Source organism: Syngnathoides biaculeatus, chromosome 11, assembly GCF_019802595.1.
Source record: "Syngnathoides biaculeatus isolate LvHL_M chromosome 11, ASM1980259v1, whole genome shotgun sequence".
NCBI classification, from domain to species: Eukaryota; Metazoa; Chordata; class Actinopteri; order Syngnathiformes; family Syngnathidae; genus Syngnathoides; species Syngnathoides biaculeatus.
Genome location: NC_084650.1, coordinates 12,689,073 through 12,822,195, shown reverse-complemented (window position 1 = coordinate 12,822,195; position 133,123 = coordinate 12,689,073). Strand labels below are relative to the sequence as shown.

At 43.6% G+C, this 133,123-nt stretch overlaps 3 protein-coding genes across 14 annotated transcripts; 2 read left to right on the top strand and 1 right to left on the bottom strand.

Annotated features, from left to right (window-relative positions):
• Positions 1–30,633: 30,633 nt before the first annotated feature.
• Positions 30,634–83,701, top strand: atp11c (ATPase phospholipid transporting 11C). Of its 9 annotated transcripts, none has more exons than XM_061836017.1 (31): positions 30,634–31,164; positions 51,871–51,990; positions 54,811–54,900; positions 58,630–58,710; positions 60,096–60,203; positions 60,480–60,608; positions 61,576–61,664; positions 62,035–62,085; positions 62,477–62,541; positions 62,615–62,696; positions 62,787–62,937; positions 63,233–63,430; positions 65,210–65,380; positions 67,524–67,735; positions 67,812–67,883; positions 67,971–68,044; positions 68,146–68,249; positions 68,343–68,524; positions 69,562–69,828; positions 70,404–70,578; positions 70,796–70,898; positions 70,975–71,120; positions 71,207–71,266; positions 72,348–72,475; positions 74,042–74,177; positions 74,249–74,314; positions 74,392–74,495; positions 74,570–74,720; positions 78,317–78,425; positions 80,105–80,136; positions 81,245–83,701. In XM_061836017.1, exons 1-29 carry the CDS (start codon positions 31,138–31,140, stop codon positions 78,419–78,421), a joined length of 3,447 nt encoding a protein of 1,148 aa, XP_061692001.1. In that variant the 5' UTR covers positions 30,634–31,137; the 3' UTR covers positions 78,422–78,425; positions 80,105–80,136; positions 81,245–83,701. The 9 variants fall into 9 exon arrangements, 8 of the variants coding, with proteins under 8 accessions (XP_061692001.1, XP_061691998.1, XP_061691995.1 ...); XR_009797263.1 differs by lacking the exon at positions 30,634–31,164 and adding an exon at positions 51,687–51,742 and having other exon boundaries at positions 80,105–80,211; XM_061836014.1 differs by lacking the exon at positions 30,634–31,164 and adding an exon at positions 51,687–51,742 and having other exon boundaries at positions 78,320–78,425.
• A 2,144-nt stretch (positions 83,702–85,845) lies between these two features.
• On the top strand, positions 85,846–120,703 carry mcf2a (MCF.2 cell line derived transforming sequence a). 4 transcript variants are annotated; one of them, XM_061835212.1, is made up of 32 exons: positions 85,846–85,880; positions 85,962–86,253; positions 93,352–93,420; positions 93,508–93,622; positions 96,097–96,187; positions 98,707–98,826; positions 98,900–99,016; positions 99,551–99,700; positions 100,894–101,018; positions 101,092–101,206; positions 101,893–102,012; positions 102,118–102,309; positions 104,389–104,580; positions 104,680–104,851; positions 105,253–105,329; positions 105,409–105,494; positions 106,216–106,282; positions 106,347–106,462; positions 106,653–106,722; positions 106,818–106,910; positions 107,009–107,101; positions 107,948–108,073; positions 108,157–108,378; positions 109,431–109,523; positions 109,597–109,675; positions 110,523–110,586; positions 113,241–113,354; positions 113,438–113,550; positions 113,619–113,725; positions 114,911–115,023; positions 115,945–116,048; positions 117,563–120,703. In XM_061835212.1, the coding sequence occupies exons 2-32, from the start codon at positions 86,142–86,144 to the stop codon at positions 117,601–117,603; spliced, it is 3,468 nt and encodes a 1,155-aa protein (XP_061691196.1). In that variant the 5' UTR covers positions 85,846–85,880; positions 85,962–86,141; the 3' UTR covers positions 117,604–120,703. The 4 variants fall into 4 exon arrangements, with proteins under 4 accessions (XP_061691196.1, XP_061691195.1, XP_061691197.1 ...); XM_061835211.1 differs by lacking the exon at positions 85,846–85,880 and having other exon boundaries at positions 85,893–86,253; XM_061835213.1 differs by lacking the exons at positions 85,846–85,880; positions 113,241–113,354 and having other exon boundaries at positions 85,893–86,253.
• Positions 120,704–122,585: 1,882 nt separating this feature from the next.
• f9a (coagulation factor IXa) lies at positions 122,586–130,575 on the bottom strand. Its single transcript, XM_061835661.1, is given in 10 exon segments — positions 122,586–123,184; positions 124,371–124,494; positions 124,835–124,971; positions 125,036–125,170; positions 126,392–126,505; positions 127,655–127,679; positions 127,787–127,956; positions 128,048–128,140; positions 128,143–128,206; positions 130,474–130,575. Coding segments are annotated over 10 exon segments (1,563 nt in total).
• Positions 130,576–133,123: the final 2,548 nt, after the last annotated feature.

The following is a 133,123-nucleotide window of genomic DNA, read 5'->3' as shown; positions in this document are numbered from 1 at the left end:
AAGTCAACACCTCCCCCGCTACGCCACCACTGCCCCGGCCGCATCTGTCCCCCTGTACCTCACAAACCGGGCCCCCCTCCTGTGAGAAAGCGGACGCCTCAAAGGAGAGGAGACATCGTTGGACTTATTGATTAGTTTGGCCCTCAATTTAATGACCTCTGGGAGTCGTTACTGGAGCGGGCCTTTGTCTTTTGGGGATTTGCTCGCACTTTCCGCCGCCATATGCGAATCCTCCTGTTGCCACCGCAATGGCTCGCCCAGAGAAATCGCAGCGCACTTGTGGAATAAAATCTCAAGATAGAGTTTTTGGTGGAGCTGTATATATACAGTGTATCCATCCATTCATTTTCTTAGCTGGTTATCCTCACCAGGGTCACGGGGAGTGCTGAAGCCTATCCCGGCTATCAACGGGCAGGAGGTGGGGTACACCCAGAACTGGTTTCCAGCCAATCGCAGGGCACATAGAGACAAACAGCCGCACTCACAATCACACCTAGGGGCAATTTAGCGCATCCTATTATTATTATTATCTATCTATCTATCTATCTATCTATCTATCTATCTATCTATCTATCTATCTATCTATCTATCTATCTATCTATCTATCTATCTATCTATCTATCTATCTATCTATCTATCTATCTATCTATCTATCTATCGTAGTTTCACTCTCAGATCCTCTCTCGGTTTTTCGCATTTCCATCCCTGGCTCAGCAGAGGCAGCGGCCGGCGATGGTTTATTTTAATTGAAAATTAGCAAAACAAAACAAGGGCAAGAGGATCCCTGAATGGGCCCCTGAGCGTCACCCACCCCCACACTCCCGCGCCCCCACCTCACGGTCACCCCTCTCCCCCCTGAGCTCCTGCGCCGTTGAATAATGCATATGGGAGAAAGTAAACAGCAGCCGCGGGCCTTACCGGGGGAACAATGGCCCGCACACAACCCGTCCAGGGCGCCTGATTTTATTACGGGCTTGTCAATCCGGATCCCCACCGCCGCCGCTAGCACCCCTGCTCCGCTATGACACCCCACCGCCGCCCACCCCAGCCTGGGAACTGCGGGACCTCGGCCAGACAGCAGCTGCTGACCGCTCGGCGCTGACCCAACACACCCAGCGACCTGCGGGATGACTCTCACACCGCTGCATACCTCCGCCGTCCACTCAGATGGAAAGACGTGTGTGTGTGTGTGTGTGTGTGTGCGGACGCATGTGGAACGTACCAATTTAGAAAACTGGAGGGATTCGAACTTTGATCAGAATCTGCTCCAAAAAAGTTCGTCTACAGTTAGGGTTAGAGATTTTTTTTCTTTTTTTTTTTTTTTTTATGCTGAAAGGTTGTCTGACTTTCTCCTCCAAGAAAAAAAAAAAAACCGACATATTTTTGGTGGGCGAGGGGGAGGGGGGGGGCTGTCTCATAAAAAAAAGTCAGATTCATACGTAATAATTATTTAAAGAGAAAAAAAACATCCTTTTTTGTGGAGAAAGTCGTTTTTTTTTTAGATTATTTGTTGTTTTTTTTTTTAATTGAGATTGTTCAGAGAAAAAAAAAATATGTATACAGTGTTTGAAATTAATTAAATCCAAAAGTGAAAACTTAACACTAAAATAGCAAAACAACAAACGTTGGAACATAAACATAAAAATAAAGCTATATCTTGAAAAGAGATATTTTCTCAAAATATATTGAGGTGTCATTGTTTAAGTGAGGTTGATGATGAAGGGGTGAAGGGATGAAGGAATGGTTTTGATAGTTGAGCTGTGTACCAAATGAAGAGTGGAATACTTTGTTACTGTACACAAGTACCGGTATGTCTTCCATGTATCAGTACTTCACTTCTTTATTTTTCTGACAAGTTTGAACTTTTAAGCAAAGCCAAAATATGAGAAGACGTTGTCTTGTTAGCATTGAAGGCTATGCTGCTAGCTAGCTAGCTCGTGATTTGAATAAACCCAAAATACAGTATTTCTTTTCATCATTTGTAGTTATTAAAATGGGCATTGTTTTAAAATCATTTTACATGTAGCATCTATGCATTTCTAATGACCTAAGTAGCAAAATAATTAAGAGTGGTAAAATACACACTACAAAGGAACAGATTTATAACACCACTGGTGATGAGTAGGAAGAAATAGTAATAAAAACATGGATTACTGTTGTTATGATTATAAGTTCAGTTGCATGAGTACTGTGAGTACTTTTGCCACCTTTACTTTTGGGGTATTTACTCTTAAAACTTTTGCTCCACCTCACGCATTCTTCGTGTGTGTTGGCCCAGGGCATTGAGATTCAGGTCTTGCTCGTGGCCTCAGTCAAGTCCCGGTTGCCATGCCGACGGGCCAGCGGTCTCCCAGGATGAGTAACGATGTGATGTGGCTGCGCACTAACGTCCCAACAAAGACCTCATTACTACCGCAGCACCTCATAACGCGCCATTGTTGTCGAGTGCTGCCCGATATTAACCTGCCTGCACTTTGGCTTCCTTCCCAGCGTGGAGGGCATTTGCGTTTCTCTGTGTGTGTGTGTGTGTGATTCCTCGTCGTGAAAGTTCATCCAAGATGAGCACATGCTAAAACTTTGCACAACAGTTTTTACAGGCAAAAAATAAAACAGGTTCGGGGATCAATGAAAGGTTTGAAAACCTTCTTATTGTCTCAAGGTTGGGTTCCAATCTAGGGTTATTGTTCTAGTAGAGTTTTAATTTAGGGGCTTCAAGAGAAGGTTGCAGTTTCAAAGTAGTGCTTCAAGCCAGGGTTAGGGTTTCAAATGAAGGTTACAAACCAGGGTTAAGGCGTCAAAGTTGGGTTTGAAACAAAGGTTCACCTGCTAACCTTCAACGAGGTTTTTCTGAAAGTATTGTGAATGACCGAAGTGATAGCGAGGGTGGAGGACTTCAAATACTTGGGGTCAACAATCTAGAGCAATTGTGAGTGCGGTGAGGAAGTGAAGGTCCAAACGGGGTGGAACAGTTGGTGGAAGGTGTCTGGTGCGTTATGTGACAGAAGAGTCTCTGCTTGAACGAAGGGAAAAGATTATAAAACAGTGGTGAGGTGAGACCGTGGAACTCGAGAAAATCCAGGAGGTAGAACTGGAGGTGGCAGAAAGGAAGATGTTGAGGTTCTCGGTTGGATAGGATTAGAAATGAGCTCATTAAAGGGGGCAGCCGAAGTTGGGTGTTTTGGAGACAAGGTTAGAGAGAGCAGACGTCGATGGTTTAGACGAGAGAGTGAGTATATTGGTTGAAGGGTGCTGAGGATGGAGCCGCCAGGCAAAAGAGCGAGAGGAAGACCAAAGAAAAGGTTGATGGATGTGGTGAGGGAGGACATGAGGGCAGTGGGTGTTAAGAGAGGAAGATGCACGAGAGATGGAAAAAGATGACACGTGTGGCAATCCCAAACGGGACAAGCCGAAAGGAAAAGAAGATTGCAAATAATCCGCTCCAGACAAGCTGTTTTCATTTTCTCTTACACCTATGTATAATACGCACTACTAACTTTTGTGGGGATAAAATGGGCATTACACAGGAGAAATTATGGTATGTAAGATACCTCAGAGTTCAGCCTCATGTTAGCTTTATTGCGAAAGGAACGAGTATGCCTCATATATACTGGAAGTTTGTGTGCAGATTAATTTTGCCCATTATTATCAACCTTTTACTTTTTTGCACATCGCTTAAAGCTTTAAAATGTACGTAACTAGTCGTTGGCTTTCGTTAACAATGGGAGCTCTTTATAAGGTTAAAATGCGACTGCAGACTTTGATGAACACGGTGCAGCGGCTACATCTGCGTCCATGCCGTCCCAGTCAATATTAGTGCAATTTTGAGGCATAAAAACGTCATTAAACACAATTTTGGAGGAGTGTTGTGTTAATGTCGATACACAACAGTTTATTGTAGCGCTGTAAGACATAATACCAACAACTGAGCCATCTTTTACTTATTTTTTATTATTACTTTTTTTATTTCCTAAAAATTACGAGAATTCCACCAGACAGCGACGACGTGACTTACTTCCATCTTTGTGACGTGAGATCAAACATTTTCATGCTTCAGTGGACACTCCCCAGCCAAGTGCGAAGTGCAATAAGGAAGTGATGCGCGTAGTGCGAGTGTGTGTCGGCCGGAGTGATGTCACAGGATGTCGGAGTGTTTGACTTGGTCTTAAACAACATCCTCTGACAGAGACACCACGGGCTGCAGATGAGGCGAGAGATAAGACGCCGGCGTGATCCGGACCTTCACCCCCCGGCCATTGTCCCCCGCTTATCTCTAATGAAGCGCTATTGCCCGCTAATGATGGGGAGGAGGAGATCCAGGCGGGGGTCTCGTCACCGACGGAGAGCAAAAGTGTAATGCTTGGCAAACAGAGAACGTGATAAGGGCATCGGTGTCGTCGCTGTTGCCGAGAAATACCTTCATTGAGGATGATAGCGCCGGTTCGCGCGAGACTACCGTTCAAAGGTCCGGGGTCACCCGGGCAAATTCACGGTTACAATTTTTTTTTGGTCATCACCAAAACAGGGCACCACACCCAGAGTGAACAATATTGGTGGCAGCCTGATATTTTGGGCCTGTTTTTCTTCACCTCAAACTGAGATCTTGGTCAAGGTGTAGGGAATTATGAAATATTTGTTAAGTGTAAGCACAAAACATTCATAGTACTGCTGGGAAGGGGGGAAAAGTCACGAAAAGCCTACTAGAACACGTGAACTTTACCTGGGCTTAATTTGATGCAGTTTAAATTGGTGGTGGCAGGCACTCCCATTTAACATGAGTTTGAGAGGGTGTGCGCACTTTTGCACCTCCATTATTTTCATTTTATTTTTACCTCCACTTTGGGGGGGGGGGGAACCTTCAACAGGTGGGCTTCCACTTTTTTAATTCCATGAAGAGGTGACCCAGAGGTCGGGTTAGCTTGTCAGCGCACAGCGTCCATCCCCACGTACGAGATTCCGTATTCCGATACGCGCAGATGTCCTGACGGGATATTTTTATTCACCCCCCCCAAAAGGTGCGCTCTTTGTTTCAGGCCAATGAGGCGTTCCTTCAGGCGCGTCGCACAGGATGTCTCGTACCCTCTCCGGTTTCCCCCCGCGGTGCCGTCGAGGGGAGGGTCGGCTTATCGGTCGGAAATCACCATCCCTGGTCGCCGATACTTCGCCAGAGACGGCCGGGGGGGCTCCGGGGTTGGCGCGCATCGCCGTCGCGGTGGGAAACTTTATATCCCCGCTTGTCAGGCGCGAGGATTATTGAGGGTTACCAGAAGCAAACAAAGTGACGCAGGATTGCGCTTCCACGCTTCTCACTTCCTGAACACCTGAGATCAAATTGTCAGGACATTTAAAGCCGGCCTATGAACTGCAGATTTTTATCTTTCTTCCTGTTTTCAATACTTTGCTTTAATTTTGTCATTTTACTGATTTGTGATCATCGTGACAGTAACTCGATTCTCGTCTTTTTTTTTTGGGGCGGTATTTCCTGCACTTTGGGTTTGCCTTGCGTAGGAATTGCGCCATCCAAATAAACCTGCGCGGCTCAGGTGACGGTTTAAGGAAGGAGTTGGGAATCGGGGGCGGCTTGGATGTACGCAGGGGGGGTTGAGGAGCAACCCTGACCCTGTGGTGTTATTGAGGGGCGGAGGGACGGGGTGGGGGCGTTGGGTGCCGCAACCCTCCTGTGCTGTTCAGTTCTTGGCGGCAGACCTGTGAGGGTTGTGGGAATTTTGCCTCTTTCTAACGGGGGCCAGATGTCCCCTGGGTGACGCTCTTCTTTCCGGGAACTAGGAGCCCCCCCCCCTGCCGCCCCGGATCCCCTCCCGCCATCCCCGCCTACTTTCGCCCACTCATGGGGTCACGCTGGCAGCGGGAACGCATGTCACATCACTTCGACAATTAAAGCTCTGACGGTTGCGGGACAGAGTAGAAAGCTAGAGCTGGGATTTCAAGTCTGGGTTATGGTTCTAAAGGACTATTTCATTGGTTTTGAGACACAGCCAAGATTTAAAAACAGGGTTCCAGGTCTAGGTGACGGTTTCAAATTAGGGTTAGGATTTTAAACCGGAGTTAGTCTTCCAAATGAGGGTTTTGAGCTTTGTTTGGTGTTTAATGCGTTCTAAAGTTCTAGTTCCAAACAAGGGTTACAGGTCTCAAAGTAGGGTTGTCATTCATATAGGTAACATTATGGGATGTTTCTCATAAGTCACTCTTGGCAACCATTCATGATGCCAGTGTGCATTTTAAAGCTGTACGAAATCGCATCAAAAGCACGGGCTCGGGGGGCATTTAGGCCTGTGAAGGATCACGTCATTTTTCATCGAGCGAGCCACATTAAAAATAGATCGAGCATCGCCGCCACTGTTTCAACTATTAATTGTGCTTCGAGTCATTAAAAGTCAATTTTAAGAGCAATCACTCTTGAATGCGATCGCTTTGAAAACCACAAAACACGAAGAGCATCGCGGTGTCATTTATACTCCGTTGGCGCAAATAAATCACTCGGTGAGACAAGGCAAACAGGCCCGGAGACACCTTTGCTGGGATGAGGGGAGATATTTGGTTACACCTGATAAGATTACGCTTGAGAGAGAGAGGGATGAAGGAGGAGGAGGAGGTTTCCAAAATCCATGCAGGTCGGACCGCGGTCCGGGCCCTGACCGTCCCTCCGTCCTGGAAGGTTAAGGCACGCGGCAGAGCTAATCTGGATCGGAGACATGTCGAGAGTGGATGGCCGACGGGGGTCAAAGGGTCGTGTTTACCTGGAGCAGGCATTTCCTCTGGGAACTGATAAGACTTGGGGAGGGGAAGTGCTCAGTTCCAGGTGAGTGCAGAGGGGCCTGCAAAATGACACCGTGCACACCTAGATGACAACACCCCCCCCCCCCACCTCTCCTGACCCCACCCAACCCAACAACATCAGACTCCACCCCTACGCACAAGCAGGTCTGTAAACTCTAACTAAGTGGGTCTTATGTCATAGCGGTTGTCAATGTCCGTCCTTCTTTCCAGGTCATCAAAAGTGAGCGACCAAACGCCGCATCATTCAAATTGGTATTATATCTTATATAACTGTTATAAAATTATTGTTGTGCAGACATCATTTTGGGAACCACTGATGTGCAGTGCAGCAATGATTCCCAATGACTGTGCCGCACAGTGGTGTGCTCTGAGACATCGTCATCATATTCAGCCATCCATCCATTTTCTTTACTGCTTATCCTCACAAGGGTCATGGGAGGGTTGGTACCTATCCAATCTGTCAACGGGCAGGAGGTAGGGTACACCATGAACTGGTTGCCAGCCAATCGCAGGGCACAGCCACACTCACAATCACACCTAGGGGCAATTTAGAGTGTCCAATTAATGTTGCGTGTTTTTGGGATGTGGGAGGAAACCGGAGTACCCGGAGGAAACCCACGCAGGAGAACATACAAACTCCGCACAGGCGAGTCCGGGATTGAACCCGTGATCTCAGAACTATGAGGCCAATTCTTTACCAGATGATCCAACGTGCCGATATCAGATCATCAGATATCGAGTTGTGTTGAGGATATTTACATCAGCAATTACGAATTTTCATGGGCGCGTGGATGTGACGCGTCCTGTGCTCAAACTGAGGTTCGCTTACGTTCCTACAAAGCGCCGATTTCTTGGATTTATCCTCACCTGATGAAGAAATAGAAGTATCGGTTGATCGGGAAGACGGAGGAATACGTCCGTACAGATTTGAAACTGTGGCTGTCAATAACGTTGAATATTCGGATGGTTCTCCGGACGGAATGACGCGGAGTCTGACCCCTCGGAGGCCGACCCGCGGGACATAAGCGCCTAAACAAAGGCCCCCGGAGCCCGGTGGCAGACCACGAGTGAGCCCCGAGGGACGGCCGCCGTAGCTCGCGGCCTGTCTGATTTTTCTCCAATTTTTGGACTCGTCTTCACTTTTCAAGAAACCGCCTCAAATACATCCTAGGACACACGTGTCAAACTCAGGCCCGGGGCCCAGATTTGGCCCACTAAATGATTTTATGTGGCCCGCGGAGCCAAATCTAGAGTGTCAATTTTCATAACTCTTGCAAAATCTGCACCGAAATTTCAAAATGTCATCATAAACGATGACGTTGAGATATTGCAAGCATTTTTGTCACCAATTGAAAAACACATTGCCCTTGATTTCTGATTCCAAAACTAGTTCATGAATTGATGATAACATATTTTTCTCTTCTCTCTGAGGGAAGCCGGAACTACAATGCGGAGTTTGACGCCCCTGTCCTAAGACCTCGGAAACACTGTAGTTTACAAACACGTCTTTCTTTCAAATTATTGGAAATGTCCAAATCTGTAAAAATAAATAAATAAATAAATAAATAATAATAAGAAGAGTTCACTTGGTCAGAAGATAGTGTTCCCGTGTTTACTTTTCCTTCTCCTCCTCACCTGGTTTGACACACACACACACATGCATGCGCCCTCACACACGCACACACGCACGCACGCACTCGCGCACACACACACACAGACACACACAGTTTACCTCCCCAGGGTGGCAGTGAGAAAAGTCGGTGAGCTAGAACGTGTTAACAAGCACAGTCTCAACCACTGTATTGAAAGACACACGCACACACAAGGCTAACTGGATGGAGTGAGTCGGGGGTGGGGGCATTTGGGGAGTATGTTCGGGGGCGGGCCGGGGGGTTGACATATTTTCATTATTAGAGATGTGAAGGCTTAAATGACAGCGCAAAGGCTTGAAGTTGAATATCTAGATTGTTATTTTTCGAGCCAAGTTTAGGGTTTGAAAAACGTGGGCCGAAGACAGGGTTAGGGCTCCAAATCCAGGTTAGGGTGTCAAGACAATACCAATCATAAAACGATTGCTTTTATGATGGTTGCAGCTCGCTACTATGAGGAATGAAGTTGTATTTTTTCAAATTCACTTGTTAAAATAATAATGTTAAAATGAAACTTTTGCTGGTCATATTATCACAACTTGGAAAAATATAGGAGAATTATGATTTTTTTTTTTATTGATACCGACAACATATGTCTTCGTTGTTGTGACAAGGTTACAACTTTTTTTCTCAGTAAAATATACGCATTATTGTAACAACTTCTTAATATGGCATATACAGTACGGAATCACGTGGCAATTGTTTTATTGAATAAAACGCATCTTATTAAAGCCCCATGAGTCGTGTTTTTGTTGACTTTATTTTCATGGGATGAAGTTATTTTTGTTGAATGTCTCGTCATATTTTCCCCGCAGCGTTGATGGGCTTGTCTTGGGCCTTGGGTTTTCCTTTCCGCCTGTTCCCGTCACTTACTCGTGTCTTGTCCACGTGTGCCTCGTTGTCCTGTCATTTTGTTTATATTTAACTTCCTGCCTTCATTCAGTCTGTGTTGGTGCTTTATTGTCATATGTCATGTTTCTTTTACTCATCAGTTGTTATTTTTTGTTACTTTAAATCTGTATTTTTTGGATTGTGATAATTTTGTGTTTGCCTTTTTGAAATGTATTTTTTGTAGTAAGTACTGAATACTTAATAAATACTTTAGTTGACGCACAGTAGTTATGTTCAATTTGCATTAGCATTATGAGCCATCGGAAAACACCCCCCGCACCCCCTCTCCACGATGGAAAGAATTTGACAAGGCCTGGTCTCGACGAGGCTGTGTGAGCCCGAACATCTGCGCCACATTGTCCGCGCCGTACAATATGGCCGAGGGATGGCACGGCTGTTGTTGTGCACATAAGAGGGCACGAGTGCGGCCTGCCTGCTCGCGAGGTGTCCCCCAGAGTTCTCCTCGGGCCCCTGCGGAAAGCCTCATTAGTGCCAAGGAGCTACCGAGGAAGCGCACGGCCTCCATTGTGGCCAATCCAAACATCAAGTCCTCTCCATCCCAGCACCCCCCCCCCCCACTTCAGAAGCCCGGGACCAAAATCCTATTTTTCAAGCTCCGCAGCTGTCCCGCTCTGCCCACAGCACTTAGCCGTGTCATTCTATCCGGCTCCGCGGGCCTCCTCCGAAACAGGCCTGTTTTGTGCTCGGTCGTCTCTGATATGACTCCAGAAATGGAAATGAAGCCATGGATCTTCATTAAGGAGAGGCAGGTGTCCATAGAGACCCGGCCCAGGTGAAGGAGCCGCGGAGGTGGTGGGGGGGGGGGCGGCCTGCTTGACGAGCTGCTGGAGCGGTCCGGGCAGAATTGGAATCGCTGAGGGTTTCGATACTTAAAATGCGACTGAATAGGTGGCAAAGGCACTTACGCTTTGTGCTCAAGTAGAAGTACAATCAGCGATGTAAAGTAGAATAAATACAACTGGGTGAGAAATAAATACTGACTTGAGTGAAGTGAGACAAGCCGAAAGTCGTAGCAACAACTCAAGTTACAAAGTAGAAATGCTGAGATGTAAAAAGTAAAAAATCATTTTTACTCGATCTACGTTCCTACCCTCACCTATGGGCATGAGCTGTGGGTCTTGACCGAAAGAACAAGATCCCGGATACAAGCGGCTGAAATAAGTTTCCTCCAAGAGGAGCCAGATGAGGTGGCTGCTGGGGTATCTGATCCGGATACCCCCCGGACGCCTCCCTGGCACATGGCATGATTGTCAAGGAACAAGTGGACGGTCAGTGAGAGAGGAATACGGCGACAGAAAAGGAGCCCATCTATTGTCCCATTTAACGACTGCACCCATGGAACAACAAGCTTTGCTGTCTTGCCACAGATACAAGTAAAATATTACACGGTACACACGTATAAAGTATATATTGGATTGACGGCACCAGTGATTGCAATTTTCAATGACGGCAAAACTAGTTGCCGAACCCTGCACTCCGCGGGACGATTCCGTCAGTTACTCCCGAGGTGTCCATTTTCCAAACCGCTTATCCTCACAAGGGTCCCGGGAGTACCCGAGCCTACCCCGTCCAATATACTTACACGCGCACACTCCTTAGCTAGCCGTGGGCCCCCCACCCCGCTACACCACCCACCTCCATCCCAGCACTTAATTGCCCATGGAATGAGCTGCAGTGAATGGGATTACTTGTGCGGAGGCACTTGAGGACCTCGTGCATTGGGGGTGGGTGGGGGGTGGGGTACCTCCTGCAGGCCCTCATCTCCAGGGAATACATTTTGGATGATGTTTTCTATGACGCATGGCGGGGGGCACTGGGGGGCCAAAAAAAAAAAAAAAAAAAAAACCTCATCTCCTCACCACATCTGTTGTAGCCGCATCCTCGCCCTCATCCCTGCCTCCTCCCTCGGCCACTCCACCCCCCCCCCCCCCCGAGCCTTTGTTTCCCTAATTATTCATTACAGAGAGGTGGCCTCCGCTTTGAAACCTGTGGAGGTGGATGAGGCTTGGCGCTGACCCACAGTGCACCAGAACATCCTGCAAGCCTGAAAGGTGTCCCTTTATCACGGAACACCTGTTATTTCGCCATCTTTCATCTCGCATTAACAAGTCAGAAGACAACAGGACCACCACGCAACACGGCGGGCATGCAAAAATGTCCTTCCTCTCTGCGCGGGAACCAAATTTGGCAACACGAGACGTGTCAAACGCCCGCAAGGCTGGAGAACCGTGGCAATAATCCATCGTCGAGAATGCCGAGACGGATCAATCATGGCGACTGGGAGACCAAAATATTGCTTTGCGCTATATTTCCTGTAGACGTCTTCAAAAAAACGTGGTGACTAATTCACCTGGAAGCTGCTGATATACCCCAGTTTATACATTTTTAAAAAAACAAATATACCGTAATTTCCGGCCAATAAGCCGCGACTTTTTGCACACGCTTTCAACCCTGCGACTTATGCGGTGATGCGGCTAATTTGTGCATTTTTTCTAACTGCCACTCGAGCAGAAAAAGGTAAAAGTGACACCGGTGGAATGCATGTGCCGAGGAAGTGACTTTTACCGGCTCGGCCCTGTTAGCGCTGCGCTAGAGTGTTACTGCCGTGTCTCAGTGACTTTTACCGGTATGTTTTTTTTTTTTTTTAAAAGCATTAAACTCTCTCTGTATCGTCTTTGTAAATGTCTCGTGTTTAAATGTCGGTTTCAATGTGGGGACTTGCGACTTTTACACAGCTGCTGGGGTATGTGTGTACCAAATGGTATTTCCTTGACAAATGTACTGGGTGAGGCTTATAACCAGGTGCGCTCTGTAGGCGGGGGATTACGGTAATGTATAGCCGGTGGCACGCAAACGCCAAGAGGAAAACACTTTAACCTCCAAACAATCCAAATTATTGAGGTGGTTCTGATATTTTCAGATGTTTTTTTTAGTGGGCATCAGTAAAGATGTCCAAATAAATATTAGTGGTGATGGCCCTCATTTTTGGCCATATTAAGCAATTAAGTCGTTTTCTGTATAAGAGGAAGAAAATGTTGACGTTTGACGTCCATAATGTCCAAAATACCGGGGCGATCGGTTTGACATTTTCAGAAATTGAAGTGGGCAAAAGTAGTGCATGTCCACATAAATTTAGGTCGGAATATATTGCAGTTTTGCGACATTAAGGTATGTGTGCATGATCACACGCACGTCAATGACCAATAACCAGCCTCACTTTGCATTTTGAGGCCTTCAAGGACCGTGTTAGAACATAGAAATCCGCGGCCCGGCTCTCTTCTGGTTCACATCCTTCGTCTTCCACTGACAGTATTTTGTCTTTATTGATGGCTAGACATCCACTTCTGCTGGGGTGCATGTGCAGCAACTGTCATCATGTGTGCGCCTACACCATGGTGTCCCCCAAGGCTCTGTGCTTGGACTCCTCCTCCTGACTGTTTATATCCTTCCACCTGAATGTATAATCCACTACCATGGCCCAAACCTCCACTGGTGTCCTGCTGACACTCAGCTATACTTTGCCACTAAACTATCTACAGTATCGACCTTCCCCCCCAGTCCATTGTCATCCAGGTTTTCATTTCACAGAAGCATCTGAGAGATGAAAACCTGGATGCCCTGAAACTTTCTCAAAGCTAACAGCAACACGGTTGTGGCTCGCACAGTACTGCTACGGAGGATTGAAGATCTCCTCCCTGACAACCATCTATTTAGCTTCCCCCAGTCCGTTGTCAACTGCTTCTGTGAAATGAAAATTTGGATGCCCTCAAACTTTCTCAAACCTAACAGCAACAAGACCGAGAGCACGGTTGAGGCTCGCACAGTACCGCTACAGAACATTGAAGATCTCCTCCTTGACAAAGATGGCTGTTCCATCTCTCCATTCTCCAAAGTCCAAAGTCTGTCATCATGGACTCCACTCTCTTCTTCCATTCCCACATCAAATCCATTAAACAAATCTGCCTTTTCACCAAATCAAAAATACTTCCAGATCCTTAACCCTGGACAGTCTCCTGTAAGGCCAGATTTCAGCTGCTAGGGTCTTCACTCGCACCAAGCCCTTGCAGAACATCACTTCCGAACTCATCCATCTTGGTCACCAACAAAATCCTTCTCCTTACCTACACTCTAAGTCCTTCAATGCTCCTTTTTACATACACGCCATCTTCCAACACGAGTCTCGTCGCTACACCCTGTACCTGCCTGAGGACCTATGCCGTCCGTTATGCCCCATCCCTGGACACTTTCCAGCCAAACTCAAAGTCCACTTGTTTCATTCAGTTGTTGATGTCAAGTGTCCTTTGTTTTACTGCGCAGCCCCCTCAAGTGTGCAAAAACTGGCCATCGGGGCGGAGGATAATACAGACATAGTGCCGGACACGAAGAAGACGGTCACAACACTTCGCTAGTTGCAGTGACGTTAGTTCTTTGCAGAGGATTAAAATAAGTCTGTGATTATTGATATATGATTTCTTCATATCTTGCTGGACTATTTGTGATCAAATATTTGTTCTCAGGGCTAATAACAACGTGACATCAATGCTGGTTCAGTTAGCTAACCTATGGGGGTTCTGGTTGTTAGCATGAAGCTGGCAAACTTTCCAAAGGCAGCGAGGTTGTTGTAAATACACAATGTGTAATTGTCTTTGTTTCATGTTTAGTTTGACAATAAACTTCACCCGAGAGTGGCAATAAACAGCCTGAGGGCTCTGTTTTTAAAGCGCTGTTCACGATCTGCCAAACGGTTTCCTGTTTTGAGGTTATCTGCCACCACGTAGCACTCGTATGTCAAATTTATGCTTGCAAGTCAAGGCAAAAAATAAAATAAAACAAAATGAACTGAGTGAAGGAGGTGGGGTATCTTGGGTCACACTGAAGTCCAGGTACCATTGTATCTTATAAGTCATACGCCGGAGTCACGCGGAGCCTCTGCTTACCGGGCAAATGTTTACGTTGTGCGTTTCAACACGCATTTAACGCTGCGCTTCGCCGCTAATGTGCGTATGTAAAGCGTCGAGGAGGCCTCTCCGTGGCGCCCACGGCCGCTTCTCTTCTCACGCTGTTTTTAGTAAAATATTAGCCCCCGCAGGCCTGTGCGGGGCGGCTGACAAATAAGAGAGCCGTTGTCCCCCTTCTCTCACAGGGCTGAGGGTTAATGATCCCAGTTTCGGGGGGTTAAAGCCTGCCACTCGGCCTTTCTCCCGCACCCCAGCAGATGTTGCCGGGACTTTAATGTGGTTATCAAATCGGAGTGCCCTCTGAGCCCCGGGAGCTTATTGTGTGCCGGCGCATTCCAGGGCTTTGCCGTGGCGACGAGGCATCCTAGGGGCCAAGCCGGCCTCCCGCTGGCTCCTCCGCCAAGCCCCCTCAGAGCTGACAGCTCCCCCGCACCACCACCACCGCCGGCCCCCGGCAACTCCTCCTCCTTTTCGAGCCCTGAAACTGTCCCCTCGCTGCCATAAAGTCATCCTTCAGTGGACCCTCACCCGTCACACTCGTCTCACAAATGAAGCCGCTCACGCTCAGCCGCCCGCTCCTACTTGTGGTCACTTTGGGCAGCGCGTCTCAAACTCGGGTCCGAGGGGCTGCGAGCCGTAGCTTGGGGTGGGGGTGCGGGATCATTTGCAATCAATTATTGCATTGTATCATTTTCAAAAGTACATAACTACATACGGGCACCATAAATACAAACATAATAAACCAATTAATCCATCCTATTTTTACTGTGGAATTAGTTAAAAACGGATATAATTCAAAAATATCAGCACATTGTCATATCATCTAATTTTTCAAACCAAAAGATTTATTTTTACCAGTATAAAGTCCTTTTTTCCCCAATAACAAGAGCCACATTTTTTTAATCCAAAATATTTTCTTTTTTTTTAAAGAATAAAAGCATTTTTCCCAGACTTAAAAAGTGTAATAATCTGAAAATAAGGAATCTGACATTGTTGAAAATAGTCATTCTATTGTTCATCAAGTCATTTTTAAGTCAAAACAATGCAAAATATAACAACATATTTGCTGATTTTTTTTTCTTGTTTTCGGCAAATAATAATAATAATTTATGACTTTCTACCGACATTAAACTTGATTAAACCAGCGATTTCCAACCAGTGTGTTGTGCGAGATCATCGGGTGTTGCACGCGAAATTATATAATCTCACCAACACGGTATCTAGTCTGAAAATGATCACTGATTTGCTACAAATAATGCATCTTTGTTCATCTATTTATGGCAGCAACATATCGTGACGTGCAAAGCAGTGATATGCACTCCCACTAGATGGCAGAAGACACAATAAAAGTGTATTCATTTTTGTTATTGTTTGTGCTCTGACATTTGGTAAATACAGCGGTACCTCAATTTTTGTGTGAGCCAACTTACAAATTTCTCAAGTGATTTTTTTTTTGTCTTGTGTTATGAGCAAAAATTAGAGCATAAGCAATAGATGGCGGCAAGAAACTTCCCAACGAGCAGCAATTTTGCAGTAAGAAAAGAATCAACGTTTGTCTAAAACACATAATGCAGATAATTAAATGTGCATGTTATAAACTTTTAAAGAACTTACATTTGATCACAATACGTAGCAACACATCGCACACAACATCCAGAAGCAGATTCTTTATCCTCTGCATAAAACAACTCACGTTACTGCAGCTTAGTTGCAACAGTCTTCCGAGCTTTGTGAATGCGTGACATATGTCTATATTTGTTATAGCGTCTCCTGGTGGCCAAATGATTCAGCAACTAATTTTTTTCCCAAACATGATTAAGGATTGAAGTTAACTAACAACGGCAAAAAAATATCTGCTTGACGGCGCAGAAACTAATAATCATTATCCCTTAGGAGTCGGTTTGTGCAAAGAATTGGGTTAAGTGGGTGGTGTAGGGTTTTTTTTTTTTTGGGGGGGGGGGGGGCTTGGCTAAGGAGTGCGCGCACGTCAAAGAATTGCACAGAAAGCATCAATTGAAGGCTTGTCCGTATGTAACCCGCTACCGCCACCAGCTATCCGGGCCGAACGTGTGCGGTGTGTCACGGCTCATTCTCGACTGTGACGTGATGTGTCAAAGATGGGCCTCCAGGTGGACCTGTGGTTTCTATCTGCACACGCGCACACGCACACATGCACGCATCCACGCATGCACGCACACAGCAAAGGGTGGCAGCTGTTGAATTGTTTGTACACAGATGCGTGCATGCTTGATGATAATTGCCTCGCAGCTGCACTCAGGAGTCGGAACTGGGTGCTTTTTTTTTTTTCCCCCGTCTTCTTCTTTTAAACCCTCACGTTAGCTCAGGGCAGGAATGTGGGGAAACGGCAATCATCTAGTAACTCAATTAAGGACCACCCGACCCGGCCTCGCACTCAGACACACACACACACACTCACGCTACTGCCACCTTACACCTATCCGCCAACAGCAACGTGAGAACGTCTTTATTAACGCGTGTGGCCCTTGCAACATCTTTCCTTGCCTCAGGGGGCTTCAAGTTGAGCCCAGGTCACGACTGGATGGATTGGAAGCGGGGGACACCGACAAGGAAAAGCAGGCCCAGCTTGTGATTAAAATTCCATTTTTCTGTGTTATTTTCCCATTATAGCAAATGATTTATAAAACTATCCAACATCAGCAAAGCCTCAATTGTTGCATGGCAGGAAAGAAGTTATACAGAAATATTAGCCATCGGTATGGCGTGTGTTTTTTCTTCCTTCCTGATCTGCTGGAAAAATTGTCATGTTCAATAATCGATACGTAGTGTACAACCATACAGATAATCGGGCCAAATTTGAAAAACAAAGTTAGCAAACCTTTAGGATTTGGTGACATATTTGCAAGTGCATTGGACTTACCAGACAAGCTAGCAGCAAAGCTCTTCTATTTCTTCTTCTACTACTATTCTTTCAGGATGTCTTGTGGTCCCACACTGCCTCTCACAGGTCAGTCGCAATACTGCAACAGATATGGTTGGATGTTTGTGTACGTGTACTGGCAACAAAATAAAAGTAAAAGTGATCTTTTTCCCTCATCATGTGGAATCTCTTTAATTTTAATATTCAGTAAAAACAAAAAACAAAAAATCTAGAGTAGGATAAATGAACATTGGCTGTTCCTCTGTGTTCTAATTTTGACTGCACACTGTTTTTGCACATTAGATGGATATGTGAAAATTACATGCGCAATAAAAATAAAAAAAATCTCAGCACATTTGCAGTTTATTTTTATGACAGTTTCAAAATCGTGACAAATAAAGAAGGAACCCGCTAGATTTGAGGTGACGAAATGGATCGCGCTAATGTAAGGTAATGCATCAGGATACTCCGGGAATGATGACGGGCAACAATCAAGGTGCTCAATTAAGTGTGTAACGCTGAGGACGTCAATTACCAGTTGATTGATGAGGCCAAATGATCCGTCTCATTTTCTTCACGCGGCGTGAAAACCAGAAGGAAATTTTATTGATGAATGATTTAAATTTGCAGCCGGAGCCCATCGCTTACGTGCATTTGCTTTCTTAATGAGAATACGGAAGACGAATTGTGGAATATTTTGAAGAATCTGAGAGGAAATTGCAAAAAAATTAATACTACCAGTGGTTTGAAACCATATTTTAGGCATTGTGTAAAAGTGGTTAATGCATCAGCTGATTTGTATTTCGTTTCTTTAATTCCATTGATGGCCGTGATGTTCGTACGACCCGCCAACAAAACCCCAAACAATGTTTGAAGAGCGCCTTGAGAGCAGTTTGGATTAAAGCTTTAGTTTTTTTTTTTTATTATTTTATAATTATTCTCTGCATGTTGTCAATGTGTAGTGGGATAATTGAAGCGATCCTCCATGATGGGATCTATTTATACGGAGCATAATTCCCTCCGTATTCAGGCATTATCTTGGTGTCAGTACAAGCACAAAGACACAATAAGGTCAATATAATGAAACTCCAAAACAATATGGTGTTTTGCACCCGAGGAAAAAAAAAAAAAAAAAAAAAAAAGGGGGGAGCCGGCCCAAATTGTTGGCTGGGATTTTATTGAGCCTTTTGCAAAATGAGCATCATCATTATCATCATCATCGTCATGTCATGAAAATGGAGTTAAAATACAAGTGACATTTAATACTTAGCTGACAGAATCGAAAAGTAATTTCTAGCTTTTGGAATAAAAGTTTTCGGGCTTTGGTTTCATGTAGTAAAAAAAAAAAAAAAAACGTTTCATTTTTAGCCACAAGATGATTGGGTTTGAGATAAAAATGAAATGGCAAAAAATCAAAGTGCACGAATCTTCCATGACAATTTAGAAAGGTTGATTTTTGAAGTTCATTGAAGGAAAAATCCAAACAATGCTTCATATTTATGTTATGATATCAAAATGATTGCATCTCAGCAATATAGCCTGTGGAGTTAAGCAGAAAATAAAAATTGAATAAAGAATCAAAATTTTAGACAAATTAAAGGTTGAGTTCATATTTAGTGCAGTGATTATGCCAAAATAGATCTTACCTAATATTTTATTACAAATTACATACATTTATGTTATCTTTGCAATATAGGGTGTTGGGTTAAACAGAAAATAGGAATTGGACTCAAAATTACAAAATAATTTCACGCTACTCATAAAAGCTGATTTGGATTTTATTGCAGCAATATGGCAAATATAAATAAAATGAAAATGTAGTTACTATGCTATTACAGTATACTGTTTTAACATAAATTCACGTCATCGCTGCAATATCGTCTGTTGAGTATAACATTAAATTGAGTAAAAAAAAAACAAAACAGATAGTCGGACCAAATAAAGGTTCATTTTAATTTCAACACCAATTTTAAAATGCTTAGTTATTACGTTAATATGACCCACTAACATACATCAAGTCACCTGACTATAATTGTAACTAAAATCAACTTTCTAAGTGATCTAAATAGTCTAAAAGGATTTGTGGCATTTAGGTGCTAAACTCAATAACTGAAAAGCATCTGCGCCTGGATAAAAAAAAAAAATGAAAAAAATGACATCAGTTTATCCGCTTTTTTTCCCATTAGCGATTTGACAAACAGCCCTTTTATAACGGGCCCATATCATTCTGCTTGACTTTCCCCCTCCGAGGCTGAATTCAGTTATTGATTGCCTGTTCAGTTTCACTTGGAAAAGGTTGATAAAAGGACGTTTTCACTTTCTCAATTCGATGTGACAGCTCCCTAACAAGAATAATGGACGGAGCCCATTCACAGGCAAATCAAGCTAATCCAGCGTGCCACCGCACTCTCAATGGAGAAGTCACAGTCCTTCCCGGCCCATTCCATCACAAGCCCCCCGCCGCCGCCGCCCCCACCCCCTTTCTTCAAAAGCCTTCAAAGTTACCCCAACTCCTCCGAGAGACAACATTGCCCTTTGTGCACGCCGCTCATTCGACAACAAACGGATAAATAGCTCCGTAAACGTATACCGAGCCAGAGCCGAAACAAAAAGTCCCAAATTGCTTCGCTTGCGGCGTAATCTGCTTTCATCGGGCTCCCACTTCGCTCTGTTATCCACCTGTTGCTTTTTATTAATTTCATCTACGGCAAATAACGTGTTCAATGTGCAATTGAGTCGACAAAACAAAATAATCAACCACTCATCTTAACATCCAGAGAATTTTGCAGATTTTTGGGGGTGGAACAACTCCATTATTCAATTAAAAAAAAACTTAGGTACAAAATTGTATATTTTATCCATGCATCCATCTTCTTTGCCGCTTATCCTCACCAGGGTCGCGGGGAGTGCTGGAGCCTATCCCAGCCGTCAACGGGGAGGATCGGTTGAGGGCACATGGAGGCAAACAGCCACAGTCACAATCACACCTATGGGCAATTTAGAATGTCCAATTAATGTTGCATGTTTTGGGGATGTGGGAGGAAACCGGAGTGCCCGGAGAAAACCCACGCAGGAACGGGGACAACGTGCAAACTCCACAAAGGTGGGGCTTGGATCGAACCCAGGTCCTCAGAACTGTGAGGCCAACGCTTTACCAGCTGAGTCCACCGTGCCGCCCTTGTATATTTTTGATACAAAAGCAGTTTGCATATCGGCAGTTCGGCATTTGCAAAATTTGCTCATTAGCCAATTTTGGGGGCGGAGCCAAGTGGCTGTTATTAGCTGAAAACATCTGCATGTTTTTTTTTTGTTAAATTTAATACAAAATGACAAACGTGTAAGATGTTAGCATAGCCACGGTTCAGGATTCGCAAAATTTGCGTATTTGCCGACCTTTGCGGGGAACTAAAGGCAAAAAAAAAAAAAAAATTGATACTAAAAGTGTAAGATTGCATTTGTTGATTTACTGATTACAATATGCATCTGTTCACCAAATCATAATAATAACACCACAGACCTGCTAGCGAATAGTATTTACGTGCATATAAGTAGCTCACAGCTGCACGCGAGCACTGAAAATATTAAAAGCGCGCCAGATTGACGTGTGTGACTGCACATTTGTATACCAAGCATTTTTTCAATAATACACTATGGTGGCGTGATCATCTGTTGCCAGGCAGAGTTAATAGCGCTCAAACATAACGGTTTATAACTGTATCATAACCGTCACAAGCAAGCGAAAATGCCAATGAAAAAAAGGCGGTCACAGCCCGGAGGTTATTTGAATAATCGACGGACAACTGCAACTTTGAACGTCAGACTCATTAGACACGCCGGTGTACTATATAGTAAATTTCACATAAATACATCCTGTGTATTGTGTCGTGCAGAATAATAAAAGATCATAAAAGTGCCTGTTGGGCATGAATCAGACGTGCTTCGCTAATCCTTCTCGGCGCGAAAAACAGGTGCCAAAAGCCAACGTGTATGAGTGTCCACATCAGTCACTGCGGCTGTGTAAACATGCGCAATGACAATGCATTTGAAGTGAAGACCACCTCACCCGGACTCGAACTACATCTGAGGCGGCGTGGGCAATTCCACTTATCTGGAATGCGGCGTCCAAATTGGATTCATTAGGGGAGTTTTTTGTTGTTGTTGTCCACAACAGCATAAACAAACTCGGCAATTTTACAAGGTGTCGCCCATCCTGGGTCGGGAGACGGCCGAGGTCTCATTCACGTTTGACTTTGCGCGTCTTTGTTGTCAGCGTCTTTTCAGGTGCAAGAAAGTGGAAGGGGGGGGGGGGGGGGGGGAAATTAACATGACTTTGCTTTATCCGCCGCATACAGTCGTCAAAAACCATAAAACATGCCCCAAAGGCGACTCGGCCCCCGCTCTGAATGTGCACTTGTTCCTGCTCTCAATTCAGCTTTCAGCCCCCTCTAAGGAGACAAGGCCCAATCACAATATTGTCAAGGCTCTGTTGGTTTTCTGGTTCAAATCCTTGTTCACGCTGTTTGCTGAGTACTCATCTGCTGTGACAGCCTTCAGACAAACACTGAGTCCTGAAAGAGGTCTCCCACAACCAGATCTTTCCTGCTGGGCAGTGGCTAAAACGCTTCTTTCTCTCCCCATCAAGTGGAACCCGACCTATTGAGCCGGGCCCTGGGATCCCTCCATTGAGGTGGGCTACGGGCCAGTGCTTGGCCCCTCCCTGCCCTGGGCCACCCTCATTCTCCCGGCGCACCTGTACCCCTGAAACGCCATCGTGGGAACCTCCCCCGCGGGCCTCGGCCACCTGAGCGCCGTCGGGAGTCAAAGGATTCCGGCTTGACCCGGCCGGCTCTTGGAACTTTGTTTACTGGCAAACGCTCGCACGGATTGAAGCCAAGGGGATTAAGGCACGCCGCCCACCGAGCGACGCGGCTGAACGCCACTGAACTAACGCGCGCTGTGCGGGATAGTGAAACTAGTTTTCATGAGCGGCCACCCGTTGGCCACTAGTTTTGCTGATATTTGAAAGTTGAACTGCAGACGCACGCTCGAGGTTTCACAATAAAGTTGACGTTTCAGAATACCAAGTGAGATCTAGCCATAACTTTACCAAAGTACATATATTCTTCTTCTTCTTTTCCTTTCGGCTTGTCCCGTGCAATAAAGCATAAGGCTAACCTAAGGCTGAACTCAAAGGTATCTTACGTACCGTAATTTCTCCTGTGTAATGCGTATTTTATCCCCTCAACAATTATTAGTGCGCATTATACATAGGTATAGGAGAACATGAAAACGGCTTCTCTGGAGCGGTCATTTACAATCTTCTTCTTCTTTTACTTTCAGCTTATCCCGTTAGGGGTTGCCCGAGCGTGTCATCTTTTCCCATCTAAGCCTATCTCGTGCATCTTCCTCTCTCACCACATCCATCAACCTTTTCTTTGGTCTTCCTCTCGCTCTTTTGCCTGGCAGCTCCACCCTCAGCACCCTTCTACCAATATACTCACTCTCTCGTCTCTAAACATGTCCAAACCATCGACGTCTGCTCTCTCTAACCTTGTCTCCAAAACATCCAACTTTGGCTGTCCCTCTAATGAGCTCATTTCTAATCCTATCCAAGCGAGAACCTCAACATCTTCATTTCTGCCACCTCCAGTTCTACTTCCTGGTTTTTCTTGAGTGCCACGGTCTCTAATCTGTACCGGCCTCACCGCTGTTTTATAAACTTTGCCCTTCATCCTAGCGGAGACTCTTCTGTCACATAGAACACCAGACACCTTCCGCCACCACTCTTTGTCCAGTTTCTTCACTTCCTTACCACACTCTCCACTGGTTTGGATTGTTGACCCCAAGTATTTGAAGTCATCCACCCTCGCTATCTTTTCTCCGAAGCGGTCAAGCCAGCCTGAAGCACAAGTCACGCTGAATGTCACGTCAGACCCTTTTACGCCAGTAACCACAAAATTCCCCCTCCTCACTGTCGGGTCTTTCTCCGCATGACATGCGCGCCCCCCGCGGCCACACCGGCGGATCAGAAAGGAAGCTGCGTTTTTGGGTTGCAGGCACAGTTGGCGAGCTAACTCCACGTCGAAACTGCGGCAGTTAATGATGAAGAAGGTTCTCAAGTTCTTTCGAGTGGGGGAGGGACGCCTAATACAGAATGGCCAAGAATATTAGTGGGCCCCCGTTTACTATTTTATCCGTTCCTGATGTATTTGAACTGAATGAATAAAGTACCGAGGTTGCGATCTTGATTGACTGATCGATTGAAATCTCGGGGAGCAAATGGCAAATAATTCAAACGGTTATTATATGTCATCGAGAGTAAAAATGAACTCCTTTTATAGTTGTGTTCTACACAGTAAGTATATTTCAGTCTGCACTTTATACATTTTAGCAGCTGAATCAGTGCTTCTAATTTCAGCATTAGTTTACAAAAGCATCTATACTACAGCATCTATAATACATACATATTCTGTATTCTCACTGGCATATATATATTTATATATATATATATATATACATAAACATATATATATATATATATATATATATGCTTCTGTTTCAATAGACAGTGTGAGTGCTGCTGGCAGTTCTGCGCTTGTGTAACATTTGGACGGAAAGCCGACGTCGCCGTGGACCCGAGCTCTCGCCGGGGCTCCGCGGCCCCTCTCGATCTCCATGACACGGCGCAGAAAAATGGCATCAATTAATCAACATTCATGGACCGTTTACTCGAGCTCCCCTTTGTGCGCGGCGGCAGGGTCTAATCCAGACAGAGACCAGGCTGTTCTGCAGCAGCGCAGACTGCGTCACTCCAGCTTTTGTGCGAGAAACCCATCAACTGGTGTTTCAGGGAAGTCTCCCCCCACTGAGAGCCCAACCCCCCCCCCCCCCCTTCCCATTCCCCTTAGCCTCTTCCTCTCGTGCCCTCTCAGTACTCGGGGCAGGAAGTGCTGTCTCTTAGAGGAGGCCATCCATCCATCCTTCTATCCTTCCTCTCCCAGCCCAATTGACAGCCATGTATGAAGAAGACATCTGTCCATATTTGAGCACATTTTGCTGCAAATGACGCCGCCCTCCATCCATCCGTCACCCGTGCCGCTTCTCAATGTGCTGACACTTGGCCCGCATAATAACCTGCCAATTCTTTGGGGCGCAGAAGAAGCGCGTTTAATTGCCGCCTGCGTTTCGAGCTCGCCCCACCCCCCCGCCACCCACCCCTACAATCGCACAATCAGTTACGGCGGGGATGCGTTTCTGCACGTCTTGATGTTTGCTCCAATTTAGGGCACTTTTCATACACTTGTGCGACTGTGGCTCGCCCTTTTCACAGCATGCAAATTTGGCACATTTGGCTTGAAATGGCGCGTAATTGCCCATATTGAAATCCACACCTTCCTACAAGAAGGTTCCTGCCAGTCGGTTCTCATTAACCCTAAACCGCGTGGGGGGGGGGGAGAAAAAAAAATTAAAAATCCAATTGCTTCACGTCGCAGCATAAATATCATCTGTATCGTCTTGTGCGAAAAGCGAGTAAATTAGAGGTGAAATGGATCCCGACCTGCACCTGACGGGAAAAATTAAAATATGGCAATTGTTTTCCAACAAAATTACATTTGGAAATGTATTTATTATGTAAGTACGGTATTATGAGTAACCACGACAGGTTATGAGGCTATTTTGTCTTTTCCGTGACACTCGGCTTCAGAGTAGTTCCAAACTTCCATGCATCCATTTTCTTTGCCGCTTATCCTCACAATGGTCGCGGGCAGCGCTGAAGCTTTTCGGCGGGGTACACCCTGCCATTCACAGGGCACATCGAGACAAACAGCCGCACTCACAATCACACCTCAGGGCAATTTAGAGTGTCCAATTAATGTTGCATGTTTTGGGGATGTGGGAGGAAACCAAAGTGCCCGGAGAAAAACCCACGCAGGCAGGGGGAGAACATGGAGACTCCACACAGGTAGGTCCGGGATCGAACCCGGGACCTCAGAACTGTGAGGCCAACGCATTCCAGCTGAACCACCGTGCCGCAGAATACCTTGATGTTTGTAGATTAATTTTGTGGGGAAAAAAAACCCCCCAACAACCTTTAACATTATATTCCTTCGCGGCATTAATTTCACGCTACAATGAGAAACTGCATAAATTTCTATTTGAAAAAGATGGAAAAAATTGGGGTGTCGTATACATCTGTGTTGATATTTTATGTCCACACTTTAGGTCAATAATCGCCGGACGCGCGTGTGATTTCAGGTCGGCTTAAGCTGCCCAAATTTTAAATATGGTAAATAATATAAAGCAGTAATTCCGTCAACCTTGTCCTGCGATCGCCGCTAAAGCGTTTTCTGCTCCTTCCTCTCCTTTCATTCCCTCCACGCACGTTGAACGTAGTAACAGTGAAAGAACGGGAAAAAAAATAGTCGGTACTGAAAGAACCCCGTGAGGCTGGAGTGGTGGCCCGAGCCCACTCCAAACAATGCCTTACAAGATACTGTTTAAATTCATATCCACTCCTCCTTTCTTGGAGGGGACACCTTAACAAACCGCTGACCCACCGATACACAATTAGAAGTGATGCGGCAGTTAAGGCGACAAGCAACTCTGTTTAACAGACAGTCTTTGACCCTCCGCCATTGAATAAATAGAATCCCCCCAATGAGAGTAAGACACTGCGTCGGAGTGAAAAGGGACCCGGGGACAATTTGAAGCTAAGTAGTTAAAAAAGACCTTTATGGAGTATAACGCCATTATCCCCACTGAATAAAAATAGGATTTAGTGTTTTTTTCCACTTAATTTAAATCAAAAGAGTCCCCACCTTACATATTGCGTTGGTAATGTAATGGAGAGAGCGCCACAAAAAAGGCTTTGTGGCTCTGACACCTCCTATAGTCGGGAGCATGTTGTCCCGCGAGAAAAGGGAGAGAAAAGAGATTTTCTTCCCGGCGTTGCTATCTAGAAACACATTCTAATTGATGCTGCTGCATTCCTCCGCTGGACGCATTCAGTGAATAACGAGCCTCGGACTGAATACCCATGAATTGGTCCCCACTAAGCAAAGCAGTAAAGCCCTTTGGCCCCACCCCCCCCACCCCACCCCCGTCCCTCAATGTCCCCGCACTGCCGTGGCAGCCAGCGAGCAGCACCTCCCCTCCTTAAAAAAAAAAAAAAAAAAAAAAAAACCCTTCCCCAAAGGCTCTTCTCTTAGTTTTAGCGCCCATTAAAGCATGACCATTGTGCGGGGATGCGGCCCACAAAGGCTGTCAATCTCTCCGGGCGCTCTCCGTAAAAGCTTGGACTCACACAGACTGGAGTGACGGACCGACCCCCACCCCCACCACCTCCTTCACCCCGCTCGTACCCCTGAAAATCCTCTCCCAGAAACTTCTCAGCTAACTATCCTCCGCCCCACTCGCTCCCTTGCTCGCTGGCTCTCTCCGGGCCCAGCGCACAAAGCATCAATCTGTCTTCAGCCTCAGCACCCTCGGCCCTTTGTCCCATGCGCAGGTGCCTCTGAAAGCGCCCACGGTCGCCCCGGCCTCCGCGTACGCCACGCCTAGACCGCGGACAGGAACTGCTGACAAAGGCCCAGTGTGGGAATGAGCGATGCGTGCCGGGCGGGAAATGGAAGGAGGGGGTGGGGGGTGCGGAGGTCCTCTAAGACAGATGGCTGGGGAAGTCTCCAAACTCCTCCACAGAGGCTGTCAGTTTAAATTCACAAGTACAACGGAGACACACGAGGGGAGAGCCACGGAGGGAATGCCCACCAAATTCGAATCTCCGGCGTGCACTTTCAATCAACAGCCCAAGCCTGAAATTCTCTCCGATACATTCATTTTTGCATATGATTCAAAGCGAAATGTGACCGATATGACTCGTGTGTCTTCAAAGTTGGTCAATTTCACATTTTTGGTCAAATCCATATCGCCTTCTGTTACTTTTTTGCATGACTGACAAATTTAAAGTGTTGAAAATAGCTCGGAAACAAATCTATAAACTCTCGAACGGTCTAACGATTTGTTGCTCTGCGGGAGCCGCGCAGAATTACGTCGCCTCGAGATTGGAAGAAGGAATTTTTCATCAACCATGAGTGAGAATAGTTAGGTCGGATACATCCGAGTAATCCTCCCATCGATACATTCATTTTTGCATATGATTCAAAGCGAAATGTGACCGATAAAACCATTCCTGACTCTTGTACGATCAAAGTTGGTCAAATTCATATTTTTGGTCAAATCCATATTGGCGTCCGCTACTTTTTCACATTACAAACCAATTTAAAGTGTTGAAAATAGCTCAACGACAAATCTATTAACGCTTGAACGGTCTTAACAATTTGTTGCTCTGCGGGAGTCGTGCAGCATTACGTCGCCTCAAGATTGGAAGGTTGAATTTTTCATCAATAATGAGGGAAAATAGTTAGGTCCTTCCATCCATCCACTTCCTTTGCCGCTTGTCCTTACAAGGGTCGCAGGGAGTGCTGGAGCCTATCTCAGCTGTCAATGGGCGGGGGTACACCCTGAACCGGTCGCCAGCCAATCGCAGGGCCAATAGAGACAAACAGCCGCACTCACAATCACACCTAGGGGCAATTTAAAGTGTCCAATAAATGTTGCATGTTTTTGGAATGCGGGAGGAAACTGGAGTGCCCACCCGGTGAAAAGCCACGCAGGCAGGGGGGAGAACATGCAAACTCCACACAGGCGGGGAGGGATCGAAACCGGGTCCTCAGAACTGTGAGGACAACGCTTTAGCAGCTGAGCCACAGTGCCACCCTGAGTAATGCGGTTTTGTTTCAACGTGATAATTGTTACGCTTCGCTATAATTTCGAAGGAAACGGTCAGCCACAAAGTTTTCGCCGCATCCGGACTCATTTTAGCCTGTTACGCTGCTTAATCAGTTCAAGGTTTTATTTATTGTCTTCTTCACGGCTCAAACACATTTGAAAAAGTTTGGAAAGAGGGTGTGATCACAGTCATTTGCTTTTATGAAATATTAAAGGAACAGCATTGAACTTTTCAAAACAATTTTTGGAATTAGAATCTAGTATCATTTCCATCACAGGTTACTCAAGTACAAAAAGAATCGGGAAGATGGTGTGCTCGGTCCGCAGCGAGATGCCTGGTCTACCGGCTGGTTTATTTTTATCCAAGTTGTGAGCGGCCTTGGGGGCCACTGCGACGGATTTAGTCATTTTTCTGTCTCGAGAGAGAAAGAAAAAAATGACCTAATACTTTTTTTTTTTTCCACTGGAGCAAAAGAATCCTGCCAAGAAACTACAATAACCTCCTTCTGCACGTGTCCCTGTGAGCGTCCGTGTGCACAGTGGGTGCGTGCAACTGATTGACAGATTTTTCAGTCAGGGTTCTTGTGAATGTGCGATCTCGGTGGTCATTCTTGTCCCACCGTCTCAAATTTTTGAAATAACAATTCAAATGAAATTAGAGTTACCAGATAAGGCCAAGGACGAATGATTTCGCAAGGGAGTATTTTTAATAACGTTCTACTGGCAGGTCATCAAGACAATTTTAACATATGAGCTTAAAAATGTGTGTGTGGTTTTTTTTATTTTTTAATTGCAAACTTCAGCTTGAAAGGACTTTTTTTTTTCTGGTCAGGGGTAGAGTGTGTGTGTGTGTGTGGGGGGGGGCAGTTTTGCACAGATTTTTGACATGGATGCCCGTAATTATTAATAATAATAATTATTATTATTGTACTGGACATATTCGACCATTTTAACCTATTAGCTACTTTAGCATATTAAATTAGCAATTGAACACAATTTTGGGGTTAAGTTGTGGTGTTGTTTGGTATACGATTGCAATAAAAAGATATTAACTTGAATGATGCTGTTGGATAATTGACATTTTGACATTCCAATAGATATCAGGAATAAATAATGTAATAGTGCAGTGATGGATGAATGGACAGATGGATTGGTTCTTAATCACCCAGACAAGCAACCAGAAAGGTATTTTTCCGAGGCAATGCAAGGTAAAAAAAAAAATAAAAATAAAAAAACAAAACAAAACAAAAAAAAAAAAAAAAAAAAACGGGGCTATTGTTTCATTTCAAACTTGTCACATCTTCACTGTGAGCTAATAGCATCCGACACTTCATATATAACTATAACGAACATACATAAAGAATGTATTCAAGATTTAGCATCTTGTGCTAATAATTGCAATAAAATGCTTATTTATAAAATATTTGTATCTTTGTGGCCTTTCTTGCCTGTGGTTTAGCCTTCCATGCAACAAGTTGAAGTACATTAGGGCGTTTTTTGTGTTGCTCGACTGCCACCTCGTGGAAAATAATTTTAATTGCAGCTACCTTTTGCGCACACGTCTGCACTTTACGACCGTCCCCAACATACCCACTTTTGAGGTTACAAAAGATCAACAGTGATTTTTGAAGACGAAAACAACAATAATAATAATGATATATTATGCTTGTCTCCATGTGCCCTGTGATTGGCTGGCGACCAGTTCAGGGTGTATCCCGCCTCCTGCCCGTTGACAGCTGGGATAGGCTCCGCCACTCCCTAGTGAGGATAAGCGGCTCACGAAACGGATGGATGGATGATATAGTATTATTATTGTCATCATCGTAGCTTATAAAGTTGTATATTATATACTTATGTTATTTTCCAATTTACAACAATGCAAAAAAAGTAGTTGTGAAATTGGATGCTGATTGTGTACCCTGGCTCCTCTTTGTCCTGACACGTTTGCTTTACTAGTTAAAACAATTTCAAAAGAACAAACAAATGAATAAATACATTTCTGCGCTTCTGTCGTTTGTACACTAGATGGTAGTAGAGTCCAATATTTTCAAAAGAAATTGCGTCAGTTTTGATTGATTGGCGGATTTTGTCAGGATTTTGTGCACTGACTAAATGAAAGACTAAAAGGGGGGAGATTTACTAGTTTGCATTCAAATCAATTATTTACGCGGTTCAGCAGAGTGGCCTCGTACAGATCGCGTCTCCATCAGTTTTGACGCTCAGGGTTCGAATCCCTTTTCCCGCCTTGCCCTGCAGCCTTTGCACGTTCTCCCCGACCAGTCCGGGGTAAGTTTGGAAGCCCTCACCGGTGATCCCAGAGGGGATAATTATCATCAAAAAAGTGAATGGTTGATTTTTTTTTAAATTATTTATATAAATGCGTTTCCTTTGATGTGTACACATTCTCTTTCTCTCTGTGAATACATAAAAGGTTTGGAAACGTAACGTCTCGTACGAAGCATACGTACGTTCGAGTCCGGATGAAGGTTCGGTGGACGTGACGTCACAGTCGAAACCGAAGCCCACGCGATGGAGCTGGGAGAGGATTGCGGAAGCGCCTTTTGTAGTCCGCAGGACCACATTACCCAGATGGCACCGCGAGACAAAGTTGCCGCACCTTCGGCCGGGAGGGGCGAGCGATCGTCTTTACTGGAAGAAGACGCCGCCGCCGCCGCCTCCGCTCAGGCAGTCACTCCGTGAGACTTCTTGCTTGGTGGCGGCGACGCCACCGGAACGGGTCGCCGGTGAGCACAAGTTCAAACGGACTCGAGCGGCAGTTTCCGGTATCGGTGCGGGGCAGGCGAAGAGGCGAGCCGCCGCCGCAGCAGCAACAGGGCGCCCGAGGCAAGCCGGCCAGCGAGATGTCCGTCTCGGCTCCATCCTGGAGCCTCCAAGGGGAAAAGCGCGACGGCAGAACCGCGACGCCGAGCCGCACGGCCGGCAGAGGATGCCAGTGGTGACGAGGCGGCGGAGTGCAACTCCTACCCCCGTACCGAGAGGATGTAGCGTCGCCGTCGTGGCTCCTCCGACTAACGTCCGTAGAATAGTGCATAGATAGTGAAGCTAGCTAACATTTTAGGGTGGAAAGTTGCTCGCGGAGGGAGGAACTGGAAACGAAGCCGTTTTGCGAGTCAAGATGCTACGAAGACGCCTCAACCGACTGGTACGTATTCGTATTTTTGACTGACTGGCGCGGGGGTAGCTCGTGCCCACCCCACCCGACGCATTAAACGTTGCTTGATCACACAGCGCAGCAGCTGTTGGCCTCAATCGGACGTAATTGAGCCCCCTTCGACGACGGGCTAACTGTAGGCAAGTTCACCCGAGCGAGCCAGGAAGTCACGACGCACGGGAAAGTTAACACTTTGCCCTCTTCCTACTTTAAGGTCACACGCGGGCAGGGCGGGGGGTTCAGTCCCATCAGCTGCCTTGCTAAGGTCGTTCGAAATTGCATGCATACGGAACTGATGCGCTTTAAAAGTTAAAAACTGATTTCTCCCCCACCCCACCCCCCCCTCCCTCGTATCCTCCATGGACTTTTCGTTCACACGTGTTGTAGTTTATAAACGGGAATTTCGTCACATTTCAAATAAGTTCATTTTTTTCTTTGCCAGCTGTTTCGTCGGCCTAATTTTGGTGGTTGTGGCATTTGGTTATAATAAGACACGAGTATCGTAGTTTCATCACTACCCGAGAAAAGCATAACTATATTTATACAGTATTAAAAAAACAAACAAACGTGGTCTTTTGCAATTTAGACCTGCCCGCAGACCGTAGAGTACAACAAAGCCAAGTGAGAATGTGAGTGCTAAAAAGCTCGTATTGCGTTTTATTGTTTTATGTTACCTCCTTGACTGACAGTTGTTCCCCATTTTTTTTAAGAGCATTTTCAAGGCACACAGAGTTTTGTGTTCTGACAATACAAGCACTGAATTTCACCTAAAAAGTGCAGAAAAATCAAATGGACAACATGGGTTGTTTTTTCACTCAAACCGCTAAATCATGCCAAGCAGAACATTGACTGAACAGGCGATGCTTGTATTTTATGTTTTTTGTGAGACCTCAAATTATTAAATGACAAAAACATAACTTTAAAGGGGCATTTAATATGAGCATATTTATTTTCAGATTATAAATTGTCCTGACGCACTTCATGACCTTAGTGTGGGCTTTCAACATGAGTTTCAATTTTCACATCTCTTTTCTCATTATCACAACACACAGTTTCCATTACTTACCGCAACGCGTTCTGTTGATACCATAAATATACATACTCTGCTCGAAAAATGCCTAAACTTGACGTTTGTGTCAGCATTTCTCTTCCTAATCGGTGTTGTGACAAGCAGTCACCTCCAAATCTTTGTTCCACTCGATTTTTGTGCCGATCTCAAATTCAAAGTGATGCAATGCTGCCATCTTAAGGGATTTGTTAGTCAATACAGTGGTGTTGTGAACCTAAAGTTTTACAGATGAGCTGGGCGAGACCCACTTCCATGCCTACCTGTAGAAAAACATACATGACAAATATGATTCATCAGCGGCAATAAAACGGTTGGGCTCCAAGCAGTTGACGGATATAAACGCCCACGGCAGTGAATGAGTCTACAGGGCTTCGCCCATTTTCAGTTATTTTTATGCAAGAAATATTTAAAATAGTTGGATGCGTGGACACTCGGGAGCATTTATGACAATTAATTGACTTCTTCACCAATGTTCCTTCTAATTTTTTTTTTACGTCTGAGCAAACACGCGCAGGCCGTGAGCGCCCCCTTTGACCACTGCGAGCAACATCAGACATATGCACTGTGGTCAATCAGTGTCATCCATTGAAGTTACATGGCTCATTAAAAGGCAGATTACCTTCCCATCAGAACAATTTTGTGTTTTTGCAAACTTACACTGAAAATGTCAACAAACAAAAAAAAATACATTGCTAACCAAACCAAGCCAACTATGAACTATAAATTTGAAATGTCGCTTCCAACTTTGTTTCATTTTTTTTTTTTTAAACCCACAATCATATCCCCGTCTGTTTTTCTTGGTGTAAAACTGAATTATTGCTTGCAGAATATCTTTTGCAATGCATGTGGAAAGGTGAATGATGCTCCCAAACAGTTGTGGGATTATTATTATATTGCCTCCTATATATAAATACAGAATTAACTTTTTGGGCACTGCTATCGTCTGTGTGTTCATTGTCGATCAGCTGTGCCAAGGTGGAATTTTGACATTACACGCCTATTGTAATTACCACTTTAAGAGCGGAGGGGGCGGAGTCAGGTAAACCAGGAAGTAGAGTGTGTGGCCGGCCAGCAGCTTGTTGTGAGAGGCAGTGTGGTGGCGTGATTTAAAAATAAAAAAATACGTCAGACTGTAGTTCAGTTCGCTGCATCTCTTTTCATCTGCGCTTAGAGTGTGCGACAAGTGCGTAAATGCGCAGTTGCGCAGCTTCGAGGGAACATTGTTCTTCACTAAAGTTAGTTGTTGTACTTTCTGTTTTGCTATTTATATTGTTTTTAGTGTGACTGTGTAGTTGAATCTTTCAATCATGTTGGTGATACTTGGACCATGGAACAAATGATTTCAATTTGCATTATTTAATAGGGGAAACAATGTTTCAGAATCTGAAGAAATTTGGAGGTCAACCAACGTTCTGGAATGCAATGTATTCAGGCAAAGGCTCCGTTGTACACACCTGCTTAATGTTTTTGTGTACTATCACCGTGTAAGCGCATTTTCTAGAACTCTTTGCTGCCCGAGTGCCTTCCTCAAAACCACATTGCACCTGTTTAGGAGTCCCGACTCTTGCTTCCTCTCAGTTGTTTGGGACATTTTGGAACTGGTAGTTCCCATCTCGTAGCCATCTAGCAGTAATTTCCAATGATGCTGCAGGAAAAAGAAAAATGCGACCGATGTGTCGAAAGCTATGCCGCAGTGGGACGGTGCATCGGATGCGTTATACACAGTGCTAAAGTGCAGCTTTGTATATTTTATTGCTCAGCCATTTGTTCGACCATTGCTTTAATTGCCCTCCCCCTGCTCGTAATCAGTCACGAGAGCGCCGCTTACGTGAAAGGCTAACGCTAAGCAGCCTTTTTATCATCCTCTCATGCACCAGGAAGTTGTCACCAATGGGCTGAATCGTGCGGCGTCCGAGAACAAGGACAGGTGATATAATAATGATAGCTTCTGACCCTCCTCCCGACCTCTCTCGAATCTTGCCAGGTGAGCCGAATGCGCTCCTTCGCGGAGAGGATTGCTGCTGTGCTTTCCCCTCGCCGTGAGCTGCAAATCATATTTTGTGCAGAAACCTCTGACATAGAGGCGCACAGTGCTGTTCTCGCAGACTTCTGAATCTCACCACGGGAAGGAGTAAGGGTGGTGGCGGTGGGCAGTAAGTGCCTCCACTAAAACCATCAGAGGAGGCACGCTTTGCCTTCACTTGACTTTCACTCCTCGATTCCCTCTGCCACCAAACCTTTTTCTTTCCGGGAAACATTAAGGATGGCTTCGAGGATGACGGGGCCGTCGCCCCCTCCTCCCTCCCTCCCCTCCTTTCGCCAGGCAGTCAAGAGGGCGAAGCTCCAGAGGTTGTAATGCTCTGACGGGAATGCAAAATCCCACAGTCGCCTTTGATGTTGGTTCAAGCCCCTTGAAGGCAGCACTGTGTTCTGGGGGAGGCGGAGTCTGCCGGAAATGCGATAGTTGCTCATTGCGGGGAAACGCGCCGCGATTGCGCAGAACATGCGAAAACACACCGCTGTGGAGCGTCCAAGGTCAAATGCAACCTCTTTCAGGAGGGTTTCTTTTTTTTGTTTTTTATATGAAATCATGTAAATTAAAAATTTCATTCATAGGGATTGGCCTTTGCATACGTTTCCTTGATTCCAGATTGAGGTGCTGTTGCGTGGATTTTGCTCAATTTCCCTCTTTCGATGTCAACTTTCTCTTTAGACCAACTAGTTCAATCACACAGGGGTGACCATCACTAGTTTGACGTAATTCCTAATGGCCACACTAGTGTAAGCACATTAACTAGAGCTGTAATGATTTTTTTAAATAACTTGAATAATTCATTTTTTTTAAAAAGTGCCCAAAAAAAAATCACTGCTTCGATGCGTCAGAGTGATAATTATTTCACATGGACTAATATTGCCGCAGAATCACCTAGTAGGTTGGCGCCTTGGTGCCCAGCCAGAAGAAAAAAAGTGCATAAAAGACAGAGACGCTCCAAAGTTTGGAATCATTTCACACAAAAAAAAAAACAGTGCAGTGTCTCTGCTGCAATGCAGAACTGGCTCTCACAACTCTAGGTGCAAGGATTGCTGACACAAAATAAGGTAAACGTCGGTAGATACGCGAAAATAACTTGCACTGCATATTAGAAAGCAGGTTATCAAGGAAAGAGGCTACCCGCTGGTCCACTTTTAATCACTTTTTTGAAAGCAAAACAGTCGTGAAATTTGTACATCCGTACTCTAATGGCATGGCTGCAACTGGCCCCGAGTGACTCGTGTCACATGGCAAACAGGAGTTGAAAGCCAGCTGCCAACCTGAGCTCGCAGTGGTCAACTTTACACTCAAATTTGCTGAATCCCAACTGACTCGCCAGGCCACACTTTTTAAAGCCTTACACATTACAAGTCACTGATACTACAGTGTAGCACGTGAGGACGGCCACTCCCAATTTGGGAAATGTAATACTTCCACACAAATCATGTTTTTTAACGCAATTGGTGGAGTGCTTGGTAGAATAGATTCTAAAAATATTCGATAGCTGGCCAGCCCGACTGTTGGGATCGGCATATTTAAAAAAAAAATGTATTTATGTGTGAATTTATCGTCAAAGATAAATTCAATGTCCTGTACGGAGTTTTCAAACTGCTAGCAAGGTGTATTGACTCCATCCCCTGCCCAAGCCCGCAACTAAGTCCCCTCACATCTCTGGGAAAGAAAAGTGATATTTTTTGGAATGTAAAGTCAATCAAAAATATGAGAGGTGATCAATTTATTTCATGAGAACAGTGACATCACTGTTCGTTTAGTATTTTGCTGCCAGTGGTTTACCAATTTCAGCAATATGCAGCTGTTATATGTGTTTGGCCTTGATTGCAAGTGGAGAGTTGTCCATTTCCTTCTTTGAAACTTTATTTGGTGGCAAGAGTTAAATAATCCAACCAAGAAAACCGTGTGAGGCGTCAGCGTCTCCCTGCGAGGTTGTGTGTGTGCATGCAAATGATTGACAAATGATTCGGTCACGTCTCCTGTCTCTGCAGGCTCTGAATGGCTATTGCCACACGGTGCACCAGTTGTAAAATTAAAATTAGAGGCATGAGCTTGATAACCTGATGAGTAAAGGTAAATTTACTTGAATAAGAAAAAAAAAACATAGAATATCATACTATTTTACTCTGTAAGCCAAGCGCTTCAACAGGTGCCACGCAACATTTATGCAAAAAAAAATACAAAATTGCACGATTTTTTTAGCATTCTCATTTATATTGCATAGTTTCTCCCCCATGTGACTTTGGCTAGGTGGGCACAGTGGGCAGGGCAATTAGGGTATTTACATGTAAAAAGTGCTTCGACTTACGAAAAATGAATGTTACCAACTACCGGAATAAAGTAATTTTGTGAGTAGAGGTACCACAGTTTTTTGTGAGTAGAGGCACCACTGTTTATGAGGAAAAACATTTTGTTGTTCACTGCAAACTCTCTCCAAATGTAATCTAACTAAATCTAGCTCAAACATGTTACTCAATTCATGACAAATTTAATTGTTAGTGAAATATGATAAATGAATAAATCATTGAGGCACTGCTAATGTTTTGTGAGCATTGTCATACCCAGAATGCCTTGCACTGTGTCCATGTATAATGAATGGGACGCTTTGAAAAAGATCCTGTGTGAACCCGCCATAATGTCTTTCCGCCAGTCGGCAGCCATAATTTTCTGTGCAGCATAGACTTGGTGCGTGTAATCCTCTAAAACCAGTTGATCAAAGTGGCAAATAATTCATGTTTCGCGTCTCCTCATTTGTCAGCAAGCAAGGGAAGCAGCCGCACTTGCGTAGCTTCATTTGTTCCAGTCCCTTTCACACGACTTTGCTGAGAAGTGTTCTAAAACTGTTTTTTTTTTTTTTCTGTGAACATAAAATGGTGCTCTTTTTTTTTTTTTTTTTTTCGCAGCTCCTTATTGTTTACGTATTAATGTTATGTTTTACCGCTATTGCAGAATACTCGGCACTGAGTACAAGGACCACTTAGTAATTCAAATCCAATTGGTAGGGGTTCATTGCAGATGTTCCTTTTATTACCTGACCTGACGTTATCTTGTGAGGGGCTTTGAGCGCTGGAACGTCCCCAAGGTCTGTAAAGCTGTCCACCCCCCCCTTCTGTGGTTAGCTCAGATGTCTACACACAAAGTATCACATGCAAACTTCATGAAACTAGCAGCTGTGCAAAATGTTGACTTGCAGATGGGCTCGATGCAGACACATATTTTGCATAGTGAGGTGACGAAAACTGGTCATTCTTTTTTTTTTTGGGGACTTTTTATTTTTTTTTCGTATCACTACGAGTGACCTCCTGTGCACTCTTATAGAGCAGCAATCTTTATTTTTTGCGCCATTGACCAATTTCATATTGAAATGATTACTTGGCTGGCAGAAGATGTCGTGACAGCACCGAGAACCAATCAGAGCAAAGCTGTTTTCCGTATTTATATTCGGAATAACAGTCAGACAATCACAGGAAAGCTTATTTACCCATCTAATATGAATGAGAAGTAGAATACAATAGATTGAAAAATGGGATCGTTGGCATTTGGAACCCAAATTAACTGGCAAACCTAATGAAAGGACGTCAAAGATTATGGAAAAAAAAAAAAAGTAATGTTATTGGATCTTTAATTTTATGACATATACACTGCCGCAACCCTGCAGGTGTGTTCTTTCAGACGGGGTTTTACATGTTCCGACTTTCTCCGAGACCAAGCCAATATACGAATGTATGAATGCAAGAGCGAGACTTGAAATGCGATTGGAGCGAACGTCTACGGCTGGTGTAACGGACAATGAAGCGCGGAGTGAGCGAGCTTGTGTGGAGACGAAAGCACAGCCAATTGACAACTGGAACAAATATTGTGTGCCCAGTTGAATTGGGGGTGGGGGGGGGGGGGGAGAGTCTAATGTTCAATAAAGTAGAATTTAAGAAAATTTTTATTTTTTTTTCTCTCTCCCTAGGTTACTCTTTTTTTCTGTGACACTTTGATGTGCTTACGTGGTCAGCTTGTCTGTCTAGTCTAGAATCTGTCAGAAACTCGTTGGGAATACTTTATTGACAGATGAGACAATCGTCCTTGCGCAGAGTCATATCTTCGTTGAGCAGTTAAATTCGGTGCGCTTGAAGGCCACACACACGCCACGGGAGGCGCGCAAGGGCTCAAGTGATTTATTATCGCCTTTTTGATTAGGAGCGACAAATGCATATTGATTCTCGTTGCTCAATTTGGCTGCCGTTAGTCTCTCACTGCGAGTTAGGCGGCAGTTGGCCCTGCAAAAACGGCTCATTTGTTTCCCCTCGCGTCTTCTCACTTTGCGATCGCCTGCACTTGGCGACGGAGCACACCTGCGACAAACGGGAAGAAAATCTAATATTGTGGATCACGGGCAGCGTGAATGGCTGATTTGTGCTGCGATGAAATATAGCGCAGGGCAGCCCCGACCCAACCCAGAACCTTGAGTGAAACCAGTGGGTGGATCTTTATCTTTCTTGGATGGGTGTAAAAGAGCACCGTCTCTAGTTCTCCCCCCCCCCCCCCCCCCTCTGTGGTAGTCATCCATTTCTGTTGAAAAGTGAGGTTGAATTCTCAGTTTGTATGTCTTAATAATTCATATTCATTTATTTTGAATTATCTTGCCCATGGTTCCTCCCTCTTGACCCGCCTGCCAGGCTTGTGGCACTCCAAATGCATCCTCATCATCCATATATGCATAAAGGCTCCTCCAGAGACTTTCTGCTCCTCGCAGTGCGGCATGAAGCGAATTTAGAGGTGTGCGCGCTCGAGACTTTTTGTCATCGCCCCTCACTTTTTGTTTTATCGTCAACTGAAATTGTCGGATGCACTGTGAGAAGAGATGCGGAACGGAAATGTTCCTATCTGGGTTTAATGAGCGTGTGGGAGACATAGTAGCGTGCCGCTTCCCATGTACACAGAAAACACAAGAGAGTCAACATACCCTTTAAGCAACAGCCAACAATGATTATCGCCATGGTGAACTTACACCCTCGTAGGCTACGTTGCTGAAACAAAACCAAGTTTCATTTCAAAGGTCAAGTGTCATGAAATGGATGATTTTTAGTATGTTATTAATGGAAAAAAAACGGCAGCTGGTATGGACCCATTTGTTTTTTTTCACCACAAAACATGATTTTGACGATATGGCTTTTTGTAACTCACCATGAAAATCCTCTCGAGGGATTTGTTTTTTACAAAAAGTAGGAAGTGACGGAGGCAGTAGCGGACTCGTTTGTTTCTATTAGTTTTACCTGCGGGAAGATAGCTCATTGTTCCTTCATGTTAGCCAAAATGCCGGCTCGTTGCATTGCTGGATATTGCTCGAACACTCGGGAAGATGGATTTACCCTTCACAAGTTTCCAAGAGACCTGGTTTGTCGTGAAAAATGGATTGCACGGGTGCAAAGGACGAGAACTTCGTGGGTTCCAAATGACAGGGAGGTGTGTATACAGCTACTGAAAACAGTAGTTTTTTTGGGGGGGGGACCACGTAATCCGTCTCTCATAATGGAACAAAAAATCCGCGTACGTATGACAGTGGTGCTAAATGTGTCGATGTGGCCGTCGGACGAGTTCCGCGTCGGTCTTGCTGGCGAGCACTTCCGCGTCGTGCATTACGGACGAGCACGGCTTTGGCCGGTCCATACATACTGTCTGGGAGTCTGTTGTTAGTTAGAAGTGAGCCGCGTATCATCTAAATATGGCTCGAAACAATCGGGTAATATTTCCACGGACACTTTGCTTGATTGTGAGAAGTTCTCTTCTTTGAAAAGAGCTTCCATGTCTGAAGGGGCGTGTCCCATAGTAGGGGCCACAGCATGTTTTCGATAGCGAATGTCCGGGGTGAAGTCACGGACAGTAGATGCAGCCGATATGGCGACCACTTGGATGTCGAATGACACTTCCGCAACTTTGCGCATGGATGACACGCTCTCCGCTCATATTTATTTTTTCGTATGGACATTGAAGTGAATAATGTTACGTATTTTTCATTTCAATATCTATTTTAGAATGTTTGTAGGCATGACACTTGACCTTTAACATAGTCACACTTCACTGAGGGGAACGAGCTTAAGAAAACAATTCATCAGAGTTCATCGAACCTCATCTGATTTTTCTCAATTATTGTCCGTGATGTTGTCTACAGATGAGTTACGTCCAAAAAATGACAGAACATACATTTGGGTACGTGATTATTAAAGATATTAATATTTTGCAAGATAGCCACTTTTTACTATGAATAGCCTTTTGTTCAGAGATTTATCTTCAAACTCCTACACAAGAAAGGGGAAAAGTAGAAGGTTTAAGGACCTTCATCTTAAGTAGCTGAACGTGAAGATTTGTCACATACAGAAATAGTCCGGAGAGCGCAGGCACTCGACTAGAAAAACCATACTCCATTTATGGCAACACTACTTTAAATTCTCTTTAATTATAGATTAAAGTGTGACTAGACTGCGGCTCGAAGTCCTCCTCACTTTTGCGCAAACCGGAGATTTTTCTCCCCGAGAACCGAGAAGGTTTTCTAGCTTTTGTCGGTTTCTCTTTAATGCCGAGGAAGTGTGTCAAGAGGGTTGGTTGATAGTGGTGAAGGTGACGCAGGAGAAGTCGTACTAATTCCCAAACCAGGTCAAGCCCGCAGAAGTGAATAAAGGGGCGGGGGGGGGGGAGCTAGTTAAAAGATAATTTTCTCAGTGAATATAAAATCGGCTTTTAGTTGAAACCTCACCTGCATCATCCTTTCGTTTGTTCTCGTCAACTATTTAGTCTTTTTCAGAAACCGCACGCCTTCAGTCAAAGAAAGCAAACAAGTAACTGTGAGCACGCTGTACTTTTCTTGTGGTTGAGACGAACAACTTTGTATCTGCTTTTCATTATGTCAACATTCTTTACAAATTATTTTTTTAAATAGTTACATGGTTCCACCCTTCATTTTCTGTGCCACATTTCCTCACTAGGATCGCAGGTAAATTAAGACTCTAGAGGAGGGGTGTCAAACTCCTTTCACATTGTTGGCCACATACGGCCTGTGGAGATGTCAAGTGGGCCGGACCATTAAAATGATACCATACTCTGCTATAAATATCGCGTCTTTCCTTTGTTTTGGTGCAAAGAAGCACAAGAACATTAGGAAAATGTTTTTAATTTAATGAACATTCCTTTTACAAAACCCCTCAGATTTATTTTGACAAATGTGCAATTTACTTTTATCATTTTCATAATATAATCGCATATCGGCAAAAGCTTGTCGCTTCTCGGGACGTACATTTTCAGCCGCTTTCACCGTGCATCGTTCAATAAAGTCACCGTCAGAATACGGCTTTGATGCTAATGCTATTTCGCTAGCACTTAGGTAGCTTGCTTTTACCGCTGCTTGTCGATTTCGGATGAAAGTCGACTTCTGTTCAACCTGTCTAACCGTCTGCAATTCGTTAATCTTATCTCATCTCATTGTCCTCGCAAGCCGTCATATTTTTCGCCGTGAAGAGTCTCATAGTGGCGTCGGATATTATATTCCTTCATTTGCGAAACTTGTTGCAAACACACCAAGCACAAAGGTTTTCCGTGCATTTCTATAAATAAATAGGACGTGGTCCATTTTTACTACTACTTTTTACTACTTTTCTCCGTTTGGATAGTGACATTTTGGCTAATGAGGGTGCAGGGGAGGGGGAGAGACCACGGTAAAGTTTTTTCATTGATACTGCTGTGTTGGGTCTATCTCATTGAGAGACTGAGACTGCTGTTGTCTTCTACTCTTATCAATCCATGAATTGCATTTTATTAAAAATATTTCATATCTTTTATGCATTTTTTTTCACTTAAATTATCCTGCGGGCCTGATCGAACCTCCTTGCGGGCCGGTTCCGTCCCTCAGGCCTTATGTTTGACACCCCTCTAGAGTCTAGAGGCAGGGTACACACGTAACAGGTCACCAGGCAAAAAATTGAGCACATAAAGGAAAGCTTGCTCATTTGCCCTTAAAACAGTGGAATGTCTAAGATCCATGTCGGGATGCCGGTCAACTTCAGATTTATTGTATTTCAAACCAATTATTAACGTGTGACATTTTGAAAATTTATTTGGTGTCTTCATACGCACACAAAATACAAAAACGTAAAGAAGAAAGACGTTCACAGATTTAATCCTTGAAATAATTACCAAGCTGTTTACTGTACAGCAGTGTTTGAAGATTTTTGAAATGCTTTTAAAGTGTTTCCTGATAATTTGTGGTACATTTATGGTGTAAATTATTAATAGGCAATTATAATCACTTTTAAATTAGATTTTCATTTACAAAATGTAGCTATTTGTGGTCTGGCTCAGTCACCATCACCAGTAATTAGCAGGCGTCCGCTAATAATAAAAAAAAATCTCTTTCTAGGGTTGCCACCTGTTATGTTGTCACAAACCGCGGTGACATTTCCACAGTTGCCTTCCCACACGACGAGGTGACTTGCTCAAGTGGCGTTAACACAACACAAAGCGTGTTTTGTGGGGCTTTGCGAAACAATTTGAGGAAGGAGCTCCTATCGCAAGGTCTCGTCTCCCCCCCCCCCCCCCCCCCCCCATTGTCGAGGGACTTGGTGCGATGTAGGCCAGTACCAGCCCACGGTACAGAACGCTCTGTGTCTTGTGCAGCTGCGAGTATTCTCGCAGAACAATGAGCCTTTGCCTCGGGATCAGTCCTCTGTTGAAGTTGTTACTCTGGCCCGGTCATCGGTGTGCGCAAACAACAGCGTCGGCTCTGATAAGGGCTCGTCATGCAATGCCAACGGCCAGGGTGGAGGTAAATCCTTTCTCACTGCTGGGCAGTGGTGTTGCCCTTTGATCAAATTCTTTATTATTATTATTAATAATGTGGATTATTTCAGAGGCCATGTCCATTAAATTGCACTTACTTCATATTCCGCTGGCATTGATCCGTTCAGCTGTCAAATTACTTTTTAATGCAGAGACAAGTACATTTGAAGAGACCAAAAAAAAAAAAGACTTGCCCATCATAGCAGTAAAAAATGATCTAATAGCCTCCCATTTGATTTAAATTCATATATATACACACACATAGAACTATTACATTTAACTATACAAAATATTTTAGTGCTGAAAAGAGAAAAATTAGCCCATGTTAAGAATTTGTGTGTTTCACAGGAAAGCAGACAAAGGAAGAATAATCTGGGGCGACAACATCTTTCATCTCGTCTGATGTCTTTGAGCTACTGTATATAAATATCAAAAGACTGTCAAGACGGCAATCATTTTGGTTGTGTAATCCTAACTCTTGAGAGGCTCACATGACTGAAACTGCGTCTGTTCAGGAAAAGTAATGCCGGTAATGCTTTTGTACCATTTGCGACTCACTTTTGTCCCTTGTGGGCGCTAGGTGTTGTACTGCAGTAACGTTGGAGTGCAGTAATTATGCCCACGGGGGTAAATTAGTGTCATCGCTCCTCTTCTAAGGCCAAAGCTTTTAAAAACCTGTCAGAATAATCAGTTCAAGTGTTTTGCGTTTTTGTTGCTTTTAACATTGATGTAAAGTTAAGTGTGTTTGCAGGGTATTTATGTGGTTCCGATGAGATTTAAAGAACAAGGTGTTGCACCCTAGAGCAAGGGTCTCCAATCTTAAATACCGTTCGAGACATTTTTCCCACAGGAAAAAAAAAAAAAGACACGTAGCCACAAAAGTCCTTTGACATCTAGTGGGGATAACACCAAATAAAAAAAAAGAAATCTAAAAAATGTGCTGTTTTTGTTCAAATCAGTGATCTGTTAACACAGAACGCAAAATGTATTTTTGCTATCTAACAAAAACATTTTGAACACCGAAAAAGCAGTTGGTCGAAGCTTGCTTTCAAAAAAATCGGTTTATCTTCCCTTTATGTATAGAATTTAAAGCTTAAGTTAAATTGTCAACCTGCAGTGAAATAAAAATGCAAGCCAAAAAAACAACATTATTTTGTGTTGTTTACAGTCAGCTATCAACTAAAAAGGATTATTTCGCTTAACAGTGTAAAGTACCATATATTTTCCAAAATAATATCCAATGAAACATTTATTTACCTGGTTAATTACATTTTTGTTCCAGAACCTCAGCGTACATCATCGGCAAATCTGTGCTATAGACATATTTTTTTTCACACACAATTGTAAAAAGTCATTTGTGTATCATACTGTATTTGTTTTCAGTACAGTTGAATGAAGCATTTAGCAATAAACTTTGATTTTCTTTCGAAACGTTTCCATCTTGTTCAACATGCTGTTAGTAGTGCATGTCCGAGCTTAGATCCCTGATGCTCTGTCCACTTCTGTCAGACCCCTTACACCTCATTAAATGTGTTGTGTATTGCACCAGTGGATTTTCTCTCTCTGTGGCACACTTTGTGCTTTTCTGTTCCCGTTACCGCCCAAAAGCTCAACAAATGCACATTTTAGTTTTTTTGTATCAAGATACTTTATGCATGGATGCTTTTACTCTGTAAACACTGGCAGTAGTAGCAGCTCTTATAAGTGACATCCCTTTTTTTTTCCACTTTCAAGCCTGAAATTACACCACGTCCGTGAACAAAAAGGAATTTATACTTTTCGACTAAGGTGACTCACTAATCGCTTAGTAAATGTTAATTACGCAACCTTATGCAACAATCCAAAGCACTTCACACCCCCCAATAAAGCAGCAATGCTCATTATCTTGATCATCTTTGCCATCGGACCGCTCACATTTCTCTTCTTTTAAAGCATTAGTTGACATTTGTTAGCTTTTGCACACGGAAGTTCTGAAATTATTTAAAAAAGACGCGATTCCCAAAATCTTTTTTCCTTCGGTAATGCCACACTAACAGGGTGTGTCATGCCCAAAGCGGTACATTTGGAAAAGCGGGTTGCTGTGTGGTTGAAGTGACAAACGCTCATCTGAAATGTCGGCCTACTTTCATCGGTGGCGCTGACACATTTCCAAGCCGACGTTATGCACCATCAGAAATAGGTTGGCTTACATCCTCACTGGATGAATCAAAAAAACAAAACCAAAAAAAGAACAAAGGACATTCACATACGATTGTCATTGTACTCTCATTTGACACATAATGATCATGCTGAAGCTCTGGTTAGCGCACAGTACTTGAATTCTAGGAAAAGATAGTATTTTGTTATTTCCCTCTAACATCGTAGAGTTTACCCTCAGGTTACAACACTTTTATAAAATAATTCAATTACAACAAAGGTCAATGCAAAATCTCTAGCTCTGAGCTTAGCAGGGATAATTCTTTTTCCCTACACGTACTAATATTATTGCAGTAGCACACACCACTCATTTTAGAAAAAGGTTGGTGCAATGGCGCCGAGCGAGGAGGGAAGAGTCCATAAAAGACAGCATGTGCAATATTTGGGACAATCACATACTTTACAATGACTGTAATGTGTACCACAACAGTCCATCTATAATCACTAACATAAGGGAATGTATCGATGTTAGCGACATTACTATAGCATGCAAATGGACAAGGATAGACACAGCTCCCGCTGCACTTTTAATCATTTTATTCCATAAACCATAAGAAAACAATTGTGCAGTGAGGACGTTTTTACACAACTCACTCTAAGTCACTTCAACATGTAGCCCGCTAACAGCTTAGCCAATTAACAGCCAGCTAATTCTATACTCTGATTTGCTGATGTCTGTCACCTAGGCCCAAAAAAAACATATTCCGATTTCCTACATTTCAGAACTAGGGTCGGTATTTTTATCTATTTTTTTTTTTTTTTTTACAAAATATTTGTATTCTTTTTCCAGTACATGGTACTGCCATTTTCTTGTCAGTTCTTGTTAATTCACGCTCTTGTGCAAAATGCGATCAAAGTCCATGATGGGGCCTCTCATAGAGAAACACCGGAATATTAGCAGCGATGATAAATAAACTTGATTTTTCTCACGAACAAGGTGGAGGGTAAGCCAGGCAGTGGTCCTACACAGGAAGGCAGTCCAACAGGGCGATGGTACAAAAATGTGAAGAAGTGGCAAATGGCCACGTCGCCGCCCGCCCCCGCTGCTGTCAAACACCTGACTTAAATCTGTGCTTCCTGGGCGCGCCACAAATGTGCACGTGGTATTGATACATTATTTATTATGTGGTGTCAAAATGTTAGGGGTCTGTGGGGAATTTTTAGGTAACTGAATCTGGACCTCAACCTTTTTTTTTTTTTTTTTTTTTTTTTTTTTTTTAAATGCCTTACAAACCTAATCCCCACTTTTTAAAAGCACATGTTTGCAAGTTGCAGATATGACAATAGAATGTCAGAACGGCGCCCGCACTGGACAAATATAGTATCTGCACCACACATGCATGTTATTGTTAAAATCATTATTTTCTTTTCTTTGATTGGATAATCGGTAGAATACTCCGTTGTAAAAATAATCAATAGCTGCAACCCTAATTTACCTGGACCCAAGAAAATAGGTAGTGTAATAACCAACCATTTTAGTGGATTGTTGCTTCTTTTTAAATGAAAATAGTTTGTGGAATAAGCAAACGATTTCAGTGTATTGTCTCTGCTTTTATGAGGAGGAACAAATATTTCAGAGACATCCTGTGTAATGCAGTTGGTTCACAGCATCAATTGCACAAGTCCAGCTCTGCCGCAGTCTCACCGTCCTTAACAACCCGTCTGAAACGATTTCATCTTCTTTCAAAGGAAGGCCGTAAAAGGCTGCTGAAATGTTGCCCGTGTGAATTTTTTGTCACACAGCTTCCTTTCTGCTTACAGTGCATTTATTCAACTAAGAGTATCCCATTTATGACAAAGCACATTGCGAAATACAAACCAAGTCTGGCAGGACGCACAGTCGTCAGAGTCTGGGTAACCCTTGTAACGTCTTCACAGTGTGCGTGTGTGTGTAATTAAATGAAAATTTGATTGACATTTTCAAGCTCACTCAGTTCCTGTAATGCACCATTCATTTCTTAATTCGGCGTCATTGGGGGCTGGTTATATGCTTTATCAATGTAATTGGTTTGTCGCTGATACCCTTTGATCAAGGAATACTGTCTACTTGGTATTGACGTAGTAGCACTTGACTTTTGGCCGTGCTTATTAACTGTTGGCTTTGAACGCCGCTTTTGGCATCGAATGTCAAGGCAAATGCAATCAGTGACGTATTTCTTCGGGAGCGGCGTCTCGTGCGTGCCGGTGAGCTCACTATTTTTAAAGATTACATTTGGCCCTGTGATCGTCGTCATATTTTATAGCAGGAGCACTCAGTCGAGCGCAGACCTTCGCCAAGGCTGAAAAATAATTCAAAATAGGCGTAGTCACCTACTTATTACTGGCTATCTTAAAACTGTACTTAAGCGAAACACCTAATCAGGACAGTATAAATGGCTCTAAAATCCCCCATAACAAATACATTTAGGAAAAAAATCAATGACAAGGATTGACTTATGTGACCTACTGCTCTTATCACAAGTAATGTAACATTTGTGCTATGTAAGTTCAGTTTTTGTAGCAAGTAATGCCTCCACATCACAGTCATTTTGATGCATCAGCTCGGAGAACTCTGGGATTTTGGCTCATTCGCGCTTTCCAGTGAAAAGTTTTAACTAAAACGTATCTGCCAATTTGATAAATGGTTCCCTGAGTTGCATATGAAACAAAAGGGTCGAGCAGTTATTTCGAAAAATAATCAAATTGTACTGCTTTGCTCTAAAAAAAAAGCTTTTTGAACCAGAATTTCTCTAAGTGATATTACACAAAAAATGTTAAAAGGCCATTAAACCCCCCGCTCTCCCAACGCAATTTCTCCAGATCCTGGTTTTGAAAAGTCTGGGTGTGTACTACTTTGATTGAATTGGCCACTGAAACCAGACTCAGCATTTTGACAGTCAGTCATAAGTATGACAGTCTTTTTATGGGTAGTCATGTGCATCATTTATCCTATTGTCGCCATGCAAACTCATATAGCTGGTTGCAAACTTTCATTTCAATATGGTTCTAGTAAAAATATGAACATTCCCTTCAATTTATTGACGTGTGAGAGAAATTCTCAAATGAGAACTTTTCCGAGCCAACGACGGGAGTGGAAATTATTCTCTCATTGTCTGCACTGATGACCGCAAAAGCCTATACAAGTCTTAAACCCTTTACTTTTTAGAATTGCTGGTATACCTTGAAATTGGTAACTTTCTCATGGATAGGTAGAGAGCTTCCCCAAATATGCTCCCGGATTCTTGGTGTCTTAGCATTTTTCTTCTCATACTGCCATGCTGCTTCTCTCAACTGTGCTGCTTGAGAGCAAAACAGAATTGTCACTAGCAATGTTTAACCACCCTTCGAGCGCCCAACGTTTCTTGGCGCATCTCATCAGCAGTTTGTTTATACAGCTTTTCAGCAAGTTTAATCTACAGTATATGAAAAATCCTGCAATAACCTTTCTTTACCGTGGACATTAGCGTGGCTCAAGGACAAACTGCCCTCTAAAGCGTGCTGCAGGTGAAAGATGGATATCAGAAAACTCATTTCTTTTGTTTGGGAGATTTTCAGAGCACAGAGAGGAAGAATGATTCCCCGTCTGGCGCTAATGTACAACTGTCGTCTGTTGGGATGCTGTAGTTTCTTCTAGGGGATTGTTGTATTAATATAAAGAAGCAGGAGGTACCCATGTGGTGTTATCCTGTTTGTACTTCCTCTCTTGCACTATTTCTTCCTCACACTCTCCCCGTAATCCTTTGGCAGCCTGGTCCATCCGGTCCTGCAGAAGGGTTTATTAATGTGTGCCAGCCAAGATGGAGATGGGAGATTTGACAGCCACACCGAGGTGTGAACATGGCTGCTTGTGCACACAGACAGACGCCTTATCCAAATATTCTGGCTACCTCCTCTTGTCTGCTTCATGGGAAATGAGAAGTCGTGAAGAATGAATAAAAGCATTGTTACCTTTTGGTTCACTAAATTATTGCATAATATGGAATCCTGGATTTTTTGCTGTCGTTCCAGGATTGATTTGATCGTAAAATCGCGTAAGATCGCAGTCCAGGTTGCTCTAATACTCAGTCTCTGGCACCAGGCCATGATGAGATGTTCATCGTAATTGGCTCCCTCAACCGAAATGCTGCTAAGCTTTGTACTAGATAAAACAGACCCCCAGTTTATCTTTAACAATTTTAGAGGGACTGCGTTCCCAGGATATCTGGAAACAAAACGGGTTTTACCAAAAGCAGCTTTGTAAGTCATTAGATTTTTGTTTGGGTCTTCTCAGGCCTGCATGTTAACCTACCACCAAATCTTTGATACCAGAAAAAGGATCTTAACACGTTCACTTATGTGGATGTTTGTAGTCGTCACCTAGAATCCAACCATTCACTGCACTTGATGTACAAGATCATTAGGTATGTTTTTCAACAGGTACAGTAGGTGTGGTGTGGAAGAGTGTTTTCTCCCAGCTTTTCTTTAGAATTCAGCGTTGGGAACAAAAATGACTAAAATATCATTTTAGGGTTAGGGTTAGGGCACAGCTTTTGAGTAGAAGATGAAATATTAGGCCGTAGGAGAGGGAGGCCAGGTGTTCAAAGTGGGATCAGTTTTGATACCTCACATTCTGCTATGTACTGTATATGTCTGGTATTAACAGAGTATCCGTGAGAACAGCTAATAGTGTGCGTTCCAATCATGAGAAAAGATGACACACTTCACGGAGTGGGTAGTGAAAGCATTAAAAAAAGCCACTCTTGTTCAACTCGAGCTATGATTTGAGTCAGCGTGACTCAAGCTGTATTTCTCATGTTAATAAATGATTATTTTGCCATCAGAAGTCCCTCCTCTGGATGGTTGTGTAAGATATTTTCAATAAAACCTTGTTGTTCCCAAAACCGCAGTTTTTGGTCAGAATCAATCTTTTGCATATTAATAAAGAACAGAAAAAGCTAGAAGCAATGTTTTTTTTTTCTGGAGAAAGAAGAGTACTGCTTTAATAGATTTAGTGCTTGTATTGTCACAGATCGTTAGATTCTGTGGGTTGACAAAGATGAGTCAAAATGGTCTTTGACAGCTGGCTGGGAATATGGGAAGTGCTTCTGAAAATGGCTGAAAGTGAATGTTAATAAAATGCTTGAATGGATGAACTCACTTTATGTGCTCATTTTGCTTAAAATAGCTGCTAGCGTACAACATTTAAATATTTAGACAGATTCCGAAAGTGCCCTAAGATCTTCCGTGTGAAGTTTTTTTTTTGGGTTGTTTTTGCTACAAATGGAACAAATTAGTAAAACTACAAAAGAAAGCTTTGTAAATGAATGTCTGATATTAGAAGGGCATTTGGAAGAAAGGAATACTCTTATGCTTTTCCCGAGTAACAAAGATGGCTCTGGAATCGACTCGTGTCTGATCTTCATTGAGAAATGTGTATTTTTTTTTTTTTGGGTGGGGTGCTTGGGGAAATCCCAAAGCAATTTAGACATTCAAAAAAACACTTAAATCCTAAAATGTGAGCATCTTCTGTCTCCTGAATCAATTCCCAATTGAAATACCATAGTCTGTCGCTGGACTTGAACCAGCCACCCTAAAAAATTAAAAAAAAAAAAAAATATATATATATATATATATATATATATATATATATATATAAATGAAAAAAATGCACATTTTTAGGACCCGACCGGTTTATTTAAAAAAAGATTAATCGGCTGAGAAAACAAACTATAGAGGATAAAATAACTTTTTTTGTACCTTTACATCCCGAAATGAACATGAAACTAATGGAAATTTTCCATTATTTTAATAATTCTATTTTTTTCTGCATAAAATTATGGAAATAAACCAAAAATTTGAATTGGGCATTATGCCCTGCATTATGAACGTAGCCTTGGCAGCGTGACTACCTGGCCGCCACGTTTGCATGGGCAACATTACCATCAGATGATACATGTACAATATATTGAAAATAAGTCATAATTTACTCAATTGTTAAAGTGTAGATTTTTTTTTTTTTTGTCAATACAGAGTACACAACTTTAATTGTTTTTTTTTTTTTTTTTTTAGTCATGTTCCACATTGCTAGCTTTAAAGGGACCTCCCGATTAATAGACATTTAGTTACTCTTGATTAATACACACATTTAGTTAGCCTAAAGTCCTAATAAGGCATCGTACGTCAAAATCAAACTGGAAACAGTACTATTGTGCTACAATTAAGAACTGGTACATGTCAGTACAGTATTATAATTGTAATAAGTTAATAAATTTCTTGTTCTGTAGTTAAAATATTTATTTAATTTAATGAAATCGAATTAAAATTTTTTAAAATTTAATTTGTTATTAGTTAATCTGAAAGTGGAAACAATTGGAAAAAATTGTCAGAGTTGCTTTTTATTTTATTTTTTTTTCTTTGAAAAGGGAATATATCAGCTGTTTATGTTGGCTGGAAGATTAATTGGTCTGGTCCTATGTATTACCCAAGTCAGTTAAGTAACACATTTTTGTGCATGATTTAATTAGTGTTTATGATCTGCCCTTAATCCTACATGTTTGTCTTTATCTCTATTTCCACCCGCATCATATGCTGACTCCTTTGCTCCTCCCCACAGTTTAAAGGCGAAGAAAGAAGAGTAGACAGTAGGACAATCTACATTGGGCATCAGCCAGGTTCTGCCAGCGAGCCTTTCATCCCGCCAAAGTTTTGTGACAACAGAATTGTGTCGTCCAAGGTAAGGCGCCACTTTTGCTCTACTGAACATTTTAACTGCACACCAGCAGCTCAGGTAAATTTCCCTTTTCCCACCTCGGCGTGTGGTCAGTTTTCCACTTCAAACTAATACTGTGGGAAACTGCCAAAATAAATGAACTAAGTGATGTACTGGTGGCATTTGTGACTAAGACTGGCTGTAGCAGTAGGCCTACAATGATAATAAGCAATGCGACAATTGTCTGCCATTTTCTTAAAATGGAGTACTGTATTTTCCGCACTATAAGGCCCACCTAAAAGCCTTTCATTTTCTCAAAAGCCGACAGTGCGCCTTATATATGGATCAATATTGAGGCTTTAGTGCAGCTCCATCTAATGGTCACATAACGTAACCCCAGCTTCTATTGTAGCGTCTATTCCATGCGCCTTATATATGAAAAGAAGTCTTAAAATAGGCCATTCATTGGTGGTGCGTCTTATAATGCGGTGCACCTTTATAGTGCGAAAAATATGCTACTTAAAGTGTGTGATATGTTACTCTTCGCTCTTTGACTAAGCGTGCTCTTAAGACGACAACCCAGTTGGAGTTTTTCTGTAAAACTAAACTCACAACTAAAATAATTTTAATCCTGTAAAAATTTTAAATCTCAAAATTTGGCAAGTTGCTACTTTAGAAATTGTGACTCTGTGACAATGAAACCTGCTGACCAGTAATCAGTTCAGGTTCCAGGAACGACAACTTGTAATCTCTTTTGACAACAGTAAAGCTACAATGCCTACAAGGTACAACTCCTAGAGCCATACTGAGTCGACGAGGTGGCATGGAGCGAAAAAGCGTTGATACGCTGAGCTCCCCCCGCATACGTTTAGCGTCAAGCATGTCTCCATTGCTCGGAATTGTACCTCTTGAACCGTCATTGGTATTCCCACTCCTGTCATTTTTTTTAAATCCTCCTTTCCGGTGCCTCTCAGATGCTGAGCTTCTCTTCCAGCACAAGACGATTATTAGCGTGTCAAGGGAGCTCCGTCTTTGACGGTGACATACACGTCAATTAATGTACTGGCAGGCAGAGCAATTAAATCATTCTGCAGTCTGGGAGAATGCACTCTCCCCGGCGGTAAATCTCAACCACTTACTTCTAATGCAGTTTGGGGCTAAATCTGGGTGGGTAGCCTATGGTGATATCAGGTGACGGGGGGGGTGGGGGGGAGAAACCAGCAGTCTGATTTGCAGCTGGATTTATTGTGGTGCAGAGGGACCCGGTGAGAATGGAGCCCATCAATTGCTTCTGCCCGTATGTCAGGGTAAACAGACTTTAATTACCCTGACTGCAGTGTTTATGCTCCCCCATACCTCAGGTCTGTCATGATTTTTGCTTTCGCAGTCTGCATTGGCCCGTCGCCACTTTATCCAACTCTTACTCGCTGTTGCAGCATGCCGCTGAGACCACCACCACCAGCGCTCCCTGCCACCCCTGTTTGCACCACTCCCGCCCTCTTTTCTCATTACTTTCCCCCTTCTCTCTGGCAAAATGAGATGGACTGTTCTGCTGTGGCTGCATTTCGACACGCTCCACATGCCTGATGTAGTATCTTCATAAACTCTCTTACTTTGTTTGTGAAGTATACTGTACATCTTAGCATGCACTTTTTTTTTGCTCTGGTGCTCTACCAATACTCCTTTTCCCACCCCTAGATGTCTAATCGTCTTACTTATTGTGATTGTGTTTGGGCAAATAGAATTTGTGACCAATTTGTTGTGAATCAGCAAGACTGTAAAATGATCTTCTTGGGTGAGGGGCCTCCTTTTACACACAGAAACAGCAGCTATTCTTAATTTATTTTCTAATCTATCTCCAGGCTATCTCAAGTCTCACTATTTTCACTATTGAAGATGTCTTATTCCATTTTTCCATCTTGAATACAAGATAATGCCGAAAGGCTATCGTGGCATAACGAAGAAGTGGAGTTACGACACTTCTCAGACCGTTGAAGTGTCCAATAGGGTTACAAGATTTGCGCCCACAATTTTCAACCCTTTTGATCGGTTATTTAATTGTAAAATCATCAGACCAAACTATGTACTGAACCAAATTTGAACATGTTTCCTAACGCCCAACCACAACAATGTGACTTACTTCTACCTCTGACTACAATCTATTCATCCATCCATCCATTTTCTGAATTGCTTGTTGGCCCTCTCGTGCTGACTGATAACAAAGCTCTAGAGGGGCTCTTACTGCTGCAGAAAAATATCCTCGTATGTTAAGCATACTCGGCCAATAATTGTAATTCTGATGGTTGATGCCCACCACTCTTGGTCATTCATTGGTTAAGCAAGTTTATCAGTGCTACGCTTCTAACGTTTTGTACTTTAATTAGAAATGACCACATACACACTCGGTAACATTAGTATAACGTGTAGCTGTGGCTGTGGCTGTTGCTATACTCAAATTTCCACTTTGATGCAGGAAAAATGGTCTCCTGACCATAGCCAAACAGCCGCATGTCAAAAAGTTAAAAAAGGAGACTGGTTCTGCGCATTAAAGGTCCAGTGCCAAGTTACCGGCAGGGCCTGGGTGAGCCTTCTTGCCAATGTCATTGGTTCATTGGCACTGTTCAAGGGTATTTACATTCAAGGTGATAGATCTCCAGTTTCAATAGAATTCACTGCAAAACATGTCGGCCCCAAAAGTCAAAATCTTTGACACTGGTATTGCACTTCTTCCTCCCTCCAGACGAAATGCACATGCCTGTAAATATTAACTGATTTGTATGTTGAAATGTATTGTGTAAAAGACATGAACAGAGTCAATAATTTTTGTGTTTTTCATTCCCACAGTATACCGTGTGGAACTTTTTACCAAAGAACCTGTTTGAACAGTTCAGAAGAATTGCCAATTTCTACTTCCTTATCATCTTCTTGGTGCAGGTGAGTAATCATTCACTAAGCACCCTCTTGTCACGCTGTTGTTGTAAGCTTCAAATATGAAATTGCTCTACAAATTTAAAATTTTCAAAAGCTTTCATTTTATTTATTAATTTTTTTTTTTTTGCCCAACCTCCCATCATACTTTTTCCTCAGTCCTTCCTTCTCATCCACACAAATCTTCTTCCCCTGCAGCTGTCACCGCAACAGTAGCTACAAACAGGTCCTAGTGTAAACAGTTGCTCCGGTGCGTCCTCCCTCTCATTACATTTTGACTGAATGAGCCCACAGAGTGATCGCCTCCCAAAGCCCGAAGCTGAGTGCTAAGCTAGGAAACATCTTCGGGCCACAAAGGAAATTGCCGTTATGCAGTGTTGTTGACTCATATCTCCGTGCTCCTAAAGTTGACACAACAGCTTGTATATTCCAGTCTGTCTGGTTTGACTGTGCTCACGGATTCAAATGAGTCCCAACACTTGCGAGCGCTGACCCTGGAGGCTGTTAGTTTTGCTAACCAGCTGAGTGAGTGTGTCTGCGTGTTTACATGATCTGCAAGAAAACTGTGGAAGATGAGGGATGGATCACCTTGCAGTCAAAATTAAAAATAAACTTGCATTTGGTGATGTGTTAAATACGATGTTCGCATCTTTTTCACTTTTTTTGTTTTGGTCACACTTTAGTGTTAATCATTGTTCATTTCTTATTGAGGTTGTCATTAGCAAAGGTGTACAACTGCACACACGTAACTGTTGGCATTCTGTCGTTTTTCTTTTATGTAACCAAAAATGTCATGTTAGGGTTTTTATAATTTATGTATATAAAAAAAACATTTGAAGCATTCTAAATATCAACCTTTCTTTTTTGATGTGAGAGGCATCATAATCCAGTGCAGTTCTACACCACTGTAAACTACACCCAGTGAATAGAACTGTTAATATTTTGCCTCTTCAACATTTGCGTAATAAAGTTGTCATTTGAGTTTGCCACGGCTACGTTGTTATGGCCGGCGAGGGAATGCCAAGGATGTATAGCTTCACGGGTGTCCCGGATTTGCTGAAAACTGTTTATCTAGGCTGCAGCGCGGTTGGCGTTTCTCCATTAATCCAAACTCTTTTGAAGGACTTCCTATTTCGGAACACTCCTTATTTTCCCATGCGGGGATTCGAATATATAAGAGAAAGCAAAGAGGGGAGATAAATGGGTATAGAGACCTTACGTGCACTTTTTTTTTTTTTTTTTCTCTGACGTCTCTTGGACAGAAATAAACCTTTTCACTCCCCCGTGGGAGCGGTTGTCATGAAAATGCTGTGACATCAAGCAAATGACATAGTTCCTCCAAACTGTTCCTTTAGTCTCTTCCCCTTTTGTCATTTGGGATCCCCCCCCCCCCCCGCCTTTTTAAGTTCTGGCCACCCCCGCCCCCCACCCCCACCAGCGTCTCTTTGCAGCCCTGCACATCTAACGTCAGCAGCCAGGAAGCCCTCTGTGTGATTCTGAGCACCACAAATAGGCACAGGCTGATAAAAAAGCACCACTTTCCTATAAATAGCACTGCGTGTCTTTGCACGAATTTGATCAAATGGGAATAGGATGCCGTGAGAGAGTGAGACATGGCACTGAAAGCTCGAGAGGAGAAAGGCGGAAGAACAAGGGGGAAAAACAGGGTGTGGGTTTTGAACACGATGGATTGGGAAGTGAAGGGAGGGAGACGCGAGCAAAAACATGCATGCATGCACACGTTTTCTCTGTCACTCTGACACACTTCCAGACTGATTTGTGCTTGGCTGATATCACACAGCACGTCGACAACAGTACTGAGAAGAGGTTTTCTTTGCATTTTGGTGCAGAGGGGGAAACCTACCTGGCTGTTTGCTTGGAGGTTGCAAGATTCTGTCTGTCGTTTGTTTAATGGAGCAGCATATTTTGTGTATTACCAATTGATGTTTTTGCATTTTTAGCCAATCGATTAAAACCACAATGGCATAATCAGTCTCTTATTACACATATGGTGGTTGTGCTGAAGATAGTTGCTACCAGACTATTTTGAGGGACAGCGATTGCTTTTTATAGTCTGCATTCGCCATTACATTTGTCAGCGACAACAACTGACGAATCAAACAACAGCCTGGGCTGGAAGTCGGCTTTGTCGCGCATTCTCTCCGTCTCTTTTCTTCCGCGCTGCGGTTTGACCATCTGGCTGGTGCATCACAGGCACAAGCTGTCCCCAGTCCTTGGTGTTGTTTTTGGTTGAGCTTCCTCTAATCAGTCAATCCTCCTTTCCAAACATGTGACCAAAGGTTTGCTGTCCCTTTTTTTTTTTTTTTTTTTGAGACTGGAATGTGCTTCAATTGCCCTCTAACATTACGAATGCTGATGGCGAGGCGAGTGTCTCCCCTCACATGTTGTCTTCAACCACGGTTAAGGAATATTTATGGCATATTTCTTGCTAAAACATGGCTATGCTATGCACATTGTTGTTCTTTAGAGCAAAAACTTCATGAGACTCAAATCACGGCGCCAATACTGACTGAGGTTAAATCGCGGGTGTCAAACTCAAGGCCCAGTGGCCACATCCGGCCTGCCATGTGATTTTTATGTGGCTTGCGAAGGCAAATCATCTGTCAACTTCCATGATTCTTGTGAAAATCGGGACAAAAATTTCAAATTGTGAGATCATAAATGGTAACATTGAGATACAGTGGTTGAAAAACCCCTCATACTTCATTTATGATTCAAAAACTAGTTCATAAATTTCACGTGTAAATATGACAAGGCAATTTAAGATTTGTATGTTTTCACAATAATAACGCACCTCCGAAGGAAACCGTAACTACAGTGTGGCCCGACAAAAATGTTTGACACGCCTGGGCTAAATAGTGGTTAGTCTCTTTTGTCTCAGGGTTTCGCTTTATGATGTGATTAATTCATAATTAATAGTAGTCTTACTAGTCAAAAAAAAAATTTTATTTTTTTTCTGGACATCACTAACCACCGGTTTAGTCTACAGAATCTTTTTGAATGGTTGGTGTCATAACTCACATTATTGCTCATAATAGGCTCATTTCAATGTTAAACGTAATAAAGTGGTTCCTTCAGATACGAGTGACCTGATTTACAAGTTTTTCAAAATAGGAGCAAGTAAAAATTTCAAATAGGAGCGCTGCATGTTTGGTTGTGAACTCAACATACCGTGTTCTGGCTTACTTGGTGAGACCGGGATCATAAATTCCAGTGTAAATCTCATAATAGTTACAGAGGGCCGTTTGTGTGGTTTTAGCGGAAAGCTTTGGTCAGGTGATGCTCCTCAGTCGGGTGTTTCGGTTTACCCGATGACCACTCCAGATTATAGAACTCACGTTAGTGCAAGGGAAAACTCACATGCTTCATCTTTTGCGCAGTCAAACGTTAAACCCGAGTCTGTTTTGGGAATGCCCTCGGCGTAGAGTTGCTGACAGATTAAGAGAATTCATCCAAAACATGTTTTTTGCCTCATTCGGCCTTCAGGCGAGTCGTCATTATTTTCACGACACGGACCGCACCCTGCATTTCCTGGCAGATGACTTGTCCCACCAAACCACTTCCGTTCTCATTCTTCCCACCGCAAACAAAACCTGATGCACATCTGCATTTTATCAATTCTGCAATGTGTTGATTCAAAGCAAATGTTTATTTTCCTCGATGTTTAGGTTTCATGTTTAACAATCCTCCTCCCCCCTCCCTTTTCCTCAATAGGTGATAGTGGACACCCCCACCAGCCCAGTCACCAGTGGCCTACCTTTATGTTTTGTGATTACAGTGACAGCGATCAAGCAGGTAGGACCCTGCGTCGCAAGCCTCGTCTCTGTGCAGCTCATAAAATACTTCTAATGCAATCATGTACCTCCTCCTCCTCATTCTGTCCTTTTTTTTTCCCCCTGTAATGCACTGTACACGACTACCGCTGTCCCGGACATTATAATAATGCGCTCCTGTTGAATTCTAATGAGGGAAGATAGAAATTTGGGCCTCTGAAGGAAGGACCACTGGGAACTTTTCAATTAGCATAATGTCTTTGTTACTGCCGTGTGCCCTTATCGGATGTATTGCATAAGGGCTGACTTTTTAGTTGGTCTACCGCTGGGGCTTGAAAATTCACAACAGTGGGCGGACTTCCTTCTGTAATTGTATGGGGCCCATTGATAGGGTTGGTTCCGAAAGGATGGCTTTCAAAAGGAACAATGTGGTCCTCATCATGACTCTTTTCATCGAATGTCATGTTAAACTACTGGCTACAGACTGATGTTTTGAGGGAGATGTGGAGATATGTTTTTTTAGGGGTCTAAATATTTTCCAAGTCATGTTTGCAAAGCCCCTACGGCGCATTTGTTTCAAATGCATGTCGGTCGAAACTGAATAATTAATTGTCTTGTAAATTTTATACACCAGAGAGCAAAAAAAAAAAAAAAAACTTAACGACCCTGCCAAATTTTTGTGATTTTAAAAAAATTCTGAAAAATCAAGCAAATCTCTGTTCTCGAATGCGTAAAGTACGGTCTGGAAAAATTGATGCTCTTTATGTTGACTTTATTCTCCTTCATACTCCATGAAGGTCATCTTTAAGCAATGCATACTTCTTTTTTTTACTTTTAACTACTCGGTAGCACAAACATTTTGCAGTTGTCAGGTATTTTATGCATATAAGAAGCATTACACTACATCATAATGATTGAAATAGAAGCTGTGTAAAACTGTGTGTTCTATATTTCGTTAACACTGTATTGTGTGTAACGATTAATGATTCCCGTCAAAGTGCAAGCAAATAAGCCGCTCTGATAGAATTTTTCTTTTTCTTTTTCAATTTTGCCTTTCAACCACCTGCCAACATCAAACTCTTTTCACCTTTCCCTGTAATCCTGCTTTCTGGCTCAGGCTCTGCGTTGGCTCACCTTCGAATTCGTCTCTTTACTTTATCGCTGCACCATTCCATCCATCTCCATCCTTGAGTATTTTCTTTTTCTTTTAATACACCTGTTCTCGTCTCTGCAAGCGCTTCTTTGTACCTGACGCACGTAACACTGAAACTACTAAATGCTGATCACATTCGCCTTCCTTTTATTCTTTGGTTCCCCTGTGGTTGTCGAGAAAAATACAGTGCCGGAATGTCTGAAATTCTTTGTCGGATCAATCAAAATGGACCATTGTGAATGCGCCTCTTCCAGGGCTATGAGGACTGGCTACGACACAAGGCTGACAATGAGGTGAACAAGTACCCCGTGACAGTGCTCGAAAAAGGTCACAGGCTACGGAAGGAGAGTGAGAAAATCAAGGTAGCTTTCCGCATCTCCGCCATGCTTTTGAGAGAGCGATTCCCCCTCTTCCCCCCTCCCCTACAGGAGGTGTACTTCCAGATGAGGTTTTACAACATGCACTGACTGCTAAACAGATGACATATTTCACTTTTATGATGATGAATGTATCCAGGATGTTGTCTGCTAGTCATTTTATAAGTCTACTAATGTATTAAACAATAATGTGATATTCCAGATGGATGTGCATCAATTTCTGAGATGTGGTGTAGTGGCCAAAGAATTTCTCTTGTTTAGGTGGGAGATATTTTAGAGGTGGAAGAAGATGAGACCTTTCCCTGTGATTTAATCCTGCTCAGATCCAGCAGGGATGACGACAGTTGTTTCGTTACCACTGCTAGTCTGGATGGAGAGTCCAACCATAAAGTAAGATCTTTTTTTTTTTTTATGAAGGAGAAGGATGTAATACAGAAGAACAGCATCTAATTACAGTACAATGGACTCTCGGTTTGCATTATTAGTTTGTTTGAGAAAGTCCGACGGAAACCAAAGCAATATTTTCCCATAGGAACTTATGTGAATCTGATTAATCCATTCCAAACACCCAAAGATTTGATTTTTAGAGAAGAATAATAATAATAAATTGTGTAATGAAGTGGATAAATGAATGTTTAACCACTTTTTTCTTTTGTGATAACACTTGATGGGATATGCAGTGAGGAAGGGAGAGAGGAGAACCATTTTCACTCTTTACAAATTATTGAATTCAGAATGAGAGTCAGCTTTGTTGGCCAAGTGTGTAAAAACACTCAAGGAATTTTTCTCCGGCAGTCGATCCTGCCCTGGTCCGACATTCGGAACAAATTCTATTGTCTTCCTTGCCTTTCGTATCAGTTGGCTCGGCAACCCCAACACAAGCTGGGGCAATATTGGCGTAGCATCCTGGTAAAAGTCAGACCCTCAAAATTAAATGTCTACAGGAATGATGACCTCACTGCACTTTCTTTCGCCAAATGAGGAAAAATTGGGCGTGCTTTTATTTTGAAGTTCTGACATTTGACAGGACGTGCTCCACCGACGTTGCCCGAGTTTTGTCAAGCAGGCTAGGATGGTTATTTAATAAAACAACTTACAACTTGGGAAATGAATAGCTAAGTCACATTTTTTTTTTCATTGTACGGAAGCTAAGTAGATATACAAAACTATCTATTTGATATAAAAATATTCATTAATTTTAATTAAAAAAAATGCAACTTGAGGTTTCACCGAATACAAATATTTTCCTTAATTGTTTGTACCAATGCCAAGGTGTTTTGATGTCGTCGTCCCCCCCCCCCCCCGCCTTTGTTTTATATTCATGATAGTGCCTTTTTTTTTTTTTTTGCTTCTTCAGACGCACTACACTGTTCCAGACATAGAGAAGAATCTGGAATCCCTCAGTGCCACTTTGGAGTGTGAACAGCCTCAGCCTGACCTTTATAAGTAGGTATTCATCAAGTGGCTCCAACAGATTGTGCATCATTGCGCGTCACTGTTGAAACGTGCACAATCATTTAAATCGTGGCATTTATGGATCACCTAAAGAGATTTATAGCAATAAGAAAAACCCACAGCAATCACTAAAATAATAGAAGTAAGACAAATCCCATATTGTTAACCTGCTGTCCAAGCTGAGATAAATTGAGACTGATAGGATTGGTATTTGCTGAAATATGTATTGAAAAACCCACAGTATGTGATTATTACTTTGTCGGTTTCAAGTTATTTTATTATTATTTGGCAATTGTGGGTTTTTCTTCATTCAGTGGAAAGTGCTGTGCGAGTCATTAATGGGTGTGCATTTCTGTGCTAGGTTTGTGGGCCGTATGCACATCTACAAAAGCAATCAAGAGCCTGTAGTGAGGTGAGAGTACTCATTATAACCCACCAAGCTCCCTTTTTAAGCGAGAGCCTGATCAAAACACACTTTGCTGAAGCAGCCGTTCGTTTGCATTGCCAGCAAATCATTCTTTTATTGATCCTCTCCCGTAGCGTTCTGGTGAAAATATAAAAGGGGTGGCTCGGATTCAGAACCTCGTTCCAAAGCATCCCCTTAATGTAGGCATTTATCAGTGGCTACCTTCGTAACGGCTCTTTAAACAGATGCCAGCGTCTCTCTCCGAAAGCCCAGGCAGCGACTATCCCTGCACCTTTTAGGGACAGTTCAAGCCGGGCTGCCAGGTTTCCGTGAAACGAAAGGAGAAGTATGTGGAATTCACTGCCACTGTTTGACTTCTACCCATGTTCCTGCGCAGGTCTTTGGGCCCGGAGAATTTGCTGCTAAAAGGGGCAACTTTAAAGAATACTCAGAAGATCTCCGGTGGGTTGTTAATCACTCGCATCAAGCTTTGTTACCAAAAGTAACAACTATTCCGCTTCATATCTCCGTTAAGGTGTCGCTATTTACACTGGCATGGAGACCAAAATGGCTCTCAATTATCAGGGCAAGTCTCAGAAACGCTCTGCTGTGGAGAAGTAAGTTTGCACCAAGGTGCCAGTCTCTTCCTCCACGTGTGATGCCAACCTTTTGGGCAACCCAGACATTTTGGATGTCTTCCCTCTCAGGTCCATCAATGCCTTCCTTTTGGTGTACCTTTGCATTTTGGTGAGCAAGGCCCTGGTCTGCACGACCCTCAAGTACGTGTGGCAGAGCAAGCTCGGGCAGGATGAGCCTTGGTACAACGAGAAAACCCAGAAAGAGAGGGACACCAATCTGGTGAGTAAATGCAGAAAGGTCCATCTACCTTGCATCTTTACATTTCACATACACAGGCGTGCTGTTGACACCGCAAAGGGGAACAGCTTCGTGCGCCGTATTTTTAATCACTGCACTGCAGACCGACACTGTGCAATTGCCCATTTCATTGACTGTTAACCTTCTGCACCAATCAACTGTTAACATTTCAATCCTAATAACATGGTTTATTACCCCTACACTGCAGCAAAATGCTTGTTGGTACACAAAAGTAAGATTTGTTTCTCTCTCCACCCCCCGCCCCCTTTCTCACCAGTATCTAAAGATGTTCACTGACTTCCTGTCGTTCATGGTGCTCTTCAACTTCATTATTCCCGTGTCTATGTACGTGACGGTCGAGATGCAAAAGTTTTTGGGATCCTTTTTCATCACCTGGGACAAGGACTTTATTGACCCTGAAATCAAGGAGGGGGCACTTGTCAACACCTCCGATCTCAATGAGGAACTCGGCCAGGTCAGTCTTTGCAGAAATTAGACGTTTTTTCCTGCTTTTTTATTTTATTTTATTTTTTGGAATGTCTAGCAGTTCAGGTCCAATGAATAACTTCAAATGGTGGAAAGTTAAATGGGTGAGCCGCCAGAGATTAGAAGAGCAGGCAAGGTTACCCTAAATTGGAATACAATGTACACTTCAGAATTATGCAATTCGGCATATGAGCTGGTTTTGGATAAACAGGAGAGAAGAGTCAAAACAAAACACTTACTGAGGAATATTTCATTTTCATTGAAGAAAAAATGCCACAAATGTGTTCTGCACTACAGCAAATTCTGGTTTATGGATTGCTTCCATGATGTAGCCTAATGTATTCATTTAGCGTGCAAATTTCAGAGTACAACGTCACACCGGATTGCAGGAATTTCAATTCAAAATACAAAAAAAACGGCTGTTGTGGTTATAAGCCTTACCCAGTACATTTGTAAAGGAAATACCATTTGGTACATACATACGGCGCAGTCGTGTAAAAGCCGCAAGTGCCCACATTGAAACACGAGATATTTACAAAGACGGTACGCAGAGAGTTTAACGCTAGTGCTGCCGTGCTAACAGGGCTGGTTTAAAAAAAAAAAAAAAAAACAAAATCACTGAGACACAGCAGTAACACGCTAGCGCAGCGCTAACAGGGCCAGACCGGTTAAATTCACTTCCTCGGCACATATATTTGATCTCACTCTTACCTTTTCCGCTCAAATGGCGCCTTGCGGACGTTAGATTGCTAAATTAGATTAGTTTAGGTTAGATTAGATAATGCACAAATTAGCTGCATTACCGCATAAACCGCAGGATTGAAAGTGAATGAAAACAGTCGTGGCTCATAGGCCGGAAATTACGGTACTGACCAGTAGTGTAGACGGTGACTGATCCCAAATTGGCCTGGCCACAACATTAGGCACACATTCTAATGAGCGTGGTTATGTGGAATTATCTTTGAAAAAGATAACGCTTGTTTTTATTCTCCCCGTGAGAGGTATAATTTCACACTTCATTTAATACTGCATTTGTAGTTTTATCACGCACTGTTTTCTAAGGACTTTCCAGTATGTGAATCCATTGCTTAGTATTGTATATTTTTTAAGTCGTGTTTAAGATGCAGCCGTTGGGTTATGCATGTTTGACAAAACAAGCGGCTAGTATAATAATATTGAATGCATCCATCTATTTTTCATAAAACTTGTCTGACTGCCACATATAGATAACCATTCTCATTCAACGCTCACACCTATGGACAATTTAGGTTGTTCAGTTAACCTACCGTGCATGGTTTTGAAATATGGGAGGAAACCGGGAGAAAATGCAAAGTCCGCAGAGGCGAGGCCGGATTTGAACCAGTGTCCCTAGAACTGTGAGGCAGATGTGCGAACCGTTCACCCAGTGTTCTGCCGTACTATTAAATTATCCTACAAAATGATGAAACATAAAGCGGCAGAATGTGATCCCCACTTTGATTACAACAGATGTACTTTTAAATGCTAATAGGTGACCCCGAGCAGTCGGTGTCATTTTGACTTATTTAGTTTTATGGCACTTTTAATTGCCGTCAGATGCCATTGACATTTTGGATTTGCCCGGTGATTGAGATGACAGAGATGCAAAGTTAATGCGGTGTCCAAGGTTAATGATCAATGCGGCGTTATTCTCTCATTGCGCCCGACAGTTCAAATTGACACTTTTTTTTTTCTTTTTTTTTAGATGACTGTGGCAATGCGTTTTTTTTTTAATGTCTGCTGCCTGCAGGTGGAGTATGTCTTCACAGATAAGACGGGTACCCTCACCCAGAATAACATGGAGTTCATCGAGTGCTGCATCGACGGGTTCCAGTACAAGCATCGGGACGCAAACTCAGAGTTAGATGGATTTTCTGTCGCAGATGGCCCCGTGAGCAGAGTGAAGGAAAAAGCTGGCAAGGTGGGTGTTTGGCAGTGTCGCCCCATCTGTTGTATTCCCCCCCCCCCCCCCATTTAAAAAAAAAAAAAAAATAAAAAAAATAATTCATGCAAGCGGCAACATATGGCTGCAACATCGCTCAATGCTCCGGAAGGCCCTTTTCACTAAATGCCATGTCAGCATATGTATTCAGCGGGTTGATAACTCTTTTATAGACCGTTGTACAACTACATTGTATGTGTGATAAGAAGACGTCTGTTTAGACAATCGGCCGTAAATCTCAAGTTTTTATCTAATCTCTACCTACTGTATATAACATTAGAGCTGCAAAAGTTGTCACCGTCGCCACGCAAGTCCCCAGTGGAGGCTTAAGTAATCACACAGGAATCATTACAGTAAATGGAGATTCTTAACGGTTTGGCTATTTTAAAAATGATTTGCCAAGGAAGTGTTTCTTCGCTCTTTCCTGTGGTGAGGCAACTGTATACAGCGTGAGCCCACCAACAGTCCACAAAAAGAACAAGAGGCAGCCAACATCAGGACTGTGCACCTTTTTCAATTCTGCTTTTTGCATTGGGGGTTTCCATAGGTTTGGTGGTTGAGAAAGATGACCTGGAGGTTTTGAAATAATGTGTCGGAATTCTAAAAACTAGGCTTGTACAGGTGCGATCACCTCGAGACCACCGAAAGGCACCTAACATAAGGAGTGTGGGCCTTTCTCGTATTCTGCTTTTTGCACAGGAACTTTCCTTATCTTTTATTTTATCGTATCTGAGAAAGCTTACTCGCAAGTAATTTTAGGAAAGGTTGTTGGAATTGTAAAAACTAGTGGTGTCCCAATCTGATTTTTGAGATGATAAGTCGGATGTGAGTAAAAAAAAAAAAAAAATATGGGTTTGCATTGGACTTTTGCTGATTATTCTTCAGAGTAATATCACTTGATCAAGCCTTTTTTTACATCACAGCAAATATTTTTTTTTTAAATGACTCCACTCATCTTTGCATTGTCCTTCTGTTTTAAATCTGAACTTTTCCTTTAACTCTCAGATATGTAAATCATGTTTAACTTCCAAATTAACTCCACTTATTTTTATTCTGAAGTACATTTATATAAATATAACTCAGCTGTAACAAAGTGCTCTTGTGTATGTATAGTTATTTCTGATATTGGATCAGACCAATTATCTGTATCTGCCAAAACTCAAGGCTGCAACATCGGTATCAGTTTGGAAGTGAAAAAGTTGGATCGGGTTATTCTTAATAATGAGGGAGCATTAATTCATTTTCCACACTGCTTATCCTCACCTGGTTGCCAGCCACTCGCAAGGCACATAGAAACAACCATTCACACTTACCTTCACACCTGCGCACAATTTAGAGCCTTCAAATAAGGCTTTGCATGTTTTGGGGATGTGGGAGGAAACCAGAGAACTCCTGAGGAAACCCACACAGGCACAGAGGGCGAATATGCAAACTCCAAACAGGCAAGGCCGGATTTGACCCCAGGTCTTCAGAACTGAGAGGCAGATGTGCTAACTGGTTGCCCACCGTGCCAGGGAGGACACATTATTTTTAGATTTTCTCTCTGTGGTTGAGCTACATCCCTCAAAAAATTGATTTTAAGTTGAAAATATTTGTTTTTTTATTTTCATTATTGCGTTTGTAATTTCTGTGTGATCTTTACGCCGAGCACTCTGTTACAGCTGAGTTGTATATTTTTTTTAAATGTACTCCACAATAAAATTAAGTGGAGTATTTATAAGTTCATTTGGAAGTTAAACATGATTTACATATCTGAGAGTTAAAGGAAAAGTTCAGATTTAAAACGTAAGGACAATGGAAAGATGAGTGGAGTCATTTAAAAAAAAAAAAAATTGTAATTTGCTGTGGTGTAAAACTGCAACGCATCATAATAGGTCTAATATTTGATTACCATAGCAACATGGACTCTTTAGAGTACAAAAGCACTCCAAATGAGTTCTAACGACAGACACGAGACATGTTTTTTGCCACTCAAAACTTGTTATACAACTCTTTACTGCATTTGGTAAGATTATGAATATGGACGCAATGTTGTGGCCAATTAGTGTAATATCTTAAATACAGCCTTTTGCATCAAACTGTTTTTTTGTTTGTTTTTTTTTCAATGTGATTGAATCGCTAGGACCGTGAGGAGCTGTTTCTGCGCGCCCTTTGTCTGTGCCACACGGTTCAGGTGAAGGAGTCGCCCGAGCCGAATCAGGGCCAGGACGGCAGGATGGCCGAGCAGGTGGATTCCCTCGGAGTGGACGGTATCGTGCTCCGTGTCCCGCTGGACGAGAGAGGCTTCATAGCGTCCTCCCCCGATGAAGTCGCCTTGGTCAAGGGAGCCATGAGGTGAGGGTCCAGCTGCGGATTAGTTGCTCGCTGAAGTTTATGGAATTAATTTTTGGTGGTTTGTCTCCACCTGCAGGTATGGCTTCACTTTTCTGGGTCTGGAAAGTAAAGCCATGAAAATCCTCAACAGGAGCCATGAAGTTGAAGTGTAAGTTAATACATTAAAAAAAAAAAAAAAAAAAATTAGTTTGTCCTCGTTTGTCTGTGTAATGTTTTTTTGTTTTTTTCTTTACAGTTATGAACTGCTTCATGTGCTGAATTTTGACCCAGTGAGAAGACGGATGAGCGTAATTGTCAAATGCAAGTCAGGTGAATGAGTTAAATGTTTTATTTGCAAGGTGGAAGTTTGATTTATTTAGCAGCAAGTAGCAACGTCGTAACCTGTTGTTGTGGTTAACAATGTCGCGCAGGTGATATTGTGCTCTTCTGCAAGGGAGCGGACTCCTCAATTTTCCCTCGCGTCCGGCAGGAAGAAATTGGACCGATACGTGTGCACGTAGAACGGAATGCAAAAGTGGGTGGACGACGCATCCTTGCACACCGTAGTTATCATTTCACAACAGATTTCTAGTAGGCTCTCTCACACGCGGTGCGCTTTGCGATGCAGGAGGGATACAGAACCCTGTGTGTGGCTTACAAACTGCTCGGCACGGAGGAGTATGCCCAGGCAGATGCACGCCTGAGGGAAGCCAGGCTGGCTCTGCAGGACCGAGAGGAGAAACTCATGGCTGTTTATAACGAGGTGGAGACTGGCATGAGCCTCATCGGTGCGACTGCAGTTGAAGATCGGTGGGTAGTTTTTGTTTTGTGTGATTTTTAAACTTTATGGAGCTGTTTTTTTTTTTTTTCCACACCTGTCACCTCTTTCAGTTTTTGTGGTGGTAGTTGGCTTTATTTTTTTTCATTTGTATCTTTTTTGTGAGACTACTGCCGTCTGGTGGTTCTTTTAAGGGGCATACAGGAGTCACTAAAGTTTGGGTGCTGGGCTTTGCTTAATCAGAATCGGGTTTACAATTTTGGCCAAGAAAAAAACAACACACAAGGAATTTGTCTCCGGTATTTGGTCCCGCCCTAGTACGCCATACATGTGGAGTACGACAACAAGTGAACTAACAATTGACAAGGAATTTTTTTTCCTTAGAAAAACTCATTCAACTCAGTTCAAAGTTTTGAGAATGTCAAGGTTAAGTTCACGGAAAGGGGAAAGTTAAATATTCATGAATTTTAGCTTCGTGGTTATCCTCAGATTTTATGTTTTTTTTTTTTTTTTTTATTCTAAGTTTTCTTCTTAGCTGCACGGAGAGTAGTGGTTTGTACGTCTGCCTTACAGTTAGCAGGTTGCAGGTTCGATCCACAACCTGTGTGGAAGTTGTATCTTGTCGATGCTGTGCAAGTGTGTTCTCTCTGGTACTCCGACATCCCCATGACATGATACAACTAAATATATGTGTTAGGTCCATTGGAGACCCACTCTGCATGTTGCACATCTGTGACTCTTATAAGAAATTGTTGTTGTTAGTTTTTGTTCTGTAAATGTCATACCAGGGCGGCACCGACTGCCGGAGACAAATTCCTTGTGTGTTGTTACACACTTGACCAATAAAGCTGATTCTGATTCTGAAGGTGTTAGAACACGTTTCATAAAATGTTGTTTAGCGGCAGCAACCGGTCTAATTTAACATATCCAGATGCTTAAATCGTCCCCTCACGTCAGGTTGAAATAGTTCTGCAAGGATCTAAATACCTAAACAGAGGCAAAGTTTCATCCATGAGCATTTACAGAGATGGATTCACATAGTTAATGTCATAAAATTCGTCCGTTGCAGACTTCAAGAAGAGGCTGCCGAAACAATGGAGGCTCTGCAGGGGGCCGGTATTAAGATCTGGGTCCTGACGGGGGACAAAATGGAGACCGCGAAGTCCACCTGTTTCGCCTGTCGCCTGTTCCAGAGGTCCACCGAGCTGTTGGAGCTAACGTTGCGCACGCTCGAAGCAAGCGGTCGGAAGCGCGAGGAACGACTGCACGAGCTCTTACTCGAGTACCACAAGAAAGCAGTGCAAGACGCGCCATCCTTAGAAAACAGTGTCGGCAGGTTGGTGTCTCATTCTGGGACATGTGCTTTGTCTTGCATTTAAAAAAAAAAAAAAAAAAAAAAAAATCATCCCTTACGTTTTTGTGATTTTCTTGCATTATCTTTCATTTTATGTGATAATAATGAAGAAATGCCTTTGCTGCTTTGTACAATAGTCAGTGTGAATCTCAGTTTACATTGTATGTAAAAACAGCAAATTTAACATATTCCCCATTCACACCTGAAACCATGTAATCGTAGCTGGTCACATGACACAGGGTAAGGGAAAAATGTCTCATTTGCACATTTTCTCATCGAGGGGTTGCACAAAATTTATTTGATCTGAAGGGGTCAATAGATTTCCAGTTATTCAAGCTGCATACTGACTACATTGTAGCAAATGGTCATTTCTTTAGCGTTCTCCCATGAAAATATAACATTTATCCATTTTCCTAGCTGCTTATCTTCAGTAAAGTCTTTACAAAAATGTGAGGGCTGTACTCATTTTGTGAGATTGTATCTACACACTGCAGTAAGAAAGTCTTTCCTCAAGTGCTTGAAGCCTCATTGTTGTTTTTTTTCCCTCCCCCAAACAGGAATTGGTCCATTACCAACCATGAATACGGTTTTATTATTGATGGAGCCACTCTGTCAATGGTGCTGAATTCTACCGATTCCAACTCCAGCCACTACAGGAATCTCTTCCTGCAAATTTGCCAAAATTGCACGGCTGTGCTGTGCTGCCGCATGGCTCCGTTGCAAAAGGCCCAGGTCAGGAACAATGTCCACGGATCCTTTTTATGTTGTCCTTATCCTCATTAGAGTCATGGGTGAGCTGGGGCCTATCTGAGCTGACCTCAGACGGGTGGCCACTCAATCAGTGCCTATCTAGACAGCCAACCATCCATCTATCCACAAAAACATTCATGTGTTAATGAATAACTTCAATTTGTCATTTTTCTCATTTGCTGCCTCGTTCTTTCTTCAGATTGTAAAACTGGTAAAGAACTCGAAAGGTAATCCGATTACGCTCTCCATCGGCGATGGCGCCAATGACGTCAGCATGATTCTGGAAGCTCATGTTGGCATTGGTGAGAAATCTAAATCTGAGAAATGCCCAAGTACGCCAAAAATGTTTTGCCGAATGATCCCTTGTCGTTATTTCAGGCATCAAGGGAAAAGAAGGTCGACAAGCAGTCAGGAACAGCGACTACGCCATCCCCAAACTAAAGCACCTGAAGAAACTCCTGCTGGCCCACGGACATCTGTACTATGTACGCATTGCACACTTGGTGCAGTATTTCTTTTACAAGGTAGGACACCAAATCAATCCCCCCGCACCCCCTCGCCCGACAGGTTAAGAATCCACTTTTATGTCAATCACTTCATTTGTCCGCAGAACCTCTGCTTCATCTTACCTCAGTTTTTGTACCAGTTCTTCTGTGGGCATTCCCAGCAGGTGAGTTTAAAACCGGGATCATGAAAGTACCCCCCCCCCCCCCCAATCTTCTTCCCTCTGATCAACCTTCTCTTATTGCCCCTCAGATGTCTAGATTCAGAAATGTTTTGATTCCGTCAGAGTACAAATGTCTGATCTTTACGTATTGCGGGAGTATAGATTGACTGGAGTAGAAGAATTAATTATACACTATCTATATCAAAGGACCTCTTAGAAATAGGTTATTCTGGGATTGAAATATTTCATGAACACATGAAAGATTTAACTCAACTTGCTTCCATCGTCTACTGGGGCTCAGATGACTAGATTTTTTTTAAGTAGATATATTTTTAATTCGACTGTCATGAAAGTGGAGACTAGATTTTTTTTTTTTTTTTTTTAAAGATTGTAGTGTAACATGAAAATCGAAGGGAGGGAATGCGTGCTAAACTATATTCACTGATAGGACATTACATACAAAATGTATTCAGAACATATATGTTAAAACAAAAGCCCATGAACGATATTTCCAACCAGGGGAAAGAATTGCCAAGTCTGCTGACCGCTGGGACTGGCAGGTCGCACAACAACACATCCAAATGGGAAAAACCTGCTCTCGTTCCGGGCCCGTCGCACCAGCGGGTTCACCGTGGCGATCTTGCGCAGTGCTTTCAAATAATGGCAAACCTCTTCATCCGTGGTGGAATAAGTCCCTGTCCTCCCTCCAGTTTGCCAGAAAAAAAGTTGTTCAGCCTGACCCTCCTTGACTGGTTCACTCTCAAATCCAAAAGCTGCAGATTCTGAATTAGAAGACACTGACGGTGACAGACTAATTTTATTCATTGCACTCATCTGTTTCTCCACGCAGATACGCTTCCTCGAGCCAAAAACGATTAGTTTGCCACCAGCCGGCGTCATATTCTAAACGTCGTGCAGTAGTAACGTCGACATATCAATGAGTCGCGTAGTTTGTACATCATCTGTGTGCGCGCGTTGTCGTCGTCCTCTCCATGATATTAACCCCCGGTGTCCCCATCCCTTCCCCATCCTCTTTCCCCGTTGACTTCCCCCGACCCCCTCCCATCGTGCCCGCCCTCCCCAGCCCCTCTATGATGCAGCCTATCTGACGATGTACAACATCTGCTTCACCTCCATGCCCATCCTGGCTTACAGCCTCCTGGAGCAACATATCAGCATTCAGGCTCTGCTGAGCAATGCTCCCCTGTACAGGTAAACCCCAGAACCTTATCAGTTCTGCAAAGTTGTTGTTTTACTCAGCTAAGCCTGAGAGATAGAATGCATATATTTTTATTACTTATTTTTTTTACTCATTCGATGCCAACCCTTTTCAGACCATTTTTATTGATTTCTTTGAGTTTTATTTACCATGTCATGATCCAGGCCTAGACATACTAGACAATATAAGCAAAAAAAAATAAATAAATGCATACATAGTATACTCGTATACTTAACAGAGGTCAAACTAGAGGCAGTGCTGCTTTCTAATGAAAAAACGGCAGCCAGTATGGACCCAGCCGTTTTTTCACCACAAAACATGATTTTGACGTATTTGGGTTTTTGTAACTCCCTCTCGAAGGACTTGTTTTTGACAACAAGCAGGAAGTGACCTTGGAGGCAGTAGCGCGCTCAAGCGGAGTCGTTTCTTTCTATTAGTTTTACCTGCGGGAAGATAGCTCGTTATTCATTGGTGTTAGCCAAAATGCCGGCTCATTGCATTGCAAGATATTGCTCGAACACTCGGGAGGAGGGATTTACCCTTCATAAGTTTCCAAGAGACTGGCTCACACATACTGTCTGGGAGTCTGTTGTTAGTTAGAAGTGAGCCGCATATCATCTAAATATGGCTCGAAACGATAGGGTAATATTACCCTGGACTCTTCACTCGATTGTGAGACGTTCTCTTCTTTGAAAAGAGCTTCTGTGTCTGAAGGGGCTTGTCCCATAGTAGGGGCCACAGCGTGTTTGTCCGGGTTGACGTCACGGATAGACGGTAGATGGAGCCAATATGGCGACCACTCGGATGTCGAACGACAGTTCCGCAACTTTGTGCATGGACGACGCGCTCTCCGCTCATATATATTTTATCGTATAGACTTTGAAGTGAATAATGTTATCTGTATTTTTCATTTCGATATCTATTTTAGAATGTTTATAGGGATGACACTTGACCTTTAGGTTTGGCAAGTACTGAGTGATTTAATTTTCTGTCATTCATCCTGCAGATAAATTTGTGTATTAAATTTGTCAGTATGGCCTGCAAGGTATCGACTCACATTTGCAGTAGTCCATATTTATTTATTTCTTCATCGCAGACTGTGATTATAGATTATTTGAACTGTCTGCCGGGTAGTTTTATTATGATTTTTCCACAGATGTTTTATCGAGTGGCGTGCGCCATTACCTGGCCACAGACAACGTCTCTCTTCATACATGCATTGCATTTGCGTTCAAGCATCTTTGCTTAGATATAATAGAACTTCTGTCACTGTCCCAGGAACAGTGAAAATCATTTAGACATCTCACAATTTGCAGCACTGAGGTAAAAAAACCAACTATAATAAGTACACAATTATCAAAACATTATTTGTAGAACACAGTTGTTCACATTACTATATGGTACTTCTGTAATTATTTTGAATTGGTTATTTTACACAAATTTTTTTTTTTTTTTTTTTTTTTTGACCGGGCATTACCGCACACTTCTCGCTTGTGTCTGTAATAATGTCTCATCATTTTGATAAAATGTAATTTAATTCTTCTCTTTGCCATCTGAAGAGAGATTCGTAAGAATGCCATGTTGCGATGGCAGCCCTTCCTCTACTGGACATTACTCGGGGTTTTCCATGGTTTGGTCTTCTTCTTCGGCGTCCGATTTTTGTTCCGAAACTCGGCCCTGCAGGACGACGGCCAGGTTGGTTTCGGCTCATCCCCCGTCTTGTGTCGCGCTCGGTGAATTTGAGCTCACGTGCTTTGCGTGTGTAGGTTTATGGAAACTGGTCCTATGGCACAATTGTCTTCACTGTCCTTGTCTTCACTGTCACACTAAAGGTGAATAGCAACTCAGATGAATGTTGACCAGCAAAATGCGAAAATATCTAATTTCTTACCATCCTGTCCTTCCCCAGCTTGCTCTGGACACCCGCCACTGGACTTGGCTCAACCACTTTGTAATATGGGGCTCGCTTGCGTTTTACATGCTTTTCAGCTTCTTCTGGGGAGGAATCATTTGGTGAGTAAACGTTTGCTCTCCCTCGCATTTCCCCGCAGCCAGCGTCAAGCGTTGTTTTCTCTTCACCGCTGCAGGCCGTTCCTGAGGCAGCAGCGTTTGTATTTTGTGTTTGCCACCATGTTGAGTTCCGTGTCGGCCTGGCTGGTCATCATCGTCCTCATCGTGCTCAGCCTGCTGCCAGAGATCCTTCTGGCAGTCGTCCGCAAGGGCTGCTTTTCTCAGCAGGTAGCGCTGCCAATATTCCTTTATTCCATTAATCCTTCTAAATCTTTTTTTTCTTATTGTTGGACGTAGCCAGGTAAAGAGATAAGGTACTGTACATACTTAGCTAGTGTGGTGGACTGGCAGCGTTGGGATAGGAAAAAAAAAAACTCACAAGGAATACGCCACTAGGTACACTTTTATATACACACTTGGTTTATTAATCTATTTCATCAGCTACCAACTAAAATAAAAATGCTCTCAAAGTTCCACATCATGACTAACATGAAAATACAATGCCATATTAGAGGCAAACGAGATTTTATTCTTAAAAAGTATTATTATTGTAAGCGACTGTAACATCATGCAGTTTCACCACGCTTAAACACAATCTTGAAAATGTAAACTAATCAATTAAATGCAACTCTCAGCCAAGGAACTAGCCTAGCACGTTTAAACCACACACTTAAAGTCAGCAACACTAGTTTTGAATGTAAGAATGGCGACCCCAGGTGGACACCAACGATACTTGCATCTTGCGTGCACATTTTGTTTGATAGTGCAGAATAGCATTTATGTAATTATTCAAGAGGATAATTTGTAGGATAAGCATTTGTAATATTTCAAAGCTGAAGTCCCTACTAGAAAGCCAATAATAAATATTTTATTAAATTGTGCTGCTGTACCGAATGTGCATAACCCCCGTTATTTCTGATGTAGATTGCCTAATTTTTCCAGAACTAATTTTCCTTTGTAGAACCCGCTTTTAGGACTTAACACTTTCTCCTCACTCTACTTTTTTTTCTCTGCTCTCGCTTCCTCGGTGGACCCCTCCCCCTCCCCTGCCGGTCTTCTAAAAGATGAAGCACCGCCTCCCTTCTTCGGGGACTTCTACTATCTTCATGTTGTCGCAGACCGCTAGCGCGCACAGCTTCTCATGGAGTGACTGAGGTCTCGTTCTCTTTCTGATAGTCTCCCTGCACCTTCCTGCGTCTGCACATTTCATTCCTTTCCCCACTGTCGTCTCCTCGTTTCCCCGTCCTCCAGGTAATCAATTCATCAAAAATTGGGAAAAGCTGGATTGAATCAGCCAGCACCTTTGAAATTTATTTTCGGTCTTAACAAGGAGGAGCAGTGTGAAGGAGGACTGAAACTCTGTGTCAAGAAAAAAAAAATTGTCAAGTCTCTTCTTTATTCTGTGCGCGGTTGTGTCGGTCAGACGTGCGTCTCCCTGCTACCGCCGCATGTGCAGTGCAGTCCGGTCGATTCCGCACGCCCCGAGCATCCAAGTCTGCATGAGGCTCAAGTCAGCAACCACATTATGGACACCCGCCGCAACCCCTCCCCCACCTCACCCCTTCGGGCCACTCCATTCCGTTTGTCTGTGCGTGTGTATGTTTGTGTGCGTCAGAGTACAGGGCAGCGGTGGGAAAACTTTTGCGCTCATGGGCCACGTTTGATTTTTTTTTTTTTTTTTTTTTTTTAAATGAGCAGATGGGCCAAATCAATTATTTTCTCATTTATAGTACAATAGACAAACTGTAGCTAACCAATTGTGTAGTCAAAATAGTGTTAAATGTGTACGGTTCCCTGCATAATCATAGATTTTAAAGTATTGTTTCAGCATTATTTTGTAGCAGCAACCTTTTTTGAGGGGGTCGTCAGTTACCCGTGGTGTTCCCTATTCGCAGCACGAATAGCGGCGGAACACCGCATACGTGTACCGTATTTTCCGCACTATAAGGCGCACCTACGAGCCTTTAACTTTCCCAAAAGCTGACAATGCGCCTTATAATCCAGCGCGCCTTATATATGGATCAATATTGAGCCACACCAGGTCTCGCAACTACGTTGAGCAGCCACCGACTCCATTTTCCCCTGTAGAACACGTAGCGCGCGGTGCGTGCTGGGATATATGAGCATACATATATGACCTGATATATGCCATTTCATTTCCATTTGTGTTTATGGAAAGACTCCAAAATGACTCCTCTACTACTACTACTACTACTACTACTACTAGTTTGACTGACATTTCTATTAGCGCAGCTTCATCTAATTGATGCATAACGTAACCCCAGCCTCTACTGTAGCCTCTATTCTATGTGCATTATAATGTGGTGCGCCTTATATACGGAAAAAAACGTTTTTGAATAGGGCATTCATTTAAAGTGCGCCTTATCCAGTACGCCTTATAGTGCGGAAAATACCTTATTTTTACAATTTTTTTGTTTTATTTGGAACACTACGTAATCCTATAATTGTTTAAACTGTGAATGAAATTATATGCTATACATGGAGGAAAAATTGCTTCATGATGGCCAAAACCCAAAACCTCCTTTTTGCAGGATTTTTTTTTTTTTTTTTTTAAATCTGAGTTTATCTTGACAAATAGAATTCTGCTAGAATTGTTTTCCCCCAAAATTTTAAGGTAGGTTCTGCCTTTCAGGCATTCCAGGATAATTGCTCTTAGCTTGATAATGACAATGCTTGGTGAGCCTGTACGTGTCTCACGAGCCTCACTTTCCCCATCCGTCATATACAGTCGGTGCTGGACCTAATATTAAATTGTATGCCATGTTAAAATATCCATATTGACTAACTACTTGAGTCAGTTGAGTCAAAATCTAACTTTAGCAGAGGTAAGCAAAAAAAGGAACAGGTACTGTATTTGTCTGGTTTACTTTTGAAGGTGTTTGGAAAAACCCTGTCGATGTTCATGTCACTCTATGTCAGGTCGTCTTTTGTGTATTACTACTGCTTGTGTTTGACAGCAATTGTGAGAAAAGAGTAAGGCCTGGTACACACAAAGATTTTTCAAATCTTGAAAGGATTATTGATTTATTTATTTTTGTATAAGTGTTTGACTGACCCCAGGCGCAAAGATAAAAATCAGACATTTTCAGTCCTATTGTGTGTAGTGTGTCTTCTGATAATCTTAACACACACAAGGATTCTATTCCGCCACTGCTCTTCAGGTCAGCGAAGGAACATTCTGTATATCACATGATAATGCCGATCTCACAAAAACGAAGACGGGTGGATACTCTGGTAAAGACATACCGGTACTTGTTTTCGTCTGGAGATTCCACTATTACACAAAAAACAACATGACGTTTTATTTCTGGTCATTTTCTTTGTTCGTCAGTAGGGGTGCACCTGATTGGCTACATTCAATTTCATTTCACAAATCTCGAAATCATGACTCGTGGAGAGCTCAGCCACCCCCCCCCCACACACACACACACACACATTTTTCGTTGTAAATATTCAATATTTTAAGATTTTCGGCCCCAACCCGTTTCTTGCGCTATAGTCGGGACGAATGCACTCTCAACACACCTCAGATAAGGATAATCTTCTCCGACAACTTCATAAAACATCTGATTGCCTGGCGTTTGACGTCATCAGTCAGCGAGGGGGCAAAATGGATCTGAAAGCGAGCCAATTGTCTTTGTGTGTACCGGGCTTCAGGCAATGTCGGTGTAAGCGTGTGCTTGTATGAGGGGCCGTGAGGAAGCTAATTCACAGCTCCCAATCCTGAATTATTTCCCTGACAGCCCCTCATTTGCTTGGCAGTTTAGTTACGTCTCTGGTGTCCTCTTGCCTCACCCTTCCAGAAGAATCCACTTGAGTCGAATGCGGGGAGCGTCCCGTCCCCGCGGTCGTCAGCCAGGCCCCTGCTCATGAGAACCTTTACAGATGAGTCCAATACTGTCATTTAAACAGGTACCAGTCCACCTCCGGCCCCTTTTTAAGCCAATCCAAGACCGGCTACCAACCCCACCGCCTCAGCCAGTATCTTCACAGTCCTGGGTCCTAACTTTAGTCTTAGAAGGCACCAAATCCGAACAAGTCGTCGTGTGGGAATGTGTGTTGTGCAGTCTGATATTGGTTGGCTGAAGAGATGCACGATTTCTAGCAAATTTGATTTCACTTTTCAACAAAACTTGTCACGAATTGCACATTTCTAAACGCAGCACTCTTTTTATGACCAAATTGCTCCTTTCAGCCTCCCTTTTGAAGCCTCCCCGCTCCCACCCCCCACAGCCCGTGCTTTGAAAAATCCAAATGTCTTTGGAGTGTGACTGTGCCGGGGTCGCGTTTACTCACCAGTCGGTGTGCATCAATTCAGCTGACGCGTTTGAGTCTGTGTGCTATTTGAGTGCAGCGAGGTGTGGTCACGTGTGCATGTTGGAACGACGCCTTTTATTATTAGCTCTAACCTCGAGCCGAATGCATCAGCACAGTGGAAATGTCACGATTTGAAGAGTGGCCTGTCACTATTGTGCTCATCCTGGTTCTTCATCACAATTGATCAGTTCCTACTTAATTTTACCTCTCTTTTTAGTAATATTTGGAAAAGCAGTGGCGCCTTGAGATACAAGTTACCAGCCTTTCAATTTTGTATTTTTGTGAAGGAAGGTGCAGACAAAATATAATACTCACAGGCATATATTTATCTTCTGCGAAGAATGACTAATTACTACAGTTAACGGAGCATACGTGAAGATCTCCTTCATTTGCATCCTTATGTCAGTATTATACTGCCTCCTGGTGCCCAAGCCCCGCACACCAGAAGGTGCAGCACAAAGTTCATTGAATTGTCCAAAAAAAAGTGGCAGAAATGGTTTGATTTATTTGCACTCTTTAAACGTGTAATTACTTTACATTTTTAAGTACAATAGTGCTAGTTCTTAAAAAAAAAAAAAAACTATTTTTTTGGGTTGGGGCAGATCTGGAACAGATTAAAGGCATTTACATTCATTTCAATGGGGGGGGATGATTTGTGATGGCCACGTTTACAACTCTTCCTCATATTTCAAGGCACCACTGTATTTGACAAACTATTCATTTTCTATTGTTTGCTCATTTTGTCCAAAGCAAAACAGGCTATCACAAGTGTTTGATCAAGTGTTATACAAATTTATCACATAAAGGTTGATTTTAAAATATTTGTGAAATGAAACAGGATGACTACGTTTCACGTGTGTCAGACATTTTTGGTGTCATTTGATGATACAGGGGCTTTTCTCCTGTCAACACATGAAAATGTTCATATTGCAGCTGATTAAAAATGCCATTGTAACGGCTAAGTGCTATTTTTACTCCGCACTTTAGCGAGGCAATACGAGCAAAGTCCTGTCTCGCGCTTCCCTCGGAAGCTGCAAACTTCCACCAATTCTCTCTGCAATGTGAACATCCAAAGCAGCAGCAGCAGCAGCTGTGTGGTCAGAGGGGTGTTGTCATTTTAGTTCATAGTTGTTCTGTTTTTGTGAGCTGGCGCGAGTGTGTGCTTAGACCGCATCCTGTAGCGCTAGAGCTAAGTGTGACCGCGCCGTGACCTCTGAATGTCTTGTTGAACGTTGGCCTAAGGTGCTTAACCTTCATTTGTGTTCTCCAACTAGCTGCCCGACGATGACCGCCAGTGAGCACCCAGGTAAAAGCAAAAGGAGAGAGACTAGTATTCACTGTTGGGAAGTATTTGGAGTACAAATTTGAGTAGATTTTGCAGGTATCAGTCTTTCAATATGTCATTTTCTGATTCATTTTCACTTGTATTCCCCACATTTGAACAGATGCTGGAGAATTCTTTGTTGTTGTTGTTAAAAAAAATAATTTCTGGGTGAAAAACGTTGTCTTCAGCCATCTTAAAATTAGGTGTTAAAAAAAAAATCAGCTTTAGCAAATTTAGCACTCCTTTGAGGGTGAAATTGTTTGGAGAAATATTTTTTTTTTTTTACCCCTGTTAAAACTTGGTACAGTGAAACCCTGTGTTTATTTTTTTTTTCTATACTTTTTTTTTCGGGCATCCTCATTGTTTGCTGAAAAACTATTGGCTGTTTTTGTATTTTTCTAGCCACAGTCTTGTCTAATATTTAAAAAAAAAAAAAATGCTTTGGTGCAATTTTGTGGCATCTGAAGGCCAAGGAACAATGCCACAGATAAGATAAAATAAAATAAATGCTTTGCGGCCAATGACAGTAAAAGCAGCGGACCTTAAGCATGTCCGGTGTCAATATGTTCCAAGCGACTGAGACGTCAGCTGATAGGAGAAAAATATAACTTTCATTGTCTGTTTTGTGATAATCATTTTATTTTTTTAGATGGAAATGGCTACAAATGTTTTTACAGACAAAGAGGTAGCCTCTCTAGCGCCGTTATGTTTGTCAACTCAATTTTGAGTGGAAGCGATGCGTGCGCAGAGATTATTACAAACCACTTTTGGGTGGGCGTCTAATTACGTGCCCATCCGTGCGATTTCCTGCTGAGCTCATTCGCAGAGGAGCGCAGTCATTTTATGTAAGTACATTAGTTTTTCCGCCCACGTAAGTATCGCTGCTTCAACTTAAGAGTGCGAGCACATTTGCTACCGCTCGCTGTTTGGTGAGCATTTCCCTCAGTAATTTCCCTGTTCCCCCGGTCGCGGTGTATTCTCCACGCGATGACTTTTCTGTCTTTTTTTTTTTTTTTTTTTTTTTTGGCCTTTCGGTTCTTTGCCGCGGCTTGCATTTAAACCACTTTTCCCACCCCACCCCTGTCTCCAGGCTGCAGATGTGGCACCCATCTCTTACAAGCAGCTGAGGGAGCGCCAGTGACGGGGACGCACAGCAACGGCGGCGGCAGCAAAAGCGGCCACATTTCAGGGTTCCGCGCCAATCAGGTCAGATGCGTGACCATCACGGGGGAAGGCAAAACGGCACTTCTGACTTTAAGGGGGAGCAGGAAAAAAAAAAAAAAGAACTCAACTTTCTGTCCTCCTCTGTCCAATTATGACAGCCCGAGTCACGCCCACACGCCACCCATACACGCCCGCAGAGCAGTGCCCTGCGTTATTTTTTTAACTACTCAGATGACAAACTTGACTATTCGTCTTTTTTGGCTACAAATGAATGCATACACAGCTGCCTTGTCCCAATCTGACCGCTGTGTTTTAACAAGCAGTCAAAACGTTGCCACTCGCACCCGACGCTCGTCTGCATGGGGAATAATAAGAATTATTAATTCAAATCACTGTCTTTGCGACGCAATGTTTTCAAGGTGACACGGCCAATGTTTTGTTTCATGGTTATGTTTTTTTCTTTTCCAACAGAGATATCACTTTGCTCTTTTTTTTTTTTTTTGGGGGTGATTTTTCTTTCTTTTTTTGTTTTTCTTTGTCAATCAATGGTTTGCAAACTTGTCGCTCAAGTTGAAGAGATGGCGGAGAGCCGTCCACGCGCTCTAAAAAGTCCAAAACGCGCATGCGTGTGTTTTAAAATTAAGGAATAGATTAGCGATTTCAGGGCACTGTGGCAAAGCTCACTGCGTGACCTAAATAGTCACGCTTCAACTGTTTAATTTAAAGAGTCCAATTAAGACGAGAGTAATAATATATATGTGGTATCCTGTACGGATCTCAGATGCTGAAAGCCAAAAAAAAAAAAAAAAACTACATATGTGACCTAAGAGTGTGTGTTTTTGTGTGCTGTCCACCAAATTCTGTAACGGGAAGAAAGATGCCCCAAATGTATTTGTGACTACTTGAATATGTGTTCTTCAGAGCATTTACTTGGTAATCGCATTAGATCAGCTTGCCATGTAAAGTGGTGCCTTGACGTACGACTTTAATTTGTTCCGAGACCGCGCTCATAATTCAAATTATCTTTGAAATGGATCGATATGCCATTAATTCCTTGCAGCCTCGCAAAAAAAGTGGATAAAAACCATTATGTAAGAAATAATAACTAATATTGTGCTTAAAAAAAAGTAATTATTAAATTGAATGTTTTAAATATTTTTGCCACATTTCTGACTTCAGGTTTAGGCACGTTGCTGTTCTTTCATGTTGGCGTCTCGTCTCTTCAGTACTAATAAGTCTTTCTTCACAGAGGATAAAGAATATGCCTGTGAGTTACCTGTCTACAAATGTGACTCTGATCCTATTCGTTAGCCCGTCTATGGCATTTCCCCATTGTGTTGGCATTAAGCGAAGAACTGGTGATTCTCTTCATTTTGACAGTAAACCTTGATTGAGAGTGGCATTAAACCGGTGCTGCATTTTCTGAAGTGAATTTAGTTGGGTTCACGCTACGAATCTAAAATTGTTTGCAGGGCAAAGCAAAAAAATCGGCCAAACGACAACTCCAAAAACTCACAAGTGGCGTCACTCGTATCTCAAGGCACTACTGTAAAGTTTGAGGATTTAAAAATACAAATATATGGCAGACATGCTGCTCTTTAAGCTAGATTTACCCAAATGTAAAAAAGGTTAGTGTTTGGCTTCGGTCATGTTACGTTTGTTTTTTTTTTTTTTTTGTCTGAAATCCTGCTAAGTTCTTTTTGGACCACTCCTGGACCGCAGGTGGAAACGTCAGTCGCGAAATGTCAACTGTTCGCCGAGGCACACGGACCTCAGTGTGTACTGTGCTGCGTGCTTCCATAATGCATATGATACATTCCATTCAATCACGTACATCTTTTCGAATACACTATATCGAGGCTTTTTTTTTTTTTCAACACAATTATATTGTTACATATTTATTACCATTTTACTCATTTTTAAGCCTTGTATTATGGAAGGTTAGCCTCTGTTGATATTCTTACAAAAAAAAAAAATGCTTTCAGGCCTGATTTGTTACCTCCACACGGCAATGTAATGGCAACAAAAAATGAGCCTGCTTTGTTTAAAAAAAAAAAAAGAAGAAAAAAAATTAAATCGGGGGGAGCTTAAAGTTTTTATGGAACGTTAATATTTTGCTTGTCTAAACCAGAGAATAAATCGCAAGAGTGGATTGTACTTTTAACTGTTTTCTTTCTTTCCCTAGCCACTATTTTTTTTTTTTGTAAGAAAATCAAAATGTACCAAAAAAAAAAAAAAAACAACCAAGAGGTTATGGACACCGTACCATCTCGTGCCCTTTTGGCTCGCTGGCCTCAAACACTCCTAAACCTCGAAGATGAATGTACTGAAATTCTATTGAAATCCTGAAGATTTTTCTGTAATAAAGACCATTTGGAAGAAATTGCCCATTCTCTTTTTTTGTGTGTGTTTGTTAGTTGTGGAATCTCAGTGCAGGCGCCTTCCATCTACGGCCGCGATGTACAACAGAGGTGTCCAAACTACAAAGTCTGCTAGGGCCGTTTGGAAGAAGAATAATGCCCAAAACAAGTCTACCGAATTTGAATTAATTAAAAAAATTACATGGTAACTGCACGTTGGAGTCAAAAATGGGCCTTAAGCACAGCTAACTCACAACTGAGCAGCATCGCCAAAAAGAAAAAAAAAAAAAATCATTTGAGAGTTGTGTGGGGTGGTTAGCCCCGCCCACAAAATCAGGGAAAGTCCATCTATTCATTTTCCAAGCCGCTCATCCTCATTAGGGTTACAAGAGTTCTTATCCCGGCTAATTCCAAGCGAATACACCGACTACACCTTGAACTGGTGGCCAGTCAATCAGTGAAGAAGATGGGTAAACTGTATCTGAACAATTTTTCACAATATTGTGTCTTTGCATCTGCTGTCAAGACTTTGACACATACCGAATATCGAGGTGGTGCACGTGGCGTCACCATTTTCACTGCGCCATATTGCAGGTCAAACGGAGCTGCTCGACATTGTGGGAGACATTGAACCGAAGGAGAATAGTTACAATACCCGAGACCTGTTGTGCTGCTGGCTGTCACGACAGACGAGACAGATATTCAAAGAGATCATTCTATGGAATACCGGCTGAAAAGATCGACGGATTTCGGCAATTAAACGTGATGGATGGTGCCCAACCAAAATACACACACGCCTGTGTAGCGATCATTTCAGGTACGAATTATTCTTGTTCATCTCAAATAACCAAGAAGGATTTATAATGCCGAGTTGACTCATTTGAGAGCTGTCGCAGAAGTTTAGAGGTTAACGTGTGGCCGCATTCGCTTCCGTGTACGTTCCGTGGAGACGACTCTGTCCTCTTTTTTTTTTTTTTCCTAATCATAGTTAACGAATGCGAGTTTGTGTAAAACGAGGGGTCATTTATTTAAATATTGGTATTTGTATTGAATACTAGCTGAAAAGATCTATTGATTCCGGCAAAGCTTAATGTGTGGCCAAATACACTTCCGTATTCACGAGTCGTCAACTGTCGTCTTTTTTCCAATCATAGTTAATGAATGCGAGTTTGTGTAAAACCAGGGGTCATTTATTTAAATATTGGTATTTGTATTGAATACTATCTGAAAAGATTGATGGATTCCAGCAAAGGTTAACGTGTGGCCTAACACGCTTCCGAGTTCACGAGCTGTCAACCCGTCACTCTGTGGGATTTATTCCTGATCGAGAACAGATCCAGCAATGAAGTATTTGTATGCATCCAGACTTTTCTACGCTTTCAAACTTTAACGTGTAAATCTCAACGACTTACTCATAACTCATGCGTGGAACCAGTTGTCCAAGATAAGCGGAAAATCATTGACTAATGATGGGTCCTCTATGCCGGGTTTATCTAATTTTTCCGCGTATCTTTGTTTATTTTCACCTTCTAAATGTCTAATGGTATCAGACAAGACTGGGCGTCGTGCTATAAGACATATTTTCGGGTCATCTTCAACTGACTTAGCATTGACCAATGCTTAGCTTGACCGGCAATTTGGCGAGGTAAACAAAAGTCACGTGATTTTTATGACGTAGGTGGAACACGGTGTGCACTGGCGGGGCCACTCCTGGCCGCCGACGCCATCATTTGGACACCTCTGACTTACAGGAAGCGTGTCCGCATCTATCACGTAGGCCTCACAGCCGTGGACTGGATCTAAGAAAAGACTCCGCGTGGGTCGGGATCGCTTCTGTGCACAATGACACGCTTGTTCTCTCTTGAATGCGATTGCTGTGCCCCGACTTGCCGACCGAAGGGTGTGTTGGGACTTTCATGTCCTCTCACAAAAGCTCCCTTTCCCACAGCTGCTTCATGTCGGTGACGACAAGAACGCTCTCAGCCAAACAATTCTGCCCGCTGTTTGGGTTTCGGAGCACTACGCCGGAGCCATAAAACATGGGAGGATGTGTTAGTGGGACTGTGAGGAGATGGCTTGCTGTCGGGGTTTTTTAGTGCAGAGGCGACACCCTAAAGCTCAAAAAGAGAAAGAGAGAGAGAGAGAGAGAGAGAGAAGGAGGGAGGGAGGGAGGGAAGCTGGAGGAGGGGCAGCACAAGGCCAGTAAGTGGTCAGACGGAAGGAATCATGTTTGTTGTGAGCGATCGAACAGCTGATTGAGCGTTTGTTTTTCTTCCCGAGCAGAAGCGCCGCGTGGAGTTCAAGGTCAGCGAGTTCCGGCAAGCTTGAATGAACCCCGGCCGGACACGCTGGCGCTCACCCGCGAGCTGCGCGTGTAGAACTGCAGAGAGGATGTGACGGGATCCGGATCGCTCGTCTGGTTGCGTTCCGGCCGCCGGCGAGTAGGGTTGGGGGGTCGGGGGGATGGGCCCGGCCTCCGCGCTGGAGGAGTCCAGCATGGCCGAGACCGCCGAGGAGATGGAGAGTTACGGCTGCCTCGTGCGGGCCGGATCCCAGCTCGAGAGCACGCTGCAACGTGAGTACATTCGACGCAAACGGTGGATGCTCTCATCTAGCTGGTACTTTTTTTTTTTTTATTACTTACTCAGTTACAAGTTACAGTTACAGTTTGTGTTACCTACTTGGGCACAAACTTCAGAATTAGCCAATCGTTTCGCGTGTTAAATGGGAGCACTCAAGTAAGAGTACTTTCAAACAAAATTCCCTGTTAAAAATTTTCTATGGAATTTGTACAGAACAACTTGGCTGTGATTTTCCAGAGAATTTCCACATAACACAATGTTTTCTAAAGAAATTCTGTAGGACTTGGGTCCTAAAGTTCTATAGTTGTTTAAAAAAATCTTTAGAAATGTTCTATGGAAGATTTTTATCAGGGTGACTTGAGGAAAAAGTAAAAAAAAAAAGTAGTCCTTCAAATAATTACTCTTCAGTGGAAAAAAAAAAATCCACTCGAGTACAATACTGAGTAACTGGTGAGAAACTCGATTTGTTTTTAAATTGAAGGACTGATGACAAATATATAAAGTAAAAATAACAACATAACATTTTATGTCACTTTAACCGAAATAGGTAAGCATGCAATCACTTTGAAATAAATGCTGTACGTTTTCTCATTTGTTTGAGAGATTTTGTATCAGTTTTAAGAAACCATGTTTGCCACAAATCCCCCCACTCCCAAAAAATATATTTACAATGAAGTGGGGGGGGGGGGGGGGTCTTGCGCTTTAGGGTGTTTTTCTCCAGCTCCAACTGGGGCCTTAGTCCATGTAGAGGACTGAAAACCAGCAGAAAGCAACAAAAATGCCAGCAAAAGCCTACTAGAACATCTAAAGTCTGCTTGGGGTTTATCTGAGGCACTTAAAATGGTGACAAGCGTGTGGCCACTCACTCCAATCTCATATCAATTTGAATACAAGTTTTTTTTTGTTTTTTTTTTTTTCAATTGACTTGCAAGGTTATCGGTCACATTAATGCTGGAGAAAGTTTTGAAATGATTTTTCATGCTCTCATTTTTTTTCCCCCCTTCACATGACGAAAACCTGCCATTTCCACGGTGGGTGTGTGTGTGTGTGGGGGGGGGCTATTTTTATCCACCAAATGTGCAACTTCCAGGCTGCGGAAGAAGTGAACGCCGCATGTTTTTGCCCAGTACCGTCCGCGTTCCACTTCGCCGGCCGTAACGGGGATTCGGTTTCCCCATCTGAAGCCGTCACAGATGGTTTCCTCATTTTCCTGCCTAATAATTTGCCAGCCGGTCTCATAACTCGTTTGCCGCAGCGATTTGAAAAATGTCCCTTTAAAAACAACAATCGTGCTCCCTTTTCAGGCGGGCTCAGGCGTGCTGTGTTCGTTGCGTGAGAGGGAAAACTGAAAAAAAAAAATGACGTGTAAAATGTGTTCCTAATGAACCTGCTGAGTTTATGTGGAGCCTTTTGGAATGTTTTATTCATGCAATTTGGGTTACGAGTGTCATGGAGACGCAAGGTAATGAGATTACCTTGGCAGGGCTCATCTCATTGTTTGATTTACTATCCTTTGCTTTTTCCGTATACGTTTTGCTGTGCGTAAACTTGAGAACACTCATAATTTTTAAAAACATTTTTTTTTCTTTTTTACAAGTGAGCCAGTGATAAGCGTAAACTCTTAATTCACGCCGCGATACTTTAACCTGAGATTGACGGTTATCGTCCATGCGCTTGGTCTGCTGTGCCGGGATGAGAAACTCGCACTTGTCGAGAGTCAAAATTAAAATATGAACAACGTGAAATCAAGATTAGAGCGACGGTTGATGGCTTAATCCGTTGTCATGGAGATGATCCCTTTTTGAGGCATCATTTATTTATTTTGCGCAGGATATCGCGTTACGGTGGCGCGGCAACTGGTTCGAGCTTTAGCCTCACAAATTTTGAGGTACCGGGTTCAGTCAGTTTGCATGTTGTCCCCGTGCCTGCGCGGGTAAATTAATTGGACACTCTAAATTGCCCCTAGGTGTGATTGTGACTGGCTGGGAAACCAGTTCAGGGTGTAACCCCACTTCGTGCCCGATGATAGCTGGGATAGGCTCCAGCGCCGCCCGCAACACTTATGAGGATAAGCGGCTAAGAAAATGGATGGATCGATATCACATTACGGCGGCGGGGCAACTGGTTCGAGCTTTTGCCTCACAGTTTTTGAGGTACCGGGTTCAGTCCCGGCCCCGCCTGTGTGGAGGTTGCATGCTCTCCCCGTGCCCGTGTGGGTTTTCTCCGGGTGTGCTCTCTGGTTTCCTCCCACATCCCAAAAACATGCAACATTAATTGGACACTCTAAATTGCCCCTAGGTGTGATTGTGACTGGCTGGGAAACCAGTTCAGGGTGTAACCCCACTTCGTGCCCGATGATAGCTGGGATAGGCTCCAGTGCCGCCCGCAACCCTTATGAGGATAAGCGGCTAAGAAAATGGATGGATCGATATCACATTACGGCGGCGGGGCAACTGGTTCGAGCTTTTGCCTCACAGTTTTTGAGGTACCGCCTGTGTGGAGGTTGCATGCTCTCCCCGTGCCCGTCTGGGTTTTCTCCGGGTGTGCCTGGTTTCCTCCCACATCCCAAAAACATGCAGCATTAATTAGGCACTCTAAATTGCCCGTAGGTGTGATTGTGATTGGCTGACAACCAATTCAGGGTGTTACCCCACTTCCTGCCTGATGATAGCTGGGATAGGCTCCAGCACTTCCCGGGATTCTTTGTGAGGATAAGCGGCTAAGAAAATGGATGGCTCGATATCGCATTACGGCGGCATGGCAACTGTTTCGAGCGTCGGACTCACAGTTCTGAGGACCAGGGTTCAAATCCCAGCCCCGCGTCTGTGGAGTTTGCACGTTCTCCCGATGCCTTTCTGGCACACATACAAAAGAAAATAAAAATTGAAAATAAAAAAACTGGAGACTCTAAATTGCCCATAGGTGTGATCATGAGCGCATCTGTTGTCTGTCTCGATGTGCCCTCCGATTGGCTGGCATCCATTTCAGTGTACATCCCACTGCACCTCTTGCTCGTGAGGATAAGTGGCTCAGAACTTGAATGAATGTCATTTATTAAGAGTACTTCTACCCTTGATTTAAAGTATTTTATTGTCGCCATTCCAAACAAAAAGAGCAGGCTTTAATTTTCCTTCTGCAACTTTTCTGGACCGTTTATGCCGGACTGGAATGTGTAATGACTTTGTGACCACTGTAAGACAGAAGAACTGTACTATATGAAAGTTTCCTAAAATACAGTCCACAACGACTGAGCAAAAGGTCTTGGACTTAATCTGGTTCACGCTACCATCGTGATCCCAGTCCACTGTGTTAAAGTACCGTAAGAGATCAGCAGGTGCGGCGTGGGAAATGATCCTTTGTTCTTTGTTCCGAACGTCATACCAAGGCGCCGCCGACTGCCGCAGACAAATTCCTCATGTGTTGTTTGTTACACACTTGGCCAATAATGCTGATTTTGATTCTGATTTCATTTTTATTTGGGTCAATTTGCTCCCAGCACACATTTCTGACGATTTTCTCATCAACTCCAAATGAGGTCCGGCTGTTCTAGTCGCCTTTTCCTGACATTCTTGTTGTTCACGCTTGCGGCGCAAGACGAGCATGGTGGGATGTCGTTGTTCAAAGGAATCAGTTAAGAGGGAGGTACAAAAGATTTTCCCAGCCGGTCGATAGACCATAAAAGACGGTCAAGACGGTGGAGAAAACACCAAATTTTGCTTTCAATTCGAATGCATTCACCCGCTAATCTTTTCCTGTTGCCGTGCTAAGCGTGTTGGCATATTCTCTTGACCCAGAAAGTGCTGTCGCACGAGGTAACATCTCTCTCTCTCTCTCTCTCTCTCTCCTCTCTCTCTCTCTCTCTCTCTCTCTCTCTCTCTCTCTCTCTCTCTCTCTCTCTCTCTCTCTTCTCTCTCTCTCTTCTCTCTCTCTCTCTCTTTCTCTCTCGTTCTCTCTCTCGAACTCGCATGCTCTCTCTCTCTCTCTCTCTCTCTCTCTCTCTCTCCCTCTCTCGTTCTCTCTCTCGTGCTCTCTCTCTCTCTCTTGTGCTTTCTCTCTCTCTCTTGCCCTCTCTCACACTCTCTCTTGTGCTCTCTCTCGTGCTCTCTCTCATTCTCTCTCTTGCTCTCTCTCTCATGCTCTCTCTCAATGTCTCTCTCTTGCTCTCTCTCTCTCTTGCTCTCTCCCTCTTTCTCTCTCGTTCTCTCTCTCGAACTCGCATGCTCTCTCTCTCTTTCTCTCTCTCTCGTGCTCTCCCTCTCGCTCTCTCATGCTCTCTCTTGCTCTCTTTCTCTCTCGTGCTCTCTCTCGTCTCCCTCTCGATTTTAGAAATGTATTTGCATGTTCATGAGGGGGATTTTTGCACTCAGGGGGATTAAAGGTGCTTTCTTTCTTTTTTTTCAAGATTAAACATTGTCATATTTCTTCTGGGTGGCACGGTGGATCAGCTGGTAAAGCGTTGGCCTCACAGTTCTGAGAACCTGAGTTCGATCCCAGCCCCGCCTGTGTAGAGTTTGCATGTTCTCCCCGTTGCCTGCGTGGATTTTCTCCGGGCACTCCGGATTCCTCCCACATCCCAAAAACATGAAACATTAATTGCATGCTCTAAATTGTCCCTAGGTGTGATTGTGAGTGCGGGTGCTTGTCTCCATGTGTTCTGCGATTGGCTGGCAACCAGTTGTGGGTGTACCCCGCCTCCTGCCCGTTGACAGCTGGGATAGGCTCCAGCACTCCTCACGACCCTCGTGAGGATAAGCGGCAAATAAATTGATGGACGGATGGCTATTTCTCCTGGTTACATCTTCTCCAAACAGATTTTTCATCTATATCTGCGACTCTTTGCCACTTGTCGCATCGCAATCTGTTTGTAAGTGTTTTGTCAGCACGTAAAAGTGCCACCATGTCAGATGACTTTTCCGGTCTTGAGGGATTTGTAGGGGGGGGGGGGGGTCAACAACTAAACCTTGTTTTCTCCAACATTCCTGAACTCGGGATTATTTCATTCCCACCTCTGCAAAAACTGGAAAGTTTGTGCGAAATCTCTGAGGAACGCGAACACAATTGGCCGAGTGGAGGTCTTGCATGCGGGTGCAGGATTATCTTATCCGGGTCAAGCTCTTTGTGTGACGTCGGTCTGCTGTAAAATGTCGCTTGCTCGACCGACAGAGTCCCCCTCAAGTACTGTAATACCAGCGTTATTACTCACAACAGGTCAGTGGTCCCGATTGGGTAAAAAAGGAGCATCCGCAAAAGTTTAACTTATTGACTTTTCTCCTCACTGAATTCTACAAATGTTCAGTCATTGGTTTTGAATCATATTTTCATTATTTATTCCCTACCAAAATGTACTGCCCGTGAGCTTGTGAAGGCATCTTCAATTCTGTCTCGTGTTCCTGAAGTGCGGCGCAGAGTGTAAATGTCTTTTTTTTTTTTTTTTTTTTTAAATTTCATCCCAGGTAACGTCGGCCCTGCTCGAGGGCTCAGACGCTCTCAGTTACGCGCATTCGCATCAAATATTCAGCGGGTGGGATCGGAGTTCATTAGACGCGCCCCCAGAAGCCCGACACGCTCCATTACAGCTTTCGGCGAAGCCAAACGCACACCTCGCTCGCGCCGTTGCTCACGTCCTCTCATCTTTTTTTTTGCACCGCTTTACTTTTTCCGGCGCACTGCTCAAATTATTTTTTTTAAATTTGGCTCCATTAAATATGAGCAAATACTCCAGAGGGATCAACTTGTCTTCTTGTATCAATCACAAGTATTATTGTTCATCTTTTTCCATATGTTGGTTGTCAGATTGAAGGGATAGCTATGTATTTTGGCCACTTTGGCCAGCAACGCATCGTTGTAAAGGTTGCACGTTTGTATTCAAATACAAAAAAAGAGGCTAAAAATCCAAATGAAAACAGCTCATTATGTTCAAAAGTCATTTTTGCAAAGTAGCTTTTAAAGTCTTCACTCTCAACTCAACTTAAATTGACTGACAGTGATGCCTTGGTTCTCGATCACAATCCGTTCCAGAAAACGGTTTGAGAAGTGATTTGTTCGAAAACCGAATCGATGTTTCCCATTACAATGAATGGAAGAAGAAATAATGCGTTCAAAGCCTAAAAAAATCGGGCCTTTTAAAGCATTTTTTTTTAGCTTTTCCTGATAATAAACTGCATAGTAGAAATACATGTATAGTTTAACTACTTTTTATAATAAAATAATTTAAGAAATATATTTATTTTCTGCTTAAAATGTATGCTTTAGTAGTAGAGTACGCTAGGCTGGGAGTGCATTGCTGTATCTTTAGCGACTCGGCCCCCCAGGCAACTTTTTTTTTTAACAAAAGTGTAGAATAACTTTAAACAAGCAACTTGCCTTCTTTGGCGCCATCATTGGGGGTTCATGCGGTAGTCCTCAACAAGAAGAAAAACAACAGTCACTACTGGGACACGTCTGTGTACAGAGGCTACGTTATCCAGAATGACAAATGTGCGATGGTTGTCATTTCTGTTTTTTTTTTTTGTTTTGTTTTGTTTTTTTCAGGGGACGTTCAAATTGACAATAACAAAACGTGTCGTGCGTGGGTCACGCGCGTTATGCTATTTCCGGGTTTTTATCAGCGGCGCGGGAATTCACAACAAAGCGAGTCGTGGGTCAGCTGTTCTGGCCACTCACAATATCTTATTTCCAGGTTTTGTCGGGGGCGTTCGAGTACCGATTTTCGTTCGAAAACAGAAGCAAAAAAAAAAATCTCGAAATTTTCGTTCGAAAACGGGGATGTTCGAGAACCGAGGCTTTACTGTACTTACTTTAAAAACATCCATCCATCCATTTTCTCAGCTTCTTATCCTCACAAGGGTCGCAGGCAGTGCCGAAGCCCATCCCGGGTGTCAACGGGCAGGAGGCGGGGTACACCCTGAAGGGTTTGCCAGCCAATCGCAGGGCACATGAGGACAAATAGCCGCACTCACAATCACACCGAGGGGCAATTTAGAGTGTCCAATGAATGTTGCATGTTTTTGGGACGTGGGAGGAAACCGGAGAGCCCGGAGAAGACCCTGTTCTCAAAACCAAAATGTCAGGCCTTTTCTGTTTTCCCGCAGAGGTCACCGTCCCCTTGAGCATGAAGGAAGTCGGCGGCTACATCGAGAAAAAGGTTGCGTACCTCTCGGGTGAGGCCTTTTCCTGATTCAAATGCACGTGCGAATCGGCTCCCGAGGGACGTTCACGCGCCGCATATTTCATTTTATTGATATCAGGTGGTCGCGGGGAAGACTCCAGCGTCATCATCACGCTGCCGGAAAGTTCTGCCTTCAGGGACATCCCGGAGGAGGCCTTGGCCAAAGTCTTCACGTACCTGACGCTCATCCCTCGGTTTGTCCTCTCGTCATTCTCACGTTCGTGGAGTCCCACACATACGAGGAGAAAAATAAAACGTACAATTCTGGCCGCAGTACGCAGTAAATTGTCATAAAAATACCCCAGTTTCCTCCTCCTCCTTCCACATTTCTTGACGGAGTCAAACCATTTCAACTTCAGTGTTCATCTTATTTGGGACGTTTAGGGAATTAGTAATCATATTTGATTGATATTGATGATAATTGACAATCCATTCTGCAGTTATTACTGTTTTTCTCTATCCAAACGTGAATATATCGGTTTTGAATGAGCCGGCAGTTGACAGCAGAGTGCGAAAAATGATGAATTGCGGCCACCGCGTACTAATTTGTGGCCGCAATTTAGGTATAATTTGAGCATGAAAGATGACTTGGCGCCCATGAAATGGGTGCATTGAAATAAAAATGAAGATTGTTATCATTTGTGGACAGTTGGATAAGTGAGCAAATTGAGCACATCTTCTCCAGAAAGTGTTTTTTTTTCCTACATTTTATTGTGCCACCTTGCATATTTTATTCAAAATAAATCTCGCTGAATGTCACAAAAATTATGCATAAGGAAATAATGACAATTGTACGCACAAATGTACTATGTGTGTGAAATCTGTTGCATGACTGACAACAGGCGGATCCACCGATTATGACCATTAAGATTGATGTACAGGGAAGAAAATAAGTATTTGAACACCACGCCAGAACCTTGATATGCTTCTCACGGAGCCACTTCTTGGTTTTCCTGACTGTGTGCTGTTGAAAGACCCAGCCAAGACCGTCTTAGGTTGTTCCCCAAAATCTCACAAGACACGGCCGCGGTCACCCTCTCATTCATACAGTGCGGTCGTCCTGTCCCATGTGCAGAAAAACACCCCCAAAGCATGATGCTACCACCTCCATGTTTCACAGTAGGGATGGTGTTCTTGGGATGGAACTCATCATTCGTCTTCCTCCAGACACGGTTAGTGGAATTATGACCAAAAAGTTCCATTTTGGTCTCATCTGACCACAAAACCTTCTCCCGTGACTCCTCTGGATCATCCAAATGGTCATTGGCAAACTTAAGACGGGCCTTGACTGGACTTGTGCCGGTTTAAGCACGGGAACCTTCCGCGCCATGCGTGATTTCACCTTGGACAGGGTGGTCCCAGCTCTTTTCGGGTCATTGACCAAGTCCTGTGGTGTAGTCCTGGGCTGATTCCTCTCACCTTTCTCAGGATCATTGAGACCCCACGAGGTGATGTCTTGCATGGGGTTCCACTCCGATTGAGATTGAGCGTCATGTTTAGCTTCTTCCATTTTGTCATGATTGCAGAACGTGGACCTTTTTTCCACCAAGCTGCTTGAGACCTTTCCAGCCGTGTGGAGTTGTACACATCGTAATTTGTCTCTGACGTCTTTGGACAGCTCTTTGGTCTTGGCCATGCTACACGTTTGAGTCTTACTGATCGTATGGGGTGGGCACGTCTCTTTATGCAGCTAACGACCTCACACACGTGCATCTGATTCAGGATAATACATGGAGCGGAAGTGGACTTTTAAAGGTAGACAGGTGTTCAAATACTTATTTGCAGGTGTATCACACAAATAAATCATGAAAAAAATCATACATTGTGATTTCTGGATTTTTCTTTTTAGATGATCTCTCTCACGGTAGACACGCACCTACGATGACCCCTCTGTGATTTCTAAGTGGGAGAACTTGCAATGTAGCAGGGTGTTCAAATACTTGTTTTCTTCACTGTACCTTCTGCTATCTCGTGAAATAATGTTTCATTTTTCTGTACACGCATTGAATGGGTCGATGAACAACGAGCATCACTTTTAGGAAATGTTTGGCTCCTTTTTTGCTCACCCGGACATCCACGTTGTCCGTGGTATTCAGGTTCAAAGTCGCAAACGAGTATTTTGAGAACACGTGAGACATTTTATTTTTTTTTTGGTGGCCTTTTAATGTGCAAGTTATATGATGTGCAATATTGCGGCGGCAATCCGCTGCAGTGCAGCAATCGCGTTGTGTTTACATTCTGTGCACAGCCTGACCGGGCGGGGCTCGTATCAGACGTATTGCTGATGCCGGCAATTTGGGGGAATTGGCACGTCACTGCAGTCTCTTGACAAATCTACAGCAGCAGTTGTCAAAATTTGGCTTTACAGGACAGAAATTTCCCCTTGTCTCCAAATTTAAACATCAATGTCACGTCCACACCAAAAATGTAATGGCAAAGAAGTCAAATGGAGCAAAATTCCAATCCATTAAATTCAATATTCATCCATCATCACTCGCTTCCACTAACAACATGGCTGCAAAACTGTTTACTGCAGCAGTCGGCGATGCTACCTTAACTATTTTCCCCACAACCACAAAGCATATATATATATTTTTTTTTCATAAAGTGACAAACAACGTGAGCATTTTCACATGGCTTTGGTGTCAATCCAACCCGCCCCCAACAGAACCAGGCAACCTGGAGTGAAGTTCATCATCATTTTAGACCGGAGATTGGACACATGGGCTTCTATCAAGACCGCCTTGGCCAGAATCGCAGTAAGTTTTTACGTTTCTTTTCGGAACCGGTGCTGTGTGGCCGCTGAGGCGCTTCACGTTGTTGACCCGGATGACTTTTCACTAGTTTTGCTGTGCCATTGGACAGTCTGATAAACATTACTCCCTCGCTTGTAAATTATATTGACGTGTAAGACCTGCGGTAAACTGGCCTGGACTGGAGAGGACACAACAACTCGTGGCAAACGGTTCCGGACTGCGCAGTTGCCACTCTGACAGGACTGAACTGGATTGGATGTAACTGGGAGGAGACAGGGCTGGACAGTATGATTAGCAGATATGTATGACAGGACAGGCCTGAATTGGACTGCACAGGACAGGACAGGACAGGACAGGACACAACAAGTAGCAAACTAGATAGCACAGGACAGGATGTAAACAAAAGCAAATAGGAAAGCGCAGGACACTATCGGGATGGTTCTCAACATTTTCTGCCTTCAATATTTTGTATAGCTAAAAAAACAAAAAAGATAAAATAGATGAATGAGTGAATGAATGAATGAATGTTGTGCCTTTACAAAGAAAATGTTCAGTTTTGAGCGGACTTGCTAGTTTGCAGTAGTCCACAACTGCATTGCTGCGTCATCCTGAGAGCTATTTCTAATAGTTTGGATTGACCTAGCACTGTCTGAAATCAAATCACCCCCCCCCCAGCCCCCCCCACCTATCCAAAAAAAATGAGATGACGCCGGACTCTGCAGAGAGGATGAAGAGGAAGATGAGGAGGCAGACACAGAGTGTTAGCCCGCATCCTTCCCTTTTTTCCCCTCGAGTGAGAGAGTCGGCCGGCTGGGTCTTTTTGGAGCCGTCGACTACTCGAGCCGCATTAGATGCGCCGCTATCCCGACATGGCCGAGACACGTTGCCGGAGGGGACTCGCCGCAAAGATCCGGACCAGCCCGGTAACGACTACGTCAAGGCTTTATCGCCCTCGCTGCGGGAGTTTGGGTGAAGTTCGAGGGTGGGAATGCGGCAGTGTGTGTGTGTGTGTGTGTGTGTTTGTGGATAGCGTACGTCTGCTTAGTCATGCGAGAGGCCCCGCGTGGAAGTTGAAGGAAGAGACAACCGGGCGGTGTGTGTGTCACGCATGTACGTCAACACACGTGTGCGCGTGGATGACGTCGGTAGGTCGGTGACAAGGAGGGCGTGTCGGGACAAATCAATGTCAGCCATTATTTCACTGCAAAAGGAAAATGGAAAATCAAACAACTAATGAGTACAAAGGATCACTAAATGTTCTTAAAATATGTGTTTATGTTTTGTTTTTGTTTTTTTAGCACAGCAGTCTACTTCATTAGATCGTGACGGACATGACTGAATGTTTTTGTCATGTGACAATAGCTCAAAACTCACTTTTAAGCATATGAATGTTTAAAAAAATAATAATCAAAGCGTGTGTGCATCATGATGATTCAATGGGCGTCGTGCTGCTTATTCTGCTGTGCTCAACTCGGACACCAGGGGGAAGTATAAATCACAATCATGGAAAATATTGTTAGCCCACCCTTGTTTCTTCAGTTTTGTGTTCGTTTTTTAATGCTTGGTACAATCTAAAGGTGTATTTGTATAAAGATGGAAAAATTAGCTCAAGGGCTGTTATCTAGCCGTTTTTATTTTCTTGATAATAACCAAAATCACTGGGAATACAATTAAGCTTTAGACGTTAGATAGAATCGGCTGCATTTGTGTCACGCTGATGGTATTCTTCACGTCATAAACATTTAGTCGTGACAGCCGCGAGAATGAACAACACATTGAAGTAAACAAAAGGTCTAGCATAATTCCCAGCCTATAGAGTGCACCTGGTTACAAGGCTCATATATATCTGCAGAGGAAGTGACTTTTACCGGCACTGTTAGCGCTGCGCTAGTGTTGGTGCTGCGCTAGCGTGTTCCTGTTGTGTTACTGGCGTGTCTCAGTGATATTTACCGGTAAGTTTAATTTTAACGGGCCCTGTTAGCGTTACTTATGCGGCGCCAGCGTTAGCGTTACTAATGCGCCGCTAGCATTAGCGTTAGCTTTACTAATGCGGCGTTAGTGTTAGCGCTAATGCGGCAGTAGCGTTAAACTCTTTCTGTGTCCCATCTTTCTTTGTAAATATCTCATGTTTCAATGTGGGCACTTTCGGCTTTTACACAGCTGCGGCATATGTATGTACCAAATGATATTTCCTTTACAAATGTACCGGGTGAGGCTTATAATCCGATGCACTCTGAAGGCCAGAAATTATGGTACGAGTGTGGAAAAAGTGTCATACAAAATGTCAAGCGTGCCCTTGTGGTTTTACTCGTACGCTGACTGATCTTGCAAATGTGTACAAAAGAGTGTACTAGTCATGTACGTGGACAATTCGGCGCACTATTAGGATGTGGCAGCAGGGCTGAAATGGCTAGCCAGAGGCTGACGATATCACACGATACGGGCTTTTCTTTTGCCGGTCTCCAATCATGCGATCGGAGCGGATCTGGTGAATGTGGTTTTGTTCCTTTTTGAAATGACAGGCCTCCTTTCCCGGGAACCTCCACCTGGTCCTGGTCCTCCGACCCACCAGCTTCTTCCACCGCACCGTCACCGACATCGGCTTTCGCTTCAGTCAAGAGAACTTCATGCTCAAAATGCCGGTAAGACGACCCGTTGCGTCAATGAGTATACGGTACGTGTATGATTTTTTTGTTTTTGGACGTGACCCATCAGGTGGTGATGCTGAGCTCCGTCACAGATCTGCTGAAGTACATCAACGAAAACCAGCTGACGTCGGAATTCGGAGGGACTCTGGACTACTGTCACAGCGACTGGATTGTTTTGAGAACGGTAAGTTGCGTATTGAACGTCCCCAGAACATCAGGTACCCCAGTGCTCGGCCCGACTAATTTGTCAATTTGTCAGGGTGGCCTCCACCAATTTGGGATTTGATTTATTTAGTGTGAAAGACAGGACATTATGTTTTGAGGACCGGGCTAGAAATATCCTCTCACTGAAAAGCCTAACCCAAATTCTTGTCCGTAAAGGCACAGAGTTAATGTACCGTAGTTTCCAGCCTACAAGCCGCAACTTTTTTCACACGCTTTCAACCCTGCGGTTTATGCGGCGCTAGCATTAGCACGGCGCTAGCGTTAGCAAACACACTTATAAGCCTCGGTACACAGAAAGAGTTAAACGCTAGCCCAATGCTAACTCTAGCACTGGGCTAATGCTAGCCCCGTGCTAATGCTAGCACTGCGCTAGCATTAAACTTTCTGCGTACCGAGGGTTATATCCAGGTGCGCTCTGTAAGCTGGGAATTATGGTGTGTGTATATAGAATTTTTTGTTTTTTTTCACATTTTTTTCCGTGGTTCTGTTGCAGGCTATAGAAAGTTTTGCGGTGACCGTCAAAGACGTGGCACACACGCTGCAGGCCTTCGGCAATGAGCTGGCCGAGTCCGCCGTGCCCCGCGACGGCGACGCCGTCCAGAGTCTGCTGGAGTCTCACAATGGAAAATACAGGAAGCTCAAAGTACCTTTTAGTTCACGTCATAAGTCTTTGGGCCACTTCCAGAATCGGAGGATATTTTTTGCCACCTAACGAAACATCAAATAATGCTTGCAAAATGTAACTGGGGTAAAAATGTTTCCCGTATATTGTTTTGAATAACCGTCACTGATGTTCTAGCGGCTCACACGCATGACTTTGGTGCAGGCAGCGTGAGATCGATGGCGTCCACAAGTGCTCTGCAACTGACTGGCCACCATTTTGGGGTGTAGTAAGCCTTGTGAGGATGAGCGGCTTGGGGGATGTTTGGAATAAAATACCTCCTTTTTTTTCCCCCTCCTCTCGATGATTCAAAGACTTTAATTCTTATGCAATTACACATTTACACGATATGGGACGAAATTTGATACCCAAGGTCAAATATTAGCCCAATAATTCTGAAGAATCTATAAATATACATTAGATTAAAATAGTAAAAAAAAAAAAAATAAATGCAACAGTTTTAAATAAGTTGTGTTTTTTGTATGATTTTCTGTTTAAACATTTTTTGTTCACATACATATAATTAATAGTAGTGATTGTACGCAGATTTAAAAAAAAACATGCACCTGTTCACTAAAAGCAATTTTTTTTTTCTGGAGGATTAGAAAAAAAAATAGTAAGCGACATTACTCATCAGAAATTTCATCATCAAGCTAATAGCTCTGACCTAAGTCCGCTTCTAGTTTTGCTATTGAATATAAATACAAAAAAATTAATATATCTAAGTCTGCTTTTGATGAGTTAGCATAGCAGCTAACGCTGCCAGGATGTACTTTAGTGCAAAAACACTAACATTAGTGTTGATTTTTCATACCTATTACTTTATGTAGAATAATACTAAAATATAATTAGTTTTGAAAGTGAAATTAAATGTACTGAACTGTAAAGCAATATTTTGGGAATATTATATCTGTAACAGGTTTTATGCCAACCATTCCAAAATACATGACAAATAAAATATCTCATAAAATGTGTACCATTCCTATTTGAGCTGTACAAATGAAAATATAGGATTGTTTCACCCTTCTGGGAAACATAAAAAATAAAAAAAAATATGTCGTCTGCTTTTCAAAAATGTTGCTGCCGAAATTGTCTTTCAATTCTGGAATAACGGCTTTCTTTTCGCAAGTATTAGCTGACGATGCATCGTAATCAACGGTGTTCACCCGCGACAGGAGGCAATTGGATCTTTGTCCAAAGAGGGGCAACATCTCCTCTCAAGTCTGGAGTCCACCACCAGCGCCAGGCACAGCGAAGACCCTGATTGGGACGTCCACCTGGACTGGGAGACGGTTCAACGGTGAGAGATCTTCAAGCGCCGCTGACTTGTGAAGAACCGGAATCGTTCTGACTTGTCTTCTTTTATTTTGTAGGCTGCTGGCTCAAGTCCGAGACATGGAGTTGGCCTTCGACGGCTACTTCGAGAAGCACCGGCTGAAACTGCACCAGTACCTGCAGTTGCTCCGATACGAGCAAAGCTTTCAAGAGGTAAACATATAAATAGCACCTAAAAGGTAAAAAAAAAATTTTTTTTTTTTTTTTTTGATCAGTCACAAAAGATTTTTTCATGAGATTAAGTTTATTATTCAGTCATGGAAAGTCATCTTTTGAGGGGGAAAAAAAAAGTTTTTTGTGGGGGGGATAGGTATAATTTTACATTAACATAAATTTATGAGAATAGATATGCAGGGTATAGAATAAAATTTAAATGAAATGAAAATTTGAATATTTTTTAAATAAAAATTGTACCAGTACAATGACATTGTATATTTTACTGCCCAATATATGTTTTGGATAAAATCATGCATTTTCTACAGTATTGTAAGATTGAGAGTAAAGTATTGCTTTTATTTCATGCAAATAAAATATTTTCATCTTTCAAAGGCTTTTTTTTCCAATATTTTGGAGGTTGCAGTAAAGCTGTATTATTATTAGGATAAATTTGTAATATTTCAATGTGTGTTAAAATGCTTTACAAAATTAAAAGTCATTGTATATCATTAATTAAAAAAAAAATGTAAGGGCTTCTTTTGTAATCTTGTATGACGGGATTGATTTCAGTCCTCGACGTTCTCCAGAATGAGACCTCGGTCACGCCTCGGTGGTCCCAGTTGTCACCCGCTGGACAGTCTTCATTTGATTTTGATTCTGATTTTGCGTCACCAACGTTTCAGATGCAGTCGTGTCTGTCACGCGCGTCGTCTCAGCAGAGCGCGCTGCCCACGACCGTCGACACGCCGGCCCAAGTCGAGCAGGCCCTCGAGCAGCTGGACGCCGTGGAAACGTTTGCTCAGGTTTGTCGGCTCCGGCTCTTTTTTTCGGCTATCGTCAACGGATGCATGCTTGGAAGTTTTGTCCCTGACATCCGAGGACGGTTTGGCGCTTTTTGGCCCTGGCAGGAAGTGACGTCACGCGCCCAGGTCGTCATCCTGCACGGGCACCGGCTGTCGGCGGGCCACCATTACGCCACGGCTCTCATTATGCAACGCTGCAATGAGCTGCGGCACGGCTGCGACGGCCTCAGCGGCGCTCTGGCGAGCAAACGCCATCATCTCCTGCAAGCGCAGCGGCTGCTGATGTCGCTGGACCAGGTAGCGCCACGAATGTACTAGAACCAGTCCGGTTATTCGAGTATTTGTTTTTTTCCTAACCCTTCCTACTTTTACTCCCTACGTTTGAAAACGGAGATCGGGAGTTTCTTCTCCTTATTTTGTCAAATTGCTTTTGTTTTCAAAATGGATATTTTACATGATTGTCAGTGAAAATTCATATTTCCTTTTTGTATTTAAGGACATTTCCGTCTATTTTTGCATTTCGTCTATGTCGAGGTGCTGAATTGCTACTTTTACTTAATAGGTGTCAAACGCTAGGCCCAAGGGCCAGATCTGACCCAGCACATCATTTAATGTGGCCCACCAAAACAAATCGTGTTCATCGACAAGTTGCTTGACCTTCTTCTTCTTCTTTTCCTTTCGGCTTGTCCCGATTAAGGGTCGCCCCAGCGTGTCGTCTTTTTCCATCTCGTGCATCTTCCTCCCTAACACCCACAGTCTTCCTGTGTAATGCGCATTTTATCCCCTCAAAAATTGACAAAAGTTATTAGTGCTTATTATACATAGGTATAGGAGAAAATGAAGACGGCTTGTCTGGAGTGGATTATTTACAATCTTCTTTTCCTTTCGGCTTGTCCCGTTTGGGATCGCCACAGCGTGTCATCTTTTTCCATCTCTCGTGCATCTTCCTCTCTTAACACCCACTGCCCTCATGTCCTCCCTCACCACATCCATCAACCTTTTCTTTGGTCTTCCTCTCGCTCTTTTGCCAGGCGGCTCCATCCTCAGCACTCTCTCGCCTCTGAACATGTCCAAACCATCGAAGTCTGCTCTCTCTCACCTTGTCTCCAAAACATCCAACTTCGGCTGCCCCCTCTAATGAGCGCATTTCTAATCCTATCCACCCGAGAACCTCAACATCTTCATTTCTGCCACGTCCAGTTCTGCTTCCTGTCCACCATCTCTAATCTGTACATCATGGCCGGCTTCACCGCTGTTTTATAGACTTTGCCCTTCATCCTAGCGGAGACTCTTCTGTCACATAGGACACCAGACACCTTCCGCCAACTGTTCCACCGTGCTTGGACCCGTTTCTTCACTTCCTGACCACACTCTCCATTGCGCTGTATTGTTGACCCCCAAGTATTTGAAGTCATCCACCCTCGCCATCTCTTCCTCCTCCGCCCCTCTCACTCAAGCACATATATTCTGTTTTACTTCGGCGAATCTTCATTCCTCTCCTTTCCAGTGCGTGCCTGCATCTTTCTAACTGTTCCTCCGCCTGTTCCCTGCTTTCACTGCAGCTCACAATATCATGTGTGAACATCACGGTCCAAGGGGAATCCAGTTTAACCTCATCTGTCAGCCTATCCATTACCACCGCAAACCGAAACGGGCTCAGAGCTGATCCCTGATGCAGTCCCACCCCCACCTAAAATTCTTCTGTCACACCTATGGCACACCTCACTCTTGTTCTGCTCCAATCAAACATGTGCTGTACTATTCTAACATATTTCTCCGCCACACCGGACTCGCGCATGCAGTAGTACCACAGTTCCTCTCTTGGTACTCTGTCATGGGCTTTCTCTAGATCCACAAAGACACAATGTCGCGCCTTCTGACCTTACGTGATAAAGTTCCATAATGAATTGTGAGTTAAACGTTTTCCTTTTGTTTCTGATTTCAAAACTAGTTATAGGTATCCATTAATTTGTCGTGTATTCTTAATAACATGATACATTTATATGGTTTCACAGTCAAAGTGGCCCTCTGCGGGAAACCAAAACTGAAACGTGACTGGTGCCAAAAATTTGTTTACCTGGAGTATGTTCTTCCCCCCCCCCCCCCCCCCCCCCAAGTATTTGTACTTCTACTTAAAGTAGAAAGTCTGAGTACTCACTTCCAGTTACCATTAGCTTTTTGGCTTGGTTCCTTGGGTAAGAAAACTTATATGAAGACTTAGTTTAGATCGCATAAAAGTTAGCAAAAGTGGGAGACTTCTTCTTTTCCTTTCAGCTTGTCCGATTAGAAATGGTATAAATGTTTGTCTTCCCCGCTTTGAAAATAATGGCTCCACCCTTGGAATCCCGCATGAATCCTTCTCCTCACCCACTTTAGGCCCAGGCCTGGTCTGACGACGGAGCCTACCTGTTGGCCAATCAGCTGGTGGAGAAGTTCCAATCCAAGGAGGGGGCGCAGACCGCTTTGAAAGCCATCGAGAGCTTTCTCGAGGGCTCGCCGCCCATAACGGCATCTGGACCTGAGGTTCTGGCTCTGGAGTATGAAGCTGTCATGACCCCTCAGCTGCAGGTCCGGTATATCTACAGTAACTCTGGTGCAAAATGCGCCATAAAAAAAAAAAAAAAAAAATCATAATGGGAACTGATACATCGCTTTCTTCCTCGGCAGGAGAAGATCAATAAAACCTTTGAGAAGCACGCCGCCGTGCAGCAGATGATCCAGAACCGACGGGCCGGCCTGAGGAAGCTCGCCGACAAACACGTCCGCCCGGTCCAGTTGGTGGCCCCCCGTGCTGAGAACCCCCCTCACTCTAAATCGCCGATCTTCTCTCCCAAGCATTGTACAACTAAAGCACATTATTTAAAAAGAAAAACAAACAAAAAAAAAACATATGTATATATATATATATATATATATATATATATATATATATATATATATATATATACTATTTATTGTTCAACAGATTTCATTTAGGATTTTTTTTTAATTTCTAAAGTAAACACGGGTATACAACACATATTCTTCTTCCCATTATGGTATTTATTCGAATAAATGATAAATATTAAGTAGCATGCCATACAAATTAGAGGAAATGGTTATTAAACTCACTTTTTGGCATTGACGCCACAACTCTAGAGCAAACATACGTTGGTCCGTTGGTGGATATCATGAAATAAAACTGCACTGTATCACACAAACATATTTCCATAAGTTGACGATCTGATCTGCTTTTCACAGCCGACGGTTTAAAATTCACGTTTGATCTCCCGCTGCCCGGAAAGAGGGCGTCCCGAAAAGGCCCCAACACTCCCAAAGTACGCCGTTTGCACGCGCTCTTGCGGTTTTTAGACGGGTAAAGATTACTTAACGGGGGGGGGGGATGCGTGTGCCCAGATCGAAGTGATTCACGACTACCGGGACAGCCGCAGCTGTGTGTCGTACGGCGTGGACGGAGAAGACAGCCCGGACGTCCTCAAGCGGTGAGCACGACCGGCACCTTTGTGTGTTTTTGTTTGGGTTTTTAGACGGGGGTGGACAAAGTGTCTTTTATGAATATATTCCAACATTATGAATATTTGTTAGCTGTTTTGCCTAAAAGCGCTACCTTAAAATGTATTTACCCATTTTTATTTCCATTTTTTTCAGCACATTAAATCGTTTGTTGGTTTACCGTACAGAGTAAAAGGGAAAAAAAAAAAAGGAAAATAAAACAAAATAATTGGTCATTTCCATCTAATTACATTAATTAGACAAGTATTGCTCTAGTGCCATCTTGATGTTAAAGTGAGTTGAAGAACTTCCTTTTGGACAAAAGCAGTGCTTTGCCACCACTTGCGGCACCTCTGTGCTTAGGGGCCGTGTTAAAAAAAATGTCATCTAGACAAAAGTAGCAATTTGCCACCTGCTTGTGTCATGTATTGACAATTCTAATTTTTTTTATATGCCTCAAAGATTTTGGCTATTTGTGGCAGGGTTTGCTCTATATCTCACTGTATGTATAAAATAAACATAACTATTTATTCATGAATATTAATTAATTTATTGTTTAAAATAACTATATGACATATTTAGAATTTTTGTTAGTTTTTTTTTTACCTTCCTCTTCCAGATGTTGCCCACAACCGCTCCAATATCTTCCTCGCTTTAGCTTCGCGTGTTTATATTTACGTTCTTATTCACGTTTGTGTGCACGTGTCGCAGTCACGTGATACGGGAGCTGATCGAGACGGAGCGGATCTACGTGGAAGAGCTGCTGTCGGTCCTTCTGGTGAGACCAAAGTTCCCCGTCGGGCTCCCCGCTCGCAACGTGGCTGACCGTGACGCCTTTCCAGGGCTACAAAGCCGAGATGGACAACCCGCTTCTGGTGGCCCTCCTGCCGCCCGTGCTGCGGGCCCGGAGAGGCACCCTCTTCGGAAACATGCCCGACATCTACAACTTTCACAGCAGGCAGGTCCTACATGGCTGCGGCCACGCGAGGAGAAGACCAAACTTTCCTTTCGCGTACACGGAAAGGCCACGCGTCTCGATATTTTTGTCCCTTTCGAGTTGTATATGCGACACGTTTCAGTGTCTATTTCCAGTGTGTCCACCTAAATTCTTGTCTCTTTGTTTGTTTGACTTTTGTCGGCCATCCCAGGATGTTTCTCCAGGACCTTGAAGGATGTCTGGATACTCCTGAAGGTGTGGGAATTTGCTTTCTTTCCAGGGTGAGAAGGCAATTACAGTATTCTAAAAATATGGCTTCTATGATTTGTTTAAAAAAAAAAAAAAAAAAAGAAAACACGATTCATGTGACTAACAGAAAGAGAACTTCCAAATGTACGAGCGCTACTGTCAGAATAAACCCCGATCCGACGCTCTGTGGCGACAGGTCTCGGATTGCGCCTTCTTCCAGGTCCGTTCACCACGTGACGATCCGCACGCGCAAATATATCGACACGCCGCAACTTGCCCGTTCAAAATCGTAATAATAACGCGCTCGCGTTCATTCAGGAGTGTCAGAAGAGGCTCGGCCACAAACTGGGTCTGGACTCTTACCTGCTGAAACCGGTCCAGCGCCTCACCAAATATCAACTGCTGCTCAAGGTATGACTTCTACTTCTTCTTCTTTTCCTTTCGGCTTGTCCCGTTAGGGGTCGCCACAGGCACAGTTTTACGCTGAACTTGAAAAACACGCACAAAGACACACTTGATGGTGTAACCTAGCTTGAATAGTGCCTCGTGTGTGATAATTTTAATATGGAACATGCATGGATATTAACTAAAATTATGTTAACGTGTTGTAAATTCAACTGTCAATACACAAATGGTGTTGATAGCTAATAAAATAAAATAATAAATTTAAATGCACGTTGTGTACTTTTACTGTTAAACTTTCCTTAATCACACATTACCATCATTTTTTTTAAATACAAATGATAATCAGCTCTTACTTTGATGCAATTATTTGAACTAAAAAATGTATAGTTAGGGTTAAAGTTGTTAATTTTATATATTTATTATTATTTATTTATATATTGTATATAGTGGTATTATTACCGTGTATTTTTATAAAGTACAATATTATGACTGACTGGCGACCAGTTCAGGGTGTAGTCGCCCGAAGCTAGCTGGGATAGGCTCCAGCTTTCCCGCAATCCTTGTGAGGATTAGCAGCTTGGATAATGACATGAGGTGACAATATTATCAAGTGCTATTTTTCTGATTAACAAAAACTCTACAAAATGTTTTGGATTTTTTTTTTGGGTGTCTGTGGGGGCCTTTCCATGCATTTCACTGGGGAAAGTTTTGAGTTAGGAGCGTGGTCACGGAAGGGATTCAACTTGTATCTCAAGGTAGCATAAATGAGCACCAAATGTTTGCATTGTACACAAACAATTTTCCACGCGATGTCCCCTTTAAACAATATTTTCCGTGGGTTTGCGCTCCCAGGAGCTGCTGAAACACAGCACCGAGTGCGAAGGATCGTCGGAGCTGCAGGGGGCGCTAACGGCCATGCTGGACCTCCTCAAATCGGTCAACGACTCCATGCATCAGATAGCCATCACGGGATATGAGGTGAGGCCCATAAAGCATTTTTTGTTTTGTTTTGTTTATCGATACATCGCCAACTCCCCGCCCGTGTCGTTATACTGCGTCAGGGTGATATTTGCGAGCTGGGCCGCGTGCTGATGCAAGGCTCGTTCAGTGTGTGGATCAGCCACAAGAGAGGCGCCACGCGCATGAAGGAGCTGGCCCGCTTCAAGCCCATGCAGCGCCACCTCTTCCTCTACGAGAGCGCGATGCTCTTCTGCAAGAGGCGGGAGGAGCACGGCGACGGCCGCGACAAGACGCCCTCGTACGGCTTCAAGCACTGCATAAAGGTTGGCCTTTCGCCTCCGTCCGCCCCTTTTCTGTCGTGCAGTCATCCCTTAAACGTGCCTTGTCTGCATAGGAACACTAATTGGTGTCAAGGAAGTACTAAACGTTGAAGTGATATAGCTTCACTTCAAATTCATCTCTCAACTGAGTACAGTGTCATGGCTCGGAGCTAACTTTAGCCTGGGTTGTTATTGCAAGTTGTATGTACCGCATTATAAGGCGCACCTTCAATGAATGGCCTATTTTAAGACTTTTTTCCCCCACATATAAGGCGCACCGTATTATAAGGCGCATAGAATAGACGCAACAGTATAGGCTGGGGTTACGTGATGCATCCATTAGATGGCGCTGCACGAAAGGCTCGATATTGATCCATATTTAAGGCGCACCGGATTATAAGGCGCACTGTCGGCTTTTGAGAAAATTAAAGGCTCTCAAGTGCGCCTTATAGCGCGGAAAGTACGGTACATGTTTGTCATAAATCTAATAAAAAAAAAAAAGACAGGTTAAATAAATAATTTATAAACTGTTTTTTTAAGCCTTTTTAAAAATATTTAATATTACCAAGACCTAAATTTATTTTTGATTTGAATTTAGAAACATTAAAATCTTCATCGTCTTCATTTGCTCAACTTTTTCTTTAATATCGGAATAATACAAGATAAAGTCAGACTTTATTCCTATAATAATGCAATTTATTGTCCCCCCCCCAAAAAAATGTAAATTTGCTGCCGTAGCAACACATTTTTTCCTCATGGTATTCAAGGGTGCACATGGTAGTTATGTTTAATTGCCATTATTACTATGCATAGGTTCTAGGTTAGAAAAAAAAGTTCCATTATTGGCTCTCATTATACTCCAAATTCCTTTTTCAGAAATCCTCCCAATATTTCTCGAACAAACCTGGAGTGTCTGCGAATGGGTTATTAATAGCGTGGACATCTACTACTTTTACGATATGATGATGATACATTTTTTCATTACTCGAGTGATGTAAGTGTTGTGGCTGACGACGAGGACATTTGTGTGTGCGCGTGTGGACGTGTCTTGGCAGATGACTGCTGTGGGGATCACGGAGAACGTCAAAGGAGATCCAAGGAAGTTTGAGATCTGGTCCAGCGGCAGGGAGGAGGTCTACGTGGTTCAGGTACGGAGTGTGTCAAACCGGCCGTTGCTCGGTAAAGCGGTCAGAAAGGAACGCACGTGCTGCACTGTTTCAGGCTTCCAGCGTGGAGGTGAAGACGTCGTGGCTCAGCGAGCTGCGGCGAATTTTGACCAACCAGCAGAAGTTGCTCCGAGGTCAGTGATTGACTTATTAACAGGCGATACGGCGAGTCCTCGGTCTACGACCGAGATCCGTTCCCACAGTAGCGACTTAACTCGAATTTCGACTTAAGTTGCATTCCACCATGAAAGTCAGAATTCATATCGAAATACTATCAAAGAACTTTGTTTTGCGTCATCATTGTGTCCAACATAGGAACGAAACCCTTCGCACGCGCTAAAATATGGCCTTTGTCTTTAATAATTGTCACCACGGTCGACCGACTGAAGCCTCGCTGGCGTTGGCGTCTCTCCTTCCTCCAATCTTTTTGTGATCTTGAGCTTCATTTCCATGGTAATGGATTTTCTTTTGGCTGCCGAAGCATCGCTAAAAGACGCAGCTTTCTTCTTTGGGGCCATAAAGTCGAAAAAGGAGGGCGAAAAATGCGGAGTTACAAACACGGAAGAGCATTAGCCAGACAAAATGGCGGACGGGGGACGGACATTGTAAAGTTGAAACGTCCTAGGTCGAGACCGTCTTAACCCGAGGACTCCCTGGACCAAGACGCAATTGTCCTAAAACAAACAAACTACAAAAACATTTGGGTAACTTGTACTAGAAGGCACTACCACATGCTAGGTAGCTAACGTTTTTGTGGTTTTTGACTGTGCGAGATTGTGTGACTTGACATACGTGTGACTTGCTGAACTCAAGTAGTGACTTGACTTGAAAAATAAATGAAGAAATCAAGATATGCAAGTTTTTACGCTCCACCACACTCGCCCGGTCCCAACAATCGAGCCCCCCGAGACTTACGACTTGCGCAAACGTGGATTACTCCAAATCGTCACCCGGGGCCCCAACTGACTGTTCTCCTTCCAGACGAGCTTCATCAAAACGGACAACTGCTCGAGCACACGAATCTTTCTCCACCACCTTGTGAGAGGTCAGTTCCCCTCTTTTTGTTAAAAAGCAACCATTTCATAATGTTTTTAAATAATAGCCGCCGGGGTACTTCAGGGTAGCGGATATGATTGACTTCCCGTGACTTACAATACAATAAGTGCTTGCGGTAGATGTGATCAATTGTTGTGGAAATGAGATCGCAAGACTTCCTCGTGGCATAGCAGCCACAAGCTGGTGACCAAACCTTTGTAATCACATTAGTGGAAGACATTTTCTCACAGGTATGAAGAAAATGTTTTTTAGGTTTTCTTACAGTGCTTTGCCAAGACAGAATGACTTCCCTGCTAGGTAACATCAAGAGACGTTAGCTAGCAGGCTAGCTAGCAGACCGTCTGTCAATTAATCCCGGCAACAGACATTACATCAGCACAATGAATTCAGTTACTTACCCGGTTCTTTAATGATCATGTGGATTAATTTAATTTTCTTTTTTTTTTTTTTTTTTTTACATTTTTGAATCCACCTACCTGTTGAAATGTCCCAGTGATATGTATTTTTTTCTTTTCCATCAGAGTCCAATTCTGATCCGATACCTTGGCTATGCATTAATGAAAAAAGAGAGCAAGTCCAAAATTGCTCAACTTTCTTCATTTTTAGTGATAAGAAAAAAAAACGTCCTAACACGGTACCTTTTTATTTTATTAATTTGTAACATCAGATATTACATATTTTGGAATCGAAATACACCTATTTCACAGCCACAAGGTATCCCCAGAACTGTGAGGCAGACACACTAACAAGTCACTCACTGTGCCTCCGGTATACTTTTATACTGTGTGGAGGAAAAAAAAAAAAATTAAAAATCTTAAACCTATGTATAACACACTCATCATTTGATGAGTTTTCTGGGGAAAATGTACATTAAAGATGAGGAAATGTGGTCTCAACTTTGGCCACCACATCACATCTTTTTCGCTGACTGCCCAATAAGTTTGTCTCCTAAAGATGAAATGTAATTTTTGTTGCCACCCAAAAGTATGTGTGACATCCTTTTTCAAAGGTGTACTCCGGTTCCATTCCTGTACATCCCAACACACGCGGCCAGGTCGTATTTCAAGCTGCATACTTTCACATATGTAATCGATCCATGCAAACGGGGTCAAAGGGTCATCGCATAGACAGAGTCCACGGCTATGCCGCGATATCCAACTGTGTCTGGTTGACGCCCCACCCCTGACCCCCCACCGTACACCCACCCCTCACTGCAGGGGCGTGCGGCCATCCAGAGGGGCTCCGAGGGGCTGTCTGCCGGGGCTGCGCTTGGTCTCTGCAACATCTGACATGTTTATGTGCCTGCGCCCCAGAAGCCCCCGTCACCGAAGCCCCCCGGCAACGGCCCCGTCTCCGCCCCCGGTGCCGCTGACCTGCCATTAAAGCTCAGTGGTAAACTTAGCCCATCTCCTTCTATATCAGCCGTGACTTTGCCATCCTTTTTGCATATTGCGCAAAATCTCCTTTGCATGCCAAAGCAAACAAATTGTGGGCTATTTTTGAGTATTTTCGAAGTGCATTGAGACCATTCTGGGTGAAAACAGCATTGGGTACAAAAAAATAATCAATCCATCCACCGTTTTCTATAGCACTTGTCCTCATCTGGAGGAAATGACTTATTTTGTTCAATCCCATCGAACGGCAATGACCTATTGGGGTCCCCCAAGGGTCGATTCTTGGACTCCTCCTGTTCAGCCTAGAGTGCTTCCCTTTGGTCAAATTGTACAGAACCTTAATGTTGACCAACATAGCTAAGTATGTGACAGTTATATTTAGCAGTGGACCAGAGTTAAATTGAGGTTTTGTCTCACTGTCTAAAGCACAAGAAAACTGATGCTGGTTTTGGCAGCAAAGAAAAAAGGATTGCTGCTCGTAAATACCTGGAATCACTCTCTTTAAAACCCAAAGATCAAGTCCAAAACCTTGTTGTAAAGATTGATTCTGATCTGACTTTGAGCAGTCATATCAAATCGATTGCCAAAAAGAGTCTTTTACCAGCTATAGAACATCTCTAGAGTGAAGGTTTGCAGGTGCCAAGCAGACCAGGAGAAGGTCATCCATCCTTTCATCGAGAATAGACTCGACTATTGTAACGGTCTTCTGAATGGTCTTCCCCAAAAGACCATTAACAGCTACAGCTCGGGTTCTGACCACAGCGGAGAGGTCAGAACGCATTAATCAATCTCTAAAATCACTACTCTGGCTCCCACTTAGCTTTAGAGTAAAGTTTAGGTCCTGAGTACAATGAAGAAATACTCAGGGCACATAAACCCTGCAGTGAAGTGCCTCACATCGGATGAATGTCCCTTGCGACTGGATGGTGACACGTCCAGGGCGTAGCCTGCCTCTCAACCAAAGTTGGCTCAGAAAGGCTGCAGCTCGCAGGCGACTAATAGGGGACAAGCGCTATAGAAATCAAACAAATAAGTCAAAAACAAAAACAAAACAATCCGATCATTGAGCAAGTGTACCTGATTTTGCACCCCCCTGAATGTTGCACAATTGAGCTGTTCCACCTGAACAGGACTTCAGCATCACTCCATGCATTCTCCTTCTTTTGTCACGATGACCACTTTTTAAGGTGCCTGTTATCAGCGTTCTATATTCAAATACGAAACATATATTATTTCCCCGTAAATTCAGATCTTGCCATCAGCTTTCCCCATGCTATCGAAACACACGACCGCAGTTCATCCTGCATCTGTGGAGAAGCTTGCACACATCCGCTCCGATGTCCCATCATCCCGTCCTGCGGAGGTTGTTCCGTGACTCTAAACCGGGTTCCGGTTTTAACTTTGGCGCTTCCCTACCAAATGACTCCATTTTGTTTTGCGTGTCAGTCGCTCATTCAGCAAGCAGCAGAGGGTGTCGGTGAGCTCGGAGGACACCGAGTCGGGAAAGAGCAGTCCGGACGCCCAGCGGCGTGCCCCCAAGTACCGGCTCAACCGCAGGAGTGCGTACATCAAATATCACACAATCCAGATAGCTTTTATTGCAATAATAATACTGGAGGTGCACCAGGCTGGCCGGGAGCTCATCATCAACCGGTGAACATCCACAAGGGTCTGGACCAAACTAGTGGCAGCCAGGACGTTTTCCACCAGCCCGACGCGCAGCTGGTGAAACTGGTGAGGCCTACTAAAAAGCGGTACACTTTGCTTTTGTTGGCTATCACCACATTTTTCTTTCGCTTCCAGTGTTAATAGCCGAGATGTTCATAGATCCTTTCGAACCGGGGTGTCAAACTCATTTTGCTCGCGGGCCGCATTGTCGTCACGAGTTCCCTCAGAGGGCCCTTATGACTGGGAATCCATGAAAATCTTTCGCCTCATGATATTTACAGATGAAATTTATGAACGACCATAATTCCCATCCTACAGAGCGCACCTGGTTACAGGCCTCATAGAGTACATCTGTAAAGGAAATACCATTTGGTTCATACGCCACACCCGTGTAAAAGCCGCAAGTGCCCACATTGAAACACAAGATATTTACAAAGAAAGATGGTGCACAGTTTAACGCTAGCCCTAACGTAATGCTAACAGTGCTAACTTATCTTATCTGCTAACAATGCTAACATGCTAAAATAAAACTTACCGATAAATATCACTGAGACACGCCAGTGATACAGCTGTAACACGCTAGCAGAGCACGGTGCTAACAGGGCCGGTAAAAGTCACTTCCACGACACATATCTTCCACCAGTCTCATTTTTACTTTTTCCCCTCTAGTGCCCCCTTGCAGCCATTAGGAAAAATCCACAAATTAGCCGCATCACCGCATCAACCGCAGGGTTGAAAGCGTTTGAAAAAAAGTCACGGCTTGTTGGCCAGAAATTACAGTAGTTTTGAATCAGAATTCAAACGTAGTGGCTTTTTCAACTATTGTTCATGTTTGGTAACACAAAAATACTTGCAATATCTCAACTTTATCATTCACGAACTGACGATTTGAAATTTTGTTACAGATTTCACAAAAATCCTGGAAGTTGATATACATGATTTGCCTTCGCGGGCCACATAAAATCATGCAGCGGGCCGGATTTGGCCCCCGGGCCTTGAGTTTGACACCTGTGCTTGAGAATATTACTCATATAACAACTGCTGGTGTTTGTCTCTGGTGGGTGAACTAAATTTGGGGACTTCCACCCCAAGTGTAGAACTGAAGAAGGCACCCCCCCAAAAAGAAACGTCAACAAACTGTACTTTATATATTTTGAAATAATGACGATCTCTTCTCAATTTACTCATTAATTTATTTACTTGGTGTGAAAGTGGACATATTGAGTTCAACAAAACCCACACCTGTTTCAGTCTCGGGGCAGGTATCGGGCCTTGGCCGACTGCCTCCAAAACGGACCCGACAGTGTCCTCGTCAAATGCGGCGACGTCATCCAGCTGATGTGGGAAGACAACAAAGGCCGCTGGTGAGTCTGACCACTCCGACGCGTCAACACGCCGCGTATGGACGGACACGCGCAGGACCTCCAGGGACAAAATTAAGGATTACCTCTCGCGTGCATTTCAGTGGTGTGAGATTCGGTAGCTTGTGTGAGAATGCTAACTACCTGGAAAAAAAAAAAAACCCGACAGTAATATGTGAGATCCTTTCAGTAGGGTGTGAAAGCGTCTCAGTCGTGACTATGAGAGCGTTTCACTTGCGTGTATGAGAGAGTTTCAATAGTTGAATGTTTCAGTTGCGTGTGAAAGTATTTGACCTGTAAAAGTCAGTGGGGAAAAAAACTTCTGTAATGTGTGAGAGCACCATCACGCTCGCGAATCTGCACAGTCGAGCACAAAAAAATCACGCGCGTAAAATTTGTTACGAGTAGAAATACATAGATATTGAAAGACGTCGCTTAATTTGTGTAGTCTAGACCGACGTTGCCTGTAAACTGCGCCACTGCGCAATTACGCACTTGGCGCACACTCTCAGAGAACATGAAAACCGACCCAGCGCAGTGAAGCACTTATTTCTTATTTTTATTTTTTTTTAACACAGAAGCACACGGTGAGCTGCTCCTCAGCCTACTTCTACTTCCTGACACCGACCCCCTCCGCTCTTAAAGGGGTACACTCATAATTACAAACAGAACCCACACCCGTAACTTTATATCTGCGGGCATGACTGACCGCCCCCGTATTTTTTTCAAATGTGAGTGACTGATGTCACACAAAAAATATATTTCAGTAATCACCATTGGGTGTTTTCAGTAATGTGTAACTGCGTTTCAGTAGCACGTGAAAGAGGTAATCCTCAATTAACGACATACATATAACATTATCTCATCCAACACATATGTATTTGTCATGCTTTTTCCTTCTCACACGTGTTCCCGCCCGCTCAGGCTCGTGAAGAATCTGAGTCGACACCAAGATGGCTTCGTCGCGTCCGCTAGCCTGCAAGTGACCATAAGGGGGAGCAGTCGAGGCGCCTCCTCCAGACTCAGGGGTAAAAGTATTTTGGAATTTTCCCCAGAGGCGGCAAAATTACTCGCACACCGTAGTTGAGTAGAAGTACAGACTTTGAAATACGACTTAACTCATTCACTGCTGTGGATGTTTGTATTCGCTAAATGGAATACAAATATATATTGCCCCAGAGGAGAAGAAACGTATAATGCGAATTTTGGCTTCGAGGGAGGTCTACTTTTCATTGTTTTATGGTTTGAGGTGTCACAAAAGCGTAAATTTGTAGCGTCAGAGTCACAGTAAGATCAGTTTCTCAGCTTTCTAATCAGAAACTGGTGGTTTTGGCTGAAAGTCACCTTTGTTCCACTACTGATTACCAAAGAACGAAAACCGGTAGAAATTTTGTTCACGTTTCACCAGATAAGAGTTTACTCATTCGTTTAGTAAGTTTGTGGATCTTTAAAGAATAGTCCAAATCGGAACTATGGGGAACTCCGCCTGGTAATGAATGAGTTAAGTACTAGAAAGTGTTTTCATAGAGCTCCTGCACGTGACGTCGCCATATTGCCGGTCAAACGGAGCCGCTCGACATTGTGGGAGACATTGAACCGGAGCAGAATATTTACAAGACCCAAGAACTGTTGTGTTGTTGGTTGTCACGACAGACGAGGCAGATATTCAAAGAGATCATTATGTGGAATACTAGCTGAGAAAGACCAGAAAAGATCGATGGATTTCGCCAATAAAACGTGATAGATGGTGCCCAACCAAATACACGCAACTGTGTAGCGATCACTTCATTTCAGATAGGAATTATTCTTCATCTCAAATTACAAAGTATTTATAATGCCAAATTGACTCATTTGAGAACAATGCATATTTAAATTGCAGAGAGGTTAAGAGCTGTGCGTGTGGCCGCAATACGCTTCCGTGTACAGAGGAGCCGACTCCCTGTCATCCTTTTTTCCCCCCTCCCAATCATAGTTAATGAAAACCAGGGGTCATTAATTAAAATATTGGTATTTGTATTGAATACTATCTGAAATGATCGACGGATTCCGACAAAGGTTAATGTGTAGTCAAATACGCTTCCGCGCTCACGAACCGTCAACCCGTCACTATGTCGAATTTATTCCAACAAAGTATTTGTATGCGTCCAGACTTTTGTTCTCTTTCAAACTTTTCCGTGTAAATCTTGATGACTTACTCACCAGATCCATGCGTAGATCCAGTTGTCCAAGACAATCGGAAGCGGGTTAACAGTCCAATTACGTATCGGCGAAAACATCGACTTCAGCATTAAATATGGCTCCTCTATGCTGAGTTTATCTAATTTTTCCACGTACCTTTGTTTATGATTACCTTCTAAATGTTTAACGGTATCGGACACGACTCTGGGAGACATATTTTCGTTTTGTCTCAACGGAGTTAGCATCGAACAAAGCTTTGTTTGACAGGCAATATGGCCAGTCACGTGATTTTGGTGACGTAGGAGCACGAGATCCATATCTGTGACGATGACTTTGATCTCATTCCATTTTGTTATCCTTGCAGAAATGGGCAACGTCAGGGCGAGAAAACTCAGTTCTCCGTAGAGAGAAAGTGATCAGTCCACAAAGGCAGGTCCACTCCTCGCTCCGTGGCACGTCATCTCGTTCGCTGCCATCGACGGCTATGTCAGTCATGTAGCCGTGTTTGCCGGGAGGGCGGGCGGTGAATGTCCAAGAGGTGGCGCTCATATCCCGACGGGTTCGGATCGACAATCCGTACCGGTGTTTCCTCATCGCGCTGATCTATTGTCAACGTACGCCAAGCACAAAGACTGTTGGTGAGATGCGTCCTTTGCTACAATTCCAAACTACGGCTATGCGGCTTTACCGAACGGACGATCAGTCCAGGACTCTGCGCTGGATTTCCTGCTGCGTTATCGTACATTTGACTGTACACATCATCATAGACGAAATGTCTTGAAGAAAATCATGTTAAATCATATTAATCGGGTTGCTCTGATCTCAACTGCATTTCTCCTCGGAACCTCCAGAGGGCATTCTGTACTTTCGTGGTATCTGAGGGCCGCTACAAACAACATTTTGTAGTTTTTTTTTTTTTTTTTTAGACATCCGGTCACATCACACTCCTTTTCTACGGGAACGTTTACCCATTTGTATCAGTCCTTCCTTTCTTCTGCCTCATGTGCTCTTCTGTGTGCGAGTGCCAAAATAAGGTTTTTCACTGGGGTTTTTCCATCTCTCGAGGCAGCCTATCGTCTACGATTTTGTTTTATTTTGTAAGAATCACGACGACAATCTCAGATACAAGTGAGGAGTTTGTTCTTTGTGTGGATTTTGCTGTCGTTCGCATTCGTGGCTTATATGAACGGGACACACAACCCCAGAACCTCAGCAACGATCATTGTAAAATTATTGTGACCGACGCGTTTCAGACACACCACTGATAGGTGGAAAAAAAAAACCTGACAGTTAGCTTTATAATTTCCTTATATTGTTTATATTATAAAAGAAACAAACTCCAGCAGTGGATAATCGTGAAAAGCATAGTCAGCAACTCACTCCGGCGCAGCGAGTGATTGACCCTTGGACACACGCAGCTCACTGCAGTGAAAACACTTTTGACGTTCTTGTCGGGAAGGTGTTGAAGCGCTACATGTGCCGCTGTATTATTTTTTTAAAAATGAAATTCACAAACAACATGGCACGGTTGTTAAGGAAGAAACCGCTTGCCCTGGCCAACGTGCAGTTTCTATATGCAGTAAAGCCTCGGTTCTCGGACGTCGCAGTTTTCAAAGAAATCGGCTTTTGAACGACAATTTCAAGATTTTTTTTGCTTCTGTTATGGAACGGAATTTGGTACTCAAATGCCCCCGCAAAACCCGGAAATAACATTTTGCGCGCGGCCAGACCAGGTGACCCACGACGTGCTTTGTTGTGAATTCCCACGCCGCCGAAAAAAACCTTGAAATAGCATAATGCGCGCGGCGCAAGTAGCTGACCCACCCACGACGCGTTTTGTTATTGTCAATTCAAACGCCCGCCGAAAAAAAAAAAACCAACCCGGAAATGACATAACGCGTGCGGCACAGCCAGCGCACTTTTGTTATTCTGCACAACGCAGCCTCTGTACACAGACGTGTCCTGGTTGTGACTGTTTTTCTTCTTATCGAGGACTACTGTATTAACCCCCAATCATGGCGCCAAAGAAGCCAAATTGCTTGTTTACAGTTATTCTGCACTTTTGTTAATAAGAAAAATTGACAAGGCTGGAGGCTGAGTCGCTACAGATATGGCAATGCACTCCCAGTCTAGCGTACTCTACTACTAAAGCATACATTTTAAGCAAAAAATAAATATATTTCTTAAATTATTTTGTTATATCAAGTATTTAAACTATATATGTATTTCTACGATGTAGTTTATTATCAGGAAAAGCTAAAGAAATGCTTTAAAAAGCCCATTTTATTAAGGTTTGCAACGCATTATTTCTTTTTCCGTTCATTGTAATGGGAAACATTGATTTGGTTTTCGAACAAATCACTTCTCGAACCGTTTTCTGGAATGTATTTTGTTCGAGAACCGAGGCCTCACTATAATAGGAATACACAAAGAGGAAACGGTCAAGAAATAAAGGAAAGGCTGCGGAGAATGTTTGCTATTATCATTCATCAATTGCGCTCATGTATTTCAGTGACAGAGACTCTTCACACTTTTCCACCGTTTCATAATGAAATCATAAATATAGTTGTCCCACACCATATTACGATTCACCGTTTGCATATTTTCTTTATTGTATTTATGATCTCAGATTAGTTGCTATATCGTAGAAATTTTCGTCTATTTTAAAATCTCACGTTCAGTAGCGCTCTGTAATGGCCGCCATCTTGTGGCGCTACACTGAAATCACGCAACCGAACTGCTGTGGCGGGGGCTGGCGTCACTGTTCATATTTTAAAGATGGATGCAAGCGACCAAGTGCTCCTTACTTCCCGTTGTTAGCCCCGCCCACGTTGGCCGATTTTTATCTGTGAGAGGATCATGATATATGAACGCGTGTTCAACACTTCATGAAATATTGATGGAATACTTACATAAATTTTTTCCAAATCCGATTGAGGCCTCCCGCCGAGGAGCGGCTTCGGAACGTCCGCGGCGTTTGATATGGAAATCCGTCTCGGGAAGCACTAAGCTCCTTTTTCACGTGACGTTTCCTCAGTTGAAATATGAATTTTTCCTTTTTCCACTTTGTAAGCCGTCACGTCTCCGTTTATTCGTTAAGAGCCGCGATTGCTTGAATGAGCTGATATTTATTTTGTGCTTGCTTTCCTCCCCCCAAAAAATGCTGCAGATTTTTGCACAGATTTTCCAAACTCTGAAAACATTTTCAAAATAAAAGCTGGAGGCTTGGATTCATCTGTGAGCCAGGAAGCCTAAACTCAGCGATGAATGTTTCTTTGATGAAGAATGGGCAGATTTATATTTTTAGCTACAAATCTGATTCATCAAAATTCATTTATTCGTTTTCCTTTCCCCTTATCCTGTTCAATATACTGAGATGAATATTTATTTCGATAACTGCTGTGTTAATCAGGCTACACTTGATAATCACCGTTGTACAAATGCCATTTTGGTCCATAAACGAAGATTCAATCAATCTGTCCCCGTTTTGCAGCGTTTTGATTAAAGCCTGTGCAAACAATCAGATGGTGCAGATGTTCTCTTTGTGGCTTTTTCCCCAGGAAACGACGCTGTTCATTGTGCTTCATTATGAAAAACATTTTTTTTTCTTTTTACCAGCAGATGGCAGCAAGTTGCTGCCTTTAAGCTACTCACTGTACTCGCTTGTATACATGGGAAGTACAGGGTGTCTGCAAATGTGCTATCCTTTCCTTTTCCTTCTTTCCTTCCCAGTGAAAACTGCAGCGATTTGTCAATCATCATCATCATCATTTTCCAATTGAAGCTTCCGACCAACCTGAAGTTGGAGCCATTTGTTCCTCTACGAAGTGTCTGTCCCAAGATTGAGAAGACAAAGGTGGAGCAGAGAATCGGTTGGTGGAAGTTGAGAAAGGAAGAATGTTGTGTGGCCTTTCAGAAAGAGGTGAGACAGACTCCCGGAAGACTGGAATACTAGCCATCCATTATCTACCGCTTTTCCGGGTCAGGGTCGTGGGGGAAAGAAATACCCAGACTTCCCTTTCCCCAGCCACTTCTTCCAGTTCTTCCGGAGGGATCCCGAGGCGTTCCCAAGCCATCCGAGAGACATTGTCTCTCCAGAGTGTCCTGGGTCGTAGTCGTGGTCTCTTTCCGGTGGGACATGCCCGGAAAAACCTCACCAGGGAGGCGTCCGGGGGGTATCCGGATCAGATGCCCCGGCCGCCTCATCTGGCTCCTCTCAATGCGGAGGAGTCGCGGCTCGACCTTGAGCTCCTCCCGGATGACCGAGCTTCTCACCCGTTCTCTAAGGGAGAGTCCGGACACCCTGCGGAGGAACTCATTTCGTCCACTTGCATCCGGGATCTTGTTCTTTCGGTCACGACCCGCAGCTCGTGCCCATAGGTGAGGGCAGGAACGTAGATCAACTGGCAAAGTGAGAGCTTCGCCTTTCGACTTAGCTCCCTCTTTACCACAATGGACTGATACAAAGTCTGCATCACTGCAGACGCCGCACCGATCCGTCTGTTGATCTCCCGCTGCATTCTTCCCTCATTCGTGAACAAGACCCCAAGATACTTGAACTCCTCCACTTGGGGAAGGATCTCATCCCCGACCCGGAGAGGGCACGCCACCCTTTTCCGTCTCGGATTTGGAGGTGCTGATTCTCATCCCAGCCACTTCACACTCGGCCGTGAATCGCTCCAGTGAGACTGGAATACTGCCAAGGTTTTCAGAGAGGCAGGCAGGAGAGTACTTGGGGTGTCTTCTGGTAGGAAAGGGGAGAAGGAGACTGGTGGTGGAACCCCAAAATACAGGAAGTCATCCAAGGAAAGACCCTAAACCCTAGCAAAGAAGAAGTGGGACACCAAGAGGACTGAGGAAAGGCGTAAGGAATACATTGAGATGCGACGTAGGGCAAAGGTAGAGGTGGCGGAGGCTAAACTAGAGGCATCCGACGACATGTACACCAGGTTGGATACGAAAGAAGGAGAAAAGGATCTCTACAGGTTGGCCAGACAGAGGGATAGAGATGGGAAGAATGTGCAGCAAGTGAAGGTGAAATTTGTTGACTGGTGCCAGTAGGGGAGCCCTGAAAAACTGCAGCGACTTTTGAGACACCTTGTATATGAGAATTTTGAGAAACTATTGGTACTAAATCCTGAAGGTGACGTTTTTATTTCATCGGAGCTACACATCCAGATAGAACCACAAATCTGGGCACTGTTGTAATGAGTATAAATCCAACTCCAAGGAAAATGTGACATTTGATACTTCCAGCCGACACGTATTAACTACTGAATAAAAATTGGAACCGATTATGGCAAAACGGAATTTTGTTGCAATCCCAAATGGTCCTGTCCAAGTTCCTTAAAGCAATGCAAAATCTTCAACTAACGAGTTTGACGCCATCACTGAAGCTCCGCGTCATCTTCGGGCCCTGGCGTTGCCTCGACGTGGTCCAAGCCATGCATCATGTTGTGGATCCATCTGGAGTAAATGGACACGCGGGTGTACACCCCGTACTTGCCGTCCCTTGCGCACTCTTCCCCCCAGCTCACGATGCCCGTCAGGAACCACGTGTTGTGGCGCTTGTTGAAGTGAGGACCCCCGCTGTCACCCTGGCAGGCGTCTTTGGCCTCGTTGTAGTACCCGGCGCAGAACATGGCTGGCGTGATCCTGGTGCTGCTGGTGAACTTGCACTCGGTCCTGCTCGTGAAGGGAACCTCCACCTTCTTTAGCGTGTTGGACGGGAGTCCGAGGTAGCGCGTTCTGCCCCAGCCGCTGACCGTGGCGGGCGAGGCGCTCTTCACCAAGGCTTCGGTGAAGGCCCGCGGCCCGATGCAGATGGGCCGCACTTCTGCGGAGAAGTTGATGGGTCTTTGGAGGCGGAGCAGGGCGATGTCGTGATCGAACATGCTCACGCTGGTGTTGTAGAGCGGGAACGCGTGCTGCTCGGACACTTGGATATCCTGCTCCGTGTCCTCTTTGACTTTGATGTTGTATTCGCCTGTGGGAAGCCGAGACGCAGCCACGTCAAACGTCCCGCTCACACCAAAGCAAAACGGAGTTATGCAAACACGTTTGGCCATAATTTTCCCTTTGGTGCGAAAATACATTGCAGCAACTGACATTCTTGGGTCATTTTCTGACTTACGTGCACCTTAGTCCATTTTCTTAAGGTCCATCTGGGCTACTAGTATGTTCTTTGTCCTCCCCAGTGAAACAATTCAGCATAGTAGTGCTTCTTTTATCCTACTAGCAAGGAGTTGTAGTAATCGTTTCCAGCATTACGGTACATGGACCCTAAAAAGTCTCCTTTATTGAGCAGGCACCACTTAATAGAGTACTCAAAACTAGCTTAACAACAGTCAAACGAACTGCGGAGTCACGAAATAGAGCAATGACTTAAGGTACCACAAATCGTACAACACGTGAGTACTAACAACTAACATTTACAATGAATTATATAATTCGCTGAAACGCTCAATAAAATTCCACTAGGTAGCCTATTCTGGCATGTTGGTGTCAACTAGCATGCTAGTACCATAATTTCCGACCTATAAGCCGTGACTTTTTTCACACGCTTTCAACCCTGCGGTTTATGTGGCGATGCGGCAAATTTGTGCATTTTTTTCTAACGGCCGCAAGGGGTTACTCGAGCGGAAAAGGTATGACTGAGAGCGGTGGAATGTATGTGCTGAGGAAGAAACTTTTACCGGTGCGGCGCTGTTAACACTGTGCTACTTTTTTTGTTTTTTCTTTTACCGGCCTTGTTAGCGCGGCGCTAACGTTAGCATTAGCGCGGCGGCGTTTGTGTTAAACTCTGTATACTGTCTTTCTTTGTCTCTGGTTTTAATGTGGGCACTTGCGGCTTTTACACAGCTGCGGCATATGTCTGTACCAAATGGTATTTCCTTTACAAATGTACTGGGTGAGGCTTAGAACCGGGTGCGCTCTGTAGGCCAGGAATTACGGTCACTGCATACTGGAGTGAAACAAATGTAGTCCTAGAAAAAAACACTAATAGCAAGACGTGGTTCTACTAGTGCACCTGAGTCATTTTACTATTGCACTCAATCGTCCCACTCGTGAGGAGGAAATTGATACCAGTACATGGACCTTAAAGTAGATATTGAGGATATTGAATACTGTAAAAGTTTTCCATTGCGATGAGCTAAAAAAAGGGGTCGTACCCACTCTCACGTAGAAGGGGCCCAGCGCCTCGGCCAGGCAGTGGGCCGCGGTGGCCACCCACTCCTCGCTCAGAATGGACCCACCGCAGAACACAGCACCGGATTTACTGTCTACCAAGGCCGCCTGCACGGGCACAAAGAAAAAGGTGAAGACCAGAACTTTGGACTACACGTGGTTGGATTTTGCTTGGGGGGGGGGGGCCCCGTGGACACGAGTATCGAGACACGTCCATCATGATCCAGATCATAAACAGAATTAGACACGCTAGTTTTACAGAAGGGAAAATGGGGCGTACATCATAAGTTGTGACCCAACTTTTATGGATCTGTAAACCACTTTTGGTTCCCGACCCACCAGTTGAGATTTACTGTGGAAAGCATTTAATTGGTCCGCCTGTCATTGTATGTCATTGGCATGGAAAGATAAACGAGTATACATTATTGTGTGTACTGCATGTAAATACCTGCCAGGGGATTTCCGCCGGGATGACGAAATCTCCCCCGACGATTCGCGTCAGAGCCCGCGGCCGACTTGTGTTGAAGGCGGGCTCGGAAGACCGAATGATTCTCATCAAAGCGGTTCTACCGCACGGGAACTCCACTAGTAAGACAAATTGGGCCTTTTCTAAACCGCAGAGAGGTTTTCGGTACCGTGGCTGACGTACCTTCCGGTTCACAGCTGATCCCGTCCTGCATCAGCTTGTATCCTTCCGCACAGTAACATTTGCCTCCGGGGTTGCCCAGCGATTCACAGAAATGGCCACAGTCGCCGTTGTTCAGGTCGCACCTTTTGCGTAAATCTGAGGGGAGATTTTTTTTGGACATTGAATTCCAACATCTCGACCAAAAGCCTTTCGACTTTACGACGCAGGAGTCTTGTCCGCCACGATCGCCCCGCCACCATAACGTTTCCTCTTAGCTCGTGCACATTGCTTATCTGTGTTTGTGCGCTGGGAGTAAATTTGTCTTTTTCACCCGCCTTTTTACACATTTTGACCCCAAAGAAGAAGGACGTTTTTTTGGTTTTTATTTTAGCAATGCTGATCCAGTCGAAGAAAAGCAATGACCATTGGAAATTTAGCTTAACATCATAAAAAAAAAAAAATCGGAGAAGGGATTAACTCCGACGGACATAAAGTCTTGGGCTTCAGTCGGACGACCGTGGTGATTATTATTATTATTATTGAGGACAAAATCCATATTTTAACTCGTGTGAAGGGTTTTTACCCCAATGGGCGATCATACAGTGATCACGCAGCAACGTTCTTCGATCGTTGCCGAGATGGAACGATTACTTTTGTTATGGATCGAGGATGAGAACCAACGCAGGCTTAATATCAGCCTCATGTTCATTAAAGGAAAAGGCACGGCGTACTTCTCCTAACTTTGAAAGAGCAGAAAGGGGAGGACGCCGCCGAGGAGGAATTTACCGCCGGCAAACGGCAAATGGCAAACGGCTACCTGCGCTTGCTTACTTAGCAAGAGCTGAGCGCAGCCTCCCTTCATTCTTCCCCATCCCGGCCTCCCGTCCCTAATAGTAAGTGAAGCATCTTGTATTTTTTTACTTTAATGTATTTTAGTCGTTTTTATACAAAATCGTGTCATTACCCAAGCCGCTTATCCTCACAAGGGTCGCGGCAATGCTGCAGCCAATCCCGGCGGTCATCGTACATTTTGACTTTAACGGTGAAATCCGAAATTCGAGTTAAGTCACGACTGTGGGATCGGATCTCGGTCGTGGACCGAGGACTCCCTGTATGTTGGTTTAAAAAAAGAAAACGTGAAGGCTTTTACTGGACAGCTGAAAAAAGTAAAAATGAAAGGATATTTTATGCTAATTATGAGAGGTGATGTTGGTGACAAACGTCATCCATTAAAAAGAAGGAAAGAAAACATATCACTGCGTACGCATTGGTCAAACAATAGCCATAAACGAGTGTTTTAGCGAATAAAATGCAACAATGGTGTGCGGGTTATTGGTGTTTTCTTCCATATGTTGAAATATGCAGCTGGTCGCTCACCGATCTCACAGTTGACGCCAGCGAAGCCGTCTCGACAATTACACGTGTAGGAGCCGATGCCGTCGGTGCAAGCGGCCGTGTGGAAGCACGGCTTCGACTTGCACTGGTCGCCATCTGAGGACATTCGGGGACATCAATGCATAAGTTTCACATGACGCACCACCCAACTTTCTCCATCTTCTTCCTTAAAGGTAAAGCAGGATTTTTAGTAGTTTAGTTTTTAATAAAAAAAAAAAATAATGCAGCCGGAATGGACCCATCTGTTTTTTCAGATATGGATTTTTGTGTCGCATGCCATGAAAATCCTCTCGAGGCATTCGTTTTGGAGAAGAAGCAGGAAGTGACATTTTTTCTCTGGACATCCACACTTCCTGTGTTTATATCAGTTTTACGTAGCTGTTTTTTTCCTTCGTGTTAGCCACAATGCTGCTCGTTGTATTGTTGGATATTGCTCGAACACTCGCGATGATAGATTCACTCTTCACACGTTTCCAAAAGACCCGGTTTGTCGTAAAATATGGATTACACAGGTGCAAAGGACGTTATCCTCTCAGAATGTAACAAAAGATCCTTGTCATAATAACTTAATAAAGTACGTAAGTCAGGGGTCCTAAATGTGTCAATGTGACCGCGGCGTTGCCACGGAGGTGGATCGGGCTGTTTGGCCGGTGGGGGAGGGTCATTTATTTAAATATTGGTATTTGTGTTGAATACTAGAGGAAAAGATCGATGGATTCCGGCAAAGGTTAAGGTGTGGCCTAGGACGCTTCCGCGTTCACGAGCCGTCAAAACCGTCACTATGTGGGATTCATTCCTGATTGAGAACAGATCCAGCAACGAAGTATTTGTATGCGTCCAGACTTTCCTACCCTTTCAAACTCTTCCGTGTGAATCTCGACGGCTTACTCACCAGATCCAGTTGTCCAAGATAAGCGAAAGCAAATTAACAGTCCACTTTTTTATCGGTGAAAACATCACCTTCGGCATTAAATATGCGTCCTCTACGGCGAGTTTCTCTAATTTTTCCACGTACCTTCGTTTATTTTCACCTTCTCAATGTCTGACAGTGTCGGACAAGACACCGGGCGACATATTTTGATGTCGTCTCCAACCGACTTAGCACTGAGCAATGCTTAGCTTGACCGGCAATATGGCGACGTAAACAAAAGTCACGTGATTTTATGACCTTGCTCTATTAAATATTGCGGAGTGATGCGCTCTGACAAAATGAAGAACCAACTATTTGGCTTTTGTCATCCTTACCCAAGTACGCTTTCCAGAACTCCACCTGAAACAACAGTGATGCTGCTTTCAATGACCACACAAAAAAATCAATGGAGAGCGTGAAGAGGCAAAAACCAAAAAAAATCAAGTCAACCGAGGGTAAAGACGCACCGTTTTTTCCGAATTCTCAAAGTACTCCCTGGCCTCCTCGAAGTCACACGTTTCCTCCACGCATTCTCTTTCCAGGTTGCCCTCCAGCAGCTCCTCAAACACGCCCGTGTTTCCACGCTTGTGCCTCCCCAGGACGCCATGAGCCGCTCTGCCGGACACGAACACCGGGCCTGCGGCCGAACGTGCCGAGATCAAATTCACAAAGTAAGCGACACGGGACACACGGTGAGGCGAAACTTTTCCACGTCTTTCCCTTCGTACCTGCGAGACTCGGTTGAAAGGAGAGAAACAGCACACAAGCGAGGAAGAAATTCGCCATCACGCGCAAACGCAAACTCCAAAGTGCACGACGGTCGTGTTTGCACATGCGGACGACGCTCGCCGGGAGTCACGTGACGCGTTTGGAAAGTCGGGGAAAGTCTGCGTGTGCCAATACTGGGTGTTTTGACGCTGTCAAACGGTGAAAAAAAAATTTTTTTTTTACATCCAAGACATGCTGCGACCCTCAAAGCCTTTTATATCATGGTTTAAAATAAACAGACAAACAAAAAAATAATGACTAAATTGTCCATTGGTGAGAATACTACCGTGAATGTTTGTCTATATCGTGTACCGAATTGTACCATAACTCTTTCCCGGCATCGCCCGCAACTTTAATAACCTTACAAAGGTTAAGGACTATAAAAACTAAAAGAAAGACAGATGCACCTGCATAATTCAACGCCGCCTTCGCCAATTAATGCTCACTTTTGGTAACAATAAGCATAATAAATGATTATTTAAAAAATGTGTTTTACCCTCTTCAAGAGGTTCGCGAACCCAAAGTACCATCTCAAAAAGTACCAGCAAAATGGCCAGCAATATATTTTTTACTCCTAAAAAGCAATTTTACTGTACTTCATTTAATAAAACTGAACTGTATTTCGGCAATACGGTGGACCAGCTGGTAAAGTTCTGAGGGGTTCAATCCCGGACCCGCCTGTGTGTAGTTAACATGTTCTCCTCACGCCTGCGTGGGTTTCCCCCGGGCACTCCGGTTTCCCCCCACATCCCAAAAAAATGCAACATTAATTGGACCCTCTAAATTGCCCCAAGGTGTGATTGTGAGTGCGACTCTTGTCTGACTCCATGTGCCCTGTGATCTTCTGGCAACCGGTTCAGGGTGTGCCCCGCCTCCTGCCTGTTGACAGCTGGGTTAGGCTCCAGCACTCCCTTGTGAGGATAAGCGGCTAAGAAAATGGATGGATGAACTGTATTTAAAAAATGGACTGTACAGGATTTCGGATTTCTGGATACTATACTCACGCCATCGTAAAGTCATACATAGGGTAAATATTTTATGAAAAATACTTCTGGGTCATAAATTCCACACAATCTAATGAAAAAGTACAAGTGGCGCCCTGTGACCGCGTGTACTAGTCGGTTGTGTGCTGTTTGCAACCCCAACGGGAAAAAGGAGAATGAGGCGCACTGCACAAGTTTCTCCACAAGAGGAAGCACAAACACCTGCACCACAAACACAGTAACGTGGTCAAGCAAATATTTGCATTACATAACACGTACAAAGATTTCTTTTTTTTATGCTTTGGGGTCAGAGGGCTGAAAATGTGGCATGTTGTTATTTTGGAATGTAAATAGAACTCCAGTGTAAATTATTAGCTATGAAATTTTCCACCCAAAGGCTTCTCAGGTGTTGGCAGTTATTGATGGGAATCCTACATATTTACCATAATTCCCGGCCTACAGAGCGCACCGGGTTCTAAGCCTCACCCAGTACATTTGTAAAGGAAATACCATTTGGTACATACATACGCCGCAGCCGTGTAAAAGCCGCAAGGGCCCACATTGAAACCCACATTGAAACACGAGATATTTACAAAAAAAGACGGTACACAGATATGCTAATGCTAGCGCCGCCGTGCTAACAGGTCCAGTTTAAAAAAAAAATATATATATATATATATATATATATATATATATATATATATATATATACTGGTAAAAGTCATTGAGACACGGCAGTAACATGCAGTGCTAACAGGGCCAGACTGGTAAAAGTCACTTCCTCGGCACATATATTCCTTCGATCTCACTCTTTTCCGCTCGAGTGCTCCCTTGTGGCCGTTAAAATAAATGCACAAATTAGCCGCATCACCGCAAAAACCGGAGGGTTGAAAGCGTGTGGGGAAAAAAAAAGTCGCCGTTTATAGGCCGGAAATTACGGTATATATTTGAACTTGTCGCAGGCACATCCAGACAAACAATGGCAATCGCACCTACGGACAATTTAGTCTTCAGTTAACCTGACGTGTGTGACATAATAATGCAGGAGGAAACTGAGACATAACATAAACAGTACAACAATAACAACAACTATAAAAAAAAAACCCACAACAATACCACAGCGTAATAACAGTGTAATAACAACTATAAGACATCCTCAGCTGTGCTGCCAGCCGAGCAGCCTAACAAGTTAAATTAAGAGCGCTGCTGCGCAGATGGATCAGAACGGAGGCCAGTTATTGATTGGTGAAGGTCTCCTTGACGTCTCTGCCTTCACTCGCTCGCCCGTTGGCTTCTCGGCCCGGACGAGGACGCCGTGTCGGGTCAATTTTGATTGTCTCCACGATATTACACACACACACACACACACATAATAATAACGAAGAAAACATTCTTCCTGCTACCTTCGTGGTTTTTGTTTCCTGACAGTAGCTCTGGAGCTGGGATTGAGAGGAGTCAGGTGAGGCCATGCCAGGTCTCAGGCTATCGCCATGGGAACCGGGCATTATTCGCGGACTTCAAGACCTTAGTGGAAAGCAAACATACACAAGTCAACATACACACAAACACACACTATCCATGCAGATCAACGGTCGGCCTGATGAGATTTACACGTAAACTCGTTGACGTCAGCGCAATAAAAACGCAATCCAGCGACGGGCGAAGTCAATTACGGCGGTCGGCGCGGCAGAAATACGACGACGCGCTGTCGCCGCTTTCGACCCTGACCTCCCTCAGATTTGTGAGGACACGTTGGGGGGTCAGAGGTCACGCCGCCGCAGAAAAACGAGCGGGTGCGACGATCCGAAATGAGGAGCGCCGTTTGACGACATCCATCAGTTTCACGCGGGGGCCTGTCGAGCGAACGCCCCCTCCCGGAACGCCCGCTGGCAGCTTCGCTTTTTATCAAGTTGGATTTACACCGCGTGGCTCAAGTGACACAATTTAGTATTTTTGGCTTCAAGTGGCAAAATTCAACACGGATATACGTCACAGTGGTATATATATATATATTAAAAAAACAAAACAAAACAGTGGCTCTCCGCATATTCCATTATCTGCTGGAAAAACTAAAAATTGACCCGCCGTGTAAATCCAGCCTTCCCGCTCCTAAATTTGAGTACTGGACTGAAACGTGTCCGAAACGCTCATCTTATCGGCCGTGGCCCGAGCCTGAACTGGACCCGAAGCCGCGATCAGAGGCGGACGAATAAGCTCGCCGAATGCCTCTGGGACATTCGTCACGGCACAAGCGTCCACCTGATCCCGTGGGTGACGTCAGGAGCGAGCGTCATCGACGCTCCGTGCGCAGCTGCAACGGAAAACCGATCACAAAAGCGCACGTTAAAATAAAACCCCGAGACAGATCCTGGACTGACATCGGAGGGTAACTATTGAACGCGTTTCACCTTTACGATTGTTGGCGAGGAAAATTCCAACAATGAAAGATGAGGCGAGGTCAAATTAGCTCTGGTTGGGTGTTTGCATCTGTCCCGCTTCATTGTTCATATTTATTTCAGGTACTTACACAAATATGCCTTTTAAAGGACATTATGGGAGATAAAATGGGACCCAAAAAAGTGAAATCATTCTTTCTAAATGCTAGTAGCATTGTCATCCTCAAATCTGTGTTTTTTTTTTTTTTTTTTGGGGTGGGGGGTGTGGCTTTCATCAGTATTTACGTGCCGTCCTCATTATTGTCTATGATCCACTGAAAATACGCATTAATGCTTTGTTAGTGATGTTTTGGAATACAGTACTTACTGTGTAACTACTGCCACGTTAATGTTTATCGTGCTAAAATCCAAAGCCTTCCCCAAATTTTCTCACACAAAGTTGGAAACATGGAATTTTCAAGGTAAACGTGACATCCCACATTTTCAATTCAACCCCAGGTTAGTTCATTTATAACAGGGGTCACCAACGCGGGACCCGCGGGCGAGTGGTAGCCCACGAGGACCGCTTAAGGGCCCGGCGAGGTATGTTGTAAAAATACCACAGGCCACAAATTGTTACTATTATTTGTATTTTAAGTTCTGAATCTGACTTGCTTATTTGAGTTAAAATTTCAAAATACATGTAATGTCATTTACTACAATAAAAAAAAATATATATATATTTTATGTATGCGTAATGAACTGAGTCTGAAATTTGCCGCAAACAGGTCATGTAGACTTTCATACCTCAAAAAAGTTGCTGAGCCCTGATTTATGAAGTAACGTTAATTCCGCTGTCTGTTTAGTACAGAAACGACAACAACAAAAAATGTTCTGTGACAATCCATTCATTTTTTTTCAGTCTAATCTTGATTCCTGATCTGTTTCTGACAACAAATAATTTACGCTCTCGCTTACAATAATAATCAGACATGCGCAAAAATTGCTTCGCTATCATCTAATCTACTGATATAATTACAATCATTCGTATTCAGTGGTGGTGGTGGTGGGGGGGGGGGGGACATTCTCACTTTGGGGGTCTGGAGGAGGAGGACGGCCCCTCCCGAGGCCTCATTTAGGCAGGCGACAATCAGATCACAATCACACAAAAATAAAGACATGAAAGCCTCTCCCGGTTGTGAACCTCTTTGCTGCTTTTGCTTTTTTGTACTTTTATTGCCAATGTTTATTGCTTGTATCCTGGAACTGTAAACCCGACAGTATTTCCACACAGTGGCAAAGTGTCAGCTTGTGATGTCACGCATCAGAGCGGGCAGAACTTTGGCCGCAGGCGACGCCTTTCTCGTAAAGGGCAAAGCGGGCCACAGGCCGGGGACATTTCTGCATCCAACTGGCCCCCGGCCCCTGCACGCTTTTCCGACTCTCTCTCCGCTCGTCACTCCCTCAAATGTGACGTGAGCGATGTCGCACCTCTTGAAAATCGGCATTTTGACCGCCCTTTCAGCACCAAACGGGAAATGGTGCGACAATATCAGAGCAAAAGAGCAGGAAGCAAAAGGAAGAGTGGACGCTCATCATTCACCGAATTATTTTTTCTCTACCTCTTTTCCGTTCTTTAGTAATCAGCCGTCCATAGAACATGGGTTGCTGATCAAAA

Excerpts from the sequence above, each read along its gene's own strand:
- atp11c (XM_061836013.1), top strand. The coding sequence starts at position 51,698 with ATGTTGGCTGGAAGATTAATTGGTCTGGTCCTATGTATTACCCAA. Across the intron at positions 70,579-70,795 it reads CTCCGTTGCAAAAGGCCCAG|ATTGTAAAACTGGTAAAGAA; the intron begins GTCAGGAACAAT and ends TTCTTTCTTCAG. Across the intron at positions 72,476-74,041 it reads AGCAATGCTCCCCTGTACAG|AGAGATTCGTAAGAATGCCA; the intron begins GTAAACCCCAGA and ends TGCCATCTGAAG.
- mcf2a (XM_061835212.1), top strand. The coding sequence starts at position 86,142 with ATGGGCCCGGCCTCCGCGCTGGAGGAGTCCAGCATGGCCGAGACCGCC. Across the intron at positions 113,726-114,910 it reads ACGCGCAGCTGGTGAAACTG|TCTCGGGGCAGGTATCGGGC; the intron begins GTGAGGCCTACT and ends CACCTGTTTCAG. Across the intron at positions 116,049-117,562 it reads CGCCTCCTCCAGACTCAGGG|AAATGGGCAACGTCAGGGCG; the intron begins GTAAAAGTATTT and ends TTATCCTTGCAG.